This window comes from Triticum aestivum, chromosome 2D (assembly GCF_018294505.1).
Source record: "Triticum aestivum cultivar Chinese Spring chromosome 2D, IWGSC CS RefSeq v2.1, whole genome shotgun sequence".
NCBI lineage: Eukaryota > Viridiplantae > Streptophyta > Magnoliopsida > Poales > Poaceae > Triticum > Triticum aestivum.
In genome coordinates this window covers 354,553,834-354,698,012 of record NC_057799.1, presented here as the reverse complement: position 1 = coordinate 354,698,012, position 144,179 = coordinate 354,553,834, and positions in this window count along the sequence as shown.

The following is a 144,179-nucleotide window of genomic DNA, read 5'->3' as shown; positions in this document are numbered from 1 at the left end:
TTCCTTATTTTCCTTTGTTCTGCTCCGTTTGCGAGCTGTAAGACTTTTATGGCGATACTTTCTGGATTGTTAATAAGATGGCCGAATGCATCATCATGATGCAGAGGCCGGGGGCATGCCTCCATTTCAAAAAAAACATCTTCTCGGCTTAAGTGGGTGCAAAAACTGATAAACCCAACTACAATGGGATGAAGGGACAATGATCGGCTAAACAAGGCTTGAGCCCCCCTCTCGCGAGCACTCGGGGGAAATCCCTAGCGCCTCCTCCAGCCATCCCTCCTCGAGCCTCCCTCCCCTCGTTGCCACCTCGACGTACTGGCGGGCGAAGCCCGGCCAGTGCTGGCGACGATGGGGCCCTCTCCTTCCCCCTTTCGGTCCGGCAGGCGCGGGACCCCGAGTCGGGCGGCGGCAGCAGCTGGCGGCGCCTTGCCGGCTGGACGACGGAGGCAGGGTAGATGGGCTCCCTGGTGAGTATTCTTGGCGTTCGGCGACGGTACTTGGGGTCCCCCTTGCTGGTGGTCGGGTCTGCATCGGTGGCCTTGCGCGGTTCTGCGTCGGCCGATGAGGTGGGGCGGCACAGGGGTGTGTTCGGTGGGGAGGCTGGCTGGAGGGATGGGTGGCGCCAACGTGCTCGAGTCCCCGTCACTGGCACAGGGGTGTGCCTGTCCGGATGCGTCCGCTCCCCCACCTTTCCCTTTCCCCGCCCGCGTGCTGGCTGTCACAGCTCTGGCGATGTTCAAGGCAGGAAGTATGCTGCGGTTCGTCGGTCGGTGGTGTTCATTTGGTGCAAAGTTGATCTCTTTGGATGGTCTTGGGGTGTCTGGATGTAAGGCGGCGGGCCTAGCGGCGGGAGGCGTGGCGTTCGTGGGCGAAACCTGGGTCTCAGGTGCGGGCGGGAAGCCATGGTTTCGCGGGGGACGTGGCTGCGGGTGGTTGGCGGAGCAGGGGTGTGTCGGCGAGGTGTGAGCACCGGGGTTCATCACTTGGACAATCCTTTTCTAGCCGTCAGTGGCGGCGTCCGTGGATGTCCTATTCTTCTTGAAGGATCCGTCGCGGTGCGCCCACCCCCATGGGTCGCTCTGGGTGAAAACTTGATCTGCGGATCGGACGGTGGCGGCTATCCATGGTCGTACCCTTCTGGAGGCACTATCTTGGAGTCTTTGCTTCATCATTGTTCGTCTCACCCCCTCGGTGGCTCCAAGTGGTTCTTCATAGCTCATATTTTATTTGCTTGGTTGTGTCCGAGTGTTGTGATGGTGCTCGTCACCTTTGTATCTAGCCTTGGGTGTGTTCGTTGTGTGTCGTGGTGGCGTGTGTTTGTCCGGCTCGCTCAGATGTATGTGGTGATTGTTGCTTTATAATATAAAGGGGAACCCTTTTTTGGTAAACAAGGCTTGAGTGGAGGACTCATCAGGAGAGAAAGTTTGCATATGGAGTGATAACTGTATATGAAGAGACTCAACTCACATTATCTCGGGTAAGTCGGGATGTTCTGGACATTTTTTTGAAAAACCGAAAACTTTATTCATTTGAGATAAATAGAACATCGTTTGTGAGGATCATTATAATTTCATTTAAGGATTCCTCAAACCAAACAGAAGTCAAAGAAAATTTAGCTAATCTAGCAAGCTCATGAGTTACTTTATTTGCTTCTCTATTACAGTGTTCAAAACTAGTAGTAACGAAATCACAGGCATAATGAAAACAATCATCGAAGATTGCTGCCGCCGCTCCCGCCGACTGCCCTCCATCATGCATAGTATCAATCACCTCCAGATTATTCGAGTTAATAATAAGGAGATTACACCCCGCCCTTTGTGCGTGTGTTAGACCAAATATGAGAGCTACAACTTACGATATCAACACATCCGCACAATAGTCTATCTTACCATTCCCTCCAGCAATAAACCTACCTCTACCATCTCTCAGGACCGCCCCCATTGTACCACTAAGAAGGTCGTGGTCAAAAGAAGCATTGATACGTCTCCAACGTATCTATAATTTTTGATTGCTTCATGCTATTATATATTCTGTTTTGGATGTTTAATGGGCTTTATTTTACACTTTTATATTATTTTTGGGACTAACCTATTAACCCAAGGCCTAGTGAAAATTGATGTTTTTTTGCCTATTTCAGTGTTTCGCAGAAAAGGAATATCAAACGGAGTCCAAACGGAATGAAACTTCGGGAGAGTTATTTTTGGAACAAACGTGATCCAGAGGACTTGGAGTGGACGTCAAGAAATCAACGAGGAGGCCACGAGGCAGGGAGGCGCGCTTGCCCCCTGGGCGCGCCCCCACCCTCGTGCGCCCCTCGTGGCTCCACCGACCTACTTCTTCCTCCTATATATACCTACGTACCCCGAAACCATCCAGGAGCACCACAAAACCCTATTTCCACTGCCGCAACCTTCTGTACCCGTGAGATCCCATATTGGGGCCTTTTCCGGCGCTCCACCGGAGGGGGCATCGATCACGGAGGGCTTCTACATCAACACCATAGCCTCTCCGATGATGTGTGAGTAGTTTACCTCAGACCTTCGGGTCCATAGTTATTAGCTAGATGGCTTCTTCTCTCTCTTTGGATCTCAATACAAAGTTCTCCTCGATCTTCTTGGAGATCTATTCGATGTAACTCTTTTTGCGGTGTGTTTGTCGAGATCCGATGAATTGTGGGTTTATGATCAAGATTATCTATGAACAATATTTGAACTGAATTCTTTTATGTATGATTGGTTATCTTTGCAAGTCTCTTCGAATGGCCTACTAGATTGATCTTTCTTGCAATGGGAGAAGTGCTTAGCTTTGGGTTCAATCATGCGGTGCTCGATCCCAGTGACAGTAGGGGGAATGACACGTATTGTATTATTGCCATCAAGGATAAAAAGATGGGGTTTATATCATATTGCTTGAGTTTATCCCTCTACATCATGTCATCTTGCCTAATGCGTTACTCTGTTCTTATGAACTTAATACTCTAGATGCATGCTGGAAGCGGTCGATGTGTGGAGTAATAGTAGTAGATGCAGGCAGGAGTCTGTCTACTTGTTGCGGACGTGATACCTATATACATGATCATGCCTAGATATTCTCATAACTATGCTCAAATCTATCACTTGCTCGACATTAATTTGTTCATCCACCGTAATACTTATGCTATCTTGAGAGAAGCCACTAGTGAAACCTATGGCCCCCGGGTCTATTTTCCATCATATTAATCTCCCTACAACTAGCTATTTCTTTTGCCGTTTATTTTGCAATCTTTACTTTTCAATCTATACAACAAAAATACCAAAAATATTATCTTATCATCTCTATCAGATCTCACTTTTGCAAGTGGCCGTGAAGGGATTGACAACCCCTTTATCGCGTTGGTTGCAAGGTTCTTATTTGTTTGTGTAGGTATGAGGGACTTGCGTGTGGCCTCCTACTGGATTGATACCTTGGTTCTCAAAAACTGAGAGAAATACTTACGCTACTTTGCTGCATCACCCTTTCCTCTTCAAGGGAAAACCAACGCATGCTCAAGAGGTAGCAAGAAGGATTTCTGGCGCCGTTGCCGGGGAGTCAACACACAAGTCAAGACATACCAAGTACCCATCACAAACTCTTATCCCTCGCATTACGTTATTTGCCATTTGCCTCTCGTTTTCCTCTCCCCCACTTCACCCTTGCCGTTTTATTCGCCCTCTTTTCCCGTTCATTTTTCTTTCGCTTGCTTCTTGTTTGCTTGTGTGTTGGATTGCTTGCTCGTCATGATGGCTCAAGATAATACTAAATTGTGTGACTTTGTCAATACCAACAACAATGATTTTCTTAGCACTCCGATTGCTCCTCTTACCGATGCTGAATCTTGTGAAATTAATGCTGCTTTGCTGAATCTTGTCATGAAAGATCAATTTGCCGGCCTTCCTAGTGAAGGTGCCGCTACCCATCTAAATAGCTTTGTTGATTTGTGCGATATGCAAAAGAAGAAAGATGTGGACAATGATATTGTTAAATTGAAGCTATTCCCTTTTTCTCTTAGAGATTGTGCTAAAACTTGGTTTTCGTCTTTACCTAAAAATAGTATTGATTCATGAAATAAGTGCAAAGATGCTTTTATCTCTAAATATTTTCCTCCCGCTAAGATTATCTCTCTTAGAAACGATATTATGAATTTTAAGGAACTTGATCATGAACATGTTGCACAAGCTTGGGAGAGAATGAAATTAATGATACGTAATTGCACTACACATGGTTTGAATTTATGGATGATTATACAAATTTTTTATGCCGGATTGAATTTTGCTTCTAGAAATCTTTTAGATTCGGCCGCGGGGGGCACTTTTATGGAAATCACTTTAGGAGAAGCTACTAAACTCCTAGATAATATTATGGTTAATTATTCTCAATGGCACACCGAAAGATCTACTAGTAAAAAGGTTCATGCGATTGAAGAGATTAATGTTTTGAGTGGAAAGATGGATGAACTTATGAAATTGTTTGCTAATAAGAGTGTTTCTTCTGATCCGAATGATATGCCTTTGTCCACTTTGAGTGAAAATAATAATGAATCTATGGATGTGAATTTTGTTGGTAGGAACAATTTTGGTAACAACGCTTATAGAGGAAATTTTAATCCTAGGCCGTATCCTAGTAATTCCTCTAATAATTATGGTAATTCCTACAACAACTCTTATGGAAATTTTAATAATATGGCCTCTTATTTTGAGACTAGTGTTAAAGAATTTATGGTTTCTCAAAAGAATTTCAATGCTTTGCTTGAAGAAAAATTGCCTAAGATTGATGAGTTGGCTAGAAACGTGGATATAATTTCTCTTGATGTTGATTCTTTGAAACTTAGATCTATTCCACCTAAGCATGATATTAATGAGTCTCTCAAGGCTATGAGAATTTCCATTGATGAGTGCAAAGAAAGAACCGCTAGGATGCGTGCTAAAAAAGATTGCTTTGTGAAAACGTGTTCTTCTAGTTTTCATGATAATAAGGATGAAGATCTAAAAGTGATTGATGTGTCCCCTATTAAATATTTTTTTGCAATATGAATCTTGATAATGATGGGACTAGAGATGAGTCAACTTTAGTTAAAAGGCGTCCCAATGATTCAGAGTTTTTAGATCTTGATGCAAAAGTTGGTAAAAGTGGGATTGAAGAGGTCAAAACTTTACATAGCAATGAACCCACTATCTTGGATTTCAAGGAATTTAATTATGATAATTGTTCTTTAATAGATTGTATTTCCTTGTTGCAATCCGTGCTAAATCCTCCACATGCTTATAGTCAAAATAAGGCTTTTACCAAACATATCATTGATGCTTTAATGCAATCTTATGAAGAAAAACTTGAATTGGAAGTTTCTATCCCTAGAAAAGTTTATGATGAGTGGGAACCTACTATTAAAATTAAAATTAAAGATCATGAATGCTATGCTTTGTGTGATTTGGGTGCTAGTGTTTCCACAATTCCAAAAACTTTGTGTGATATGTTAGGTTTCCGTGAATTTGATGATTGTTCTTTAAACTTGCACCTTGCGGATTCCACCATTAAGGAACCTATGGGAAGAATTAATGATGTTCTTATTGTTGCAAATAGGAATTATGTGCCCGTAGATTTCATTGTCCTTGATATAGATTGCAATCCTTCATGTCCTATTATTCTCGGTAGACCCTTCCTTAGAACGATTGGTGCAATTATTGATATGAATCAAGGGAATATTAGATCCCAATTTCCATTAAGGAAAGGCATGGAACACTTTCCTAGAAAGAAAATTAAATTACCTTATGAATCTATTATGAGAGCTACTTATGGGTTGCATGCCAAAGATGGTAATACCTAGATCTATTCTTACCTTTATGCCTAGCTAGGGGCGTTAAACGATAGCGCTTGTTGGGAGGCAACCCAATTTTATTTTATTTTCTTGATTTTTATTTCTATTTAATAATAAATCTTTGATCTAGCCTCTGGTTAGATGTGGTTTTATGTTTTAATTAGTGTTTTTGCCAAGTTAAACCTATAGGATCTTCTTGGATGATAGTTATTTGATCTTGCTGAAAATTCCAGAAACTTTCTGTCCATGAAAACAATTGTTAAAAATCACCAGAACGTGATAAAATACTGATTCCAATTGCAGTAGATCAATAAACAAATTAGCTAGGTCGTCCTATTTTTGTAGATTTTTCTGAGTTACAGAAGTTTGCGTTAGGTACAGATTACTACAGACTGTTCTGTTTTTGACAGATTCTGTTTTTCGTGTGTTGTTTGCTTATTTTGATGAATCTATGGCTAGTAATGGAGTTCATGAACCATAGAGAAGTTGGAATAAATTAGGTTTAAAACCAATATAAATAAATAATGAGTTCATTACAGTACCTTGAAGTGGTGTTTTCTTTTCTTTCGCTAACGGAGCTCATGAGATTTTCTGTTGAGTTTTGTGTTGTGAAGTTTTCAAGTTTTGGGTAAAGATTTGATGGATTATAGAACAAGGAGTGGCAAGAGCCTAAGCTTGGGGATTCCCAAGGCACCCCAAGGTAAAATCCAAGGACAACCAAAAGCCTAAGCTTGGGGATGCCCCGGAAGGCATCCCCTCTTTCGTCTTCGTCCATCGGTAACTTTACTTGGAGCTATATTTTTATTCACCACATGATATGTGTTTTGCTTGGAGCGTATTGTATGATTTGAGTATTTGATTTCTAGTTTGACATAATCATCCTTTCTGTACACACCTTTTGGGGGAGACACACATTAATCAAAATTTATTAGAATACTCTTTATGCTTCACTTATATCTTTTAGAGCACGGCGGTGGTTTTATTTTATAGAAATTATTGATCTCTCATGCTTCACTTATATTATTTTGAGAGTCCTTTAGAACAACATGGTAATTTTCTTTGGTTATAAATTTAGTCCTAATATGATAGGCATCCAAGATAAAAACTTTATAGTGCATTGAATACTAAGAGAAGTTTGATTCTTTATGATTGTTTTGAGATATGAAGATGGTGATATTAGAGTCATGCTAGTTGAGTAGTTGTGAATTTGAGAAATACTTGTGTTAAAGTTTGTGATTCCCGTAGCATGCACGTATGGTGAACCGTTATGTGATGAAGTCGGAGCATGATTTATTTATTGATTGTCTTCCTTATGAGTGGCGGTCGGGGACGAGCGATGGTCTTTTCCTACCAATCTATCCCCCTAGGAGCATGCGCGTAGTACTTCGTTTCGATAACTAGTAGATTTTTGCAATAAGTATGTGAGTTCTTTATGACTAATGTTGAGTCCATGGATTATACGCACTCTCACCCTTCCACCATTGCTAGCCCCTCTAGTATCGCGCAACTTTCGCTGGTACCATACACCCACCATTACCTTCCTCAAAACAGCCACCATACCTACCTATTATGGCATTTCCATAGCCATTCCGAGATATATTGCCATGCAACTTACCACCGTTCCGTTTACTATGACATGTTCCATCATTGTCATATTGCTTTGCATGATCATGTAGTTGACATCGTATTTGTGGCAAAGCCACCGTTCATAATTTTCATACACGTCACTCTTGATTCATTGCATATCCCGGTACTCCGCCGGAGGCATTCACATAGAGTCATATTTTATTCCAAGTATCGAGTTGTAATTCTTGAGTTGTAAGTAAATAAAAGTGTGATGATCATCATTATTAGAGCATTGTCCCATGTGAGGAAAGGATGGTGGAGGCTATGATTCCCCCACAAGTCGGGATGAGACTCCGGACGAAAAATAAAAAAAAGGAGAAAAAAAAGAGGCCATAAAAAAGGAAAAAAAGGCCCAAACAAAAAAAAGTGAGAAAAAGAGAGAAGGGACAATATTACTATCCTTTTACCACACTTGTGCTTCAAAGTAACACTGTGATCCTCATGATAGAGAGTCTCCTATGTTGTCACTTTCATATACTAGTGGGAATTTTACATTATAGAACTTGGCTTGTATATTCCAATGATGGGCTTCCTCAAAATGCCCTAGGTCTTCGTGAGCAAGTGAGTTGGATGCACACCTACTTAGTTTCTTTTGTTGAGCTTTCATACATTTATAGCTCTAGTGCACCGTTGCATGGCAATCCCTACTCACGCACATTGATATCTATTAATGGGCATCTCCATAGCCCGTTGATACGCCTAATTGATGTGAGACTATCTTCTCCTTTTTGTCTTCTCCACAACCACCATTCTATTCCACATATAGTGCTATGTCCATGGCTCACGCTCATGTATTGCGTGAAGATTGAAAAAGTTTGAGAACATTAAAAGTATGAAACAATTGCTTGGCTTGTCATCGGGGTTGTGCATGATTAAATACTTTGTGTGATGAAGATAGAGCATAGCCAGACTATATGATTTTGTAGGGATAACTTTCTTTTGCCATGTTATTTTGAGAAGACATGATTGCTTTGTTAGTATGCTTGAAGTATTATTATTTTCATGTCAATATTAAACTTTTATTTTAAATCTTTCGGATCTGAACATTCATGCCACAATAAAGAAAATTACATTGAAGAATATGCTAAGTAGCATTCCACATCAAAAATTCTGTTTTTATCATTTACCTATTTGAGGACGAGCATGAATTAAGCTTGGGGATGCTTGATACGTCTCCAACGTATCTATAATTTTTGATTGCTCCATGCTATTATATATTCTGTTTTGGATGTTTAATGGGCTTTATTTTACACTTTTATCTTATTTTTGGGACTGACCTATTAACCCAATGCCGAGTGTAAATTGCTGTTTTTTTTGCCTATTTCAGTGTTTCGCAGAAAAGGAATATCAAACGGAGTCCAAACGGAATGAAACCTTCGGGAGAGTTATTTTTGGAACAAACGTGAACCAGATGACTTGGAGTGGACGTCAACAAATCAACGAGGAGGCCACGAGGCAGGGAGGCGCGCCTGCCCCCCTGGGCGCGCCCCCACCCTCGTGGGCCCCTCGTGGCTCCACCGACCTACTTCTTCCTCCTATATATACCTACGTACCCCGAAACCATCCAGGAGCACCAGGAAACCCTATTTCCACCGCCGCAACCTTTTGTACCCGTGAGACCATCTTGGGGCCTTTTCTGGTGCTCCGCCGGAGGGGGCATCGATCACGGAGGGCTTCTACATCAACACCATAGCCTCTCCGATGATGTGCGAGTAGTTTACCTCAGACCTTCGGGTCCATAGTTATTAGCTAGATGGCTTCTTCTCTCTCTTTGGATCTCAGTACAAAGTTCTCCTCGATCTTCTTGGAGATCTATTCTATGTAACTCTTTTTGCGGTGTGTTTGTCGAGATCCAATGAATTGTGGGTTTATGATCAAGATTATCTATGAACAATATTTGAATCTCCTCTGAATTCTTTTATGTATGATTGGTTATCTTTGCAAGTCTCGTCGAATTATCAGTTTGGTTTGGCCTACTAGATTGATCTTTCTTGCAATGGGAGGATTGCTTAGCTTTGGGTTCAATCATGCGGTGCTCGATCCCAGTGACAGTAGGGGAAACGACACGTATTGTACTGTTGCCATCAAGGATAAAAGATGGGGTTTATATCATATTGCTTGAGTTTATCCCTCTACATCGTGTCATCTTGCCTAATGAACTTAATACTCTAGATGCATGTTGGATAGTGGTTGATGTGTGGAGTAATAGTAGTAGATGCAGGCAGGAGTCGGTCTACTTGTTGCGGACGTGATGTCTATATACATGATCATGCCTAGATATTCTCATAATTATGCTCAAATCTATCAATTGCTCGACAGTAATTTGTTCACCCACCGTAATACTTATGCTATCTTGAGAGAAGCCACTAGTGAAACCTATGGCCCCCGGGTCTATTTTCCATCATATTAATCTCCCTACAACTAGCTATTTCTTTTGCCGTTTATTTTGCAATCTTTACTTTTCAATCTATACAACAAAAATACCAAAAATATTATCTTATCATCTCTATCAGATCTCACTTTTGCAAGTGGCCGTGAAGGGATTGACAACCCCTTTATCGTGTTGGTTGCAAGGTTCTTATTTGTTTGTGTAGGTACGAGGGACTTGCGTGTGGCCTCCTACTGGATTGATACCTTGGTTCTCAAAAACTGAGGGAAATACTTACGTTACTTTGCTGCATCACCCTTTCCTCTTCAAGGGAAAACCAACGCATGCTCAAGAGGTAGCAAGCATCAACGTTAAGTTTCACGAAACCTCTAGGAGGACAAGACCAACCCCCTTTTTCATAGAAGCCTTGGGGGACAATGCATTAACAAAGTTTGTGGTAAGGGCAAGAACCCCCATTGAAATCTGAAGTTCATTTTGAGTTTTCTCCTAGTGCACCAACTTTTGTCTTTCCCACCATCGATACCATGCTGAGATAGCAATCATCTCACGCACGTTATGGTAACCCATTATTCACAAATCTTGATCTGGCAGAAGTAGTAGGTACTCCTGCACCGCCTCTCCAGCACGGTCAACCTCGCAAGCTTTATCAATAATATCTTCCGTCCCCAGCCCTTTCCAGACCTCCTTTGCTTTACTACAACGGAAAAGCATATGATTTGTATCTTCTAAACCCTTAGAGCAAGTGGGGCTGATGGGTGAGACCTTCATATGTCTATTAGCTAGCGACCTAGCGTAACCCGGCACGCGAGTGTTCCATGTAGCGTACGCCATATAATTTTTTTACTTTTGCCGGACAGGCTAACTTCCATATCTTACTCCAAATAGGTTAACCGTGGTTCGCCACATCCCATTAGAGTGTTTTAATTTTCTTCCATACTGGTGGTCCCACTCCACAGAATAAGCTGACCGAACCGAGAATATACCATTTTTCGTATAATTCCAAGCAATGAAATCTGGCATATCATGTTGTGGGAGAGGAATTGAAAGAATCCTTTGTACATCGACTGGCCACATAGTTTGTCTAATCAGGTCTTCATCCAACTATTGGAAGCATGATCAACGAGACCACCTACCTTAGTTAACAGATGTCCCCCTTTAGGCGTTACAATTTTCTAGTGGCATAGTTTGGTATCCAGGCATCTTCCCAAATATTGATATAATGCCCATTCCCCACTCGCCAAATATAACCACGTTTCAGAGTATTTGTGCCTGCCATGATACTTTTCCATGTAAAGGAGGAGCCTTTCCTTAGCTTAGCATTCAACAAATCACCATCAGGGTAATACTTTGCCCTTAGGATAGAAGCACACAAGGAATCAAGATTGTCTAGAAGATGCCATGCCTGTTTAGTGAGAAACGCCAAGTTGAAATTGTGAATATCACGGAATCCCATCCCTCCTTGATTTTTAGGTACGCACATTTTCCACCAGGACATCCAGTGCATCCTCTTCTAGTTCTCCTCGTCTCCCCACCAGAAATGCGCTATCGCGTCAATGATTCCTTTACAAATATTTTTAGGAATTTTAAAGATCGACATTGCATAGGTGGGTATGTCTTGGATCACAACCTTGAGTAGGATCTCCTTTCCCCTGGTAGACAGTAACTTCTCCTACGAGCCACTAATTTTCTTAACAATTCGCTCAATCAGAAATTGGAAACAGTCTGTTTTATCTAATCTCACATTTGCTGGCAAACCCAGATATTTATCACTGAGGGCCTCCGTCATTATATTCAGTGTTGTACACAATTGTTCTCTAATCTCCACCTTCGTGTTAGGACTAAAGAAAATACTGGATTTTTCAATGCTAACCAATTGTCCCGATGCCTCGCAGTATAGATCTAGCTCTGCTTTCAGAGCTTCTGCACTTTGTTGGTTGGCTTTCATAAGGATCAATGAATCGTCCGCGAAGAGAAGATTTATTATAGGTGGGGCGTCTGTACACACTCTTACACCTGAGATCTTTCCATTTTCCTCCGCATGTGTAAGTAGAGCATTCAAACCCTTAGTACACAACAATAAAAGGTATGTTGACAACGGGTCTCCCTGTCTCAAACCCCTTGTAGGCTTGAAACTCTCACTTTCCTCCGCATTAATACTAACTCTGTATTCAACCGTCGAGACGCATTGCATAATAAAATTCACCCATTCTTGAGGAAACCCAATCTCAACATAATCTCTTTCAAGAAAGGCCACTCAACTTTCTCATATGCTTTGTGCATATCAAGTTTTATAGCGCACAAATCTTCTGTACCTTCTCTTTTATTATTGATTGTGTGAAAACATTCATAAGCTACTAAAATAGGATGTTTTTGACTTAAGTGGGTGCAAAAACTGATAAAACCAACTATAATGGAATGATCAAGGGATAATCCGGAGCACCTTCTTCCTGCATGAGACAAATGAAATTATGAAGCTACAACTATCAACTAGATTGGATAATGGTTTTATAGCCTCACATAGGGCTCCTTTGATTCAAAGGATTTTTATGCCGCGTGTGTCAAGGTCGAATCTGGCAGATCTCGGGTTGGAGGTCCCGAACTAGTAGTCTTAACACGAAGTTAACGAGGACACATGCTTTTACCCATGTTCGGGCTCTCCTAAGAGATAAAAACCATACATCCTTTTTATGTTGTATTAATTTGGGATGGAGTACAAAGTACATGTGATTGCTACTTCTTGAGCTTGCATAGATTTTTCCCTTGAAGAGGAAAGGGTGATGCAGCAAAGTAGAGAGAAGTATTTCCCTCAGTTAAGAACTAAGGTATCAATCGAGTAGGAGGAACACAAAAGTCCCTAATATATGCACCTGCACAAGCTAACAAATACTTGCACACAACGCGAAAAAGGGGTTGTCAATTCCTTCACGGTCACTAGCAAGGGTGAGATCTGATAGAGATTGATATAGAAGATAATTAAAAGTGGAAAATAAAGTAAAGATAAATAAATTGCAGCAAGGTATTTTTGGGTTTTTGGTTTTATAGATCTGAAAATAATATGATAAAAATTGACCCGGGGCCATAATTTTCACTAGAGGCTTCTCTCTTGAAGAGAGCATACGGCGGGTAAACAAATTACTGTTGAGAAATTGATAGAAAATCGAATAGTTATGATGATATCCAAGGCAATGATCATGAATATAGGCATCACGTCTGTGATAGGTAGACCGACTCCTGCCTGCATCTACTACTATTACTCCACACATTGACTGCTATCCATCATGCACCTAGTGTATTAAGTTAACAAGAACGGAGTAATGCCTTAAGCAAGATGATATGATGTAGAGGGATAGATCCAAACAATATGGTAAAACCCCCATCTTTTTATCCTTAATGGCAACATTACAAATACGTGCCTCGCTACCCCTACTGTCACTGGGTGAGGACACCGCAAGATTGAACGCATCACAAGGCACCCCTCCCATTGCAAGATAGATCAATCTAGTTGGCCAAACCAAATCAATAGATCAAAGAGAAATACAAAGCTATCTTAATCATGCATAAAAGAGTTAAGAGAACACTCAAATAATATTCATAGATAATCTGATCATAAACCCACAATTCATCGGATCTCAACAAACACACCGCAAAAGAAGTTTACATCGAATAGAACTCCAAGAACATCGAGGAGAACATTGTATTGAAGATAAAAGAGAGAGAAGAAGTCATCTAGCTACTAGCTATGGACCCATAGGTCTATGGTAAACTCCTCACACATCATCGGAAGGGCAGCAAGCTTGGTGTAGAGGCCCTCCGTGATCGAATCCCCCTCCGGCAGAGTGCTAGAAAAGGCCCCAAGATGGGATCTCACGAGAACAGAAGCTTGCGGCGACGGAAAGGTATTTTTGGTGTGCCCTCTAGTATACGAGAAATATTTGGGTATTTATAGAGCTGGAATTAGGGTTAGGGGAGTCCCGAGGGGCCCACAAGCCTGGGGGGCATCCCCCCTAGGGCGCACCACTAGAGCTTGTGGCCCTCTCGCGGTTACCCTGGCCTCGTCGCGAAGCTTCGTGGTTGTCTTCTGGTCCAAGAAAAATCCTCAAAAAGTTTCGTTCCGTTTGGACTCCGTTTGCTGTTGATTTTCTGTAAAAGACAAAAGCAAGGAAAAGACAGCAAGTGACTCTGGGCACTATGTTAATATGTTAGTCCCAAATAATGATATAAAATAGCATATTAATGCATGTAAAACATCCTAGATGGATAATATAATAGCATGGAACAATAAAAAATTATAGATACGTTGGAGATGTATCAACATCCCCAAGCTTAATTTTTTCTCGTCATCGAGTAGGTAAATGATAAAAACAGAATCTTTGATGTGGAATGCTACCTAACATGTTTATCAAGTAATCTTTCGTATCGTGTCATGAATAATCAGACCCATAAGATTCAAAGCAAAATTTTAACATTGACATAAAAACAATAATACTTCAAGCATAATAATAAAGCAATCATGGCTTTTCAAAATATCATGGCTAAAGAAAGTTATACCTACAAAATCATATAGTCTTATCATGCTCTATCTTCATCAAAGAAAGTATTTATCATGCACAACCCCGATGACAAGCCAAGAAATTGTTTCATACTTTTAGTGTTCTCAAAATTTTTCAACTTTCACGCAATACATGAGCGTGAGCCATGGATATGGCACTATGGGTGGAATAGAAGGTGGTAGTAGACAAAACGGAGAAATAAATTCTCACACCAACTAGGCAAATTAATATGCTATGGAGATGCCCATTAATTGATATCGGTGCAAGTGAGTAGGGGTTGCCATGCAGCAGATGCACTAGAGCTATAAGTGTATGAAAGCTCAAAAGAAAACTAAGTGGGTGTGCATCCAACTCGCTTGCTCACGAAGACCTAGGGCAATTTGAGGAAGCCCATCATTGGAATATACAAGCCAAGTTCTATGATGAAAAATTCCCACTAGTAATATATGAAAGTGACAACATAAGAGGCTCTCTATCATGAAGAACATGGTGCTATTTTGAAGCACAAGTGTGGAAAAAGTATAGTAACATTGTCCCTTCTCTCTTTTTCTCTCATTTTCATTTTCTTCTTCTTTTTCTTCTTTTTTCTTTTGGGCTCTTTGGGCTCTTTTTTTTACATTTTGGGCTCTTTGGCCTCTTTTTATTTTAAGTCTGGAGTCTCATCCCGACTTGTGGGGGAATCATAGTCTCCATCATCCTTTCCTCACATGGGACAATGCTCTAATAATGATGATCATCACACTTTTATTTACTTACAACTCAAGAATTACAACTCGATACTAGAACAATGACATGATTCTATATGAATGTCTCCGGCGGTGTACCGAGATGTGCAATGATCTAGCGTGGCATGTATAAAAAATATGAACGGTGGTGCCACAAATACTATGTCAACTATATGATCATGCAAAGCAATATGACAATCATGGTATGTGTCATAATAAGCAGAACGGTGGAAGTTGCATGGCAATATATCTTGGAATGACTATGGAAATGCCATAATAGGTAGGTATGGTGGTTGTTTTGAGGAAAGGTATAAGGTGGTTTAATGCACCGGCGAAAGTTGCACAGTACTAGAGTGGCTAGCAAAGGTGGAAGGGTGAGAGTGCGTATGATCCATGGACTCAACATTAGTCATAAAGAACTCACATACTTAGTGCAAACATTTATTAGCCCTCGAAACAAAGTACTAACACGCATGTTCCTAGGGGGGTAGATTGGTAGGAAAAGACCATCGCTCGTCCCCGACCGCCACTCATAAGGGCAATCAATAATAAATCATGCTCCAACTTCATCACATAACGTAAGACCATACGTGCATGCTTCGGGAATCACAAACCTTAACACAAGTATTTCTGTTAACCCACAATTACCACCTAGCATGACTCTGATATCACCATCTTTATTTATCAAAACAATTGCAAGGAATCAACCTTCTCATATATTCAATGATCTACATGAAAGCTTTTATTATATCCTTCTTGAATACCCATCATATTAGGACCAAATTCATAACCTAAGAAAATTGCCATACTATTTTTAAGACACTCAAAATAATATAAGTGAAGCATGAGATTTCATCAATTTCCTCAAAATAAAATCACCGCCGTGCTCTAAAAAGATATAAGTGAAGCACTAGAGCAACTACCTAGCTCAAAAGATATAAGTGAAGCACATAGAGTATTCTATTAAATTCATGATTAATGTGTGTCCCTCTCAAAAAGTGTGCACAGAAAGGATGATTGTGGCAAACTAAAAAGAAAAGAATCATATAATACAAGACGCTCCAAGCAAAACACATATCATGTGGTGAATAAAAATATAGCCTCAAGTAATTTTACCGATGGATCAAAGACAAAAGAGGGGATGCCATCCGGGGCATCCCCAAGCTTAGATGCTTGGTTATCCTTTAATATTACCTTGGGGTGCCTTGGGAATCCCCAAGCTTAGGCTATTGCCACTCCTTATTCCATAGTCCATCGAAACTTCACCCAAAACTTGATAACTTCACAACACAAAACTCAACAGAAAACTCGTGAGATTCGTTAGTGAAACAAAGAAAATAACCACTTTCAGGTACTGTTGTAAACTCATTCCAATTTTATATTGGTGTTATATCTACTGTATTCTAACTTCTTCATGGTTCATACCCCCCGATACTACCCATAGATTCATCCAAATAAGCAAACAACACATAAAAACAGAATCTATCAAAACTAGAACATTCTGTACTAATATGGACTTTAGCCAAACTTCTGTAACTCTAAAAATTCTTAAAAATTAGGAAAACGTAGGATATTTGTATATCAATCTCGTGTAAAAAATTCAGAATTTTATCACGCTTTTGTGAATTTCTAAAATTCCATCACTCAGCGCAAAAGTTTCTGTTTTTCAGTAAAATCAAATCAAGTATCACCCAAGATCATCCCAAAGGTATTACTTGGCTCAAATAGTAATTAAAACACTAAAACACAAATACAGAAGTAATATTGCATAGGAAAAACAAAAAACACAAAATAAAATTGGGTTGCCTCCCAACAAGCGCTATTGTTTTACGCCCCTAGCTAGACATAATGCATAGATCTAGGTGTTGTCATCTTTGGTATTCAATCCATAAGTAGCCCTTATAATAGAATCTTATGGTAACCTAATTTTATTTCTTGGAAAGTGTTCCATGCCCTTCCTTAACGGAAATTGAAACTAATGTTTCCTTCTTTCATACCAATAACTGCACCAATTGTTCTAAGGAAGGTCTACCAAGAATAATAGGGCATGAATGATTGCAATCTATATCAAGCACAATAAAATCTATGGGCACATAATTCCTATTTGCAACAATAAGAACATCATTAATCCTTCCCATAGGTTTCTTAATAGCGGAATCTGCTAAGTGCAAATTTAAAGAACAATCATCAAGTTTATGGAAACCTGGCACATCACATAGAGTTTTTGGAATAGTTGGAACGCTAGCACCCAAATCACATAAATCATTGCACTCATAATCTTTAATCTTAATTTTAATAGTAGGTTCCCATTCATCATAAAGCTTTCTAGGGATTGAAACTTCCAACTCAATTTTTTCTTCAAAAGATTTCATCATAGCATCAACAATATGTTTAGTAAAAGCCTTGTTTTGATTATAAGCATGAGGTGAATTAAGCATGGATTGCAATAAGGAAATAAAATCAATCAAAGAACAATTATCACAATTAAAGTCCTTGAAATCCAAAAGAGTGGGTTCATCACTACTTAAAGTTTTGACCTCGCCAATCCCACTTTTATCAATTTTTCCATTAAGATCTTCACCCTCCAAATTATTGGGACATCTTCTAGCTAAACTTGACCCATCACTAGTCCCTTCTTTATCAAGTTTTATATTAGCAAACAAAGATTCAATTGGAGTCACACCAATCACTTTCAGATCATCATCAAGATTCAAATTAAGATTCAGGTTTAGGAGCCATCTTATTCACTAACGTGGTTTACTTATCGGAAATTTGGCCTACTAAATTTTTGATATGAGCAAGTTGAGATTTAAGACCAAAGACTTAGTAACATCATGAAACTCCTTATTGATATATTCAATCATAGTTTTTTGTTATTTAAGTTCGTTCCTAAATAAACTATTATGCTCAAATTGTAAAGACATGAAACTCTTTGTATTATTTTCATTTTCTTCCAACTTTCTGTAGTAAAGATCAAGACCTTTAGGTTGATACATGATGGCAAAGCAAGAAATCTAGCACACAAGCAAGCAAAAAGCAAATGAAAAGACGGACGGAAAATAAGGCATATGAAAAGGCAAATATTTTTGTGTTTTTCTAAAAACGTTTTAGAAGTGCGGGAGAGGAAAAACGAGAGGTAAATGGCAAATAATGTAAGTGCAAGAGATGAGAGTTTATGATTGGTACTTGGTAGGCTTGATGTGGATCCTCCTAGGCAATGGCGTCAGAAATTTTTCCTGCTACTTCTTAGCTTGCGTTGATTTTTCCCTTGAAGAGGAAAGGGTGATGCAACAAAGTAGAGATAAGTATTAACCTCAGTTAAGAACCAAGGTATCAATCCAGTAGGAGGAACACACAAATCCCCAATATATGCACCTGCACAAACTAACAAACACTTGCACACAACGCGAAAAGGGGTTGTCAATCCCTTCACGGTCACTGGTAAGGGTGAGATCTGATAGAGATTGATATAAAAGATAAGTAAAAATGTGAAATAAAGTAAAGATAAATAAATTACAGTAAGGTATTTTTGGGTTTTTGTTTTATAGATCTGAAAATAATATGATAAAAATAGACCCGGGGGCTATAGTTTTCACTAGAGGCTTCTCTCTTGTAGAAAGCATACAATGGGTAAACAAATTACTGTTGAGAAATTGATAGAAAAGCGCATAGTTATGACGATATCTAAGGCAATAATCATGCATATAGGAATCACGTCCGTGACAAGTAGACCGACTCCTGCCTGCATCTACGACCATTACTCAAAACATCGACTGCTATCTAGCATGCATGTAGTGTATTAAGTTAACAAGAACGGAGTCACGCCTTAAGCAGGATGACATGATATAGAGGGATAGATCCAAACAATATGGTGAAACCCCCATCTTTTTATCCTTAATGGCAACAATACAAATACGTGCCTCGCTACCCCTACTATCACTGGTTGAGGACATCGCAAGATTGAACCCATCACAAAGCACCTCTCCCATTTCAAGATAGACCAATCTAGTGGGCCAAAACAAATCAATAGACCAGAGAGAAATACAAAGCTATCTTAATCATGCATAAAAGAGTTCAGAGAAGACTCAAATAATATTCATTGACAACCTGATCACAAACCCACAATTCATCGGATCTCAACAAACACACCGCAAAAGAAGATTACATCGAATAGAACTCCAAGAACATCGAGGAGAACAGTGTATTGAAGATCAAAGAGAGAAGAAGCCATCTAGCTACTCGCAATGGACCCGTAGGTCTGTGGTAAACTACTCACACATCATCGGAAGGGCAACAAGGTTTGTGTAGAGGCCCTCCGTGACTGAAACCCTCTCCGGCAGAGTGCCAGAAAAGGCCCCAAGATGGGATCTCACGAGAACAGAACCTTGCGATGGCGAAAAAGTAATTTTGGTGTGCCCTCTGGTATACGGGGAATATTTGGGTATTTATAGAGCTGGAATTAGGGTTAGGGGAGTCCCGAGGGGCCCACAAGCCTGGGGGGCGCCCCCCTAGTGCGTGCCTCTAGGGCTTGTGGCCCTCTCATGATTCCTTTGGCCTCCTCCCGAAGCTTCGTGGCTGTCTTGTGGTCCAAGAAAAATCCTGAAAAAGTTTTGTTCCATTTGGACTCTGTTTGGTATTGATTTTCTGTAAAAGACAAAAACAAGGAAAAAACAGCAACTGGCACTAGGAACTAAGTTAATAGGTTAGTCCCCAAAAATGATATAAAATATCTTATTGATGCATATAAAACATCCAAGATGAATAATAGCATGGAACAATAAATAATTATAGATACGTAGGAGACGTATCAGTGATCTACTTCAAGATCGTTGTGTGTAAAATTGTGTTATATCCAGTAGCCCAACCTTGGCTTATATAAGTTACCAAAGACCTTGGATTACAAGAGTCTTAGTTGGCTACATCGGTGGAGACGACCCTTCATGAAAAATGAGTCATTGTCCTTTACGCCAAGGCTTCTTGATTTTCCTTGTAGATTGTCATGGTCGTCCAAAGTGGCCTAGGATAGAACCGACAAGGAGGTCCTCAGGCCGGCCCTCCTGTGCGGGAGTTGACATGGTGAGAGCCCCCCTTAGCCGCACACCATCATTAGCCCCTGAACCGGTCTTCAAGTTTGGCTACACCTCGGCTTATCTGAGCTGCTCGTTGTCTTTGGTCACTGGTCTTGAAAAACTAGTTCAACGAGAACTTTCCTCGATCAGTGTCTTCTAGCAGCCGAGCTCCAATGCCAGACTGCATCCGGGGTGACGTAGACCACCTCGGTGTTGAAAAGGTTGAAGGAGTTTAGCCGAGCTGCACGTCGGAAAGGTTTCTTGCGCAGCCGGCCTCCATGTTGGGTTGCTTTCGAAGTGGTGTGCAACACCTCAGTCTTGAGTTGTCGATGTAGATGGCTGGCCTCCATGGAACAAAAATTTCCCATCAAGCCGGCTTCACTGTGCCGATTTTTCACGAAATATTTCCGATTGGTGCAATTTATTCTCCGCCGAGATATATAACTAGTAGCCCTCAAGGTGTGTGCTGGCTTAAAATCCGGTATGCACTCAAAGGATAATATAAAACCACTGATCTCAGTAGCCCCCGAGACTCAGGTGAATTCACCAAATCGGTTTGAGGATCAAATTCTTGCTTGGTAGTATACATTTAGGAAATAGCGCGGTGTGCAGTGGCCCTCGAGACTCAGGTCGGGCACGAGCAGTCAACCTGGGGATCGTAATCTCCTCGGAAACTGTATTGCACTTTGAATAGCCTGCATTGAATCGTTAATGCAGTAGCCCCTGAGCCTCATGTTCGACAACACAGCCAATCTGAGGATCGCATCTCCTCGGGAACTAGCTCTGCCTACGGTTGTGTTTCACCATCACCGAGGTGCAGCTCGGCAGGAAGATGCGAACCCGCGGGTCATTTTTTCCAAGCAGAATTGCAGCGCAGTACACTTTAACCAAGAAGATGTCTTCCCTCGTGGAAAAAAATCACACAATAGGTTAGAAGTGTCATAAGTGCCAACCGAAACTAGTCTTAAATTTAATTTGTGCTTTCTTCGTGTTTTAACATAATTTGCTTTCGATCTCAAGGTTTTGAGTAGACCAGCCTTCGGCAGCAACCTCATCGTTCCAAAGGCAAACCTAGAGTGCTTCTCAGACCAACTTAGACAAACTCAATTCAAGTGGCAAAAAGAAGTAAGGTTATTGGCCGACTATTCAAGACGAAAAAGGAGCAGGAGGAAAATACCTCAAAATGACTAAAGGAAGAAAACACTCATGCAACAACCACGTACCATGCGCACCACCGCCGTTGTTTCCCCACTTCGGTTTTCGCAATGGTGATTAAGGGTTTCCCCATGAACGCAACATAAAGCTTTAGGGTTCTCTGTTGTTCCCCTATTGTAATGGCCAGGGAAGAAGGGAGATAGGTACTGTCACTACAAACTTCTGGGAGCCCATCATCACACGAATAGTAAAACCCTCAAGTCCAAAAGTGGCCAATGCTGAGTGGTCGACCTTCACAATATCATGAGGAAATTAACTCAACACATAGAAAGTGGATGACCTGATCTCTTATAAGAATCTAGTTCTAATCATGCAAGGGTTCATCCATACCCTAGGAACTAATAATAATACTCAAACATGCAAATGTAAAACATAGAAGAGTGGGACCTCATACAAGCCGACACCGAGTCGGTGAAGGAGAAAGGCATGTCGGTGTTGGTGGAGATGGTGCCGTTGGAGATGGCACCGACCTGAAGGCCGGAGCGGCGTTGTGGCGGAGCCTCCTCTTCCTTCTTGTATTGATCCTTCTTCTATCGATATGGTCTTGAAGTAGCAACGTAGGTGATGGAGATTGATCTTGGATGACAACGTGTGTTGGCCAACAGCTATGGCTGAAGTTGTATGTATAAGAGCTCTCCTAAAGCCTCCTTTGTAGATGTATCCTCTCTCCTTTGATCCAAGGGCTCTAGATGAGTCAAATACAATCCCAATACCTCCCTTGGTGATCAAGGAAGTTTTTGAAACAAATGAGGATGAAATCCGTGAAGAACCGCGAATGATGTCGGCGATTTAGCAACTTTCTGGGCCTAGTACAACTGTCGGTACGACAGAGCCTGGTTATACCTAACACCGTCATTTTTTCAGGACCCCTTTAGTATATCACCCGTCATTTCTTCATACAAACTCCGATTTGGGTATTCTTGAAATCGCATGAACGAGCTGGATACACCTATGACATTGGATCTTCAATTTGGGCACTTTACAAAAATATCGTATTTCAACACTCCCAAGGCCTGATTCTGGTGCCTGGAAGTCCTCTGTATCCCTAACTTGGCCTTTTTATTGTGCTCCAAGGTTGCTTCAAAACACCTATAAACACAAAAAAACAAAGGATCCTAATAAAAACTAACTTAAACCACAAACTATGCAGTGCTCACAATGAAAAATGTATAAACTGGAAATCAAGCATAATGTACAAATAATTTGGCTGGGACATGATATATGGAGATAATATTTAACAAATGATCTTAAAATGCATATAAAATAGAGTCATCAATGACCAAATTTCAAAGTCCACAAAAGTCTTTCATTTCTCCACTATCTCCACTAATGTTTCGATCCTTCGGGGCCTCTGAGCTATTCCGCTTTAGATTCCAAATCCCTGCTTGTTCGAAGCTGCCAAGCCATTCCATTCAGAACCACCAAGCTACTGTGCAATATTTCTCTATCCTCTTCTGAATTTCCAAACCCTCCTGCTCGAAATTTCTGAAGACATTCCAGAGAGTAGATTTGTGAGGTTGGTCACTCAAAGCCTCCTCCTACTCCTCCTTGGTCGAATCAAGTCAGCAAGGAAGGAGGGTGGGTCGGAGCGACGAGTGACAACCGCGAGCCGCTCTGCCTCCTTCTCATCGGTCTGATCAGGGATGAAGTGCTCAAGGATGTGCTCCTCCTCACGATGGCGTGCCTCCATTTCGAGCTCACAAAGTCGCAAGACTACCCCGAGTGGGTCATTGGAATCAGGCTCGGGCTCGGGCTGGCGACATCGTTCACTGAAACAAGGGGGGATAGGCTGATGGGGATGGTGTCCTCTTCACGCTGCCCGTCGGGGCCACGTGAAGCACTAGATCCCCCGTGGCCACTCGATCCTCCATGGCTGCGGGAGGAGAATCCCACGGCTACCACGACTAGCGCACCGAGAGGAGAGTTCGCGTGTGGCATCTCAGATGAGAGGTTCTGCCCCGCTGCCATGTTGAGCCAATAGGATGAATTCTTGCGTGGCGGCATTGTCGCAAACAGTGGAGGAGATGGGAGGGGAGGCGACATTAGGGCCTTGGTGATGGGGACGCCTTGCTATTAGGCTTTTTATAGCCGGGGATGATGCCGTGTGGCAGCCATACGACCGACCTCCTCGTGAATCAAAAAGAGCGGTCACCATTAATGGGTGGGAAGTTAGCAGTCGCCAACCAACTCGCCGGCGGTTACACATGTGGAGGTAGAAGGCGAAACTTCTCTCTCATGCTAGCGGTTGGATTTAGAGCAAGCTACAAACATGACCTTCACAGGCTTCAAATATGGAGGATACGAGGTTATTTTTTGAGCGAGCTTCATAAACTTTTTTCGCGAATACGCTAGAGTGAGTATCTTTTCATTGGTAGGAAGAGAGCATACACCATAATAGAGGGAGGGGGGATGTAAACTCAATGTCTGGTGCATAGAAGGCAAGACAAAGAGCTATAGAGCATTGGTGACGGGCTGATTAGGCCGAGTACAGGATTATGACCCTATGCTAGCAACTAGTTTAGTCCATGCACGCCTGCCTTGGCCCAGGAGCAGGCCTCGTCCTGGACAGACACGAAGAGCCACGAGATGGAGGGGGGGGGGGTCTCACCATTGAAACACAGCGGTTGCGCAGTTTCCAGATGGACCAGGCCGTCAGGATCGCCAGCGTGGCCAAGCCCTTGCGGTGGCCAGTGGGGGATCTCGTGATCGTCGACGTGCACCACGGGAGGAACTCCTCGGTGCCGAAAGGAGGGGGGGTAGTGCGCACCCATGCTAGCACATCATGCCAGATCTGCCTAGAGAAGGGGCAGCCGATGATGATATGTTGCATGGCCTCCTCTGCCTGGTTGCAGAGGGTGCAACGATAGTTGTGCGACAGTCCGTGCCAGGCCAGTCTAGAAGCGGTCAAGATCAGCTAGCCAGGTGAACATCTTGACACGAAGAGCAGCCCAACATCTCCATTTCAGGCGCCAGAAGGGGGCTGTCAGAGATCCAGCGAACAAGGCCCGGTAGCATGATCTGGCGGAATACTTGGCATCCGCAGTCCAATGCCATATGAGGCGGTCGGGGGAGCTAGATAGAGTGAGATGTTGGAGTCGCCTGCAGAGCTGCACGTACTCGAGCATCGCACCCAGCGTCAGGGCGCCATGGAGGTCGGCAACCCAGCTACGGTCATGGAGCCCTTTCGCCATCGTGCGCTTGCGCAGTTGGCGGGGAAGGAGGGGAAGGAGAGATGGGGTGATATCTGAGATGGCCTGGCCATCGATCCAGGGATCCGTCCAGAATCGGCAAGTCCGGTCGTCGCCGACGGCCCAAGTCGTGGATGCTCGAAAGATGGAGGATGTGTCTAGGTCACTGGGGAGGTGTAGGTGTGACCAAGGCCTGGTGGGGTCAGTACGCTTCAGCCATAGCCAACGTACTCGAAGCGAGATCCCCTGGCGGTGAAGGTCCGGAATGCCGAGTCCACCCAGCTGAAGGGGCCGGCAGACGCGCTGCTGAAAGTGCAAGTATCACTTAGATTATATTTTGGTGTGATGACAATGTGGTTAGTGGAACTAATGTTGGTTGCTAAAGTTTATCTCAGGACTTTGGTTCCAAGGTGTCCATTGATGGAGGTGTGCGACCCCCCAGTCCAAAAAGATCAAAGGCGTGGTTACCGGCGACTCGAAGGTTTTTCGTTTTGGTTCGATTTGAGTCGTAGGTAAAACCGCACTATCAAGAGGGGTCTTCATGGATTTAGTGTCGTGTGGGAATGCCTCCAAGACAGATACACCAGCCCTCCTACACCTCCTCAGATATTCCACTTATTGTGTGCTTTGCCGTGGTGTCCTGTGATGTTTCATTAGAAATCTTCTGGACACCCCGTGTGCAGGGGGTCTCTGACCCCCGTGCGCACGGGGTAGTCAGAATATTTCGGGACACCCCGTGCGCACGGGGGTACCTCGAAACTCACTGGACACCCCGTGCGCACGGGGCTGACTTGGCCCGTGCGCACGGGGTCCAACGGGCAGAAATCCCCTCCCGGCCAAGAACACTATATAAGCCCCATTCTTCCTCCTCCATCCCTCAACCCTAATGTCTTGTTGAGATCCTCCATTGCTACACCCCATTTTGCTCACTACTCTCAATCCCTCCACCCAATCTTGTTGAAACTTTGGGGATTGGGAGAGCAAGACCCGATCTACACTTTGACCAAACCAAATCGCGTTCCCCGCAACATTCATCCACCATGACTTGTTACTCTTGGAGCTTGGGCTCCTAGGCGGTTAGAGGTTCCTCCGGAAGCTTCCTTGCTTGTGGTGTGCTCCGGAGAAGTTTGTAAAGGTGTGGTGGTCGCCTTCAAGACCAACCCCGAGTGATTCGAGGCTCATCTGTTGGGGGTGACTCGAAGGAGATTACGGTGAGCCTTCGGTGGCGTTCCGCAAGCTTTGGCTCCAGCACCGCTCCAAACGGAGAGTAGCTCTTCCCCAAGGAAGAGTGAACTTCGGGATAAAATCCGCGTCCTCGTCTCACTTGTGGTTAATCCTTTCCCGCACTTTACTTAGCCTTGTATGCTTGTTGGCTTGCTAATTAGTTTGTTGCCTAGCATATTTAGCTTAGAGCTTGCTTGTCATATAGGTTGTGTTCACCTAGTTGCATATCTAGTGAACCCTTTTTATCCGCTAAGCCTTAAAATTGACAAGAAAGAGTAAAATTTGTAGTCTCCTATTCACCCCCCTCTAGTCGACCGTATCGATCCTTTCAATTGGTATCAGAGCCTCGTGCTCTAATATAAGGTTTTACAACCTTAGAGGATATGGTCGATCTAGGGAATGAGGGAGGTGACGCACCACTTGCGGAGGATGGTCAAAACCTACCCCCCGCCGCGGCCGACGCACTTGTTGCTCCGGCCGTTGCTCCCGTCGCCCCCATTAACCCGGGGCCCCGTTGACCGCGGCCGATATTCTTTCAATGTTTGCGGACCTCAAAACTGCTATGTTGAAAGAAGTTCGCTCCTCGGTCAAGGAGGAAATTGATGCTCGCTTAAAGCCCTCGACATCCGCCTCAAACTCATTTGATCCAAATGCGGTTCATGATGCGGATGATTCGAGAGAACCTCTTGCATCCCCGGCTCGCACTCAAGTTCCCAAGTACAATGCCGTGGAACCCTTTTACTCACCACAACCCTTGCAGCACCCTCGCATTAATCCTGTGGGGCCTCCGCCCCCTTTGAAAGCTAACGCGTTTGCTAAGTGGAAGCTAGATATGGAGTCTCATATTCGCAGTGCATCTACACAACTATGGTGGATTGTGGTCAACGGTTTCAACCCCAAGGATCCCATGAATCTCACTCCAAGAGAAGCGGTTGATGATCAACTCAATGCTACCGCCCACAACATGTTGCGCACCGCGGTGACCGATGACTATAGTGACTCCATTGCTCTACTCAAGACCGCCAAGGAAATTTGGGATTGCCTTGAGGAGGCCCTCGAAGGTGATGAAGCAATTCGAAGATCTCGGTTGGCTTTGCTCAAGCAAGAAGTCAACCTATTTGTGAGAAATGAGGGTGAGTCCGCGGAAGAGGTATATCGAAGGTTGAAGTCTCTTGTGCTCAATTTGAGAACCTTTGGGTGCACTTGGGCAAATGATGATTTCATTAAGGACAAGTTCATTGATGCTATGGTTCTCACGGAACATACCATGGTGATGATGATACATCAACGCCCGGACTATCAAAAGTTGACCGCGGCACAAGTTGTATCCACTTTCTCAACTCATGTTCTTTTGGAGACCAAGTCCAAGAAGACCTTTGCCATAGCTCAAGCCACCAAGAACTCAAATCTTGCATTGAAGGCCAAGAAAGTAGTTGCCCAACCCTCAAGGGATGAAGAAGTTGTTGAAGAGACTTGTGAGGAAGATGTTGACACCTCATGCCCGGCAAATGACTTTGCGGAAGACTTGGCTCTCTTGGTCAAGAAATATTCCGGGACCATGGCAAACAAAGGGAAGAATCTGCAAGGAAGATCGTTTGGACGAAGAAAATGCTACAATTGTGATAGCCCAAGACATTTTGTGCACGATTGTCCTTATGAGAGACGTGAAGACAAGTCCGAGAAGCTTGTGCTCAAGAAGAAGAAGTTCACCAAGTTTTCCAAGAGGAAAGATGACAAGGCTCTTGTTCATGAGGAGTACATGTCCGGAGATGAAGATGACGGTGATGATGATCATGTGGGCACGGCCGCCATTGCCATGCATGCCACTACCTCCTCCTCCACCACCGGCCTCTTCGACTCTCCCAACGAGGACAAGCCGTTCACTCATCATTGCCTCATGGCCAAAGAGGTAAAAACAAAGTCCAAATCTCTAAAACCCTTCATCCACACTCCCAATGTTTCATGTGAGATAGTGGAGGATGAGTGTGATGATGGTGTGGATAATGATGAGGAATCCTTGATGGCTTTCATGAAAACTCTTCATGGTGAAGCTCGCGCTCGTTTTAGCGATCTCCTTAAATCACTCGCCGAACGCGATGATTTTATTGAGAACGTTGAAAACCTCCTCATAGAGGAAAAAGAGAGAGTCGAACTCCTTGAGCACGAGCTACATGAAGAGAGTGTCATGAGAGCATCACTTGAGGAAGCCTTGTCTTCTCATAAAATTGACTTTGTTAAAACCGATGATGCGTTGCAACTTGCTCTTGAGAACAAAGATGCCCTTAAAGTAAGGGTTGAAAAGCTTCTAGTTGATCACACGAGACTTGTTGAGGAACATGAGCTCCTTATGACTAGTTCCAAGGTTGTCAAAGGTGACCTCATTGCCCTCACCGAGTCTTATGCTCAACTTAAAGCTACAACCATTAAGGCTCTTACTTCCGTCCCTCATATTGATTTAAATGATGAATCTTGTACGGCTAACTTTGCTCATGATTGCACCTCCCTCCAAGAGGAGAATAAGAAGTTAAAAGCCCAAATTGAGAAAGGGCTTGTGTCGTGCATTCAAGGGGAGAAAAACCTCAATGACCTCTTGAGCAACCAGAAGGAGTGTGTTGCCAAGGAGGGAATTGGGTTTGACCCCTCTTCTAAGAAGAAGAAGACCAAGAAGAAGAGCCACAAGAAGAAGATCGGTCCTACTCCTCCTCCCCCAAAAAAGATAGCATTTGTTCATGAAGGACACAAGGAGAAGGAGAAGGAAAAAGGGAATGTTGGGGATGGCAAGGTCACTAGGGACAAGGCCATTCCCAAAGAGTTTGCCGACAAGAACAACCCATCTTATGTCCTCATGAGAGGAGATGATGGTTATACCTTTGCTAAATTTGTTGGCACTAACTATGATGATTATGCTTGGACTATTTGGGTTCCTAAGACCCTTGTTGCTAACTCTCTAGGACCCATTGCAAAATGGGGACCTAAAATCAAAGCTTGATTCTTGTAGGACTATACCTCCGGTGGAACACAATGGGTGATCGATAGTGGTTGCACCAATCATATGACCGGAGAGAGGGAGATGCTTGTGGAGTTCATTGATTCGCTCAAGGCCACTTCAAACATCTCTTTTGGTGACAATAGCAAGGGCAAGGTATTGGGTTTGGGCAAGGTGGTAATCTCTAGTGATGCATCACTTAAGAATGTCATGCTTGTTCAATCCCTTCACTACAATTTACTTTCTACGATTCAATTGGCACGTGCCGGTTATGATTCTCATTTCGGTGAATTTCATGTGACCGTCTTTAAGAGAAGCAATCTCAAAGTGGTCTTTGTTGGGCATGTTGAAGACAACCTTTACGTGGTTGATTTCTCAAATGAGAAAACTTATCTTGCAACATGTCTAATGGCCAAGGCCGACGTGGGGTGGCTTTGGCACCGTCGGCTAGCACACGTTGGCATGAGAAATTTACAAGCTCTCTTAAAGGGGGAGCACATCCTTGGACTAACCAATGTGTCTTTTGCCAAAGATCGTCCTTGTAGTGCTTGCATTGCCGGAAAACTTCATGAAAAAGCTCATAAGGTGACGACTATCATTACCACTTTGAGGCCTCTCGAGCTCATTCACTTGGATCTCTTTGGGCCTCCATCTTATGATAGTTTGGGAGGGAGGAGGTATTGCCTTGTCATTGTCGATGACTATACAAGATATACATGGGTGTTCTTTCTCAAGACTAAAGATGAAACTCAAGACACCTTCATCAACTTTGCCAAAGAAGCTCAACGTCAACATAATTGTGAGATCAAGGCAATTCGAAGTGACAACGGCACCGAGTTCAAAAATTACACTATGAACGAGTTCTTGAGCGATGAGGGGATCAAGCATCAATATGCCGCGCCATACACTCCCGAACAAAATGGTGTTGCGGAAAGGAAGAACCGGACTCTCATTGAGATGGCAAGGACCATGCTTGACGAGTACAAGTCTCCATACAAGCTTTGGGCCGAAGCCATCAACACCGCGTGCCATGCTACAAACCGGCTTTATCTTCGTAAGCTCAAGAACAAGACTCCCTACGAACTCCTAATCGGGAGAAAGCCTAACGTCAAATACTTTCGAGTATTCGGTTGTAAGTGTTTCATTCTAAATAAGAAATCCCGTTTAGCTAAGTTTGCGCCTAAAACTTATGAGGGCATATTTGTTGGATATGCATCAAACTCTCATGCTTACCGTGTTCTCAACAAATCCACCGGATGTATTGAGGAAACGGTAAATGTGGAGTTTGATGAAGATAACGGTTCCCGTGCGGAGCAAATTGTTCCTAGTGTTGTAGGTGATGAGGCTCCTTCACAAGCTATAAGGACTATGGGGATAGGCCACATTCGTCCACAAGAAACACCCCAAGTCCAAGTAGAAGAAGAAGGAGTAAGAGCCCCTCTTGTGGATTCTCCACAAGGGAAGTCATCACCGCCACCACAAGGTCAAGATGCTATGGGAAATCATGAACCTATCCAAGAACAAGATCAAGTCCCTCATGTTCCCGAGCAAGATCAAGGGCAAGCTCAACCAAATGGCGAAGAACCAATCCGTGAGGCCCAAGGTCAAGCTCTTGATCAAGATCAAGATCAATCCCAACCTCAAGTGTCTTCCACATCATCACATCCAAGTGATCAAGAACTAGAGGTTGTGAAGAGAAGGGTGTCTCCAAGGCTAAAGCATTCCCAAGGCCAAGCTTCTTCCACAAGTTCAAAACCAAGTGAAGAAGAGCTTACCCTCAAAGTGCAAAAAGCGGCCGCCAAGTTAAAGCATCTTCAACATCTCACCGACAACATTTATGGAAGCATCAACAAAGGGGTAACTACTCGTAGACGTTTGGCAAACTTTTGTGAACATCACTCGTTTGTCTCTTGTGTTGAGCCCCTTAAGGTTGAAGATGCACTTGACGACCCGGATTGGGTAAATGCCATGCATGAAGAACTCAACAACTTCACCCGCAACAAAGTATGGACTCTTGTGAAGAGACCCAAAGAACATCATAATGTCATTGGAACAAAGTGGATCTTTAAGAACAAACAAGATGAGCATGGACAAGTCACTAGAAACAAGGCAAGGTTAGTGGCACAAGGGTTCACCCAAGTTGAAGGTTTGGACTTCGGTGAAACCTTTGCCCCCGTTGCCCGTCTTGAGTCCATTCGTATCTTGCTTGCATATGCTTCACATCATGATTTTAAATTGTATCAAATGGATGTGAAGAGTGCATTTCTTAATGGTCCTCTTAAGGAGTTGGTGTATGTCAAACAACCTCCCGGTTTCGAAGATCCCGATCACCCCTCTCACGTTTATGAACTCCATAAGGCGCTCTATGGACTTAAACAAGCACCTCGTGCTTGGTATGATCACCTTACGGCGTTCTTAAGCGAGAAGGGGTTCCAGATCGGGTTAATAGATCCCACTCTCTTCACGAAGAGGGTAAAAGGAGAATTGTTTGTGTGCCAAATATATGTTGATGATATTATTTTTGGTTCCACTAACCATGCTATTAACGTTGAGTTTGAGAATCTTATGACCAAGGAATTTGCTATGAGCATGATGGGAGAGTTGAAGTTTTTCCTCGGATTTCAAGTGAAGCAATTGAGAGGAGGAACCTTCATCAACCAAGCACTTTATATTCAAGACATGCTCAAGAGGTTCAAAATGCAAGATGTCAAGCCCATGAAGACGCCCATGCCCACAAATGGCCAACTTAATCTTGATCCCAATGGTAAAGATGTGGATCAAAAGGTATATCGCTCTATGATCGGTTCTTTGCTTTACCTTTGTGCATCTAGGCCGGATATTATGTTGAGTGTGTGTATGTGTGCAAGATTTCAATCCGCTCCCAAGGAGAGCCATTTTTCGGCAGTGAAAAGAATCCTTCGATATTTGGTTCATACCCCAAACTTGGGCCTTTGGTATCCCAAAGGAGCAACTTTCAAGTTATTGGGATATTCGGATTCGGATTGGGCCGGAGACAAGGTAGACCGCAAGTCCACTTCCGGGTCATGTCAATTCCTAGGGAGGTCATTGGTAAGTTGGTCTTCAAAGAAGCAGAATTGTGTGTCCCTTTCAACCGCCGAGGCCGAGTACATTGCCGCAGGAAGTTGTTGTGCACAATTATTATGGATGAGGCAAACTTTGATGGATTATGGTGTCAAATGTGACAAAGTGCCTCTATTTTGTGACAATGAAAGTGCAATCAAGATCGCCGACAATCCAGTGCAACATAGCCGAACCAAACATATTGAGATTCGTCATCACTTCATTCGAGATCATGTGGCCAAGGGAGACATTGATTTATTCCATGTCAACACCGAGAAGCAACTTGCCGACATTTTCACCAAGCCACTTGATGAAGCAAGATTCCGCGAGTTAAGGCATGAGCTGAATATCGTGGATATAAGTAACTTGGATTGAGGTTCTTGCATACACACACATACTCTACTAGTATCTTGTTTTAGATGTAGGCACCTAAGTAGGGGGAGCTAGCTCAACTAATGAGCTATCTTATCCTACTAGTGCATAAATTGAACAAAATCTTTCACATTAGCCATCTGAAGATGGCATTTGTGCTTCAAAGATGAGTATTGGTCTTGGGCCCAAGGTTCATATCTTCGCGGTGCCATACCAAACAAACTCAAACATGGTGGCTTCGGCCATCGCCCTCCGTTGGAGGTTGGATCTTTTTTCCTTTTTTGTGTGGTTCTTCTTGTCCTTGTGTTCGTGTTTCGGTGTGTGTGTGTTTCTCGATTCTCTTCCAGTGCAAGTGCTACACATACTCCTTTCTAGTAGTGTTGGATTTCTTCTGCGACGTGTTCAGAAGTGAGGCGGAAATGCTCTTTGGGGTCTTGGTAAGAATTTGCATTCAGCCATAACCCAACAAGCTTCTTCCTGTCAAAATCCTCTGGATACCCCGTGCCCACGGCCCTTGTACCGTGCGCACGGGCCTCCGTGCGCACGGGGCCTTTAGCCCGTGCGCACGGGGTCTGCGGTTTCTGGCCCTGAAGAGGTGGGACGTGGGGGGGTTTGGGTTCTTTCCCACCCAGTCGCCCCCTCCACGCCCCAGATCGCCTCCAGGCCGCCGCCGTCGCCTCCTTGTCGCCGGTGCTCCTCCGTGCGCCGTGGGACTTCGCTGCTCCATGGAGATCTCCCGGGATGGGGTCCTCCTCTGGTATCCCCCTCCCCTTGTCCTTCTTTTTCCTCCTTGGATCCTTATTAGTCTAGGGTTTCCTCCTGTACTAGTCTAGGCCAGTCGTTCCCTTGTGATAGACTAGAATCGGATGGGCATTACTGTGGCGGTTCTCCCTGCCGCACTCACTCCCGGATCTCGATCTGGAAGTGGTTGCCGCTGGGCGAACCCCGTGTCCACGGGCCTTGTACCGTGTGCACGGGACCCCCGTGTCCACGGTGGTCAGACCCCCGTGTGCACGGGGTACACAGTGGTGCCAGTCCTGTTTCTTATCTGTCTTCCATTCCTCGCCAGCTTCTCGAGCACTTGTACTTATTTGTGTCTCTCATGTTTGTTGTGTTTTGTTGCTGTTGTGTTTCAGACTCTGCTGACAAGAGGTCTGAGCTCCGTCGCAAGCGCACCAAGGCAGGTTCCAGGGAATTCACTTTGGCTCTTCGTCAGCCGTCCGAAAGAATTGGTCTGGGCTCTGAGCTGGGCCGTGTTCGTCGTGCCGCCTCCAAGCAGCCAGTGATTGAAGCCTCCGAGGATTCAGAAGAGGAGTATGATTCGCAGGAAGATGCTCACTATGAGAACCCCGCAGATGCAGAGATAGAAGATGAGGATGATTCTGCTGATGATGTTGATGAGGAGGAAGGAGAGGAACATGTGCTCCCAGGAGGTCGGAATGTCAAGAATCTACCTCTCTCTAAGTGGACCAAGCCAGAGCTTTGGGCTCGCAGGCAGGATTTCCCCTATGTGCCAAACACTGATGCAGGGGTTGACCCAAGATTCAAGAGTGATTTTCAACACCGTGTGTTCTCTGAGCTGATCATGACCAAGAAAAACAAGTTTGCCCCCCCACAAGCAAATCAATGTGGAGGCTCTTCGGGACAATGATCATATCTATCCCGGTGTGTATAATGCTCTTGGGAGGCTTGGCTTGATCTCGTTCGTCGCCTTCCACCATCTGTTCAGTAAAGATCTTGTGATGCAGTTCTTTGCCACCGTATACTTCCACAGTGATGAGGCTCGCACTATGACTTGGATGTCTGGCACATATGAGTGTGAGGCCTCCATGGCCAAGTTCTCTGACATCATTCCGTATCGGTTCTTTGCTGAGGAGCATCCTGAGTATGGCCGTGCTCGGGAGACAGGTAGAGACAAGGATGAGATTGCTTTTGCTTACAAGCCAGACAAGGCCTTCACCACCGGTTCTATCAAACATTTGAAGCCAACCTATGATACTATGCGTCACATTCTTAGGTACACGCTTAATCCTAAGACCGGGGACTCTCACAATCTGAGGAGCTCCATGTTGGACATCTTTGTCTACCTTCATGACAAGAAGAAAGTGGATGTTCTCCAAGCTTTGATTGAGTCTGTCTGTCCTGCCAGGTACATTGCCAAGTACCGCACCTCCTTTCCGAAGCGTGATGCCAACTGGCTTCTGGCTGCTCCTCCACCATATGTGCCTCCCAAGAAGGGGCGCAACCCCAGGCCTGAGGATCGTGCTACCTACACTGAGGGATGTTCATCCTATGTGCGGATTCCGCGTAGCAAAGGGAAGCAGGTTGCTACTGATGCCAGTTTCACCAGAGAGGAGAAGAAGTCTCTTCTGAAGACCGTGAGCAACATGTTCAAAATGTGTCAGTCCATTCAGCGCCGTCAGGTCAAGGAGATCAACAAAGGCAAGCTGGTGAGGCGTCAGAAGAAGGCTGAGCGTGCTGCAGCTGGTGAGGAGGTTGGTCCAGGGTCCGAGGACAACGACAGTGTGGCCACAGCTCGTTCTTTTCCCTTGGAGGGATGTCACTTTGATGATGATGATGATGCTTCGAGCGCACCTCCTCTTGTCTAGAGTCTCGTTAGCATCGCCTTTTCCCTTTTTGTTGTCTTGATGACAAAGGGGGAGAAGTGTTCTATTAGGGGCGTTTGCAGTTGGTTTCGGTTGGGTGAGATCTCAAGGCCTCGTTTGTTTTGGTTGTGTTTATTTGGCTTGAGATACTCTTATTTACTTGCTTTCGCGGTGTGGTCGTGAGCTACCTAGTCTATGTGAGAGACTATCTACTTTATGGAATTTATCTATGCTTATGTTGATATATCTTGTGGAGTATGATCAAGCTTCTATAGGTTAGTCTCACGTTTTCTGCTCACCACACTTGCATGTGATCTAGGCACCGTGTTGGGTATTATTATGTTGATCGCATGCCTTGACAATGTGGATCTAGGGGGAGCCTCATATGTGTGTGCTTGATGCATAATCAAGCATTTTTTTCCCTTGCACATATATAGGGGGAGCTCCTTTGATCAACTATTGTCGCATGGCTGTTTACTTAAGTTGTATCCTGTATGCCATGTCCTAACCATATTGTCATCAATGCACCAAAAAGGGGGAGATTGAAAGTGCAAGTATCACTTAGATTATATTTTGGTGTGATGACAATGTGGTTAGTGGAACTAATGTTGGTTGCTAAAATTTATCTCAGGACTTTGGTTCCAAGGTGTCCATTGATGGAGGTGTGCGACCCCCCAGTCCAAAAAGATCAAAGGCGTGGTTACCGGCGACTCGAAGGTTTTTCTTTTTGGTTCGATTTGAGTCGTAGGTAAAACCGCACTATCAAGAGGGGTCTTCATGGATTTAGTGTCATGTGGGAATGCCTCCAAGACAGATACACCAACCCTCCTACACCTCCTCAGATATTCCACTTATTGTGTGCTTTGCCGTGGTGTCCTGTGATGTTTCATCAGAAATCTTCTGGACACCCCGTGTGCACGGGGTCTCTGACCCCGTGCGCACGGGGTAGTCAGAATATTTCGAGACACCCCGTGCGCACGGGGTACCTCGAAACTCACTGGACACCCCGTGCGCACGGGGCTGACTTGGCCCGTGCGCACGGGGTCCAACGGGCAGAAATCCCCTCCCGGCCAAGAACACTATATAAGCCCCCTTCTTCCTCCTCCATCCCTCAACCCTAATGTCTTGTTGAGCTCCTCCATTGCTACACCCCATTTTGCTCACTACTCTCAATCCCTCCACCCAATCTTGTTGAAACTTTGGGGATTGGGAGAGCAAGACCCGATCTACACTTTGACCAAACCAAATCGCGTTCCCCGCAACATTCATCCACCATGACTTGTTACTCTTGGAGCTTGGGCTCCTAGGTGGTTAGAGGTTCCTCCGGAAGCTTCCTTGCTTGTGGTGTGCTCCGGAGAAGTTTGTAAAGGTGTGGTGGTCGCCTTCAAGACCAACCCCGAGTGATTCGAGGCTCATCCGTTGGGGGTGACTCGAAGGAGATTACGGTGAGCCTTCGGTGGCGTTCCGCAAGCTTTGGCTCCGACACCGCTCCAAACGGAGAGTAGCTCTTCCCAAGGAAGAGTGAACTTCGGGATAAAATCCGCGTCCTCGTCTCACTTGTGGTTAATCCTTTCCCGCACTTTACTTAGCCTTGTATGCTTGTTGGCTTGCTAATTAGTTTGTTGCCTAGCATATTTAGCTTAGAGCTTGCTTGTCATATAGGTTGTGTTCACCTAGTTGCATATCTAGTGAACCCTTTTTATCCGCTAAGCCTTAAAATTGACAAAAAAGAGTAAAATTTGTAGTCTCCTATTCACCCCCCCTCTAGTCGACCGTATCGATCCTTTCAGCTGCCAATGCACAGGGCCATGGCCGCCGCGGGTCTCCTTCCTGCTGTGCCAGAGGAACTCTCTAATGGTCCGGTTCACCTGCTTGAGAACCGTCAGACAGAGAGCGATGACCACATGATGTGAGAAGGGATTGCGCAAAGCACATGGCGAACCAGAGCGAGGCGCTCGCGGCGGGAGAGAAGCGCTGCGCGCCAGGTGGAAAGCTTGGCAAGCTTCTCGATGATCGGCTGAAGCGACGTAGCGTTGGGCTTTCTCACCGAAAGAGGGATGCCGAGATAGGTGATGGGGAAGCAGACGACGACACAAGCAAGCTTGTTGTTGATAGTGGTCAGCTCGGAGTCGTTGCATCGGATGTGCAAAGCCCAGATGCCTCACCAAAGACCTCAATAGCTCGCGGATGACCCAAAGATCGCAGGCCAAGGGGTGGCAGAAGATAATAACATCATCGGCGTAGAGGGATATACTCGATGAGGCATGGCGAGTTGTGAGGTGCTGAAGCGGGCCGCGCCAATGGGCGTGCAGAAGAAGTGAGTTCCTGGCGTCGATGGTCATAATAGTGAAGAGCAGGGGGAGATGGGGTCTCCCTGACGCAACCCGCAGGTGTGGGCGATCGGAGGCCCAGGAGAGCCATTGATGAGAACTTGCGTACTCGAGGTGGAAAGGAGAATGACGATCCACTCGATCCAACGACTTCCAAAGCCCAGATGGCGTAGGATGTCGATGAGGAAAGGGGAGGAGACCGTGTCGAAGGCACGCGCGATGTCGAACTTGAGGAGGACCCGAGGCACCCGGAGATTGTGCAACTGGCGAGCAGTCTGCTGGATCAACATGAAGTTGTCGTGCACGCAACGGCCCGCAATGAACGCACTCTAGTTAGTGGAAACGAGCTGGCCAAGGGGCTGAGCCAGTCGGAGCGATAGAACTTTGGCGATGAGCTTGGCCACAAGGTGAATCTCTCTGAGACTACCGACCCATGAGCTTCATAAACTTTGACGATCCACAAGCATGTGATGACTATTAGAGTGCCATTTTAAGTCAAAATCGTCATATTAGCTGTTAAGAAGGCAATTGCCGCAATGTAACTACTTCGCGCTAGAGTTGCAGTCAGTAGTGTCGAGTGAGAAACGGCGGTGCGTCGCCGTCACTCGCATCGCTTGAGCCTGTCAAATATCTGGAATGTCGGCTTCACGCGGCGAGGTAGACGAACTACAGGCTCCCAGCTCGCTGACCACTTGATGCCAACACTGGAGACGACTTTAGCCGTTGTCGTTTCGGCCGATCCCGGTCGGGCATGCATGAAAGCTGCCCAGAACACCTCGCTGTCTTTCCGTTTCGCCCAGATGTAACCTTGGCCTCGCCAGGTAGCGAGTAAACTAGCGGAGGATGACGAAGGGGGAGGCCCAAGTGGCAGCTCACGCGGCCGCGTATTCGCGTTCCGGAGGTCAGAGCGCCCGGCCGCGCGCGGCCTGCCTGCCCGCCTCGGCGCCCCGGCGCGCCGGCGCGTGCCGCGCCCGTGCCCCGGGCGCACGGCCACGGGCGGGAACGTGAGGGCTTAAACAATCGGGGGAAAACCTATCCCGAGCCGTGCTGCTGGCGTCGTGCGTTCGGTACACCGCCCTTCGCGGCTTACCTGTTCCTGCGCTCCCGTTTGTTAATCCGGAGAGGCTGTAGCTGTTGGGGCTGCGCAAAAAATATTGGCCCAATCATATCGGTGACTCTCTTCTCTTTCTTTCTTTCTCTTTTGTCCTGTCTTTTTAATGCCGCTATCTTGTTTTCTTTAGAGCAGCAGGAGTGGCAGCACTGCTTGTACGTAGTAGGAGAACAGATTTGTTTTGTCTGTTGAGGTTTTTTTTTCTTTTCTTTTCTTTTCTTTATTCTCACTGATGATGGCTCCTGGTCCTGGTGGAAGTTCTTCTGCTTGTCTCTTTCCCTAAATGAAATGGTTTATCACATGACATCATGCATCTTTTCTTAAAGTGGCCATTTCAACTACTGGTGCTACAAGGGGTATTATTTTGGGACTTCCTTTTTCCCCCCCAGGAAAATGACTTCTTTAGAGTGAGTGTACATTCCAGTACTTTTACAATGCAAAGCCGCTGACATGTCACACCAAGATTACAATCCAAATATTTGCGATTTTGCATATTAGTTTAACTATGTTTAATTTAAGGGGTTAGGTTTAGCTTTAGAGAACTTGAAGTAGGTGCCAAGTGAACAAAAGTAAGGAGGGGCATACTGTTTACCCGGGTTCAGGGCCCTAACGGGGTAAAAGTCGTACTTTTGTGTAAGGTCTCAGTCTATTCCATCATGATTTGGAGCTTGAGCTACAATAGAAATAGGATCTGGAGGGGGAGATCAATTTCCTACCCATGCCTACTGACTAGCCGTTATGTCCACGCCGCTCCGCACAAAAGAGGGTTATCGGTATTTAAACATTTACAAGGCCCAGGGCCCATTCAGGGTCTGCAAGCCGAGAAGGAAGTCGAGGCTTGCGAGTGGGGCACCTGTTTGAATAACCAGCTTCTTCGCGCGTTGGTTCATCCTTGCAGCTGACAATCCCCTTCATTTAAGATGCGGCTTCCCCCCAAGCCATCACTCGCAGGAACTGTTGCTTGATTGCATTCACAGGTTGCAAGATCATCAATGCTGTCAAACCATTTGATGAGAGCTTGGAGAATTTTCTTGTCGCCTCGACGAACAACACGACGCTGAAGAACTTGCTGGTGAGCATCAGGTGGTGGCAATAGAGGTAGCACTTGGCGATCCGGCGGAATCATCTTGCACAAAAGTGAAACATGGAAGACAGGGTGGACCTTGCGGTAGCTAGAAGATCGAGATGATAGGCCACTTTACTGACCCATTCCAGAATAGTGTAGGGACAAAAGAATTTGTAAGCTAACTTAGGATTAGCACGAGGAGCAACTGATGCCTGGATATAAGGTTCAAGCTTGAGGAAGATTTGATCACCAACATGAAAGGAATGCTAAGTGCGGTGCTTATCAGCTTGCCTTTTCATACGCCGCTGAGCTCTCAACAACTGTTGCTTGATTGAACTGAAGATAACATGTCGGTGTTCTAGCCACAGTGAAAGATCTTTAGATGTAATAGTGCAATCAAAAGCAATTCCAAAGTGCCGGGGCAGATGCACATAAACGATTTCAAATGGGGTTTTATCAGTGGTTGAATGCCAGTTCGTGTTGTGTAGGTACTCACACAATGCTAACGATTTGGACCACTTGTTCGGATGCACACTGACAAAGCAACTCAAGTAACACTCAATTTGTTGGTTCACCTATTCTGTTTGCCCATCTGACTAATGGTGTCTTGCTGAACTTATGCGCATTTGTGTACCTTGCGTATGCTGAAACAATTCCTTACAGAAAAGGCTTGTCAAAATTCTATCACGATCGGAGACTATGGACAATGGCATACCATGCAGTTTGTATGTTGTATTCAGAAAAGCCTCTACCGCTATCACTGCTATAAAGGGGTGATGCAAGGGTATGAAGTGACCATATTTTGGAAGTTTGTTAATGACTACCAATATAGAATTATATCTTCCAGAAACAGGGAGTCCCTCAATAAAGTGCATGGTAACCACCTCCCAGAGAATGTTGGGAATTGGCAGGGGTTGCAATAATCTTGGGTAAGGTATTCTCTCTCGTTTGGCTTGCTAGCAGACAATGCACTCATGCACCACAGTTTTGACAAAGGATTTCATAGCAGACAAACAAAACAATTGCCTGACTCTTCTGTAAGTCATAGGGAACCCTGAGTGGCCGCCCAGTGGTGTGTCATGGAAGGCCAGAACAAGTCGGGTTTATAGTTCTTTGCCAGCAGAAGAGTCTACTACTAGTTTTTGGAGGAGTTGCGGAGAAAATGGGTCTTGATTTTAGCTAGGTGCAATATCAGACAACCAAGCTGGCTGAACCGATGAAATTGATTGCAATTCCATAGTAGTATGGGAACAATTTGAGACGGCATCAACAACATTGTTGGCAGCACCCTTCCTACCGAATCGTGTACTGAAGCCCCATAAGCTTCGTCAGTGCTTTTTGTTACTGTTGGGGATATTACTACTGAGTATAAACCGGCCAGGAGGGGCCGGGTTATACCCATAATGAGTTATTTATGTTTGAAGCCCATGAAGACAAGGAGTATGGCGCTTTACGGAGGAGATCTAGCACAGAGACCCAGGGCCCAAAGGCGGATTAGGGCCTGTAGACATAAACCACCATATGATATGTAACTTGTATTGTAAGATAAGAAAGGGTAGAAACCGAGCCGGACACGTTGATGAGTCAGCCTCGGGATTCTGTAAACCACCGGGCGTCAACCTGTGTATATAAAGGGACGACCCGACGGCGGTTTAGGGACAACAAACAACAACTCGAGAGCCAGGCATAGCGGATTCGCTCCCTGGTCATCGAAACCCTAGCAATTCCACAACAACTAGATTAGGCTTTACCTTCATCGCAAGGGGCCGAACCAGTATAAACTCCCTGCGTCCTTTGTCCGTTTTAACCCCTTTAAGCTAACCCGTCACGATGGCTCCACGACTAAGTCCTTTTACTAGGACATCTGCCGTGACAAAACCACGACAGTTGGCACCCACCATGGGGCTATCGCATGATGGTTTCGAGTACTTAGAGGGCAGCTTTGAAGGGCTCAAGGGATACGCTGTAGGCCGGATGACCAAGAGTCATCGCGGCAAGCTCTACATCGACAACACAGGCTGGGGCCCTGAGGCCGGCTCAATCGAGTACGAGTACCGGGCCCCCTTCGGTGGTATTCACGTCTTCATTGGCAAGATTGGCGAGCCGGGCACTGAGCCGGATATCTGCACCGACATCGTCGAAACGGCTCAGTGTGCGAGACCCGCCCGGGCTCAGCCCGCCATGAAGCGTGCCTTCGTGGGAGTCATCCATGGAGCGGAATCTGAGGTTAGATCGGCATCTGGTGGTGAAACTGTCGTCTACTCTAATGATGAGTCATCTACCAGAGAGACCAAGTCGTTGTACCAACTGCAAGATGGTTGGTTTGGGGGCTGTTCTGATGGCGACAGTATTTCGGACCCCTTCGATCCGCCAAGCCGAGTTGCGATCTTCATGGCCGGTACGCAGCCTCCGCAGCACTCTTCGAGTGCATCGGCGATGATTTTCGGATCAGTAGCGGCGACAGCAGCCGGGGCAGGAGGCCCTGTACGACCGCCGGCTCAGGTTTTGTCTGACTTATTTGACGCTTTAGTAACGCTGCTGGCGGAAGTTAACCCGGCGAATTATGATGAGCATAACGCGGAAATCGCGAAGGTGAAGGATCAGATAACTCAAGCCAAGGCAGACCTGGCAGCTGAGGATACTAGGATGGCTCCAGAGCGGGCCGAGTTGGATGCATAGGCTTACCGGCTTATGTTAGATCAGAGCGCGTCAAATGATGTCATGAGGAGAAGGTACCAATCCCACCTACCTCCGGTTTATGAGGCAAGGAATCTCTTTAACACACCAGGAGCAGGAACCAGTAATCAACCAGTGGTAAACCGGGTGGAGGCACCTGGAACGAGGGCGCCGGTTCAGCCGCGCCCGATGGATCTGCCTCGTCAGAACAATGTCCTGCCATAGCACGTCCCAACACCACCGGGTCATTACTCTAACCCGTTGGATAACATTGTTGCCTCCGCTTCACGATTGCTAGGTCTCCGGTTCGAAGGCGAGTCTCCAGTAGCAGTTGAGACACGACGGGCTAGGGAGCTCCTTCAGACGGCCTTGACTCAGCAGCAGGCTTATTCATACAGTCGCGAGAGGATTCATTCCACCCCCCGTCCAAGCCGGAGTTACAGCAGGCGCATTGATGAACCGGCTGTGTCAAGCAGTGCGCGGAACCGTAACCCGCCTCGAGGGCATCATCCGGCGGGCGGTGGTGCTAATGCTCAGGATGTGGTGGATCATGGCAGGGCACGCCGAGAAGCCGAGTTAGCGGCGCAGTACGCGGCCCGTCAGCTTACTCCAGTTCGTCCAACAACTTCGGTGGAACCAGGAGTTACCTCCAGTTCTTTGGGGGTGCCGTGTCTCGTCCCGGCTCTACGCAATGTACGGCTGCCCAAGGATTTCAAGGGTCCGCGTAAATTACCCAATTACACTACCGATTTATCCCCCGAGTCATGGGTTGAAAGCTATGAGATGGCGATGGAGATGCTGGATGTGGATGATGCGGCCTGCGCTAAATATTTCACCATGATGTTGGAGGGAACAGCTCGCACTTGGTTGAAGAACTTGCCCGCTAACTCCATTGGGTCATGGGCCGAGTTAAGGGCCCGGTTTATCCAGAATTTCAAGGACACATGCAAGCAGCCCATGTCAATTGTGGACTTAGCTGCCCGTGTCTAGGAGGAAGGAGAATCAACAACCCATTGGTTGCGCCGGGTTTCAGAAATTTTGCATTCATCGGACCGCATCAACGCTGATATAGCAGTTTTAACATTGGAAGGCAATTATTGATTCGCACCTCTGAAGTTGAAGTTGGGACGGCTCAAACGTCACTGCAATGACATGGGGACGCTTATGGCAGCTCTGGTTAAGTACGCCGACTCTGATAATACCAAGGACCCTGAGTCTGACGATGAAAAGACGGGAAAGGGAAAGAAGAGCGGCAGTACCAAAGGGCAGCAGCATAATCCGGCGGGTCATGGAAACAGCGGTAAGCGTAAAGCAGATAACAATTTAGATTTTGTGGCTAACACCAACACGCAGGATAATGGTCAGCGTCGTAAGGGTAAACCGCCCCCGCGGAGTGGAGGATCAGGTCTCAACCTTGAGCACCTGTTAAACCAGCCTTACCCAAAGCACGGGTCGCGAGAAAGGCCAGCCACGCACCTGTGGAAGGATTGCTTTATTATGCGGGAGTTCAAAAACTCAGATCTTTTCCGATATGATCATGGACCGTCCGGCGGTTCAGGACCCAGTTCTCGTGGGCCGGGTTATGGTGGAGGCAATTCTGGCTCAGGATTTCAAGGTAATCAAAGCGGACATGGCAATCAAGGCAGTCAGGGCAACCAGGGTAGTTATGAACATCAGGGGAGTCAGCAGCAGCAGCAGTCAAGTTACCAGAGCAACCCGAAGCAGTTGAATAGTGGGCAGTATCATGTCTTCACCACTAGCCTGTGCAAGCGCGATCAGAAGCTTCATAAAAGGGCAGTGAACTTCGTTGAACTGGCGGTGCCCCGTTACTTGCGCTGGTCTGAACAGCCCATTGTGTGGAGTCGAGAGGATCATCCGCCCCGGGTTGATTATCCGGGTCATCTGGCATTGGTCGTAGTGCCTCAGGTTGGAGGGTATAAGTTCACCAAGGTGCTCATGGATGGAGGGAGTAGTATCAATATCCTTTACTATGAAACCTTTCGTCGCATGGGCTTGACAGATAAAAATCTTAAACCGTCAAACACCGTTTTCCATGGTGTGGTTCCTGGTAAATCGGCGTATCCAGTTGGTAAGATAGCTCTGGAGGTTGCTTTTGGGGATGATCATGATTCGAGATCAGAGACATTGACCTTTGAAGAAGTAAAAATCAAGAGCCCGTATCATGCCTTGTTTGGACGACCGGCTTATGCTAAGTTCATGGCAAGGCCCTGTTATATTTATCTGCAGCTCAAGATGCCGGGTCATAAGGGGACCATCACGGTACATGGGAGCCGTAAGATCGCTTTGGAATGTGAAGAAGGTGATGCGGCTTATGCTGAGTCGGTTTGTGCAACAAAGGAGTTGAAGTTCTACAAGGACAATGTTGATCCGACAGATATGACTTCTTTGAAAAAGCCGACTACAAAGCATGATCTGGCCTTGAAGTTTAAATCGGCTGATGAGACTAAGCTGGTTGATTTTGTACCTAGCGATTCATCCAAACAGTTTAGCATCAGCGCTAACCTGGATCCGAAATAGGAAAGCGCGCTCATCGAGTTCATCCGTGAGAACCGGGACATCTTTGCATGGAAACCTTCTGACATGCCAGGTGTACCGAGGGAACTCGCTGAGCACACTCTTAACATCGATCCCAAGTTTAAACTGGTCAAGCAGTTTCTCCGCCGCTTCAATGAAGAAAGACGCAAGGCCATTGATGAGGAGGTAGCCAGGCTGTTGGCGGCTGGGTTTATCATTGAGGTATTTCATCCTGAGTGGTTGGCTAATCCGGTGCTAGTACTTAAGAAGAACGACACTTGGCGTATGTGTGTGGACTACACAGATTTGAACAAGGCTTGTCCGGTGGATCCTTTTGCTCTCCCTCGTATTGATCAAATCATTGATGCTATGGCGGGTTGTGAGCGTTTGAGCTTTCTGGACGCTTACTCTGGTTATCATCAGATTAAAATGGCAGTTAAGGACCAGGAGAAGACAACTTTTATAACCCCCTTTGGAGCTTTCTGCTATGTATCTATGCCTTTTGGGCTCAAGAGTGCCCAGGCGACTTATCAGCGCTGTGTGCAGAACTATCTTCATAATCAGATCGGGCGCAATGTTCATGCTTATGTGGATGATATTGTGGTGAAGTCCAGAAAGGAAGATACATTGATAGATGATTTGAAGGAGACTTTTGATAACCTCCGCGTTTACAAGATGATGCTTAATCCGGCCAAGTGTGTCTTTGGTGTACCGGCGGGCAAGCTCTTGGGTTTTTTAGTGTCTAACAGGGGCATTGAAGCTAATCCAGAGAAGATCAAGGCTATTACTTTGCTGGCTAAATCGAAGTGTGTCAATGATGTTCAACGCCTGGCAGGCCGGATTACAGCCTTAAGCCAGTTTATCAGTCGCCTTGGGGAGAAGGCCATCCCTTTATATCAGATGCTGAAGAAGACGGATGACTTCGTCTGGAGTGATGCCGCCAATAAAGCATTTGAGGATCTAAAGAAGCAGCTAGCTGAGCTGCCTGTCCTTGCTGCTCCCATTGATAAAGAGCCCTTGTTGTTATATGTGGCTGCTAATGCCCGGGCTGTTAGTGTGGCGATTGTGGTGGAGCGCAAGGAGGCTGGAAAGGAATATCCGGTTCAACGACCGGTTTATTATATCAGTGAGGTGCTTATTGAGTCCAAGTAGAGGTACCCACATTGGCAGAAGCTGGTGTATGGAGTTTTCATGGCGAGCCGGAAGCTTAAGCAGTATTTTTAGGGTCATCCCATCACCGTGGTCAGTTCTGCTCCGTTTGGGGATATAATCCAAAACAGGGAAGCAACTGGCCGGGTTGCCAAGTGTGCCATTGAGCTTGGACCTCATGGGTTAAAATATATGCCTCGAACGACAATTAAGTCCCAAGCGTTGGTGGATTTCATCAATGACTGGACAGAGTTACAGGCGCCAGAAGAGAAGCCGGATCATACTTATTGGACTATTCATTTTGATGTGTCCAGACAATTGGAGGGCTCGGGGGCTGGAGTCGTCTTAACTTCCCCACGAGGTGATAAGTTTTGTTATGTTCTCCGTTTAATGTTCGCTTGCACTAACAATGCAGCTGAATATGAGGCTTTACTCCATGGTCTTCGAATGGCTAAGGAGATGAACTTAAGCCGGGTTAAGTGCTTCGGTGCCTCGGACCTGGTGGCTCAACAAGTGTCTGGTACTTGGAATTCCAAGGACCCGCTCATGGCAGCATATCGTCGCGAGGTGGATATTGTTGCAGGTCATTTCAAAGGTTATCAGGTTGACCATGTGGACAGGAGAAAGAACGAAGCGGCGGATGCTTTAAGCCGTTTGGGTTCCCAACGTAAACTGGTACCACCTAATGTTTTCCTGGATGTTTTGCATAATCCGTCGGTCAAGTTACCTACAGAGGAGTATTTGGCTGTTCCTGAGCCGGAGGCTTAGTCGGCGGCGGCTCTTCATGTCATCCCAGATTGGACGGTCCCATATTTGGCGTATATGAACCGGGGCGAGTTATCGGAGGATGAAACTTTGGCCAGGCAGATAGTCCGGCGGTCCAAGTCAATGACTATTGTCAATGGAGAATTACATCATTGTAGTGTGACGGGGGCGTTTCAGCGTTGCGTGTCTACTGAAGAAGGCCGTGAGATTTTGCGTGAAATCCACGAAGGAGATTGTGGTCACCACGCCGGTTCAAAGTCTCTGGTAGCCAAGGCCTTTCGTCACGGTTTCTATTGGCTGACGGCTCATGCCGATGCTGAGGACTTGGTCAAAAAGTGTGATGGCTCTCAAAAATTCTCACGGCGCGCTCATGTGCCGGCTCAAGAGTTGAGGATGATTCCAATCACTTGGCCATTTGCGACTTGGGGCTGGATATGGTCGGACCCTTTAAGAGATCTAAGGATAAGAAGAGCCACCTTCTGGTGGCGGTTGATAAGTTCACTAAGTGGGTGGAGGCAGAGCCAGTCAGTAAGTGTGACACAGCTACGACGGTTCAATTCATCAAGAAGGTATTTTCCGGTTTGGTTTTCCATACAGCATCATAACTGATAACGGTACTAATCTGTCTAAGGGTGCTATGAAAGAATTTTGCCAATGTGAGCACATCCGGCTTGACGTGTCATCCGTGGCTCATCCCCAATCTAATGGTCAAGCGGAGAGAGCCAATCAAGAGATTTTGAGAGGCATCAAGCCCCGGCTTATGGTTCCCCTGTAGAGGACGCCGGGTTGTTGGATGGAAGAGTTACCTTCCATGTTATGGAGCATCAATACCACCCCCAACAGATCTACAGGTTACACGCCTTTTTTCATGATTTATGGAGCAGAGGCGGTTCTCCCTAGTGACATCCGTCATGACTCGCCTCGTGTGGCGGCTTATGTCGAAGCTGACAATGAGAAGGCACGATAGGAAGCACTTGACCTGTTAGATGAGGAGCGTGACATTGCAGCAGTTCGTTCGGCGATTTACCAGCAAGATCTGCGTTGCTATCACAACCGCCGAGTTAGAACCACAACTTTTCAAGAAGGCGATCTGGTGCTCCGACTCATCCAGGATCAGATAGATATGCACAAGTTATCCCCGCCTTGGGAAGGACCCTTTGTGGTCAGCAAGAATCTGCATAACGGGTCATACTACCTTATCGATGTTTGAGAGCACAAAGACTCACGTAAATCGGAGGAGGAGACCCACCGGCCATGGAATATCACTCATCTTCGGCCTTACTATACTTGAGCCACAGGCTCTTCTTATGTACATAGTTATGACAATGTATATATTATGATCAATATAATAAACTGGAGACTCAGCTAAAGCGGGGTCTCTGTTGTTTTTTCTTACATCAGGTGTGGTTACATGGGGGCTTCTGTTTATAAAGCGGAGTCCTGTTACCCATTGATCCGGCTTATAAAGCCATATATAAAAAAATCACTTGGGGGCTTGGTCGTATTCGAACCATAGCTACACCTCTTGATCGGCGTAAGGCCACCAGGGAAATCACTTGGGGGCTTGGTCGTATTCGAACCATAGCTACACCTCTTGATCGGCTTAAGGCCAACAGGAAATCACTTAGGGGCCAAAGAGAGTGTTGCAAAAGCACAATTCAAACATAGGCACCCACTGAGCACAACTCAAAATATTGCTTGGGGGCTCTTTGCTTCTCAAAGAACAAAGAGTCTACACCCTTGTAATAGGCTATCAAGCCAGGCTTGGAAGCCAGGTGTATTCACCTAAAACCCCGGGTTATCTTGCCTTTTTAAGTAAGCCACTCCGTCCAGGTAATCCTACTATGACCCGCCGAACGTTTGACAAGTTAATCTCATAGACTTTGAACTTGTCAAAGTTAAAACGATGATTGGTTAATGTGAGGTCCATCTTAAAAGGCTTCGTAAAATGGTTTAACTCAGTGGCCTGGCAGCCCATGAAAAGCCTCGATTTTGGGCCTGGCAGCCCATGAAAAGCCTCGCATGTTCTTTTTATGCTTTTATTTGCCAAGTTTTTTCTCCTTTGGTGAGATTCATAATATCTTATGATAAACTGGCATCTATTGACCCGGTTTGGCTTTCACTATAAGTTGTCAGTACATAATCAGCTATAATCCAGCGCTTATTGACCCGGTCTGGTTTCGACTATAAGTCGCCAGTATTATATATGGATAAACCGGTGTTTATTTAACCTGGCACGATTTTATCATAAACCGGCAAAATATGGAAGGAGTTATCAATACTCAAGATTGGGGTTATCACCCTTACTATACAAAATGTTGGTCAACCAACGGTGTGATTCAATATCACAGGTATCATCTATTTCATATTTGATTATTTTCAAATACAGCCTTGGTTATAAACCCCAGCTGTATATTTGGGCATCATGACCCGTCCGGCGGTAAACCGCCAGGACACTTTCAACTTCTTGTATGCAGGAACAACTTGAATAAAACCGCTACGGATTATGAGCATAATATATCCTCAGCATGGCGGATTAACAGTGTCATGCAAAATAAATATGCGCGATGGCATAGCAGACCAAGTATTTGAACTAGCCTATTACAAGGCGCTTTAATGCCCAAAAAGAATAATTGTTTTCAGTAAGTGTTGCAGTACGTAGAAGGCTAAACCGGCCTTCGGATCATGACTTGTCACCAGGCTGACTTGACGGCTGTGGATCATCTTGCGCCGGTTCATCCTCCTCCTCTCTACCCAGTGGCTGGAAGTCAATGGTTGCCCAATCGGTCCCAGTTAGGGCTTGGAATACAGCTTCATCGCTTATAAGTGTGGACGGTTCAACGTCAGGGGCATAGGTATGCTTATGGATTGGCGGGATAAGATTTTGAGCGTCAGGAGTTGGTGCAGCAACCCGTTTGTTGTTGGCGTCATAAATCACATGATAGTGTGAAAGATCAGTTTCTTCATCCAATTGGCAAGCAAGTGGACGCATTTCCCTGGTTATGGCTCGGAGGTCATCATTGTCAAAATCTGATCCGTCTTCCCTTAAGCTTGGATAGCCTTTACCCACATCCACCGGATCAAGATCAGGCACCCATGCTTTAGCACGGGTTAGCGCGGTCAGAGCACCTGCCCTTGCAGCCGATCTTTTTAACTCTTCAAACCGGGTAGGCGGCATTGACAACCTTTCTAAGGTTTCCTTGATTAAGGTTGGGGGCGGCTTGTTATGAGAAGCAGTGCATATGATCCGTTGCGTGCCGGTATATAATTGCTCTATAAGAGTATGGGCGGCCTTCAATTTCTTCTGCATGTCAGAGCTCAGATGAGTAATGCGAGTTCCTGCATCATTGCGAGCATCAGTAAACCGGTAAGTGATGGGATAATATATGTTGAAAACTTAAAGTGAGGATACTTACCAAACACAGCAGTGGTCATGGCATTTATCTGCCGCTTTAAACTGATCAGCTCTTCTGCCACCGGTTTAAGGGTTGCTTCTGCATCCTCAGCTCTCTTTTGCAATGTGGTTTTCTCTATGTCCCAATCCGCTCGCTCCTTCTTGAAATTTTCCTTCAGCTTCTCCATGGCTGCTAAGGCACTGGTTAGCTCATCTTTGGCTTTGGAGGTTTCTGCTTGCTGAGATTTGATGTTTTCTTGAAGATCAGCGGTTTGGGCTTCCTTTTTGCTCAGCTCAGCCTGTAAGAGACAGACATATCATAAGTTGGCAGTGCATATTTGAAGTACCAAGCACATAACAAGTTATACACTTGGTACTTGGGGGCTAATGCCTATTTGCTTGATTATCAGAAATTTTTACAAGTACCAAGCGCAATACAGCTTAAAGTAACATTGGTCAAAGTCCCGGTTCAGCTTGGAAAGATAAACCGGCCCTTGGGGACTACACAGGCGAAAGTTACAAGATTACAATTCTAAAGTACCGGTTCATCTTAAAAAGATAAACCGGCCCTCAGAGGCTAAGCATACAAAGTTGAGGTATTACAAAGTCTGGGTTTAGATTGACATCATAAACCGGCCCTTGGGGGCTACTAGAGTTGGTATTTGAAATTGGACACAAGAGAGAAATAGTTATGCAATCACCTCATATCGCTCTTTCATCACATTCACTAAACCGGCTTCATAGTGGCGGCTTGTGTACAGATGGTTCAAAAAACCAAAATGAATGTCTTGGGCATTGAGGTGGGCATAGCATGACAAATCTGCGTTCCACTTGCCTTTGCCCATAGCAGAAAGCTCGTCCTTGGCACTATGCTTTGGTAAAGTGACAGGATTGCCAGGGGTGGTGTGGCCGAAGCCAGTAATCATAATGTCATCCTCCTTGTCATTAGCAGCCTTCACTGGAGTTGACGGTTTATCAGCAGCCTTAGCTGGACTTGACGATTTATCATCAGTTCGAACCGAGCTTGTCGGTTTATCAACATGGCCCGTTGTATCAACTTCTACGTGTTCAACAAAAAAGTCATGATGTTGTGGTGCCAGATCATTAAGCATGGCGTCAGCATTTGTTCCTTCCGGTTCTAGAGTTCTCTCCGGTTCAATAACCACATTGTCATCAGACAGTTTATTTAACCGAGCCTTCTTGCTGGGTCTAGGCTTGGCACTAAGAAGAGCAAACATAAAGGTCAATATATCAGGCGAACATAAGGTAATAAAGGTAAATTTAAAGCATAACTCACCTAGGAACCATTTTGAGAGTTGGAAGTTGTGTGGCCGTTGACTCGCCAGATGCTGAGTGAGGTGTTCCCTGATAATTTGAATCAGATGGATTAAGAGGTTGTCGGAAATAACCCGCCTTGGGATTAGAAGTGTCAGAAATATATGAGACCTCGGATCGACGTTTACGGACTGTAGTGTTCGGTAAACCGCCTGAGGTAACTACTTGGCCACTGTGCCGGGTTGTGCGGCGAGCTTCGTGTTGCTGCTTCTTCAAAAGAAAGTTTGGGTCCAAGTGAGCTAGGGGGTGAGAAAATCTTACTTTCCGGTTTGCTTGACGGATTTTCTGTGTTGGCAGAGGATCTGAACCGGAGGAAAGGATAATTACCTCTGCATCATCAGCTTGGTTGCCTTCGCCGTCATCCTGATAATAGTCATTGTCAATGAGGTGTATGAAAAAAGAACCAAGAGAGTCAAGTTCTACCTCTGATTCCGGATTATCCAGATCATCATCAGCATTTGGTTTAGAGGACTCAGTGGTTTTCTTCTTGGCCGGTTTTTTTAGTAACCTTAGTCTTAGGGCGAGGTGTCTTGGCCGGTTTATCTTGTGGTTTTTTCTTCCAGAACGGATCATCACCCTGTCAAAGATGGACAAAATTTTGAGAGGATATTTAAAAGGATCAAGCTAAAACAAAAGTTATGTGATTCTTACAGTTGGCGGTTTATTGGAAGTGCAGAAAGGACTTAGCCCTGTCTTGCTGCAAACAGCCTCCGGTTCATTCAATATTTTCTTGACAGACTCAGTAACTTCAGCCTCTGTTAGCTGAATGTTAATATGGCGTTGAGGATCTTTCAAGTCCCCTGTATACTCACACATTAAACCGGGGCGCCGGCTTAAAGGCAGAATGCTCCAGGATATCCAGCAGCGAACAAAATCCACGCCTGTTAAACCGTTCGCTATAAAGGCTCTGAGCTTTGAGAGTTGTGGTGCGTAGTTGGACTGTTCCTTTGTAGCCAGCCTCTGAGGAAATGGATGTGTGTTGCTAAGTCGATGAGGACGGTAACCCGACAAAGGATTTTCATCAGTTGGAGACGTATCTCGGCAATAAAAGCAAGTCGGATTCCAGTCCTTGGGGTGACTATGAAGCTTGGCGTGAGGGAAGCTGACATCTTTTCTCTTCTGAATAGCCATTCCACCAAGTTCAGTATTGGGCCCGTCTGTAAACTCTGTACGACGGTTCAAATAGAAGAAATCCCTAAACAGTTCAACTGTGGGCTCCTCTTGAAGATAAGCCTCGCAAAATTCTTGGAAATTGCAAACATTTGACAGAGAGTTTGGTCCAATGTCCCGAGGATGGAGTTGGAAGCTAGCAAGCACATCTTGGAAATTTTTTGATCCGGGAGGGCTAAACCCTCGACCCAGGTGGTCAACGAACACGACTACTTCTCCATTGGGCTCAGGAGGATTTTCTGGACCAGGGGCCCTCCAGTGGATGACTTCTTTCTTTGCTAAAGCACCGGCTGCGATGCATCCGTCTAGTTGCTCTCCAGTAACCCGGGAAGGGACCCAGTTACAAGCATAAAATTGTTTGGCCATTTCAAATGAAGAGCTGGAAAAAGATCAATGCCGGTTTAAGATTTATGACGGACAAGCATAAAGCAATGCAAGATCAGAAGGAGAAGACAGATGCGGATGCATATTGTTAAACCGGAGTCTGACATTGGAGGGGTTACAAATATAAAGGAAACGGCAGTTTAAGAGGGGACTAATGGTACCTGCCGGATTATCATTTTCTAAACAAGTTAAACCGCCTACCTTGGCATGGAAGGTACAGATCTAAAATGTCTAAGTAAGGGAAAAACAAGTTTCACAGATTGATATGGTAATTTCAGATCTGCAGCGTATCAGTAAATCAAAATATATCCAGACTCAAAATATAGGTGTTTAAGTAGTTCATCAGGACCAGATGAGTTTTTTCTATACGAAGAAGATGTTCTAAGGATGAAAAAGGGGATTATAACTGCGACTGCGTAAGAAAATGTCAGATCTGAGGTCGTCATTTACACTACGGAGATGAACAGAGAAGAACTGCTTCCAACTTCGATGAATGCCGAAACCCTAATGGTGGATCTAGAGCAAGGAAGGGGAAAATTACTATTGCTGACAGAACAGCGAAGGCGCGCCGCATTTCTCTGGTACGTTCAGGTTGATGTAGCGGCCGGAGATGAGGTCAAGGGCGGAGCTTGATGACGGCGGCCGCGCGTGAGGGTCAGGTGTCAGCGCAAGGAAGAAGAGGAAGCGAGGAGGCACGGGGGGGGGATGAACAGGACCCCCCGGTCTTATATATAAGGCAAAGGAATAAGTGACAGGCGCGAAAATCGAGGAGCCCAAAAGTGGGATATGTGACAGAGCTGTCGCCTCGATTGTCGGAGGCTCATTAATGAAGGTGAGATATACAATTTTTAATAACAGGTGACGTCATGGCGGTTTATTACAATCTTGGAGGATGACGTCATGGCGGATTACAAGGATATGCGAAGGCGCTAAAAGGGGAATTTTCCTAAGTGTTGAAGATTGACATGAACAAGTTCAAATCAATCTGGGGCCTAATGTTGGGGATATTACTACTGAGTATAAACCGGCCAGGAGGGGCCGGGTTATATCCATAATGAGTTATTTATGTTTGAAGCCCATGAAGACAAGGAGTATGGCACTTTACGGAGGAGATCTAGCACGGAGGCCCAGGGCCCAAAGGCGGATTAGGGCCTGTAGACATAAACTGCCATATGATATGTAACTTGTATTGTAAGATAAGAAAGGGTAGAAACCGAGCCGGACACGTTGACAAGTCAGCCTCGGGATTCTGTAAACCGCCGGGCGTCAACCTGTGTATATAAAGGGACGACCCGGTGGTGGTTTAGGGACAACAAACAACAACTCGAGAGCCAGGCATAGCGGATTCGCTCCCTGGTCATCGAAACCCTAGCAATTCTACAACAACTGGATTAGGCTTTTACCTTCACCGCAAGGGGCCGAACCAGTATAAACTCCCTGCGTCCTTTGTCTGTTTTAACCCCTTTAAGCTAACCCGTCGCGATGGCTCCACAACTAAGTCCTTTCACTAGGACATCTGCCATGACAAAACCACGATAGTTACCAATTGGTATGAAAACACTGGTTGGATAAGCTGGTGGCACTACAAAATTTGCTCTATTTTGCGACGTTTCACTTGTGTCACGTATACCCTTTTTTGTCACAGAAAATACCCCGGTGACATTCTCCGACCGTCACCCCCACCGCCACTGAAGCGTCGTCATAAATAATAAAATCTTGACAGTACCACTTCCTCCGTCACGCAAGATTGTGTCTTAGGTGACGAATGCAAAATTTTCACTCATGGCCATTTTCTATGACGGCCCAGAATGTCACCTATGATAGCCCTATTTGTCGCCTAAGATCGTTTTTGTTGACGATAATCCGTCACTAGTGATCGGTGCGTGGGTTTGACCGGTCAATAGTTCTGACAAGAGGGGCCTGCAGTTGCTGATGTGGCTGCTTCTATGTGGGTCCGCCGTGGGTTTTATTGCCGATGGTGACGTCAGTAATAAGCCAGGCCTTAGTTTTGACTGGTTAATACTGCTGACATACGGGCCCGGAAGATGCTGACATGGCTGCTTACATGTGGGTCCATGCATTGTTTTTCTGTGATGATGTGTCATTTGACCGGTCCACGATTCTTACATGTGGGCCCATTATACTGTTGGCGTGGATTCTCGCAAGCAGGTCCATACGTGGGTGACGTGGCTTCTTACATGTGGGACTATACGCTGTTGACATCGTCCATAACCGTCACAACATTTAGGGGCGGTCAATTTGTACTATATTGCAGTTGGCAGGCAAAATATGATAAAAATTGATTTTTTTTACAATTTTAATATGAATTTGTGCAAAATTTGCATTTTAATGAAAATTCAACCCTCACGGCAGTGACTACATCGCAAACATAATAACGGTCTTCCAAACTATCTAAGATTTTAAATTGGCAACGATAGCACATAGTTGCAAAATAAAATTAGACACTTGGACGCAGTTTCATCACCTTCAAACAATGCACCAGTATGATGGCAGTGTTTTTCAGCCGTGGGCAATGAATTATTGTGACAACAACCTGATGATGTATTAAATAGCTTCCTCAATATCATGAAGAGTCTTTTGGAGAGTCAAAGGTTTCTCTTCATTGGCTTTGTCAATGATTTCATGTTCTTTAGTGCATAGTTTAAGGGCAATCTTGGTAGACTGAAACTGTTGATGAAGCGTTGCCACGACAATTTTGATAGCCCCAGTTTCACCCAACTTCTTTCACAGGGTCTTCTTGAGAGCTTTAGGTACATCCTGCAGGTAAACAAGTGCAGTCTTCACAATTTTAGGTCACACGACATACGTTCGTAAAAAACAATGTCACACGTCCAGTAAGTTAAATTGTATAACAGATGTAGATTTTGTGTCCTCTACAAGCGATGCAATCTCAGTAGCGACAACTCCAATATCTAAACTGTTGACACTATCCGTATCTTCAGCTTCCTCGTCTGAAAAGATATCCCCCTTTTCCTGCGACACTTCATTCGACCCCAATGCTAATACCCATGCCTTAGAATGAATGACATCTAAACCAGCAGAGACTACACCTTTTTCCTGCATCATTTGCGATAGTCGACCTGCATTCTCCTTGATATGTTGATGTCTAAGCTTCTCGTAGTCCGTCAGTTTGCCTAAAGTACGATAAGAAAGATGAAAGGACCAATAAATATACAACCTCATCACGTAAACACATTGAGCCTCAATGAAAACAAATAAGTACACTGACTATATGAATGTAAATAGACCTTCTTGTTAACCAAGAATCAAAATATAACCATAATTTCAAATGACTATGAAAATTAAAGTAAATTAGTGCATCTCTGGCTGATGCCTTGAAATGTAGGACCCTTACACTAGTGCAGAATTGGGCTTTAGCACCGGTTCGTCAGGCCCTTTAGTGTCGATTTTGTAACCGGCACTAAAGGGTGGGGACTAAAGGTCCCCCCTTTAGTCCCGGTTCAACACGAACCGCCACTAAAGGGCCACCACGTGGCACGAGCCCGCGCCGGGGGCGGGGAGACCTTTAGTACCGGTTGGTAACACCAACCGGTACTAAAAGGTTTAGGGGTTTGGTTTTATTATTTATTTTTCCTTTAATTTTGTGTTTTCCATTTAATCTTTTTCATTTGCTGGTATTTTACGATACTACATATTTTACACGTTATGCATATATATAAATAGAATTTCTCGTAGAACCGATTATATATATATATATCATCGAATGTCTCACGCGCATCACCATATTCACACATACACATGTATATATACAATTTGGTATATGCAATTTCTCCTACAATTTGCAGATCATTACACGGAGGCATTACCGCGGTAGCGGGTAATGGAATTCTCCTTTGGGATCTATGACCTGGTCGAGCAGAAAATCCAGCTATTTCCTCTTGAAGTGCTCGTACATGAGCCTCCAGTAGGAGCTGATCCCGCATCTCCTTCATCTTTAAAGAAGAGATCAAAATATACATGTATTATTAGTTGTGTGTATATATATTAGATAATGATGTAAAAAATGTGAATAGTGTTTTGGCAAACATACCCATTGGTCTCTATCAGTTCTGGTCCTTTCGGTAGTCATCGTGTGAATGTTCTTGCAAACGTAGAATGCACATAAATCAGTCCCCGACGCCTGCTTCAGGGCCTTTACGAGAATAGAATTCAATCAGATAATAATTAGTCAAGCATGATAATTAATTGTATTGAAACTAGAATTAAAGAGATGGTAGCTAGCTGGTACTAGCTACTTAATTAATTACCTTGGGTCGGATCCATTTCAGCTCTTTTTTCCATGCGCCATCAACCTGTTTGATGAACTTTTGCCAAGCCTTGCCCGCCGACAAAGAAAATGAATAAAGGAGTTATTAATTAGTTGATATCAGGAAATGACAAACTAAAGAGGCCGACATATAGTTTGATAATGATTGAAATTACCTGTTGACCATCCCCTTCACGATTTCGTAGTCAGTATCTTTTTTAAGTAGTGAGTCCAGTACTTGAACTTTTCCCTCGTCAACTTCAATGATTAACAAGATCCAGTGGTAACTGCATGCGCACACGTTTGCATGTATAATTAAGCGGGCATGTGCATAACTCATCAACTACCCTAAACCCTGTACACTATATTAACATCTAGCTAGTAAGCAAAAATGGAATTTGTAGTACAAGATAGTGTGACTCACACGAAGTTGTAAGGAAGTAGTATTTCTGGACAGGCATTTAGGCGCTTCAAGAACTCTAGCAAGCTTTTCTCTAGGTATGGTCGATCATATTCTTGTGACCATGTCTTTTCATTAATGCTATTTGGGTCAATGAACCCAATGTCATAGCATCCAGTTTTTTTTCATTTCAAACATCTTCATTCTGCATAATACCACATAAGAGAATATAGTGATGATAATTACAGGTTCATTGACCCAAATTAAATTAATTACAGAAAGAAACCACTTACAAACAATAGAACGAGCACTACAGCTAGCTAGAGAATTAAATTAATTACAGAAAGAAACCACTTACAAACAATAGCAACTGACGATAGATTTGTCGAGTGTGTCTTGATTGAATAACTGAAACATTTCTTGAAACTCAATCCACAAACCTTTTTCATGGTGGTAATAGCCTTTAGGTACTTTCACCATGAGGGACTCTCGATCGGTAGTCTTGGCTTCTTTCATGTACCATTCATGCAATTGATACATTCTCGTTGATAGAAGCTTGACCTCCTCAGGCTTCACCATAGGCTAGTCGCGGGCATATTTCCATTTTATGCCCTCCTCTCTAATCGTATCCATGGGCTTGATCTCTAGGAGTTGATAAACAGTGACACCGGCCTCTTCAGCCATCCTTCTATGAGCGTCAGTTATTACCAGCTGATCAACGCCGGTACTCGCATGTGTTGGTATAATGAGCAGGGGGATCAATTGCACTGCCTGTTCTCCCAGCTGGGGAACCGTTTTCCCGCTTTTTTTGGCAGCTGCTTGGCTGGAGCTCGAGCTCGACTCATTATTTCGTGCTTGATATCCCTTCCTGATTTGGCGCTCATAGTCTGAGTCCCTAGGCTTGGGAGCTGGTGCTTGAGCCATATGAATGAAGTGATCAACGACATGCTCAAGCACTTTCTCCTTTGGCGGCGGTGGCGGTTTCGGTCCAAAATGGGCCCTCACTTGGGCTTGGCATTCCACTTCGTTTTCCTCCACAATCATGTCGTAAGCCCTCTTTGGAAGAGGCGTGAGGCTTGGACCAAATTGAAATCGCTTGCCTCTTGTACCTTTACTTGTACTGCTAGCCACCATAGCTGCGGCGGCTCTCTTCCACTGTTGCTTAGGCGGCGGAGGCGGCTGACGTGCCTGACTTGGAGGAGGAGGAGTGGGCTGACGTGTTGCCGGACTTGGAGGAGGAGGAGTGGGCTGACACGGTGCCGGACTTGGAGGAGGAGGAGTGGCCTGACGCGGTGCCAGACTTGGAGGAGGAGGAGTGGCCTGACGTGTTGGCGGACTTGAAGGAGCAGGACTCTGCTGAGGCGGTGGCTGAGGACTTGGATGAGCGGGAGCCTGCTGACACGGTGGCGGACTTCGAGGAGGAGTCAGCTGACGCGGTGTTGGTGGCCTTGGAAAGATGATGCAATCCTTTCTCCATAGAATGATACGATGTATGGCCTCTCCTAGTGTGTGCTCGTCGTCACCTCCAGGAATGTCAATGTCGGCTTTGAACGACACCTATGGGATCACAAGAATCCCTACTACGGTTGCCGGGGCGTGGGGTTGCAAGAAGAGCAGGGCTAGTAGATAGCACAAGGATCGTTTACCCAGGTTCGAGCCGCGAGGATGCGTAAAACCCTAGTCCTGCTTTGGTGGGTGTATTTCAGAGAGTTCTTGAGCTCTTGAACTAGCTATGGTGAGTGCCTGGTTCGAAAGAGCCGAATCCTTCTCCAGTATGCCATGGGCCTCCTTTTATAGTCGGAAGGGGCTGCCACAGTGGCACACAGGAGGTGGAAAGGCGTACAGTGCCCTGAGCTTATCGCTCGTATTACAGGACAAGACACATTTAATGCGTAGCTTAGGTGTCCCCTTGCTTTATTGGGGACGGGGGCGAGGCCCGTCCCGTCCGTCGCCGTTCCTCCTCGCTTTGACACACGCCCTGGCCAGTGAGGCGCGTTGTGCCATGTAGGCAGGCAGGCAGCTGAGGTGGCGCAGTGGCGGAGCCTTCACGAAGATCTGCATGCCCCCACGCAGGCGCTCGATGAGTTGGCCTGGGAGCTGCATGTTGCCACGCAGGTGCCCACCGAGCTGGTTGGGCTGGCAGCTGCATGTGAACGGCGGTGGAAGCTTGGTTGGCGTGGGCCTGGCGGTGGCCCTGCTGGCATCCTTTGTGAGGGCCTTGCCGGGTGGCCCGGCAAGGTTCGTGCTGTGGCGCGCTGTCGTCCTCGGCAAGGGCCTTGCCGGGGGTCTGGTGGCCTTCCTCGGCAAGGATCTTGCCGAGGATCGTCGTCTTCTAATCCTCATCTGATCTTGAATATGTCTTCACAAAGATCTGCATGCCACCACGGAGGTGCCTCCCGAGCCCTGGCCCAACGTGATGTTGGGGACCGTGGGCTCAAGGGTGGCCCGCTCTGTAGGTGCGGGGCGAGCTGTCCCGACAAGGATCTTGCCGGGGAAACCTGCTTCGTCCCTCTGCTCTTTGTGGTCTTAGCCTTGGCGTTGCTCTTATTATCTTGTGCTTTGGTCTTACCTTGGCTCACCTCCCCTGTTCTGCTTGGCGTGACCGTAGGCGCGGCTCCGACTGCCCGTGCACAGGTATAAGGGTACAAAAACGCACCCCTCTTTTTGTACACCGACAGGAGCCCCCGGGCCTGGGCCATACATAAGCGCGACACGTTGTTGGGCCAGGCCCAAAACGGTGCGCGGGCAGGCGGGGCGGTTTTTACCGCGGTAAATCTTTTCGCGCGTTGTGCTTCCCACGACCCACGCACGCGGCGCGGCGTGGAGGGGTGTGCGTGACGTGGGCGGCATGCGTGGGGCGGTTTCCACATGCATGCGTCACATCGCAGTAAATGGGTAGCGCCCCCGCGGCTTCCCCATAAAAAAGGATAACCGCAGGCGCACTGTTCCTTTTACCCTTCGCGCAACCCCAATCTCGGAAACCTCCGACTGCCTTCCTCTTCTTCTCCAAGCTTCGTTCCTGCTCGCCGCCGTTGCGCTTCCGCCGCCCTCTGTCCTGCCCTCCTCCCCCAGTCGCCATGGCGCCAAATCCACCAAGGGCAAGGGAGTGGCCAAGGATGCCGGAGCCGCCGGAGAGTGCGCTGGCGGTGCAGCGGACGCAGTCCGCCTTCTTCCCCTCGACAGTTGATGTGTTCGAGCTTCGGGACTCTTTCAGGCCCCTGTGGGGAGTGAAGACGGGGGGGGGGCAATTCGGGGCATCCAGCCACGCGTGTCATCCCCGCTGACTGCGCCGAGGCTGCCCCAAATCGGTACCCCTTCTTTGTCAATTATTTTTCCTGCGGGCTCTGTCCTCCCTTCTCTGATTTCTTCAGCGATGTCATGCATACCTTTGGTTTCCGCCTCCTGGATTTTACTCCGAATGCGGTGGCGTGCATGGTGCTTTTCGCGCATCTCTGCGAGGGCTTCGCCGGGGTGCACCCCAACATGGCGCTCTTCCGCCATTACTTCTCCCCTCGGATCCAACCAGGGGGCGCTATCGCTGGTTGCATTGCCTGGGTCTCAAGATCCAAGGGGGCATATCCGGAGGGCGCCATGAAGGAGAGGTGGGAATAATGGCGGGGCCGGTGGTGCTAGATCAAGCAGAAGGACCCGCCTGCATTCTGCGAAGTTCGCCGGGCGCCGCCGGTCCGCAGAAGCGATTGGAGCGACGTTGATGCTGACGACGAGAAGCTCACGGTCACCACCACCAGGATCCTCCGGCTCACCGAGGCCGGCATCACCCTTGAGATGATCGGGGCGGACTTCATCCGCCGCGGGATCGCTCCACTTCATAACAAGGGGAGGCCAGCCTGTCTCTTCACGAACCCCGCCGACATCATGCGGCTTCGTCCCGGCCTCGACCACAGTTTCACAGTGATGGGGCACGCCCATTTCTGCCAGCGGCTCTTCCAGCTTAACATGAGCTGCGACGGCGAGGTCGAGTGGACCGGCAAGGTCGCGAGGATCGCCGCGAAGGCCGGCAAGGTCCTCAAGAGGCCTCTGTTCAAGCTGCCGATGGGGGTGGTCCCATTGTGCAATAACTCGCGCCGGTCCGATATCATTGCCAAGATGCCGGACTGCAACGCGCATGGCCCTGACCCGAGCTGGAAGAAGCCGGAGGACGCCGAGGTGCAGCAGTTCTTTGACACTCTGCACGAGGGGTAGGCCAGCGCCGACGCCGAGCGGCTGCTTGTCCAGGACACCAGCCAGGCGGAGCTGGACTACATCGCCACTAGGGCGAGGGAGGCACAGCTTGCCAAGGAGGCCGGCAGCACCGGCGGTGTGGAGGACAAGGCCGCGACGGCCACGGAGGAGGAGGAGCTCGCCCGGTGGGCGGCGACCGCCGAGGGAGCCAGCAGCGCCGGCACCGAGGGTCCTCTGGTTGAAGATGTGACCGACGAGTCATCGTCGGAGGAGGCCGAGACCGCAGGCCCGACGCCGGCTATGGGGAGAGGGCGAGTCCTGCGGCGGGCCAGTTCCGGCGAGCCGGTCCGGCCCGGCAGGGCTGCGCGGCCACAGCTGACCTTGGAGGGGTCCGGGCGCCACACGAGGGTCGCGGCGGCAAAGAAGCCGGCGAAGGCCGCGGTGAAGAAGACAGCCACCCCTTCTTTGTCCACGCGTGTCCAGACACCACCTCCTTCTCCTCCTCCGGCGGGTGTTGATACGGAGGTTACTTTCGATTATGGATCCCTCAGCTCGAGGAGGAAGAGGAAAACAGTAGAGGAGGAGGCGGACGACGAGTAAGTATCTGGTTCCTTTTCGTTATCTCTGCCTCCTCAATTTGTGTTGCTCGTCTTGACTTGTCTACATCTTTGCAGGGACGTGGAGACGCTGGCCCAGAGAGTGAAGAGGGCCAAGGTCTCAGCGGGTGGCCAGCCCCCAGTTGGTACTTTGGGGGCGCCACTGGTGGTATTGAGCAGCCCGGACAGCAGCCCCCGGCATAGCCCCCAACGTAAGTTCATCACTCTTCCCCCGTCGACATGTGTCAGGGGCACGACACTTTGGTGCTGACCTTGCCAGGTATGCAGGAGGAGAGCAGCAGCAGGAGGAGCCACAGAGGGCTACTCCCAACACGCCGCCCCCATCGACCACGCCGCCCCGAGGGGCGTCCCCGCCAAGGGCCCCAGGCACCGGGCCCACGCACATGGAGGAGGAGGAGAACTTGGGCGCCGGCGGCTTTGCCTCGACGCCAAATGTTGGCGGGGAGGGGACTTCTGTTTCCCAGCCGGGTACTGGCACAGGTAAGTCGTTCGCCGTTCATCCCTGCTTCTTTTTCTTTCCGGCTCTTGGTCCTGGCCTTGCCTCACCCCCTTCTTCGGCGTCCAGATTCCTCCTCGGTGAACCCAGAGGACATGGACGCCATCATCGAGGACGTCGCCAAGGCCACCGAGGCGGACACCGAGAAGATCGCCGCTGAGGAGGCCGCCAAGGGTGCTGCCGAGGACGCCGCCAAGGGTGCTGCCGAGGATGCCGCCGAGGGGCCTACCGGGGAGGCCGGCAAGGGGCCTACCAGAGAGGCCGGCAGGGCCGCTGCCGAGGAGGAGGAGAAGGTGGCTGATGACCAGCCTTCCTCTTCTGCTGCTTCCGGCTCCGGCAAGTACCTGAGGGTGAGCGACGACTTGTTGGTCCACCTTCCAGGCGCGTCGAGCACCAGGACACCCGTTGAGGGAGAGGTGTTCGACGACGAAGTGCTTGCCGCTGTCGGGCTTGAAGTCGTCGACGAGCCGATCGTTGGCGGCGACGGTTCGCAGGAAGAGCGGCTCCTCCACGCCATGGGCGCCAGCTTCCGGAAGCTCCAGGCGCTCCACCGCGCCCGCCTGGACAAGGCTAAGTCCAGGACGGCGGTGGTGGAGAAGGCGGAGGCGGACCTCCAGAATTGCGTTGCCGAGACGCAGGACTGGTTCCGCGAGGCCCACAAGGAGCTCAAGGCTGCCCAGGGCGAGCTGTCCAAGCGCGACGTGGAGCTCACCATGAAGCTCGCCGACGTCGAGAAAGCTCAAGAGATGGCGAGGAACTTGGCCGCGGCCGCCCGGACCCAGCACGAGGCCGCGCTGAACTCCCAGGAGGAGGACCTCGCTGCACGCGAGGAGAAGCTTGCCGCCATGCTTCACGGCAAGGATGCAGAGGTGGAGAAGCTTGTCTTGCAGCGGACTAGTGAGCTAGAGCAGAGGCACAAAGAGGCACTCAATGCCCAGGCCTAGGTTCACGCCAGCAAGGTGGAGGAGTTGGAGGCGGAGCGCGACGGGCTAAAGGAGCAGGCCCTGAAGCTGTCCCAGGAGAAGGACACGCTTAACAGTGCCCTGATAGAGGCGCATGGCGCGGTCGTCAGCAAGGCTGCGGGTCTCGAGAAGGTGCTGTCAGAGGACAAAACCCGTGAGGGGACCCTGGCCAAGGAGCTGGAGGCCGAGAAGCAGTTGCGGAAGAACGAGGGCCTCAACTTCGCGGATCACGTGGCGGGCGAGAACCATTGGCTCGATCGCCTCACCACCGTCGCCAACTAGGACGCCGCGCAGCTAGCCATCATGGGTATGCCGGACGTGAGGTATGTCCCGGAGCGGAGCGTGAGCGCCAATTGCAGCCTGACCATGTTCTTTGAGAAGGTCGTCGGCGCTCTGGAGCGGCTCCATGCCAACCGGGCGGCCTCACTGGCCGACGAGTCCCGGAGGCTTTGCCAGGGTGCCATGACCAAGGTTCTCACCAAGGTGGCGCACTGGTACCCCGACCTCGACTTCGACGCCGCGCTGGAGAGCTTGCCGGAGGGTACTGACCTCGCGCCGCTCAGGGAGCGCATCAAGCCCATCATCAGCCGAGTCGGCGAAATTCAGAGGGTGGATGGCCAGCGCCGGGATTAGGCATCCCGTTCTTTATCGCCACTGCAGGTTCACAACCAAGACAATCGATATCTCTAGTTAGAACCGCAGCAACAATTCGATGTAATATAACTCTGCAGCACTTTCAGTATTATGCATGTTATTTTCCTCTTCGATTTTCCTTTGTATGTCCTCCCTACGTTACTGCGTAGGCTCGCCGGCACGTAAACCCAAGGCGGCATCTTGGGGATGGATCCCCATTGCCCTGCGGGGTGTGCTTGCTGCCGGGCGAACCACCTTGCCGCCCTTAGCGCGGCCGCCCGAACTGTTGAGCTTGACTCGAGTCAGAGTCGGGAGCATTGCCAAGTGCAGAAGGCTACCCCGCCACTCTCGACGCGGCCGCTTTGAGCTGTTGAGCGGACTCAAAACAGAACAAGGGCGTTGCCAATTGCGGGAGGGCCCCATTGCGTGCAGGCTTCTCATACATAGGCGAGATCTCCGAGGACGATAACCTTATGTATAGGAGGAAATAACTCAAAGCTCTGAATGACTTAGCTTTTCTGTTGCCGAGCCGGCGTCGTTCCTCCGGCCGCCTTCTTCTCATGAGCCAAGGGCGATGAAGAACTGCTAGGCTAACTACTAGGCTAGATTCTCACAATTGCGCCCCCTACCTGGCGCGCCAAAGATGTCGGTGTGGAACGACACCTATGGGATCACAAGAATCCCTACTACAGTTGCCGGGGTGCGGGGTTGCGAGAAGAGCAGGGCTAGTAGATAGCACAAGGATCGTTTACCCAGGTTCGGGCCGCGAGGATGTGTAAAACCCTAGTCATGCTTTGGTGGGTGTATTTCAGAGAGTTCTTGAGCTCTTGAACTAGCTGTGGTGAGTGCGTGGTTCGAAAGAGCCGAATCCTTCTCCAGTATGCCATGGGCCTCCTTTTATAGTCGGAAGGGGCTGCCACAGTGGCACACAGGAGGTGGAAAGGCGTACAGTGCCCTGAGCTTATTGCTCGTATTACAGGACAAGACGCATTTAATGCGTAGCTTAGGTGTCCCCTTGCTTTATTGGGGACGGGGGAGAGGCCCGTCCCGTCAGTCGCCTCTCCTCCTCGCTTTGACACGCGCCTTGGCCACTGAGGCGCGTGGTGCCATGTAGGCAGGCAGGCAGCTGAGGTGGCGCAATGGCGGAGCCTTCACGAAGATCTGCATGCCGCCACGCAGGCGCTCGATGAGTTGGCCTGGGAGCTGCATGTTGCCATGCAGGTGCCCGCCCAGCTGGTTGGGCTGGCAGCTGCATGTGAACGGTGGTGGAAGCTTGGTCGGCGTGGGCCTGGCGGTGGCCCTGCTGGCGTCCTTGGTGAGGGCCTTGCCGGGTGGCCCGGCAAGGGTCTTGCCGTGTGGCCCGGCAAGGGTCTTGCCGTGGCGCGCTGTCGTCCTCGGCAAGGGCCTTGCCGGGGGTCTGGTGGCCTTCCTCGGCAAGGATCTTGCCGAGGATCATCGTCTTCTAATCCTCATCTGATCTTGAATATGTCTTCACAAAGATCTGCATGCCACCACGGAGGTGCCTCCCGAGCCCTGGCCCAACGTGATGTTGGGGACCGTGGGCTCAAGGGTGGCCCGCTCTGTTGGTGCGGGGCGAGCTGTCCCGACAAGGGTCTTGCCGGGGAAACCTGCTTTGTCCCTCTGCTCTTTGTGGTCTTGGCCTTGGCGTTGCTCTTATTATCTTGGGCTTTGGTCTTATGTTGGCTCACCTCCCCTGTTCTGTTTGGCATGACCGTAGGCGCGGCTCCGACTGCCCCTGCACAGGTATAGGGGTACAAAAACGCACCCCTCTTTTTGTACACCGACAGTCAAGCTCTAGCCCCGAATATTGTGCCACCACTTCATCAACCACGACACGAGCATAGCCAGCTGGAATCGGGTTCCAATGGAAGGTTGCTTCAGGGGGATTTATATAAGCAATGGCGTCCGCCACCTTCATGGATATGTTCTTCTTTTTGAAGTGTAGCTCACAATTAGTGTTATCCATGATGTCATCCATAGGGTATCTATCCAGCAGTGCCTCGCCCGGGGCGGAACCCATGCTGCTTCTCGGCATGGATGGGACGGTGCTATCCAATGCTGGATCGGCTAGCTGCTGCCACTGCTGAGACCCCCTTTCCTGGCTAAGTGAGTCGATCTGCAGCTCCTGCCGCTGGAATTGGAGTGCCAACTCTGCATGCGCTGATTTTAGGCCTTGAAGGCGTTCTGCTTCCTGCTTCCTGCTTCCTCTGCTCCTCCTCCAGCTTCCTCTTCTTCTCCTCCTCCATCTTCTTTCTCGCACAACTTCTGTAGTCGGCGTTCCAGTAAGCAAATCCCTCATACCACAGAATTGTGCCTTTGCCTCATGTTCTTCCCTGGTGTTCAGGATTTCCCAAGGCGTGCGTAAGCTCGTCGTTCTCTCTGTTAGGCGTGAACACCCCCATTCGAGCCTCTTCTATTGCAACAAGTAATTTGAGGTCGGCTCCTTTTAGACTTGCCTTCTCCAGAACCTGGCCTGTCTTTGGGTCCAACGTCCCCCATGCACATAGAACCAAGTCCTGGACCCGGGGGGCCAGCTCAATGTAACTGGAATGACCCCTGCATCCACCATCTGTTCCTCAGACTTATCCCACTTAGGCCGGGCCACTGCGTAGCCACCCGGCCCCAGCTTATGGAAATGCTCCTTTTTTGCGGCATTGATCTTGTTTATTCTCGACCATCCTTAGCTAATTCTGATTCCTTGAATTTCACGAAAGCGGGCCAGTGATCTCTTTGCTTCTCCAGTGTTACCGTGAATTCTGGAGTCTTCTTTCCTCCTTGGACGTACTTGGCCCATATACCTTTCTTGTGGTTGTTGAATGCAACTGCCATCTTCCTAAGAGCAGCTTCCTTGACTTTCTGCACATCTGCATCTGTGAAATGATCTGGTAGGGTGAAATGTGACATGAGAGATTCCCAAAGCAGATCTTTTGCTCTTTGGTCAACAAAATTAAGATCTGGACGTTCCTTTGTTGCCTTTTTCCATTCTTGAATGGAGATCGGGATTTGGTCCTTCACAAGAACTCCGCACTGACGAATGAACTTGCCCGCATTCTTCTTAGGCTTGCTTGGTTTGCCATTAGGTTTGATGGCATCGATGTTGTACTTTACGCCATCCTTCAACTTTTTGGCCAGGCCTCGCACTGTCCTGCTGCCTGTAGAAGATTTGCTCGATCCGGAGGGCTGAAAGAAGAAAGATTGATTCGTTGATATATATACAAATCATTTAAAACATGTGATGATCACCAGATGCCTGCTTATATAAATATACCTCGCCGGTGTTTGTTATTTCAAGATCAACATTTTCTTCGTCATCATAACCATAGTTCTGGACTTCATCTATTCGTTCGTCTTCATCAAATATCATACCCTCACCGGCAGGGTTTAGATATTGCGAGTCTTCATCTTCTTCAAACTCATCTGGGCGAGGGGATGAGCGTATGATGTTGAACAGGGCCTCCTCTCCTTCTGTGTCGGCATTGCCCATAGCTTTTATTTAACTAATCCAGAAGAAATACAAAACAATTTAGTATTCAAATTATAATGCATGCATGCAATCAATAAGGAAAAACTGAATCATATAGTACATAATATGCATCATCGAATATAATCTCGAATACATCATCTCGAATATTATTGAATAATATATATAATCTTGAATACATCGTCTCGAATATTATCGAATAATATATATAATCTCGAATACATCGTCTTGAATATTATCGAATAATATATATAATCTCGAATACATCGTCTCGAATATTATCGAATACATCACTAGCTAGCTAATATAGATCGAATACTATCTAATAATCTAGTTCACTCGCGGTTCCTGAGGCGTGGGCGGTGGACACCCAAAGAGAAGGAACCATCACCGGATCATAGCTCGCGTGAGATCCCCGAAGAACCTGCCAGGTATTGGAGAACCTGACGTCCATAGCAGCCATGTAGCGACGGACGTGCTCGTCCTCCTCCCTGAGGGGCCGGCTCCCTCAACACCAAAAGTGGCCCACGCGAACGCCACCAAAGGAGCTCCGGGTCGACGACGGGACCCGCGGTCGGGTTCCTCACCAAGCGGCGCGCCCCTGAGGGTAGCACCTCCCAGTGCCAGCCCGGCGGAGCCCAGTCCCGGACATGGCTCCTCTGAAGTAGGACGTCGTCACGAACGCGTCGACGGCGAGGATGCGGGCGGGGCATTGTTGATGTCGATAACAAATTCTATATGCAAATGTAAGATTTTTTAAATGATTGGATTGTGATTTCTTATATACAAATTCTATATGCAAATGTAACATAGCTGATTCTCTTAACCTTTAAGGGATTTAACAAAATGGCGCCATTCTGGATGTGCAGAAAATGGTCCATCTTTTTCCTGATCTCATCTACCCTTTTATATGTCACGTTGTCTAGTGTCAAAGGATTCAAGAAAACCATGTCTTTATCATTAGCCGGAAGTAACAGCCGCATAATGGTATGAAGCTCTCCAAAATTGTTTTGGAACGGAGTCCCGGATAGGATAATTCGCTTTTTTGTACAAAGTTCAGCAAAGCCTTCCGAATATCGCTATTTGGAAGGCCTTTGCTGAAATTCGTACAAAAAAGCGAACTATTCTATCCGAAACTCCGTTCCAAAACAACTTTGAAGAGCTTCGTAGCATCATACGCCTGTTACTTCCGGCTAATGATGAAGCCATGGATTTCTTCAATACTTTGACAGACAACGTGACATATAGAAGAATATATATATATATATATATATATATATATATATATATATATATATATATGAGATCAGGAAAAAAATTGGGTCAACTTGTGCATATCCATAATGGGGGTTGATAAATCTATGTCAAAGTTCTATTTGACTCAAACTTTGACATATGATCAAATATTGTTGCATACGTAAAAATTCATACTTTGACATATGATCAAATGTTGCATATGTCAAAATTCAAACTTTGACATATGATCAATTAATATATATGATCAAATGTTGCATATATCAAAATTCAAACTTTGGCATATGATATCTAGCTAGCTAATTCATGTAACATTAATATATCTAGCTAATTCATCTAACATTTGACAAAAGTGTAAAAAACCAATTCATCTCACATTAATATATCTAATTCATCTATAACTAAAAGTATAAAAAACTAATTCATCTAACATTTCTATCTAGCTAATTCATCTAACATTTGACATTAATCTAACATTTCTATCTAATTCATCTAACATTCGACATTAATATATCTAATTCGATCATCTAATTAACAATTTGACATTAATATAATTCATCTAGCTAGCTAAAACTTTGACATTAATCTAACTTATATATATATCTAATTCATATAACATTTATATAACTAAAAGTATAAAAAACTAAAAAACAAAAAACAAAAAATAAGTAAGAAAAATGTGTGAGTGTGTGTGTGTGTGCGTGTACGTGTGCATGTGTGTGTGTGTGTGTGTACGGGCGGGCTCGATCGGATGATGGCGCAGGGGGTTCACAGCGGGGCGACCGGGGCGGCGGCGAGACGGCGACGACGGGGACGGCGATGGGGATGGGCAGGGGCGGCGACGGGGACGGGGGCGACGACGGGGATGGCGACGGCGACGACGCGCGACGGGGACGGCGACGGCGCGGGACAGGGGCGGCACATGGGGCGGCGGCGATGTCGAAGCAGAGGAGAGGAAGTGGAAGATGAAACTGCAAAATTTTGAAGTGTTGTTTATATAGGGTTGACCTTTAGTACCGGTTGGAGCCACCAACCGGTACTAAAGGCCTATTTTGGCCAGTCCAAGCGGCGGGAAGCGCACCCCCTTTAGTACCAAGTCGTGGCAGCAACAGGTACTAAAGACCCCCCCTTTAGTACCGGTTGGAGCCACGACCCGGTACTAGAGGGGGTGCACTGCCACCCGCGGTGCACAAAGTTTAGTCCCACCTCGCCGAGCGAAGGGCAGCCGCACTGGTTTATAAACCCAGCCGTCGCTGCTCCTTCGAGCTCCTCTCCAAAGTAGGCTTCTGGCCATAAACTGCTGCGATGCCCTGTGGGCCTACTAGGCCTTGCGGGCCTGCATCCTGGCCCAACTACAGGTTGGGTTTCTAGTCGTATGCAGGCCGCTGTGGCCCAGTAGGCGGTCTTTTTTATTTTCTTTTCTGCTTTATTTATTCGTGAGTTGTTTTTTCTGTATTTAGAGTTTCTTTATGAATATTTTTGCTTTAGGTACAAAAAATTACAAACTTTCTGTTAGTGCCAATAGTTTTCAAATTTGAATAGTTTAAATTTGAATTCTTTAAAATTTGTGTGAATCACAGGTTGTGAATAATTTTACTTTAAAAATAGATTTTTGAATGATTCCTTTTTCTTATGTTTAATATTAGTGTGTTTTATCATTATATTCAATTTGGTAATACTTAGGTTATTTAAAAAAATGAAATGCCATTGTAACAGATGAGTTTTCGTCCGAAACCCTGATACTTCGAAAGAGATTGTCCATTTGTACACGAAGTGCATCCCGTATTTGCGGTAACCCTCTCTACTTTTTTGCACATGCTATGTGTGTGAAATGATGATACCATGCCATCTTTCAACCTTTTTCAGAGTTCATTTGTAGTGCTTTTCAATTTCAGGGTCATTTAGCTCAAAAAAATCAGTAAATGTATGAAAAATAGCAAATGATGTCAGAAAGGTTTGAAAGTTGATGACGTGGCTTTGAATGGTGCATACTGAACGCACAAAAAGTCTGGAGTTGAAATAAGTTAAAAAAATGAAATGCCTTTGTAACAGTTGAGCTTTCGTCCGAAACCCTGGTACTTAAAAAGAGATTGTCCATTTTGTACATGAAGTGCATCAAGTTTTTGTCGTAACCCTCTCAACTTTTTTGCACATGCTATGTGGGTGAAATGATGATACCATACCAACTTTCAACCTTTTCAGAGTTCATTTGTAGTGCTTTTCAATTTCAGGTCATTTAGCTCAAAAAACAGTAAATGCATGAAAAATAGCAAATGATGTCAGAAAGGGTTGAAAGTTGATGACGTGGCTTTGAATGGTGCACACTGAACGCACAAAAAGTCTAGAGTTGAAATAAGTTAAACAAATGAATTGCCTTTGTAACAGATGAGTTTTTGTCCGAGACCCTGATACTTTGAAAGAGATTGTCATTTTGTACACGAAGTGCATCCAATTTTTGCCGTAACCCTCTCTAATTTTTTGCACATGCTATGTGGGTGAAGTGATGATACCATGCCAACTTTCAACCTTTTCAGAGTTCATTTGTAGTGCTTTTCAATTTCAGGGTCAATTAGCTCAACAAAATCAGTAAATGCATGAAAAATAGCAAATGATGTCAAAAAGGGTTGAAAGTTGATGACGTGGCTTTGAATGGTGCATACTGAACGCACAAAAATTCTAGAGTTGAAATAATTTAAAAATGAATTGCCTTTGTAACAGATGAGTTTTTGTCTGAAACCCAGATACTTCGAAAGAGATTGTCATTTTGTACACGAAGTGCATCCAGTTTTTGCCGTAACCCTCTCTACTTTTTTGCACATGCTATGTGGGCGAAATGATGAGACCATGCCAACTTTCAACCTTTTCAGAGTTCATTTGTAGTGCTTTTCAATTTCAGGGTTATTCAGCTGAAAAAAATCAGTAAGTGCATGAAAAATAGCAAATGATGTCAGAAAGGGTTGAAAGTTGATGACGTGGCTTTGAATGGTGCATACTGAACGCACAAAAAGTCTGGAGTTGAAATAAGTTAAAAAAATGAATTGCCTTTGTAACAGATGAGTTTTCGTCCGAAACCCTAATACTTCAAAAGAGATTGTCCATTTTGTACATGAAGTGCATCAAGTTTTTGTCGTAACCCTCTCAAATTTTTTGCACATGCTATGTGGGTGAAATGATGATACCATGCCAAATTTCAACCTTTTCAGAGTTCATTTGTAGTGCTTTTCAATTTCAGGGTCATTTAGCTAAAAAACAGCAAATGCATGAAAAATAGCAAATGATGTCAGAAAGGGTTGAAAGTTGATGACGTGGCTTTGAATGGTGCATACTGAACGCACAAAAAGTCTGGAGTTGTAACAATTAAAAAAAATGAAATGCCTTTGTAACAGATGAGTTTTCGTCCGAAACCCTGATACTTCGAAAGAGATTGTCCATTTTGTACACGAAGTGCATCCAGTTTTTGCCGTAACCCTCTCAACTTTTTTGCACATGCTTTGTGGGTGAAATGGTGATACCATGCCAACTTTCAACCTTTTTCAGATTTCATTTTGTAGTGCTTTTCAATTTCACGGTCATTTAGCTCAAAAAATCAGTAAATGAGCTAAAAATAGCAAATGAAGTCAGAAAGGTACACGTTTGTCCGAAGCACAAAAGTACATGTTTCAAATGCCAAAACACATAAGCACCCTAACTATTACAAAGATTCCCTATGGTTTGTCTAAAGTGGGACTTTTCAGATATATAAGTCCGGAAACTCACTAGAGAAGAAAGTGATGACAGTGAAGCCGGTCACATCCCAGAGTGGGATCTTTGGGTGTGAAACTTTTTCTTTGCGTGTGTCCCTTTGCGCCGTAACCATGGACAATCTTCATCATTTAACTGGATGCTCGGGTCAATATTCACTGTGAAGGGAGCAATTTCATGAAACTTTTCATAATCTTCTGACATGCCTGTCTTGTCATCCACTCCCATGATGTTTCTTTTCCCTGAACGAACTATTTGGCGCTTTGGCTCATCGTATGATGTATTCGCTTCCTTATCTTTTCTTTTTCTTGGCTTGGTAGACATGTCCTTCACATAGAAAACCTGCACCACATCATTGGCTTGGACGAATGGTTCGTCTGCGCACGCAAGATTGTTGAGATCCACTATTGTCATTCCGTACTGCGGGTCTTCCGTTACCCCGCCTCGTGTCATATTGACCCATTTGCACCGAAAAAGGGACCTTCAAACCACATCCATAGTCAAGTTCCCATATCTCCTCTATGTAACCATAATATGTGTCCTTTCCCCTCTTGGTTGCTGCATCAAAGCGGACACCACTGTTTTGGTTAGTGCTCTTCTTATCTTGGGTGATCGTGTAAAATGTATTCCCATTTATCTCGTACCCTTTGAAAGTCATTACATTCAAAGATAGTAACTGGGACAGCAAGTACATGTCATCTTCAACGGCGGCGTCATGCATGGCACGTGTCTACAACCAACCGACAAAAGTCCCCGTTTGTTCACGTGTAATCCAGTCGCCAGACTGCTCCGGGTGTTTGGAGCGTAGTATATTCTTGTGTTCCTCCATATACTGAGCCACCATGGCGGAATTTTGTAGAACTGTGTAGTGTGCTTGAGTGAGAGAATGCCCGTCCATACATATTATTTGTTCCGGTCCTAGTGTGCCATTTCCACCCAGTCTGCTCTTATGCCGCGATTCAGGAACACCAATCGGCTTAAGGTCAGGAATAAAGTCAATACAAAACTGAATGACCTCCTCGTTTTCATGGCCCTTGGAGATGCTTCCTTCTGGCCTAGCACGGTTATGAACATATTTCTTTAAGACTCCCATGAACCTCTCAAAGGGGAACATATTGTGTAGAAATACAGGACCCAGAATGTTAATCTCTTCGCATAGGTGAACTAGGATGTGCGTCATGATGTTGAAGAAGGATGGTGGGAACACCAACTCAAAACTGACAAGACATTGCACCAAATCATTCTCTAACCTTGGTATGATTTCTGGATCGATTACCTTCTGAGAGATTGCATTGAGGAATGCACATAGCTTCACAATGGCTAATCAAACGTTTTCCGGTAGAAGCCCCCTCAATGCAACCGGAAGCAGTTGCGTCATAATCACGTGGCAGTCATGAGACTTTAGGTTCTGGAACTTTTCCTCTGCCATATTTATTACTCCCTTTATATTTGACGAGAAGCCAGATGGGACCTTCATACTGAGCAGGCATTCAAAGAAGATTTCCTTCTCTTCTTTGGTAAGAGCGTAGCTGGCATGACCCTGATGTATGTCGTCTTTTCCATGCATACGTTGCTGGTCCTCCCGTGCCTCCGGTGTATCTTTCGTCTTCCCATACACGCCCAAGAAGCCAAGCAGGGTCACGCAAAGATTCTTCGTCACGTGCATCACGTCAATTGCAGAGCAGACCTCTAGGTCGTTCCAATAGGGCAGGTCCCAAAATATAGATTTCTTCTTCCACATGGGTGCGCATCCGTCAACATCATTCGGAACAGATTGTCCGCCAGGACCCTTTCCAAAGATTACCTTCAAATACTTAACCATATCATATACATCATCACTAGTACGGTGGCGAGGCTTCGTCGCCGGTGATCTGCCTCATCTTTGAAATGCTTTCCTTTCTTTCTTACGGGATGCCTGCTCGGAAGAAATCAACGATGTCCCAGGTACACATTCTTCTTATATATACTGTCGGTATCATCCAAAGAGTACGTGCATGCACGATATCCCTTGTTTGTCTGTCCTGAAAGGTTACTGAGAGCAGGCCAATCATTGATGGTCACAAACATCAATGCATGTAGGTCAAATTCTTCCTGTTTGTGCTCATCCCACGCGCGTACACCTTTTCCATTCCACAGCTGTAAGAGTTCTTCAAGTAATGGCCTTAGGTACACATCAATGCCGTTGCCGGGTTGCTTAGGGCCTTGGATGATCACTGGCATCATAATGAACTTACGGTTCATGCACAACCAAGGTGGAAGGTTATACATACATACACATGCCAGGTGCTATGGTTGCTGCTCTGCTCCCCAAAAGGATTAATGCCATCTGTGCTTAGACCAAACCATACGTTCCTTGCGTCACCTGCAAAGTCCTCCTAGTACTTTCTCTCGATTTTTCTCCACTGCGACCCGTCAGCGGGTACTCTCAACTTCCCGTCTTTCTTATGGTCTTCTTTGTGCCATCGCATCAACTTGGCATGCTCTTTGTTTTGGAACAAATGCTCCAACCGTGGTATTATAGGAGCATACCACATGACCTTGACAGGAATCTTGTTCCTGGGACGCTCGCCCTCGACATCACCAGGGTCATCACGGTTGATCTTATAGCACAATGCACCGCATACCGGGCACGCATTCAAATCCTCGTAGTCACCGCGGTAGAGGATGCAGTCATTAGGGCATGCATGTATCTTCTGCACCTCTAATCCTAGAGGGCAGACAACCTTCTTTGCTTCATACGTACTCTCGGGCAATTCGTTGTCCTTTGGAAGCATCTTCTTTAACATTATCAGCAACTTTCCAAATCCCTTGTCAGATAGACCATTCTCTGCCTTCCATTGCAGCAATTCCAGTGTGGTGCCCAGCTTTTTCTTGACAGCTTCGCAATTTGGGTACAACAATTTCTTGTGATCCTCTAACATGCGCTGCAACTTCTTCTTCTCCTTTTCACTTCGCAGTTTCTCTTTGCATCGGCAATGGCCCGACCTAGATCATCAGCAGGCTCATCTGATGCCTCTTCTTCAGCTTCTTCCCGCATTGCCAGCTCAGCTTCTTCCCCCATTGTTGTACCATCGTATTCAGGGAACCCATGGCCAGGATAGTTGTCGTCGTCCTCTTCTTCTTCATTGTCTTCCATCATAACCACTCTTTCTCCGTGCTTGGTCAGAATATTATAGTGGGGCATGAAATAGGACTCAAACAGGTGCCACTTAATGGTTTTTGACTTACAAGAATTCTGATCATTCTTATAGCCAGCACATGGACAAGACATAAAACCATCTGCCGGCTTGTTTGCCTCAGTCGCAAGCAGAAAAGTATGCATGCCATTAATGAACTGGGGAGAGCATCGGTCATCGTACATCCATTGCCGGCTCATCTTCATTACACAACACCGAATAGACCAAATTAATACAACTTCATACATAAATTTCATACAACACTTGTTCTCATAAAACAACATACAAATAACTCTCTAGCTAAAGCATTTAAATGCAACAACAAATGCGATCAAGATCACAACTAAGGTAACAATTGATCCAATAGCATAATGGTACCAAGCCTCACTATCAATGGCATATTGTCTAATCTTTCTAATCTTCAAGCGCATTTTCTCCATCTTAATCTTGTGATCATCGACGACATCGGCAACATGCAACTCCAATTCCATCTTCTCCTCCTCAATTCTTTTGAATTTTTCTTTCAAATACTCATTTACATTTTCAACTAAATTTAACCTCTCGACAATAGGGTCGGTTGGAATTTCCGGTTCACATACCTCCTAGATAAAAATATCTATGTCGACTTGATGGACATAATATGTAATAAACACGAAATGCAACAAATAGTTATAAAAGAGAATATACCACATCCGAATCATAACCCGAATGAGGGCCGACGGGGACTGATATCAAAACCATGGCACTATGTATAACAAACAACGTACGGGTAAGATAATTATACAAGTAACTATATATCTAAATAACACAAACATGATTTTTATATATAAAAAGATAAGAACAAGAGGCTCACCACATGGTGGTGCCAGCGATGGGACGATGCGGGCGATCAACGGTGGTTAGGACGGAGACGGGAAGGCACTAAGTAAACCACACCTACATATGCAAACTAAGAGTTATTTTGACCTCAATTGCATATAAATCAAATACTACCACATATAATTCCTCCCGAAATAAAACCCACAAATAACTATACTTATAGAGCATTGCAAGAGCTAATCTAGCAATGAGAGATAAAAGGACAAAGTTGCTAACCTTTGTGATCACTTGGATGGATGGGGTGCCTTCAAATCTTCACAAGGCAAAAATGAGTGTGAGCTCGAGAGGAAGAGGAAGAAAATAGAGGAGACGAAAGGGGAAGAACAGAGCGCTCGGGCTCGACGAAGGGGTATATATAGGACCTTTAGTACCGGTTGGTTAGACGAACCGGGACTAAAGGTGCATCTCTAGTCCCGGTTCGTGGCATGAACCGGTACTAAAGGTGCTAGTGGGGCCCCAGCCTGACAACAGCCTGCCACCACCTCTTTAGTACTGGTTCGTGGCACGAACCGGTACTAAAGGTTTGCCATGAACCGGTACTAATGAGCGCCGCCCGCTCAGCCGTTGGAACCGGCACTAATGGTCACATTAGTGTCGGTTCGATTACAAACTGGGACTAATGAGCTTCACATTAGGCCCTTTTTCTACTAGTGTTATATGGACCCTTATCACTTATATAGATAAATATTTCAACATCCATAGCCGAGTTTAATTCAAACTACATTGCAAACATGGACATAACCATACATAGCATAATTTAGTTCAAATTGCACTAAAGATTATGACTTTAAACTAGTCTGACGAAAGGTCGATCACTTCAGCCTTAGACCCCCTACTCCTAGATGGCCTGGCCTTGTCGGTATCGTGAACCCCCTTCTGGCTCAACTCGAGTAGCCGGCGTTCCTGGGCGACGATCTTCGGATGCATCTGCCGGATGTCGGCCATGCACTCTCCGTCTGCGCACGCCGCCTTGAGCTGCTAACACCTCCCGGTTCTCCCATACCTAGCGTCGGGATACCAGTCGGTGGTCGATTCGACGGGCGTCGGGACGTTGCGTGTCCCGAATGGGAAGTTGAGTTTTGCTTTGCAACCGTACAATGCCAGCACCTTGATGTCGTACGCCCTCGCCGTGAGCTCCACCGATTGGTGGGAGCCCAGTCAGTACTGGACACCTGTGTCAGTGACTTTGATTTCAGTCACCAACACCCCCCATGTCTCTACTGCCACACACCATGGTACTTATTTTCCGGCGGTGGCATCGGCAGGTCGGCGTCGAAGGAGCATGATGGGAGCGGGGGAGGGGGCGCCGCCACATCGGCGGCGGGTTGACTGTGTGCCTTGCCGTGGATCTGTACGAATTGGCAGCGGCTTCCTAGGAGCGTTGGATTCCGCCATTTCGAGGCGGCTCCGGTCATTTGGAAGCTTCTTTGAAGGTGGGAGGGCGTAGAAGGGGTGGATTTGGGCGTCGACAGATATGATGTGGTGCGGGGGTGCGGGAGGGGCGGCAAGGAGAGGGGTGCGAGAGTGCTTTCCTCGTGAGGAGTTAAAAAACTCCTTTGTAGCCTCTGATGGATAGGAAAGCTTGGGTTTAGAGCATCTCCAATAGAAGATGTAGATGCAAAATTATCTACCTTTTGCATGTCCGAGGCCCAAAAACGCTGCTCCAACAGATGATGTAGATGCAAAAAAATTACAAGTCGACCCCCCGGAGATGTAAACAATACACTTCGCGGTGCAAATTTGCATATCCAATCCACAAGGTGTAAAAACGTGTCCGCCCGCCAACCACCCAGCTGCCACTTCCTTCCCCTTCCGCGCGACCGGCCGCCGCCGCCCGACTCCGCTGTTGCCCAAATCCACATAAAATCGACGCCGCCGCCCACCGCCCAACAGCCGCCGGGCCCGTTGTGACTTCACCCCCCCGTCCCCCTCCGCCTGCCTCGCCAGTGCGCCGCCTGGAGTCACCGGTTTACTTTCGGCTGCCGCCAAATCGAAGCTTCTCCGGTGGCTACAGCTGGCCTAAATGCCTCCCCGGCGAAGTCTACGATGGGGTAGGCTTCATCCAAGCCTAGACCCACGCCGAAGTTAGTGGAGGCGCGCCACTCCACTCGACCGACGACAGCGAGCCTCAGTCATTCTTCCGGCCGTGCGAAGCCGCCCACCTGCCGCACAGAGCTCCCGCCGACGTGCAACCATCTCTTCTGCTGTGCAGTCGCCCGTAACTGCCGCCGCCAACGGGTGCCCAACCCGCAGCCGACCGATTTCGTCCACCCCACAAGCAAGGTGTTTGACGAAATTCCTAAAGGTAAAAAAATGATGAAACTTGAGGTTTTTTTGTTGGGGATGGAAAGTAGTTTGATGGTGATATTCCGCATTGTAGATGAGCTCGTGTGACTCCTCTTTCGTGGATGATTCCTCGTCGGATGAGGAATTTGATTTAAACGAAGAAGAGGACATTGCAATTCTAGTGGCAATACATAAGGGGAAGAAGCGGACGCACGGTGGTTCCGTATATGGCCGTGTGTTAATTCGGAGAGAACGGGTGGATGCGCACAAGAGGTTGATGTGTAACTAGTTTGGTTCACCACCCGTTTTTCTGGAGAAGTACTTTCGACGCCGGTTCAGGATGTCCAAAGACTTGTCCATCCACATTTGCAATTCCGTGAAGTAGCATGATCGATCCTTCGAGCAAAGGAGGAATTGTGTAGGGTTGCTTGGACATAGCACCGCCGCATTGTGCATGATGGCCTACGGTGTTCCTGTAGACTACATTGATGACAACTTGGCAATGGCAGAGAGCACTTCTATCTTCTATGTCAAACAATTTGCAAAGGCTATTGTAGAAGTGTTTGGTGCAGAGTACTTGAGACCTCCCAATGCTCAGGACACGCAGAGGTTGTTGGAGATGAACAAAGCTTGTGGGTTTCCAGGTATGCTAGGGTCCATTGATTGCATGCATTGGTAGTGGAAAAACTGCCCAAGAAACATGGATTTGGCATTCATATTTTGGCATGCCTGGATCTTGCAATGACATGAACGTGCTCGACCAGTCACCTCTTTTTGCCAAGTTAGCAAATGGAGAAGCACCACCGGTGACCTTTGAAGCAAATGGCCGCACATATTAACTACGAGTACTATCTTGCAGATGGCATCTACCCTAGGTGGTGTACTTTTTTCCAGCCAATTTCAAAACCCCAAGGTAAGAAAGAACTCATCTTTCACAATGCACAAGCGACAACTAGGAAAGATGTTGAGAGGGCTTTTGGGATTTTGCAATCCCAATTTGCTATTGTGCGAGGACCATCTACATTCTCGGATAAAAAAAATCCTTTGGTACTGCTTGCATGATCATGCATAACATGATCATTGAGAATGAGCGTGGACAGGGTTTCATGAAGGTGTACAATGAAATTAGAGACTCCGATTCGCATGATCAACTTCAGAAGGATTTGCTGGAGGAGTATTGGAAATACCATGGCGAGAGAGCCGCCTAGTTTCATTTATTTGTTTGTGTATTGTGCAAAACTATGTTGTGTGTGTGATGCATTTATTGTTGTGGATTTGATGAACTATGTAATAATTTGATATTGTGGACATGTCCAATTTTTTATTTGATTTTCGGATGTTTTATTTGAATTTGTGCGGCTGATGAACAGCGGCTGTACAACAGCTACAGCAGGCGCGCGGCAGCCGGCCGGTTTTGCATCTCCAGTTTACATCACCTATTGGAGTTGCCCATTTACATCACCGTTTTACATCATCTGTTGGAGTTGGGTCTTTTTTGGAGATGTAAAAATCACTTTTTGGTGATGTAATAAATTATACAACCTACTTTTACATCTCCAAATTTACATCTACTATTGGAGATGCTCTTAGTTCTTTAACGCAATTACAATATCAACATGCGAACAGATCCTTACATCTCCAAGTTTGTTTTTGTGTTCAACTAAACATGTAATTCATGACTATACGAGGATAAAACAAACAACATGAGTGAACCTTAGCAATCTAGATGGCCTTGGGTATGGAAGGAGGAGGAAATATTTACCTTCATGAGAACACATAGGTTTCTTGGTAGCGTTTCCTTGCGGGCGATGGAAAAGCAGTGATCACCTTTCGTCATGTCGTACGTTGATGCCAGGGAGGGAAACCTACACCACCGGGAGCGATCGACATCTTGAGGAGAAGATAGAGACGAGGGCGAAGTGTGAAGTTATGAGCGGGGCTTGTTGTGAACAAGTAACAACGCATTTAGAGGGCGGGGTGGGGAAAATTTAGTGGGAAAACTAGAAAATAATGTGGGAAGCGGAGAACTTGTGGGCGCTAGGGCTGGAATTCGAGCCGAGTCAAGCCATCTCGGCTCGACTCGCTAGAGCTCGTTTCGGTGACGAGCTAGCTCGACTCGACTCGTTAGTATAACAAGCTCAAACCCAAGATTGGCTCGACTCGTATAACTCGCGAGCTGGCTCATTTAGCTTGTTAAGCTCATTTAAGATATAAACATAAAGCCCTCAAATATGATAAAAATGATTATTTGTATATTAAACATATATATCACTAAACAATTGTAATTTCCTTGTAACGCATGAGTCTCCTAGGCGGCTGGGCCTTCAACAGCCGAGCCTTCTGTTGTGCGCCTAGGCCGTAGGGTGCTGAGTGGCTGATCTTTCTTTGTATTGGGAGTGGCTGATCTATGGTATCGAGCCTAACGAGTTACACGAGTACTCGTGAGATTGGCTCGTTTAACTTGGTCTATAAATGATCTTAAACTAAAGCTTGGCTCGACTCGTTATTCTTCGAGTTCTAGTCGATTCGAGCCGAGTCACAAGCTACTTATTTAGCTCGCGAGCTTCGAGCTTTTTTTCCAGCCCTAGTGGGCGCGGAGGGGAGAGCGGGGGAAACAAAATAATGGATGGAACCCAAAATTTTGAGTATGTCCGTTCACCTTCCGAGTTTCCATTGTGTTTTTCCTTGGATATTTTCTAGAAAAACTAAAACAATGCTTTTGTTATTAAGTCGATTAGTTCAGCTACCTTCTTGAGCTTATGGGTATTTGGCAATAAATTTTTTTTCTGGGAAGTTGTTGGCTAAATTTGGAAAATGTGCTGGTATTGATGGAGTCTTTTGTGTGTCAGTGGAATGTAGTCCTCGAATGAGGCCAGGCTTCTTTGCTTCTACAGTGTATGTGTCTTCTCAACTATGATCGTGGATAACTGCTTTGAGGACTTAGGTAGTTCTTTGTTAGGCTGCTCTACAGGTGGCTAAGTTATTATGTAGCTGAGGCGCTTTTCTCTCTAAGCACTTGTGAGACTATGTTGTTTAAGTTTCGGCTTTAAAAATCCGATGCAAATGATATGTGGTTCTGACTGCGAGCTGTAAACTATTTAAGGTGCATGTTTGCCACTTCCTTAATATAAATATGGGGCAGATGCGTAACTAGTCTGGTTTACTAAACAAGTTGTATAACCCGCATCTTCTCGTCAATTACAAAATTTCTAGAGATATGGATGGTTCGACGGTTTAATTCAAAAACAAATATGTTCTAATCTCAGATATATTCTTATGTGTAACTCAATTCCAGTGAGATTTATTTGCAGGAGGTTTGTTTTAAATGCATATTAAACTAGTATACGGAATAAAATATTGATAGGTTCTTATATCTCAATACCAAACCAAGCTACCGGGCAGACTCCCTTCTCCCTGGTCTACGGGGAAGAAGCAGTTATTCCCATGGAACTCATTTACGGGTCGCCTCGAGTGCTTTCCTATGATGAAGTAGAGTAAGATCAGCACTGGCGTGACAACGCTATGCTACTCGAGGAGAACCGTCTCTGGGCTTCTATGCGTGCTGCACGCTACCAGCAAGCCCTGCGTCGCTCGCATAGCCGCAGGTTTAACGCCCGGTGTTTTGAGGAAGGTGACCTTGTCCTTAGGCGCATTCAGTCCGCCAAGGGTACAAACAAGTTGTCACCAAAGTGAGAAGGCCCTTATCGGGTAGTACGAGTCACCAGACCTAGCGCAGCCGTCTGGAGACCGGAGATGGAACTCAGTTGCAAAACTCATGTAATATTGAGCATCTCCGCAAGTTCTACCCGTAAGGCGCGGCTGTCGGGCCCTACCCGGCAGCCACCCATTTGTACAGGCCTTGCCTCAGCTGCATGTAACCCCTTGTACAAAGCCAGGGCGATGACCCTGTGCAAGAGAAAATAAAGAAGTGCTGTGGGGGGCCCTGACCAAGATTGCATGCATGCATGAGCATACCAAGATCACTGCATAAGCATTTCATGAGCATTTGCATATGCATATAGATAGGATCGCATCCTGCATTCATTCTCATCTACAAGAAGCTGCAGGTTCCTGCCGCGGACTTGGCTTCGACAAGGAGTTGAGAAGATTGCCAGGCACAGCGATCCTCGGCAAGCCAAACAGATAAGTTTTACCTCCTGTCCATTAGTGTTTTGTAAGGCTCTAACTTGAGCATGAGAAAGCTTCGCCACTCTTTTGAGACTTAGGTGCTCCCATCCATGACTGGAATGTTGCTTCGGTCAGGGTGGTCACAGTGGCCTTTGGTAAAAAGAAGTTCGCGGGGGGCTAGTCCCTTTGTCTGTAACCCGGTAGACGCAGCTCTCCGGCAGACAAAAAGGGTGCCGGCAGGATAGCCTGCCGGGGAAAAACTTGTTTATTTATATTAAAGAGGCATCTCACCTCTGCATGGACATACACATGCGCGAGTTCCCGACAAGGTTCATCTTTTTCATTAATATGCTGATACAAGTACAAGCCTTACAGAACACAAACATGGACTCGAGAGATTACATTATTTGAATTAAAATTTGGCAAATGCCGATAAATTTAAGATTGAAAAAAGATAAGTGCCCCGTAGTCCCCTCTTTTTGTTTTCCCTCCTTCAGGCACTGCGGCAGAAGGAGGAAAAGACGAGAAAAGGAGCACCCAAGAAGGAGCCCACCCCAGTCCCGTCAGGACCTGCTTGGCGCGGCCTGACAAGACCGGGAGTGGCGAGGCTGCGAAGGAGGAGTGCGGAGGACGGGGCGGCGCCCTCTGGTCGCCACCTCCAGAGCCAGCAAGAAGCCCCGGCTTGAGCGCCGGTGGAGTCATCCACCAAAGCTCAGCCGAAAGACAGCTGGAGGAGAGGCGAAGGCGCCAAGAGAACATCCCTCCCCGGCTATTGCCCTAGGAGGTTGGTGATGATGATGCCGGGAAGGGAGGGGAAGAGCGGGAAGACGAGGCGGCAGCTCGCCGGTCGAAGGCGAAGGCATCCACGCCATCGTACTCCGACCTGACCCCCTGCCACCCACCTTCTCCGTCTTCCCTCGCTTTCTCCTCACCACCACTGCTCCTGAGAAGCGCCAACACTCCAGTCTGGCGCCTTCCCCGGGAAGACGGCGAGTGGCCAAAACGGCCAGGGGGCTCGAGGCGCGCCGCTCCCCTCCTTGGCGGGCAGGAAGGCGCGCCTCTCGTCGACATCATCCCAAGACCTCCGGGAGGGGCAGTGTGTAGCGCCCAAGATGCGATTCTATCCAAATCACGTGATGAATTCATGATTGGGGAACAACTGCATTTTGAGCGCATGACAAGTTGGTATCAGAGCCTCGACCTACCATAGGAGCCCCTTTGATTGATCGAACCGCTGCCGTTGTTGAGTCTAGAAAAAAACTATTTTGAGTCTTGTTATATATCGGAGAGTAGGAATTCTTTGTACTCCTTATCCCCTTCATCGCTCTGGTGAGGACTCCTCACGTAGATGTTTTGACTTCACTCTCCTCTTTTTCACTCAATTTTTTTATGATCACGCGGGTATTGTTGGATCGTTGCGATATCATTGTGACAGGAATCCTGTCTTGGTGCCTCCTGACATTTAGGGGTTGTGGCAGTGTCCCAGGGAGTTGAGCTCCAAGGTGTTTTTGTCACAGTGCTTATCGTTTCAGTTCCGGAATACTAGAGGTTGCCGACATCGAAAACGCTTCTATACTCTTTGTGGTGAGAGTAGTTTGACGACACCCAGTACTGGGGAGAGCGATCAGATGTATTGCCACATCTAGTATATCAGATGTTTTCGAAGGTCTGAGGTACACGATTTCTGAGGTTTTCTTGGTTATGTGTTGGCGGATGGATACAATTGGAGTGTAGGATTTGTTAGTTGTGTGAGATATTTGTGCCTTTGTATGTATCCCCAACTATTATGTAATGGTACGATGTAATGATACCCACCTTGCAAAAGCGTTTCAATATGCGGCTCTATGGGACCTTCGAGTTCCTCTTGGATAGGATAACATATTGGGCGTGACACAGTGCTGGGATTACCAATGGTCTCCAGCCCCGCCCCCCGGCCGAGCCTCAAAGGAACCAAGAAATTCGCCACACCAAGGACCAGGCTCACTCCCCAAGCATCAGCGCCAGCGTGTGACGACATTGACCCCAACCAAGAGCCCGGGGGCTGGCCCCAGGCTCTTCTCTTCAACATGACCAGCAGAAGACAGAGCATGAAGAATGCGAGGTTGGATGACTCCGCCCTCCCGCACCCCTCCTTTTATAGCAAGCCAGGGACGGGGGCTGCTCCATCAATGGGCGGTCATCGTCCTCCTTCGCCAATTCAAGACGACTGGGCCCTCACCTTGATGCTCTCCCGCGCCATGCGCCTCCGCTACCTACCCCGCGCAATGCATGCAGCATACGTGGCCAAGGATAAGGGCGTGTTGGGAAGAGTGAATTGGCTGTTTCTACCCCGTGCGTTAAAGTCATTCATGGGCCATTACTGGAGTGGCCCCACCACTATTTGCTTTACATGACGCACGGGGAAACCGGAAACTGGCCCGAAATTAAGGCTAATGAAGAAGCAAACAAGACTTCGAGAGACCACCTCTTCAGCAACCCTCACCTGTGCACTTATTAGGCCCTACCCCAACGACGCTCGGCAGTGTGTTCGGGGCTGGCCCGGGGGCTTCTATCTCTGAACACACCCTGGGTCTGTTGCCCAGACTGTGCACAGGCATGAGAACAAGATTGAAGCACCAGCCCAAGCCAGAGTACTTGCAATCAAGGGATTCAGAGGACCAACATGCAGATCAGAGGGACCAAGATCAAACCAGAGAAGCAGGATATCGTCAAGAGAAAAGCCTCCCTCGCCGGGCAGGCGAGCCCGGCAAGGGGCAAGGCCACCCCTAGAAGAAGACAACCAAAGCATCCTGACAGAGCCTGCCGGGACTCACGAAGGAAAAAAGCACCTCACCAACCACTCTACCATGACCTACGTTGTCGATTAGTGCGGTGTCAAGCCGCAGAGTGACTGAGTGGCAGCCATTTTCCACATGGCTGCCTCTCCTTACAGGAGAAACCCACAGACGACACCCGTCCTGCGACGTGTCAAGCAAACAGGCGCGGAGCTGGCAAGATAGACCCGCAAGCCTTGCCGGGCAATCAACGATGTGACACTAAGCGGTGCATTTAATGCGCCCCGTCAGCCCGCAGAGTTAGGTATGATAGCACTGTTTGCTATCTTATCAGTGCATAATGACTACTTTGCCACTGTGGTAACCCCTTGATCTATAAAAGGAGGCCCATGTCAACCGTAGAAAGGGTTAGAAGATTGCATAACTCACACCCCATACGCGCGTAGTCGCTGCTGCCTCAAGGCAACCCCTGCCGGGGAAGTGTACTACGCTCTGCCACCACCTTTTCCACCATCAATCCACCAAAGCAGGAGTAGGGTTTTACGCCTCGCGGCGGCCCGAACCAGGGTAAAATTGCCTGTGTGATCCCTGCCGTGCTGCCTTATGCTCGTCTGCTCTTTGTGCAACGCGTCACCCTTGACGAACGAGCAAGGGGCCTCCTGGTCCCATAGGTGGTCGTGGTTTCCCGCGACAAATTGATAATATAGTGAAAGCAAAAAGTCCTAACGCATAAACTTTAAACCGTAAACATTTATGGTGTGGTAGTTAAACCTTAAATGTGAAGTCGAGTAACTAAATACCAAATAATATATGTGATCATATGACCTAAAAATGGTTGAACCTACGATTACGAAACTGAGAGACTAGCATCTCAAAAAGGCATAAAATGTACATAGATCGCAAGTAGTAATACGAAAAGAGTACAAAATAAGATATTAGCATCAACAGCACATGTCTACAAACACTTCCATACAACATGAGTAGTACAGTTGACAGTTCATAAGATAATCTTAAATTCATACTAAAATGTGAGCAACGAACAGAAAAAAATGCCTTGACTATTCTCGTAATGAATGAACATTAGCTTCGCTCAAACTTTAACTTTGGTCTTCTTCAATACTTGTCTCTGGTCATTAATGATGATGCAATCATCAACAGAAGGTTTGTATGTAGATGTGAAATCATTGTTGGGATCTAGAATAATCTTGATAGAAACTGCTTCATCTATCAGGTTACGCATGACACGTTTCGGCAGTTGTTGTTACAACAAAAATAGTGTAAGAAACGCATGACTTTGTCAATGTTGTAAGATAGTGTTTTTGAAAAATGATATTGAATAGAAATATAAAAATATATTTTCCCTTGATGTTAGACTTTGTCAAAGAGCACTGGTGCAGCGACATGCTATACAAACGATCTTTTACCCCTTTCCGCGATAGAGTTTTAAACCGCCGCCTTGCCCGTGTGCACGATTGGGGGGGGGGTCCATCCCACACGACCCGCAAACTGTCGGTGATAGGTCCTCCGGTCACACGCGGGGCAAAAAGATCTTGTGTGTAATTGGGTGAGCCATCAGAGACAATTATGGAGGCCCAATCGTTTTCATTCATATGTACATCCCAGAAAGTGAATCCCAGACAATGTTTTCTTTCATATGTACATCACACACAATTTTCCGTTCATGTGCGATCGGGGGAGATAACACATACGCTTTCGTAGGACAAGCCGTGGGAGCATCTTGCCATCCCACACAGTTTTCTGTATAGCTTCATTTGTGATAGGTGTAGTGATCGCAAACGCTCTGCCTCTGTTAACCGTTTGCGTTATTCAAGTATCTAACACATGATTAGATGAAGAAAAATGTATGACATTGGGCTATCCATCACACACATTTTTACTACTAGAAACATTTGTAAAGTTTCATGACCCATTTAGCAGGTTTATTAGTTTACTATTAATACTTTCATTATTAAGCAAATTCACATTTCTTATCGAACATTTGTTTACCACTTTTATATGAGGCACAAAAATATATTTTAACATCACAGTACGATAGCTACGTGAAAACAACACAATACAACATATAGCTAGTTCACCTTCATAAGCACAAAGTATGTTGAGCACAATACTAGAACAATATGTTCATTTCCCTAATCGACTGATGCATGATCAGCCAAATTCATCTTTTCCACCTCTGCTTTCAGTTCAGTAAGAACCCATTTTGCTCTGACCAACTGGGAAAGTGCCTCCTCCTTCGCAAACACCATCTTAGCAAAGTCTAATTTAAAAACTGTAAGGTCATTCTCCATCTTCCTCTTTTTTTCCATATGTTGAAATATTCTTCAATGTTGAGAACATTTTCTCTAAGCCTATCTCTGTTCTCTTCCTCATACATGCTCCATAGCTTTGCTAGGAACATCTTCAAAGACTATGGCCACTCTTGATCAACCCTTTCCAGGTAAGAACACTGCCTTTCATCCTATAATATTTAAAACTAAATCAATTACAATTGCAGGGAAAATGGGTTTCTAGCAACATAGAAAATCACCACATACATATTTTGAAAAACTGAAGAAACACGTTAAGTATGACATATCTTATCAAAAAGATCAATGTGCAAATGAATCCATTGCTAGTGGGACAACAACCAAATTCAGGAACATCACAAGCTATAATTAACTACAACAATGGTACAAGTTCTTAGTTATGTACTATAAATAACAAATTGACCATTTTATGAGGAAGCAAAATATAACTGCAACAGTACAACGACAGTGTTTAGATGACATCAAATTAATAATAGTAAAAGGTATGTACATGCACAAAATTAATAACATAGAACTAAGGCCATCCACTATGTAGGGCAAAATCGGTGTCAAATCAACTGTTGCTACATTTGGCACCGGTGCGATGCATTGCCGAGCTAATGCCAGAGGAAAAATTTAGGGAACCGGACTTCAGAGCACCTAGTTGCTTCGATGCCAGTTCCTTCATACCATAAAGTATTAATATTTTACTGTTTGGATGCTCGGATGTGTGGAGCAAAGTTGGCTTCACAAACTGCTGAAGCGGTGCCAAATAATTTTCTCAGGGCACCGGCGATGAGATTGCAATATTTTTAGATACTAGGTAGAAACTGTGACAGTGTCTTAATCACATCCAAAAGAACATAGCACAGTGATAGTGCCTGAATCACATCTAACAAATGATTTGTAAAAACAAATTTGGGGCTAACCTTTTCTGCACATGCCAGAAACTTCCTCCCACTGTCCACAGATTCCAAAGCAACTAACTTCACCCATGGAGATTGCTGGTGACAACGAGCAGGTAGATCTTCAGCTACCCGGCTCCATTCCTTACAAGTGATGGTCCTAGGGAGCTACAAGAGGAAGAAATGGCTCAAATCGGCTGCCGGGTGAAAATACTTTATTCCAAATCATAGCCCTAAGCCTATGGGAGGCGAGAGAGAGGAGAGAGCCATACCTGGCTAGTGACATAGTCATCGTCGTCGGAAAAACCGCTTGAGAGGTCATTGAAGAAGACCATGGTGTCCGCGGTGGTCGGGTGCGAGACGGCAACAGCGAGGAAGCGACTATAGCTTAGGAAGGAAGGAAGGAATGAGGAAATAGGGGAAATTTGGCTTGCGGTCAGGGAGAAAAGGGGGTGCGGAGGGGCGAGAGTTAGATATTTCGGCGGTAGGCAATTTTTTTGAAAGGTGGAGCGAAAATTGGCGTGCATTGCCATCGGACACCAATCACTTTGAACAAATGTGTGCATCGCAAATGATTCTTCTACTTTACGCGCATGCGACGAGTTTGAGCATTCAAATTTTGGTCAAAATTTCCCTGGGTACAGTGCTCATCCACGTCATTGCATAATTTAGCATCACTTGCTAATTTGGGCACAGAAAAGAGCCTGGTAGTTGTTCACTTGAACTACGTCGGTGTTTCCCCCAAGAGGAGAGGATGATGTAGTACAACAACGGTAAGAATTTCCCTCAGTTATGAAACCAAGGTATCGAACCAGTAGGAGAACCAAGCAATCACAACATAAGCGGCACCTGCACACAAATAACAACACCTCGCAACCCGACGTGTTAAAGGGGTTGTCAATCCCTTCCGGGGTACGGCGCCTCAAGATAGGCAAACGGACGTGAGGTAAATTGTAATAGATTGAAATAATAGATCGCAAATAAATAAAAGTGCAGCAAGATATTTTTGTATTTTTTGTTTAATAGATCTGAATAAAAACGCAAAGGAAAAGTAGATCGCAAGGCAAATATATGAGAAATATGACCCCGGGGCCGTAGGTTTCACTAGTGGCTTCTCTCGAGAAAAATAGCAAACGGTGGGTAATCAAATTACTATTGGGAAATTGATAGAACTTCAAGGAATCATGAAAATATCCAGGCAATGATCATTACATAGGCATCACGTCCAAGATTAGTAGACCGACTCCTGCCTGCATCTACTACTATTACTCCACACATCGACCGCTATCCAGCATGCATCTAGTGTATTAAGTTCATGGAAAAACGGAGTAATGCAATAAGAACGATGACATGATGTAGACAAGATCTGTTTATCTATATGGCGGTAGATATAGATCTTGTCTTTTTATCCTTAGTGGCAACGATACATACGTGTCGGTTCCCCTTCTGTCACTTGCATCAAGCACCGTAAGATCGAACCCACTACCGGGCACCTCTTCCCATTGCAAGATAAATAAATCAAGTTGGCCAAACAAAACTCAAATATCGGACAAGAAATACGAGGCTATAAGAGATCATGCATATAAGATATCAAAGAAACTCAAATAACTTTCATGGATATAAAAAGATATAACTGGTCATAAACTCAAAGTTCATCAGATCCCAACAAACACACCGCAAAAGAGTTACATCATATGGATCTCCAAGAGACCATTGTATTGAGAATCAGCGAGAGAGAGAGAGAGAGAGAGAGAGAGAGAAAGCCATCTAGCTACTAACTACGGAACCGAAGGTCTACAAAGAACTACTCACGCATCATCGGATAGGCACCAATGGAGGTGGTGAACCCCTCCGTGATGGTGTCTAGATTTGATCTGGGTGTTCTGGACTCTGCGGCGGCTGGATGAATATTTCGTCGACTCCCCTAGGGTTTCTGGAATATTTGGGTATTTATAGAGAAAAGAGGCGGTCCGGGGGTGCCCGAGGTGGGCACAACCCACCAGGGCACGCCCTGGTGTATTGTGCCCCCCTCGGGGCACTTCCCAGGTGCAACCAGGGCCCATTGCCTTCCTTCTGGCCCATAAAAAATCACAAAAATAGTTTCGGGGCATTTCGACTCCGTTTGATATCGATTTCCTGTGATGTAAAAAACATGCAGAAAACAGCAACTGGCACTTGGCACTATGTCAATAGGTTAGTACCAAAAAATGATATAAAATGACTATAAAATGATTATAAAACATCCAATATTGATAATAAAACAGCATGAATAAAAAATTATAGATACGTTGGAGACGTATCAGAGCCTAAAACACACACACCACACTTACTGAATCAAGGAATTTTAGTAATTAAACAAAGCCAGATGACCTAAACATTGCTCTAACAAAAGACCAGCACTATAAACAATGGCTAAGTACACATGATTTTAACAAAGCCCTGATGCACTGCCCTATGCCTCGCCGGTGTAAGATGAGATGTCGATGACTTGTCATGGCGACATGCCACCATTGGTGGACTCCGCGTCCACTAGGCTGAAGTCGACCGTGTCGTCGTTCTTGTCCTCATACTCGGTGCCACCCTCATGGTTGTAGCACTCGTAGTAGTGGCGGTGCCAGAGCTCGTGTTGGTACTCCAGAACCGATTCCTCGATGAACAGCCACTTCTCTACCTCCTCCTTAGCCACACGCAACTCCTCCTCCTAGCGCTTCTTGATCTCCACCGCCTCCGCTATCTCCAGCTCCCACTCGGCGATCTCATGAGGAAGCAGGTGCTCCATAGCCTCTGCCGCCTTTTCGGACATGGGGTGCATGCTAGAGTCCGAGGAGGCCTGATATTTCTTGGCGTGGGCATCCTAGATCTTGGCGTGGATGGCCTCAACCTGGGTCAAGGCAACCTCTGCGGCACGGAAGGCTGCTTGAGTGCTCTCGGCGTTTGCAACCGCTGTCGCAGCAGCTGCTGTTGTCGTCCCAGCTGTTGCAGCTGCCCTGTCGGCTGCTGCAGAGGCCCTCTCGGCAGATGCAGCCGCACTCGGCGGAGGCGGGGTAGAGGCGCTTGGGGCAGACGCGGCGACCGTACGGTCCCTCACGATGCATATTCATGGTGTCATTCTTTGCAAGAAGGGGTCTGGGAATGGGGATTGGGGACTCGTGGATTCAGGGGTGACCAACACTTGATCAGAAGAAACCGGTGAAGCTTATGGAGGAAGACATAAATAGACCCACGAATTTTCATAGCAAACGGTTCCTATAACCAACTGTGTGATGTAGTGAATTTTTGTATTAGCCGTGAAAGACAAATTTGGAGTACAATGGCAACAGATGGTGTTTTAAATGTACAATTTTTTATACCATTACCATGCAGTAATACAACTATCATGTTAAAATTTGAAAAAATTCAGGGTTCATTTGACCTTTATAAGACAGTTAAGTTAGTTTCTAGCTATGTAATGGCTATAATTCAAATTTGAACTGTATGTACATGCAACAGCAAACCATCATGGGTTGGAAAATCATATTTGAGTCCTTGTGTGCAAGTTAATGCCCTATGCAGTAAATTGGAAGGAATTTTCAAACATATTGGTGTCATGATTTGGACACAAACATCGAGTACCATGGCTTTTAAATTTCAAATAATTCAAAAATGATCAGAAATACATGAAACTTTGCTTGATGTAATGGCATGGCGCCAAGATGTTGTGGTAAAAAAATTGGTCTATTTGACAAAAGTTTGGACACACACCCCTCACAAACCGAAGCATCTCACGAGAAAACTCGTGGTTCCGAGAGGGAACAATGCATGTTTGATGATGAACAGGCGGTAGCTTCCTCGTATGGCCTTGAAATTTTTTCTGCCGTTAACATGAACTAATACAACTGTCATGTTAAAATTTGGAAATTTTTAGGGGTCATTTGACATTTTAAGACATATAAGTGAGTTTCTAGCCATTTAATGACCGTAATTCAAATTTGAACTAAATGTATATGCAATAACAAACCATCATGGGTTGGAAAAATCATTTATGTATTACATTGTACAATAATATCAGGGTAACACAAAATAAGCATTCGTGCCTTACATTTGGAAAGAAAATGTAAATATCTGGCAAGACAACCAGACCCCACACGATTGACACTCTATTTCGCGCCTCGAGGTTTGGAAGGTGAGTGGCGCAGGTTATTAATTAGACGCGGTTCTGTATTGGAAACCATCAGCGATTTATTTCACGCACAACTTTTGCTGTGGGGTTCGTGTGTAATTTAAGCTATAGTACTCGTACATTCCGGCAACTGGCGCATGTACTGCAAGTAGCGATCTAGATTCCGGTCTCCAATAAATACTACCCTACCCATGTCACCTTGCCTGCATTCTCATCTATGTTCTCTCCTTGCTCGCCCCCTTTCACAAAACTTTGCCATGGTACCGTCGATCTGCCCACGCGCCGAGGAGGATGCGCTGCCTCGTGAGGACATCAAGGCGCAGAACAGCAACGAGGACAACCCCTACGCACGACCAGACAAGGTTGTGCCGGATGCCCCAACTTTGGAGAGATTTTGGGGCTAGTATGATCTTTGTCTATGGAAGGCACTGCCGCTGGCTAAGAAAGCCAGGCAAGTGGCGTTCAAGGAGTTGGCGGAGGAGCGCCTGGTACCAGGCGGCCCGTGAAACCCGTGGGCGCCTAGGAAAAGGAGGCGCTGGAGCTTTGGTGGCGGGCGCGCCAACATGCAGAGGAGGTGTACGAAGACGGCCGGTACTTCACCAGGAAGGCCAAAGATAGTTTTTTTACCGTGAACAGTAGGAAAGGCTCCTACTGTGTTAATATATTAATAAAATAGTAACACTGTACAAATGGGGTATTTTCATGGTGGGGTGTCCTGGACACTTTGTGGTAGGTGAAGGGGGTCTAATTTAAGCAATGGAGACTAATGTAGAGAGTGTAGAAAATTGAGAACAAAGGGCCTATGCGCCTCTTTAACCCTGTGCTGTAGCAGCTCAAAATCCTTCTTGAACCTGTCAAGCCAAGAATGAAATGAGGGGTCTATAGTCCTAAAGTGTTTATTATTCCTCTCCTTCCAGATGCTCCAGGCCGCCACTATGAACTTTTCTAAGAACATTAGTGTTGGGTGGCCATTTTTTGGTCTTCAATAGCTTGCAAGCGGCCGGGGAAGGGCTCCCAGTTAATATCAAGTTTATCCCAGCATTTTTTGCTAAAGGAGCAAGTGAATATCATATGCTCGACCGTTTCCTCGATGTTCAGTCCGTAGAGGAGGCAGTTGTGATCGTCTCCAATATTGTAGTGCCTTCTTTTGAGCATATTCCGCGTGTTGCGTCTATCATGAAACAACAACCAAGCAAAAACCTTTAATTTCATCATGCATTTGATTTCCAGATCCAACCGAAGGCTTGATGAGATTGAATTTCCCTGGAGAAGAAACGATAGTAGTCCATTGATTTGAAAACCGTTTTGCCCCAAACGTAATGCCACACGTCCGAAGCAGCCTGCTACCTCTTGAGCATGCGTTGGTTTTTCCCTTGAAGAGGAAAGGGTGATGCACCAAAGTAGCGTAAGTATTTCCCTCAGTTTTTGAGAACCAAGGTATCAATCCAGTAGGAGGCCACACGCAAGTCCCTCGTACCTACACAAACAAATAAGAATCTTGCAACCAACGCGATAAAGGGGTTGTCAATCCCTTCATGGACACTTGCAAAAGTGAGATCTGATAGGGATGATAAGATAATATTTTTGGTATTTTTATGATAAAGAGTGAAAGTAAAGATTGCAAAATAAACGGCGACAAAAATAGCTAGTTGCAGGAAATTAATATGATGGAAAATAAACCCAGGGGCCATAGGTTTCACTAGTGGCTTCTCTCAAGATAGCATAAGTATTATGGTGGGTGAACAAATTACTGTCGAGCAATTGATAGAATTGAGCATAGTTATGAGAATATCTAGGCATGATCATGTATATAGGCATCACATCCGCGACAAGTAGACCGACTCCTGTCTGCATCTACTACTATTACTCCACACATCGACCGCTATCCAGCATGCATCTAGAGTATTATGTTCATAAGAACAGAGTAATGCATTAGGCAAGATGACATGATGTAGAGGGATAAACTCAAGCAATATGATATAAACTCCATCTTTTTATCCTCGATGGCAATAATACAATACGTGTCGTTTCCCCTGCTGTCACTGGGATCGAGCACCGCATGATTGAACCCAAAGCTAAGCACTTATCCCATTGCAAGAAAGATCAATCTAGTAGGCCAAACCAAACTGATAATTCAAAGAGACTTGCAAAGATAACCAATCATACATAAAAGAATTCAGAGAAGATTCAAATATTGTTCATAGATAATCTTGATCATAAACCCACAATTCATTGGATCTCGACAAACACACCGCAAAAAAGAGTTACATCAAATAGATCTCCAAGAAGATCGAGGAGAACTTTATATTGAGATCCAAAGAGAGAGAAGAAGCCATCTAGCTAATAACTATGGACCCAAAGGTCTGTGGTAAACTACTCACACATCATCGGAGAGGCTATGGTGTTGATGTAGAAGCCCTCCTTGATCGATGCCCCGGAAAAGGCCCCAAGATGGGATCTCACGGGTACAGAAGGTTGCGGCGGTGGAAATAGGGTTTCGTAGTGCTCCTCGATGGTTTGGGGGTACGTAGGTATATATAGGAGAAAGAAGTAGGTCGGTGGAGCCACGAGGGGCCCATGAGGGTGGGGGGCGCGCCCAGGGGGGAAGGCGCGCCTCCCTGCCTCGTGGCCTCCTTGTTGATTGCTTGACGTCCACTCCAAGTCCTGTGGATCATGTTTGTTCCAAAAATCACGCTCCCGAAGGTTTCATTCCGTTTGGACTCCGTTTGGACTCCGTTTGATATTCCTTTTCTGCGGAACACTAAAATAGGCAAAAAAACAGCAATTTGCACTTGGCCTTGGGTTAATAGGTTAGTCCCAAAAATAATATAAAAGTGTATAATAAAGCCCATTAAACATCCAAAACAGAATATATAATAGCATGGAGCAATCAAAAATTATAGATACGTTGGAGACGTATCAGGCATCCCCAAGCTTAATTCCTGCTCGTCCTCGAGTAGGTAAATGATAAAAACAAAATTTTTCATGTGGAATGCTACCTAGCATATTCTTCAATGTAATTTTCTTTATTGTGGCATGAATGTTTAGATCCGAAAGATTCAAGATAAAAGTTTAATATTGGCATAAAAATAATAATACTTCAAGCATACTAACCAAGCAATTATGTTTTCTCAAAATAACATAGCCAAAGAAAGCTCATCCCTACAAAATCATATAGTTTGGCCATGCTTCATTTTCATCACACAAGAATGCTCTCATCTTGCACAACCCTGATGACAAGCCAAGAAATTGTTTCATACTTTAGTAATCTCAAACTTTTTTCAACTTTCACGCAATGCATGAGCGTGAGCCATGGACATAGCACTATGGGTGGAATAGAATATAATGAAGGGGGTTGTGTGGAGAAGACAAAAAAGGAGAAAGTCTCACATTGATGCGGCTAATCAACGAGCTAGGGAGATGCCCATCAATTGATGTCAATGCAAGGAGTAGGGATTGCCATGCAACGGATGCACTAGAGCTATAAATGTATGAAAGCTCAACAAAAAGAAACTAAGTGGGTGTGCATCCAACTTGCTTGCTCACGAAAACCTAGGGCATTTGAGGAAGCCCATTGTTGGAATATACAAGCTAAGTTCTATAATGAAAAATTCCCACTAGTATATGAAAGTGACAAAACAAGAGACTCTCTATCATAAAGATCATGGTGCTACTTTGAAGCACAAGTGTGGAAAAAAAGGATAGTAGCATTGCCCCTTTTTATTTCTTTTTTTCTTCTTTTTTGGGCCTTCCTTTTTTATTTGGCCTTTCTCTTTTTTTATTTGGTACAATGCTCTACTAATGATGATCATCACACTTCTATTTATTTACAACTCAATGATTACAACTTGATACTAGAACAAAATATGACTCTATATGAATGCCTCCGGCGGTGTACTGGGATGGGTACTCATGAGTGACATGTATGAAAGAATTATGAACGGTGGCTTTGCCACAAATACGATGTCAACTACATGATCATGCAAGGCAATATGACAATGATGATGCGTGTCATAATAAAGGGAACGGTGGAAAGTTGTATGGCAATATATCTCAGAATGGCTATGGAAATGCCATAATAGGTAGGTATGGTGGCTGTTTTGAGGAAGATATAAGGAGGTTTATGTGTGATAGAGCGTATCGTATCACGGGGTTTGGATGCACCGGCGAAATTTGCACCAACTCTCAAGGTGAGAAAGGGCAATGCACGGTACCGAAGAGGCTAGCAATGATGGAAGGTTGAGAGTGCGTATAATCCATGGACTCAACATTAGCCATAAAAAACTCACATACTTATTGCAAAAATCTACAAGTCATCAAAAACCAAGCATCACTACGCGCATGCTCCTAGGGGGATATATTGGTAGGAAAAGACCATCGCTCGTCCCCGACCGCCGCTCATAAGGATGACAATCAAAGAACACCTCATGTTTCAAATTTATTACACAACGTTTACCATACGTGCATGCTACGGGACTTGCAAACTTCAACACAAGTATTTCTCAAATTCACAACTACTCAACTAGCACAACTTTAATATCACTACCTCCATATCTCAAAACAATCATCAAGTATCAAACTTCTCTTAAAATTCAATGCACTTATATGAAAGTTTTTATTATACTAATCCTGGATGCCTATCATATTAGGACTAAATTTATAACCAAAGCAAATTACCATGCTGTTCTGAAGGACTCTCAAAATAGTTTAAGTGAAACATGAGAGATCAATAATTTCTATAAAATAGAACCACCGCCGTGCTCTAAAAGATATAAGTGAAGCACTAGAGCAAAAACTATATAGCTCAAAAGATATAAGTGAAGCACATAGAGTATTCTAATAAATTCCAATTAATGTGTGTCTCTCCCAAAAGGTGTGTACAGCAAGGATGATTGTGGTAAACTAAAAAGCAAAGACTCAAATCATACAAGGCGCTCCAAGCGAAACACATATCATGTGGTGATTAAAAATATAGCTCCAAGTAAAGTTACCAATGGACGAAGACAAAAGAGGGGATGCCTTCCGGGGCATCCCCAAGCTTAGGCTTTTTGGTGTCCTTGGATTTTACCTTGGGGTGCTGTTGGGGATATTACTACCGGGTGTAAACCGGCCAGGAGAGGCCGGGTTAACCCCATAATGGTTCACTGTATCTGAAGCCCGTGAAGACAAGGACGGTGACGCTTTGAGAAGGCCCAGGGCCCAAAGCCGGTTTAAGGCCTATAGACATAAACCGGTATTGATATGTAAACTTGTGTTGTAAAATAGAAAGAGCAGAGACCGAACCGGACACGTTTATGAGCCGGCCTCAGGATTCTGTAAACCGATGGGCGTCAACCCATGTATATAAGGGGACGACCCGGCGGCGGTTTAGGACAACATACAACAACTCGAGACTCAGGAAAAGCGTATTCGCTCCCTGGTCATCGAAACCCTAGCAATTCCACAACAACTGGATTAGGCTTTTACCTTCACCGCAAGGGGCCAAACCAGTATAAACTCTCTACGTCCCTTGTCCGCTTTAACCCCTTTAAGCTAACCCGTAGCGATGGCTCCACGACTAAGTCCTTTCCTTAGGACATCTGCCGTGACAAAACCAAGACAGTTGGCGCCCACCATGGGGCTATCGCACGATGGTTTCGAGTTCTTAGAGGGCAGCTTCGAAGGACTCAAGGGATACGCCGTGGGCCGGATGACCAAGAGTCGTCGCGGCAAGATCTACATCGACGATGCAGGCTGGGGCCCCGAGGCTGGCTCAATCGAGTACGGGTACCGGGTCCCCTTCGGCGGCATACACGTTTTCATTGGCAAGACCGGTGAACCGGGCCCTGAGCCGGACATCTGCACCGACATCATCGAGACAGCTCAGCGTGCGAGAGCTGCCCAGGTTAAGCCTGCCATGAAGCGTGCCTTCGTGGGAGTCATCCACGGAGTGGAATCTGAGGATAGATCGGAATCTGGTGGTGAGACCGTCGTTTATTTCGGTGACGAGTCATCGACCGGAGAGATCAAGTCGTTATATCAGTTGCAAGATGGCCGGATTGGGGGGATGTTCCGATGGCGACAGTATTCCGGACCCCTTTGATCCGCCAAACCGGGTTGCGATCTTCATGGCCGGTACACAGCCAGCGCTCCACTCTTCGACCGCAGCGGCGGTGATTTCTGGATCAGCAGCAGCGACAACGGCCGGGGCAGGAGGCCCTGTGCGACCGTCGGCTCAGGTTCTATCTGATTTATTTGATGCTTTGGCGACACTGATGGCGGAGGTTAACCCGGCGGATCAAGATGCGCATAATGCGGAAATCGCGCAGGTGAAAGATCAGATCGCCCAGGCCAAGCCGACTTGGCAGCAGAGGATACCAGGATGGCTGCGGAGCCGGCCACATTGGATGCACAGACTTACCGGCTTATGCTGGATCAGAGTGCGTCAAACAATGTCCTGAAGAGAAGGTACCGATCTCGCCTGCCGCCGGTTTATGAGGCCAGGAACCTCTTTAATACCCCAGGATCAAGGACCGGCAATCCGCCGGTAGTAAACTGTGCGGAGGCACCTGGAGCAGGGGCGCCGGTTCAGCCACGATTGGTGGATCCGCCTCGTCAGAACAACGTTTCGCCACAGCATGTCCCAACACCACCGGGTCATTACTCTAACCCGATGGACAATATTGTCACTGCCGCTTCACGGCTAGCGGCCCTCCCAATCGAAGGCGAGTCTCCGGTGGTAGTCGAGACACGACGGGCTAGGGAGCTTCTTCAGACAGCTTTGGTTCAGCAGAAGGCTTATTCATATAGCCGCGAGAGGATCCATTCTACTCCCCGCCCAAGCCGGAGCTACAGCAGGCCTATTGATGAGCAGGTCGTGTCAAGCAATGCGCGAAACCATGATCCGCCCCGTGCTCATAACCCGGCTGGTGGTGGCAGTGATGCTCAGGATGTGGTGGATCGCGCTAGAGCTCGTCGAGAGGCCGAGTTAGCAGCGCAGCATGAGGCCCGCGAGCTTACTCCGGTTCATCCAACCACGTCGGTGGAACCAGGAGTTACTTCTAGCTCTTTGGGAGTACCGTGTCTCGTCCCAGCGCTGCGCAACATGCGTCTGCCCAAGGATTTCAAAGGCCCGCGTAAAGTGCCAAATTACACCACCAATTTATCCCCCGAGTCGTGGGTCGAAAGCTATGAGATGGCAATGGAGATGCTGGATGTGGATGATGCGGCCTGCGCTAAGTACTTCACCATGATGTTAGAAGGAACAGCTCGCACTTGGTTGAAGAACTTGCCAGCTAACTCCATCGGGTCATGGGCCGAGCTGAGGGCCCGGTTTATCCAGAATTTCAAGGATACATGCAAGCAGCCCATGTCAATTGTGGACTTAGCTGCCTGTGTCCAGGAGGAAGGAGAATCAACAACCCATTGGGTGCGCCGAGTCTCAGAGATTTTGCATTCTTCGGACCGCATCAACGCTGGTACAGCAGTTTTGACATTGGAAGACAATTGCCGGTTTGCACCTCTGAAGTTGAAGTTGGGACGGCTAAAACGCCACTGCAATGATATGGGGACTCTTATGGCTGCTCTGGTGAAATATGCCGACTCTGATAGTACCAAGGACCCCGAGTCTAACGATTTCAAGACAGGGAAGGGAAAGAAGAGCGGCAATACCAAGGGGCAGCAGCACAATCCGGCGGGCCATGGAAACAACGGTAAGCGTAAAGCGGATAACAGTTTGGATTTTGTGGCTAATACCAGCGCGCAGGACAAAGGCCAACGACGTAAAGGTAAACCGCCCCAGCGTGGTGGAGGACCAAGTCCTAACCCGGACCGCCTGTCTTATCTTTTGAACCAGCCTTGCCCAAAGCACGGGACGAAGGAGAACCCGTCCACGCACCTCTGGAAAGATTGTTATATCATGCAGGACTTCAAATATTCTGATTCTTTTTGGTATGATCATGGACCGGGTGGCGGTTCGGGCCCCGGGTCTCATGGGTCGGGTTACGGTGGAGGCAGTTCCGGTTCAGGTTTTCACGGTAACCAGAGTGGACATGGCAATCAAAGCAGTCAGGGCAACCAAGGTGGTTATAATAATCAGGGGAATCAGCAACAGCAGCAGCAGTCGGGTTACCAGAGCAACCCGAAGCAGTTGAATAGCGGGCAGTATCATGTCTTCACCACTAACCTGGACAAGCGCGATCAGAAGCTTCATAAGAGGGCAGTGAATTCCGTTGAACCGGCGGTTCCCCGATATTTACGCTGGTCTGAACAGCCTTTGTGTGGAGTCGAGAGGATCATCCACCCCGGGTTGACAATCTGGGTCATCTGGCGCTAGTGGTGGCACCTCAGATGGGATGTTATAAGTTCACCAAGGTACTCATGGATGGGGGGAGTAGTATCAATATCCTTTATTATGAAACCTTCCGTCGCATGGGGTTAACAGATAAAAATCTTAAACCGTCCAACACGGTCTTCCATGGTGTGGTACCTGGTAAATCGGCATATCCCATTGTTAAGATAGCTCTGGAGGTTGCTTTTGGTGATGAGCATGATTTAAGATCACAGACGTTGACCTTTGAGGTGGTGAAAACCAAGAGCCCATATCATGCCCTGTTTGGACGGCCAGCTTATGCTAAGTTTATGGCAAGGCCCTGTTATGTCTATCTGCAACTCAAGATGCCGGGTCATAAGGGGACTATCACAGTGCACGGGAGCCACAAGATCGCTTTGGAATGTGAAGAAGGTGATGCGGCATACGCTGAGTCGGTTTGTGCAACCGAGGAATTGAAGTTCTATAAGGACAATGTTGATCCGACGGATATGACTTCTTTGAAAAAGCCAACTACAGAGCATGAACCGGCCTTGAAGTTTAAAACGGCTGATGAGACTAAGCTTGTTGATTTCGTTCCTGGCGATTCATCCAAGCAGTTTAGCATCAGTGCTAACTTGGATCCGAAATAGGAAAGCGCGCTCATCGAGTTCATCCGTGAGAATCGGGACATCTTTGCATGGAAGCCTTCTGACATGCCAGGTGTACCGAGAGAACTCGATGAGCACACTCTTAATGTCGATCCCAAGTATAAACCGGTTAAACAGTTTCTTCGCCGGTTCAATGAAGAAAGACGCAAAGCTATTGGTGAGGAGGTAGCCAGGCTCCTGGCGACTGGGTTTATCATCGAAGTATTCCATCCTGAGTGGTTGGCTAATCCGGTGTTGGTCCTTAAGAAGAACGGCACTTGGCGTATGTGTGTGGACTACACATATATCAACAAAGCTTGTCCAGCAGATCCTTTTGCCCTCCCCCATATTGATCAAATTATTGATGCTACAGCGGGTTGCGAGCGTTTGAGCTTTCTGGATGCATATTCTGGTTACCATCAGATCAAAATGGCAGTTAAGGACCAGGAGAAGACAGCCTTCATCACTCCCTTTGGAGCCTTCTGCTATGTGTCTATGCCCTTTGGGCTCAAGAGTGCCCAGGTGACTTATCAATGGTGTGTGCAGAATTGTCTTCATAATCAGATCGGCTGCAATGTTCATGCCTATGTGGATGATATTGTGGTGAAATCCAGAAAGGAGGATACATTGATTGATGAGTTGAAGGAGACTTTTGATAACCTTCGGGTTTATAAAATGATGCTTAATCCGGCCAAGTGTGTCTTTGGTGTACCGGCAGGCAAGCTCTTTGGTTTTCTGGTGTCTAACAGAGGCATCGAAGCTAATCCGGAGAAAATCAAGGCTATAACTTCTTTGGCTAAACCGAAGTGCATTAATGATGTTCAACGCCTGGCAGGCCGGATTGCCGCGTTGAGCCAGTTTATCAGTCGCATTGGTGAGAAGGCCATTCCTTTGTATCAGATGCTGAAGAAAACGGATAACTTTTTTTTGAGAAACCACTGCAGAACTTGGTTCCACAGCATTAATTTATTAATAGAGAGAAAACATATATACAAATGTACAAAGTCCCAGAGGGACTAAAAATAAAAAGATCTACCTTACCTACTTTACAAAAAACACAAGTGGTAAAAAATGGAAAAAAACATCTCAGGGGGGTAAGAAAGCAATCCATCTAAACGGCTCATCTCTAAATTTTGGCTTGATCATGTGAGTCATCAAAGTGATATCATGAATGAAATTAGATCTCCATCTGTTGAAAGATGGTCTTTCATTTCTGAAAACCTTGCCATTTCTGATTGTCCAAATATTCCAGCAGGCTATGAATACCACCTCTCTAAAGAAAGGCTTAGCAAAATCTCTCCTAGCCTGAATCACAGTCTGAACCTGATCCTCACCTGGGGGCCAATGTATTTGCAAAAAATTCCATATTCCGTGGCTGAAGATGCAATTAAAAAAGAGATGATCTCTATCCTCTCGATTATTTCCAGGACAGAGGACACAAGCAGGGGACTCAGAGACATTCCAATGCCTACGCAGTAACATATCCTGAGTGTTGAGCCTGTCCATGATCATCATCCAGGAGAAAACCTTGATTTTCATTGTTTAGTAAGAAGCCCAGATCCATTTCAACAGGGGGTTAGGGATGATAGATCTGTGGACATATTGATAGTAGCTCTTGGCTACATATGGTTTGCCATTTTGTTTGAGAACCCAGCAGTCTAGCTCATCTTCATGACACTGCATGGACTGCACCAACTGGTGTACCTGGAGAAGTTCCTGGTGTGCCTGCTGAGACAATGGAAGATGAAAAAGAGTCTCCCACTGTTGGCAATCTTTAAATTCCTTGACTATAGCCCAAGTGTCAATAGCAAAAGAAAATAATCTTGCAAATCTTTGCTTCAGAGGGACCACTGAGTTATCTAATTGCCAATTATCATCCTAGAACAGCACAGTATCACCCTGGTTCACCTGAACACATGAAAACTCCCTGAACTTATCCATCAGTTTGCAAACATCCCTCCACCAGAAGGAACCACATTCTGTGGTAGCTTGTGGAACTCTTTCATGGTAATAAGTATTCCATATGAGATTCACCCAGGGCACATCATGCTTATTGAAATTTTTATTTAAATGCTTCATAAGCAATGCATCATTCTGAATCCCTAAATTCATAATGCCCAACCCCCCTTGTTTTTAGGCTTACATACCAGATCCCAGGCTGCAAGAGCTGGAGCCTTGTCATTTCCATTTCTTCTCCATAAACACTGCCTTTGAATTCTCTGTAACTGCTTGAAAATGCCAGGGGGAATTTCCAAACTGCAGAGGAAGAAGATAGGTAAAGCAGATAAAGCAGAATTCAAATATTGCAATCTTCCACCTTGACCAAGAAAGATGGAACTAGCAGACATTTTGTTCTCCATACTATCAACCACATGCATTAGATCCATGATTCTGAGTCTCATCACCCCCATAGGCAGACCAAGATATGTGAAGGGTAGAGACCCAACCTTACAGCCAAAAGAGGCAGCCAGCCTGGCCAATTCCACATCATCCACATTTATGGGAAGCATGGAGGACTTGTGATAGTTAATGTGAAGTCCAATCGACTGGGAAAACTTGAGCAGCATCCCTTTAAGAGCCAACAACTGGTCTTCCTCAACAAGTAAAATGATCAAGGTGTCATCAGCATATTGCACAATAGGATAGTCAGGGTCATGATTGGGTATTGGCAGCTTTAAACTCCCTTTGTGCAGCAAATCATTAACAGCAGATTGCAAAATGTCTACAGCCAGAACAAACAATAGAGGGGACATAGGATCACCCTGTCTGACCCCCTTTTTGCAAGCAAAGTGTTTCCCAGGTACTCCATTCAGGAGAACTGAAGAAGTACCAGTGGATAGGAATTGTTTAATCCAAAGTAAACATTTCTCATGGAAGCCCTTTAGTCTAAGGATTTGGAAAATAGCCTCATGCTCAATTGAATCAAATGCCTTTTCAAAATCTAATTTGAGGATAACAATTTTCCTTTTGGACTGGTGACATTGATGCAGATATTCCAAAGTCCAAGCAACACAGTCTTGGATGGACGTAGATTTGATAAAGCCATACTGATTTTTGTGAATGCATCTCATAATCTCCAATTCAAATCTATCAGCAGCCATCTTAGAAATGAATTTCAAACCCATGCTAGTCAGAGATATAGGCCTGAAATCAATAACAGTCTCAGGGACAGCCACCTTTGGTATAAGAGTTATGTGGGATTCATTAATGTTTTCCAAATTAGCTGTCCCCTCATGAAAGGCCTTGGCTAACTCATAGAAATCCTGACAGATGATTGGCCAGCACTTCTTGAAGAAAAGACCATTAAAACCATCTGGACCAGGTGCCCTATCAATAGGCATCCTCTTCACAGTTAAGTCCATTTCCTCCTTCTCAAAAGGCATGACCAAAGTATCAAGTCCCTCAACTGGTTTTATCAAAGCTGCAAGATCCAATGACATATTAATTCCTCTGGCAGTTCCCATTCTATTTTTAAAAGCAGACCAAAAAGCCCCTGCAATCCAAAGATGATCATTGGTGATAGTACCATCCTCTAATCTCAGAGAAGCCACTGAATTCCTCCTATATCTCTCTGTAGCCATAGCATGGAAGAATTTGGTGTTTTCCTCCCAGACTTTTATTGACCTGATAGTGCATCTTTTCCTCCAATACAGATATTGAAGATGTAACAATTTCTCCATATGCAACTTAACAATCTTTCTGAAGTTAAACTCAGGTCTGAATAAGGGCCTTAACTCCTCAAGCTCATCCAGTAATAAAATGACCCTAGTGCACTTCTGAATTAAGATTTTCATTTTGGAGAGGCCCATCTGCCATTTTTTAAGATCTTGCCTTAGGGTTTTGAGCTTATCTGCAATAACAGCTGTGATGTGTGTCTTGCGAGAACGTTTGTTCCAAGACTTCTGGACACATTCCATAAAACCATCCAGTTTCACCCAGTAATTCTCAAAGCGAAATAAATTACATTTGGGTATATTGGTGCTTATGACTACTACACATGGCACATGATCAGATGCAGTTTTGGCTAAAGGAAGAACTTGTGTAGCAGGGTATAAGCAGGTCCAAGTTGCAGTGGTAAAGAACCAATCAAGTTGTTCTAAAAGGGGAGTGTCTTGCATATTTGACCAGGTGAATTTCCTCCCCTTAATTGGAAGCTCAATCAGCCCCAAGTGTCTAATAATGTCATTGAAAATGAACATATCATTGGGATCCCCCCTAGGCATATTTCTGTTGGTGGTATATCTGAAAAAGTTGAAGTCACCTAATAGAAGCCAGTTTTCATCCCCTGGGATTATGAGATTATACATCCAGTCCACAAAGTCATCTATGTCTCTACCAGAACATGGACCATACACAGATACAAGAGTCCAAGATTCCCCATTATGTGCAGATGTAAACTTAATAACAATAGCAAACTTTTTGGTTTCCACTAACATGCCATAAAACATTGCAGAATTCCATAGAACCACAATACCACCAGATGCACCCACTGAGGGGCAGAAAGCAAACGTATCAAATAATTTCGGAGAGAAAGATCTGATAGCACGATTATCAATGTGTTGCATTTTAGTTTCTTGGAGGCACACCACAGAGCATTGGCTTTCATCAATTTTCTGTCTCACAGCACGCTGACGATCCTCTGAGTTAAGACCACGCACGTTCCAGCAAAGAACACGCCAATTTCTACTGCTAATACGATTGCTATCCATAAATAAACATATAATCAGAAGAAAGGTCTATGTAGCCACATAGTGTGCTAACTTCGTCTGGAGTAACACGGCCAATGAAGCGTTTGAGGACTTAAAGCGGTAGCTTGCTAATCCGCCGGTGCTTGCTGCTCCTGTTGATAAAGAGCCCTTGTTGCTATATGTGGCAGCTAACGCCTGGGCTGTTAGTGTGGCTATTGTGGTGGAGCGCAAGGAGGCCGGAAAGGAGTATCTGGTTCAACGGCCGGTTTATTATATCAGTGAGCAAAGGTACCCGCATTGGCAGAAGCTGGTGTATGGAGTTTTCATGGCAAGTCGAAAGCTTAAGCAATATTTTCAAGGTCATCCTATCACGGTAGTCAGCTCTGCACCTTTGGGAGATATAATCCAGAACAAGGAAGCAACTGGCCGGATTGCTAAGTGGGCTATTGAGCTTGGGCCTCACGGATTAAAATATATGCCCCAGACGGCGATCAAATCTCAGGCACTTGTGGATTTCATCAATGATTGGGCAGAACTACAAGCGCCAGAGGAGAAGCCGGATCATACTTATTGGACTATTCATTTTGATGGGTCCAGGCAATTGGAAGGCTCGGGGGCTGGAGTCGTTTTAACTTCCCCACGAGGTGATAAGTTTTGTTATGTTCTCCATTTAATGTTCCCTTGCACTAACAATGTAGCTGAATATGAGGCTTTACTCCATGGTCTTCGGATGGCTAAAGAGATGAATCTCAGCCGAGTTAAGTGCTTTGGTGATTCGGACCTCGTGGCTCAACAAGTGTCCGGCACTTGGGATTCCAAGGACCCACTCGTGGCGGCATATCGTGGTGAAGTGGATATTGTTGTAGGTCACTTCAAAGGTTATCAGGTGGATCATGTGGACCGGCGGAAGAATGAAGGGGCGGACGCTTTAAACCGCTTGGGTTCCCAGCGTAAACCGGTTCCACCTAATGTCTTCCTGGATGTGCTGCATAATCCGTCCGTCAAGCTCCCTGGTGAAGAGGATTTGGCTGTTCCTGATCCGAAGGCTCAGTTGGTGGCGGCTCTTCATGTTATCCCGGATTGGACGGTTCCATATCTGGCGTATATGAACCGGGGCGAGTTACCAGAAGATGAAACTTCGGCAAGGCAGATAATCCGGCGGTCCAAGTCCATGACTATTATCAATGGAGAGTTACATCATTGCAGTGTGATAGGGGCGTTTCAACGCTGCGTATCTCCTGAAGAAGGAAGTGAAATTTTGCGTGAGATCCACGAAGGAGATTGTGGTCACCACGCTGGTTCAAAATCTGTGGTAGCCAAGGCGTTTCGCCACGGTTTCTATTGGTTGACAGCTCATGCTGATGCCGAGGACTTGGTCAAAAGATGTGATGGCTGTCAAAAATTCTCAAGGCGCGCTCATGTACAGGCTCAAGAATTGAGGATGATTCCAATCACTTGGCCATTTGCAACTTGGGGGCTGGATATGGTTTGGCCCTTTAAGAGATCCAAGGACAAGAAGACCCACCTTTTGGTGGCGGTTGATAAATTCACGAAGTGGGTGGAGGCAGAGCTAGTCAGTAAGTGTGATGCAGCTACGGCGGTTCAATTCATCAAGAAGGTGATCTTCCGGTTTGGCTTTCCACACAGCATCATAACTTATAATGGTACCAATTTATCCAAAGGTGCTATGAAGGAGTTCTGTTAATGTGAGCACATCCGGCTTGATGTGTCGTCGGTGGCTCACCCCCAGTCCAATGGTCAAGCGGAGAGGGCCAACCAAGAGATCTTGAGAGGCATCAAACACCTGCTTATGGTTCCTTTGCAACGAACGCCGGGTTGTTGGGTTGAGGAGTTACCTTCTGTGTTATGGAGCATCAATACTACACCCAATAGATCGACGGGGTACACACCGTTCTTCATGGTTTATGGAGCGGAGGCGGTGCTCCCAAGTGATATCCATCATGATTCGCCCCGTGTGGTGGCTTATGTTGAAGCTGACAATGAGAAGGCATGGCAGGATGCGCTTGACCTGTTAGATGAGGAACATGACATGGCAGCAGCCCGTTCGGCGATTTATCAACAAGATCTACGTCGCTATCACAGCCGCCGGGTTAGAACCAGAACCTTTCAAGAAGGCGATTTGGTGCTTCGACTCATCCAGGATCAGACAGATATGCACAAGTTATCCCCACCTTGGGAAGGACCTTTTGTGGTCAGCAAGAATCTGCACAACGGGTCATATTACCTTATAGATGTTCGAGAGCGCAAAGACTCACGTAAATCGGAGGAGGAGACCCACCGGCCGTGGAATATTGCTCATCTTCGGCCCTACTATACTTGAGCCATAGTCTCTGCTTATGTACATATTATGACAATGTATATATTATGATAAATATAATAAGGGATAATTGATTTTATGCCCCTACATGGGTCACACTTGGCAGGTTTACCCCTAGTTTTCGAAAACACTTGTTCCTGCCCAAACCACTTTGCTCCTCTTATACTTTTGCCCTTTTACCGTTTGACAATCACTTTGAAAACTTCATAAAAAATTCATACTAACTCAGAAAAAGTCAAATAAGATATCAAAATGTTTAGAAAAGCATCACCTATATGTGCATGTCATTTGCATTCATGAAAAAAGTGTTGGCTAGTCCCCATTTCAGTTTTAGCTCATATCATCTTAGCATGAACAGTAAAATCTAAAAAAATTCTAAAAAAATTGGTGGCAAACTTTGATCAATGTTTTGAATGCTTGCCAAGTTTCATAAGGGAATGAAATTCGTGGAAGTCGTGGCAAAAAAACAGAAATCAATGCTCCAAAATTTCATTTTTTTTACCATGACTTCCATGAATGCCGTTCCCTTATGAAATTTGGCAATCACTCAAAACATTGGTCAAAGTTTGCCACCAAATGTTTTTAGAATTTTTAGATTTTTTTAGATTACTGTTCATGGTAAGATGATATGAGCTAAAACTGAGATGGGGACTGTCAAACACTTTTTTTCATGAATGCAAATGACATGCACATATTGGTGATGCTTTTCTGAACATTTTGATATCTTATGTGAATTTTTCCGAGTTAGTATGAATGTGTTATGAAGTTTTCAAAGTGATGGTCAAACGGTCAAAGGGCAAAAGAATAAGAGGAGCAAAGTGGTTTGGGTAGGAACAAGTGTTTTTCGGAAACTAGGGGTAAACCTGCCGAGTGGGACACAACTAAGGGCACCAAATTAATTATCCCATATAATAAACCGGAACCTCAGCTAAAGCGGGGTATCTGTTGTTTTTATTATATCATGTGTGGTTACATGGGGGCTTCTGTTCATAAAGCGGCGTCCGGTTTACCCCTTGATTCAGCTTGTTAAAGCTTTATATAAAGATCACTTGGGGGCTTGGTCGTATTCGAACCATAGTCACACCTCTTGATCGGTGTAATGCCACAAAATCACTTGGGGGCTTGGTCGTATTCGAACCATAGTCACACCTTTTGATCGGCTCAAACACTAAAATTACTTCGGGGCCAAAGAGTGTTGCAAAAGAGCAACTCAAACATAGGCACCCACTGAGCACAGCTCAAAATGTTACTTGGGGATTCTTTGCTGTCGCAATGAACAAAGAATCTACACTTGTAATAGGCTATCAAGCCATGGCTTGGAAGCGTGGTGTATACACCTAAAACCCCGGGTTAGCCTACCTATTTAAGTAAGTCACTCCGCCCAGGTAAACCTGGTATGGCCCTTCGAACTTTGACAAGTTACTCTAAATAAAGACCCTGAACTTGTCAAGTTAAAACGATGATTGGTTAAGGATTGAAGACCATTTTTAAAAGGCTTTGTGAAATGGTTTAACTCAGTGGCCTGGCAGCCCATGAAAAGCCTCGAATTTGGGGCCTGGCAGCCCGTGAAAAGCCTCGACTACAGGTTTTCATTTGCTTTTTGCCAAGTTTTTCTCTCTTTTGACAAAACTTATGACGTTTTCTGATAAACCGGTGTTCATTAGCCCGGTTAGACCGTCAACTGAAAGTTGTCAGTACGTACTCAATTATAACCCGGAGTTTTGTAAGCCGGTCTGGTTTAGACTCAAAAGTCGCCAGTATTGAATAAACCGGTGTTTATCACAACCCGGAACCGTTTTGTCATGAACCGACAAAATATGAGAAGAGCTATTATACTCAACATTAGGGTTATCACCCTTACTACAACGTTGGTTAGCCAACAGTATGACTCCAGGTCAGAGGTATCAATTATTTTTATATTTGATCATCTTTTTACAGCCTCGGTTATAAACCCTGGCTATATATATCTAGGCATCATGACCCGTCCGGCGGTACACCACCAGGGCACTATCTACTTCTTATGTGCAGGAATAGCTTGAGTAAATCACAATGGATTATGAGCATAATATGTCTTAAAGCATGGTGGATTAGCACGTGTCCAGCACAGATAAATATGCACGAAGGCATACCAAGACCAAGTGTTTTAACTAGCCTATTACAAGGCGTTTCAGTGCCCAAAAGGATAATTGTTTCACAATAAGCATTGCAGCATGTAGAAGACTAAACCGATCTCCGGATCATGATTCGTCCCCAGCTTGGCCTGACGGCTGCGGATCATCTTGCACCGGTTCAACTCCCCCTTCTCTATCCAGTGGCTGGAAGTCAACAGTTGCCCAGTCGATCCCAGTTAGGGCTTGGAATACAGCTTCATCACTTATAAGGGTGGACGGTTCAATGTCAGGGGCATAGGTGTGCTTACGGATTGGTGGGATAAGATTTTGCGCTTCCAGAATTGGTGCAGCAACCCGTCTGTTCTTGTCATCATAACTCGCCTGATAATACAAGAGATCTGCCTCTTCAGCCAGTTGACAAGCCATTGGACGTACTTCCCGATTTATGGCTCGGAGATCATCATTGCCGAATTCTGATCCGTCTTCTTTCAAGCTGGGATAGCCTTTGGCCGCTTCCACTGGATCCAAGTCAGGTACCCATGCTTTTGCCCAGGTTAGGGCGGTCATAGCGCCTGCTCTTGCAGCGGACTTTTTAAGTTCTTCTACCCGGGCAGGAAGCATAGATAACCTTTCTAAGGTTTCCTTGATTAAAGTGGGGGAGGCTTATTGTGTGAAGCGGTGTAGATGATCCGCTGCGCACCGGTATACAACTGCTCTATCAGAGTATAGGCAGCCTTCAGCTTCTTCTGTACATCAGAGCCTAGATGGCTAATGCGAGTTCCTGCATCATTGTAAACACCAGTAAACCGGCAACACATGGGAATATATGTTGAAAGCATAAGGAAAAGATGTTTACCGAACACAGCAGCAGTCATGGCGTGAATCTGCCGCTTTACACCAGTCAGCGCATCTACCACCAGTTTAAGAGCTGCTTCTGCGTCTTTGGCCCTTTTTCGCAAAGCGGATTTTTCTGTCTCCCAATCCGCCCGCTCCTTGTTGAAGCTCTCTTTCAGTTTCTCCATAGCATCTAGAGCGCTGGTCAGCTCTTCCTTGGCCTTGGAGGTTTCGGCTTGCTGGGACTTGATGTTCTCTTGTAGATCAACGGTTTGGCTTTCCTTTTTGCTCAGCTCAGCCTATAAAGAGACAGATGTATAATAAGTTGATAGTACATATTTGAAGTACCAAGCACATAACAAGTTATGCCCTTGATACTTGGGGGCTAATGCATATTTGCTCCTTATCAGAAATTTCTACAAGTCCCAAGCACAATACAAGTATTAATCTTGGCACTTGGGGGCTAATGTGTGTTTGCTCATAACTGCTGATATGGGAATTCTTCTACAGTCCCGGTTCATCTTTATAAAGTTAAACCGGCCCTTGGGGACTATACCAGTGAAAGATCAGTATTGCAATTTTAAAGGACCGGTTCATCTTAAAGACGGTAATCTGGTCCCTGGAGGCTAAGCATGCAAAGTTAAGTTATTGCTAAGTCCCGGTTTGGATTGAAATCATAAACCGTCACTTGGGGCTACTGAAGTTGATATTTGAAATTGGACATAAGAGAAATAGTGGTATGGTTACCTCATATCGCTCCTTCATCAGATTTACTAAACTGGCTTCATAGTCACGACTGGTGTACAGACGGTTCAAGAAGCCAGAGTGAATGTCTTGGGCGCTGAGATGGGTGTAGCTGGATAAATCGGTGCTCCATTTGCCTTTGCCCATAGCAGAAAGCTCGTCCTTGGCGCTATGTTTGGACAAAGCAACTGGGTTGCCAGGAGCGGTGTGGCCGACGCCGGTGACTATAACATCATCCTCTTTATCTTCGGCAGCCTTCACGGGAGTTGGCGGATTGTCAGTGTCCTTAGCTGGGCTGGCCGGTTTATCATCAGGTTGGGCCGGGCTGGACGGATTTCAGCATGGCTTGTGGTGTCAATTTCTACTTGTTCAGTAAACAAGTCCTGGTCTTGAGGCAGCGGATCATTGAGCATGGCATCAGCATCGGTTTCTTTCGGATCTGGTGTGTTTTCCGGTTCAACAACTGTATTATCGTCAGCCGGTTTATTCAACCGAGCCTTCTTGCTGGTCCTGGGCTTGGCACTGAGGAAAATAAACATGAAGATCAGTACAGTATGCAAAAATAATACATCAAGGATAAAAGCAAGTGCATAACTTACCCAAGAACTGTCTTGAGGGGTGGAAGCTTTGTGGCCGTTGACTCGCCAGAAGATGAGTGGGAAGTGCCCTAATAATTTGAATCAGACGGATTAAGAGGCTGTCGGAAACAACCCGCCTTGGGGCAAGAAGTGTCAAGAGTATAAGAGACCTCTGATCGGCATTTCCGAACCAGAGTGTTCGGTAAACCGGCGGAGGTAACTACCTGGCCGCTGTGCCGGGTCGTGCGGCGAGCTTCATGTTGCTGCGTCTTCAAAAGAAAGTTTGGGTCCAAGTAAGCAAGGGGGTGAGAAAATTTTACTTTCCGGTTTGCTCGATGGATTTTCGATGTTGGCAGAGGATCTGAATCGGAGGAAAGAATGATTACCTCTACGTCATCATCTTGACTGCCTTCAGTGTCGTCCTGATAATAGTCATTGTCAATGAGGTGTATAAAAAATGAACCAAGAGAGTCAAGTTCTACCTCTGATTCCGGGTTACCCACATCATCATCAGCATTTGGCTCGGAGGATGCAGTGGTCCTTTTCTTGGTAGGTTTCTTAACAACTTTGGTCTTCGGGCGAAGCGGCTTGGCCGGTTTGTCCTGTGGTTTTGCCGGTTTATCCTGTGGCGGTTTTTTATTCCAGAATGGATCATCACCCTGTCAAAAATAGACAAACTTTCAGAGAATATTTGGAAAGAAGCAACTTACGACAAAAAGGGTATATGGTTCTTACAGCTGGCGGTTTGTTGGAGGTGCAGAAAGGACTTAGTCCGGTCTGGCTGCAGACGGCCTCCGGTTCATTCAACATTTTCTTGACAGCTTCGGTAACTTCAGCCTCTGTTAGATGAATATTAATATGTCGTTGAGGATCGGTCAAACTTCCTGTGTATTCACACATCAAACTAGGGCGCTGGCTTAAGGGCAGAATGCTCCAGCTTATCCAACAACGAGCAAAGTCAACACCTGTTAAACCCTTCGCCATGAAGGCTCTAAGCTTTGACAGTTGTGGGGCATAGTTGGCCCTTTCTTTTGCCGTCAACCTCTGAGGAAAGGGATGTGTGTTGCTAAGGCGGTGAGGGCGGTAACCCGGCAAGGGGTTTTCATCAGTTGGAGATGTATCTTTGCTGTAAAACCAAGTCTGGTTCCACTCTTTGGGGTGACTGTGAAGCTTGGGATGAGGGAAAGTGACTTCCTTCCTTTTCTGAACCGCCATTCCGCCCAATTCAGTATTGGGTCCATCTGTGAACTATGTGCGACGGTTTAAGTGAAAGAAATCTCTAAATAGTTCAACTGTAGGTTCCTCTTGCAAATAAGCCTCACAGAAGACTTGGAAGTGGCAGATGTTGGTCACAGAATTTGGGCCGATGTCCTGAGGGTGAAGCTGAAAACTAGCCAACACGTCTCGGAAGAATTTTGAACCGGGAGGGCTAAAGCCTCGGCCCAGATGGTCAACAAAAATGACTACCTCTCCGTCCTTGGGTGTAGGAGGATTTTCCGGGCCAGGGGCCCTCCAGTGGATGACATCTTTCTTGGCTAAAGCGCCCGTTGCGACGCATCTGTTTAACTGATCTTCCGTGACCTGGGAAGGAGCCCAGTTGCATTCATAGACTTGTTTGGCCATTTCAACGGAGGCTGAAACATGATTATTACCGGTTTAAGATTTACAATGGACAGAATAAAAGTGAAGCAAGTTACAACAGAGATGTACACGTGTTGTTAAACCGGAATCAGACATGGGAGATGTACAAAGATAAAGCGGTTTGGCGGTTCAACAGGGGACTAATGGTACCTACCGGATTATCATTTTTCTATGAGATTAAACCACCAATTCTGGAATACAAGGTATGGATCTAAAGTACTTAAGTGAGGGAAAACAAGTTTCGCAGATTGATGTGATAAATTTTAGATCTACGGAATGACAGAAAACTAGAAAAAACCAGACCTAATTTCAACTGCATAAACAATTTGGCAAGTTCAGATGAGTTCTGTGTAAAGGAGAAGATCTAATAAGGGAAAAGAGGACTATGGCTATGGCCGCATCAAAGTATCAGATCCAGCTAGTCGTTTGTGCTAATGGGAGGAACAAGGAAGAACAGCTCCAAGAGCTTCGAAGAACTACGAAGAACACCGAACCCTAATGCTGGATCTGTAGTGAGGAGAAGAGGAACTCACTCGTGCTGAGGAAGCAGCGGAAGATCGTCGCGTTTTTCTGGTGCGGTCAGGTAGATGCAGCGGCCATTGTTGAGGCAGAGGCGAAGACCGACGGCGGCGGCGGAGCTCGAAGGGTTGGTCGGCGCGAGGAAGAAGACGAGGCGAAGAGGCACGAGGGGGAAAAGCGAAAAGAACCCCTCGGCCTTATTTATAAGGTGAATGGATAAAAGGCAGGCGCGAGAATCGAGGAGCCCGAAAAAATGGGATATATGACGGCTCTGTTGCCTCGATTGTCGGAGGCCCATTAATGAAGGTGCATCATGCACAGTTCTTAATAACAGATGACGTCATGGCGATTTATCATGGTCTTGGAAAGTGACGTCATGGCGGTTTACAAGATTTCTGTGAAAATGACGATGCGTTGAGGATTGACATGAACCAGTTCAAATCAATCTGGGGCCTAATGTTGGGGATATTACTACTGGGCGTAAACCGGCCAGGAGAGGCCGGGTTAATCCCATAATGGTTCACTGTATCTGAAGCCCGTGAAGACAAGGACGGTGACGCTTTGAGAAGGCCCAGGGCCCAAAGCCGGTTTAAGGCCTATAGACATAAACCGGTATTGATATGTAAACTTGTGTTGTAAAATAGAAAGAGCAGAGACCGAACCGGACACGTTTATGAGCCGGCCTCGGGATTCTGTAAACCGATGGGCGTCAACCCATGTATATAAGGGGACGACCCGGCGGCGGTTTAGGACAACATACAACAACTCGAGACTCAGGCAAAGCGTATTCGCTCCCTGGTCATCGAAACCCTAGCAATTCCACAACAACTGGATTAGGCTTTTACCTTCACCGCAGGGGCCGAACCAGTATAAACTCTCTGCGTCCCTTGTCCGCTTTAACCCCTTTAAGCTAACCCGTAGCGATGGCTCCACGACTAAGTCCTTTCCTTAGGACATCTGCCGTGACAAAACCACGACAGTTGGCGCCCACCGTGGGGCTATCGCATGATGGTTTTGAGTTCTTAGAGGGCAGCTTCGAAGGACTCAAGGGATACGCCGTGGGCCGGATGACCAAGAGTCGTTGCGGCAAGATCTACATCGACGATGCAGGCTGGGGCCCCGAGGCCGGCTCCATCGAGTACGGGTACCGGGTCCCCTTCGGCGGCATACACGTTTTCATTGGCAAGATCGGCGAACCAGGCCCTGAGCCGGACATCTGCACCGACATCATCGAGACGGCTCAACGTGCGAGATCTGCCCGGGTTAAGCCTGCCATGAAGCGTGCCTTCGTGGGAGTCATCCACGGAGTGGAATCTGAGGATAGATCGGAATCTGGTGGTGAGACTCAGGCAAAGCGTATTCGCTCCCTGGTCATCGAAACCCTAGCAATTCCACAACAACTGGATTAGGCTTTTACCTTCACCGCAAGGGGCCAAACCAGTATAAACTCTCTACGTCCCTTGTCCGCTTTAACCCCTTTAAGCTAACCAGTAGCGATGGCTCCACGACTAAGTCCTTTCCTTAGGACATCTGCCGTGACAAAACCATGACAGGTGCCTTGGGCATCCCAAGCTTAGGCTCTTGCCACTCCTTGTTCCATAATCCATCAAATCTTTACCCAAAACTTGAAAACTTCACAACACAAAACTTAACAGAAAATCTCATGAGCTCCGTTAGCGAAAGAAAACAAAACACCACTTTATGGTACTGTAATGAACTCATTCTTTATTTGTCTTGATGTTAAACCTACTGTATTCCAAATTCTCTATGGTTTATAAACTCCATTACTAGCCATAGATTCATCAAAATAAGCAAACAACACACGAAAAACAGAATCTGTCAAAAACAGAACAGTCTGTAGTAATCTGTATCTAACGCAAACTTCTGTAACTCAGAAAAATCTACCAAAATAGGAGGACCTAGATAATTTGTTTATTGATCTACTGCAATTGGAATCAATATTTTATCGCGTTCTGGTGATTTTTAACAATTGTTTTCGTGAACAGAAAGTTTCTGGAATTTTCAGCAAGATCAAATAACTATTATCCAAGAAGATCCTATAGGTTTAACTTGGCAAAAACACTAATTAAAACACAAAAACAAATCTAACCAGAGGCTAGATCAAAGATTTATTACTAAACAAAGACGAAAAGCAAAAAACAAAAATAAAATTGGGTTGCCTCCCAGCAAGCGCTTTTCTTTAAAGCCTTTTTAGCTAGGCATTGAGATTTCAATGATGCTCACATGAAAGACAATAATTGAAGCACAAAGAGAGTATCATAAAACATGTGACAAACACACATAAGTCTAACATATTTCCTATGCATAGGCATTTTATAAGAAAACAAATTATCATAGCAAGCAAAAATTAGCATATGCAAGGAAGAAGAAAGAGACGATAGCAATCTCAACATGAAGAGAGGTAATTTACTAACATGAATATTTCTACAACCATATTTTCCTCTCTCATAGTAATTACATGTAGGATCATAAGCAAATTCAACAATATAGCTATCACATAACATATTCAACACGATCCACATGCATGCAAAGTTGACACTCTTCCAAAATAGTGGGATTAACATTAACTAAAGTCATGACCTCTCCAAACCCACTTTTATCAAAAACTTCATAAGATTGAACATTATCCAAATATGTGGGATCTAAAGTTGACACTCTTCCAAACCCACTTTCAGTATTATTGCAAACATTATCAATCTCATATTCATCATGGGGCTTAAATAAATTTTCAAGATTGTAAGAAGAATCACCCCAATCATGATCATTGCAACAAGTAGTAGACATAGCAAAACTAGCACCCCAAGCTTAGGGTTTTGCATATTATTAGCACAATTGACATCAAGAGAATTTATAGTAAAATCATTGCAATCATGCTTTTTATTCAAGGAGATATCGCGAATCTCTTCATAAATTTCTTCATCACAATTTTCAGATTCACGAATTTCAAGCAAAACCTCATAAAGATAATCTAGTGCACTCAAATCACTAGAAATTGGTTCATCATAATTGGATCTCTTATAAATATTGGCAAGGGGATGAGGATCCATAAACTTTTAGCAAGCGAAGATGCAAGCAAAAAGAGGGTACATGGTAACACAAGATCGAATGGAAGGAGGTCGAAGAAAAGGCAAGGGCGAAGTGGGGGAGAGGAAAACGAGAGGCAAATGGAAAATAATGTCATGAGAGGGATAAGAGTTTGTGATGGGTACTTGGTATGTCTTGACTTGTGCGTAGACTCCCTGGCAATGGCGCCAGAAATGGCTCGTTGTCGGGAGATCAAATCTTGACTTGACTTTGCGAAAGCCTCCCCGGCAACGGCGCCAGAAATCCTTCTTGCTACCTCTTGAGCATGCGTTGGCTTTTCCCTTGAAGAGGAAAGGGTGATGCAGCAAAGTAGCGTAAGTATTTCCCTCAGTTTTTGAGAACCAAGGTATCAATCCAGTAGGAGGCCACACGCAAGTCCCTCGTACCTACAGAAAAAAAATAAGAACCTTGCAACCAACGCGATAAAGGGGTTGTCAATCCCTTCACGGCCACTTGCAAAAGTGAGATCTGATAGAGATGATAAGATATATTTTTGGTACTTTTATGATAAAGAATGAAAGTAAAGATTGCAAAATAAACGGCGACAAAAATAGCTAGTTGCGGGAAATTAATATGATGGAAAATAGACCCGGGGCCATAGGTTTCACTAGTGGCTTATGTCAAGATAGCATAAGTATTACGGTGGGTGAACAAATTACTGTCGAGCAATTGATAGAATTGAGCATAGTTATGAGAATATCTAGGCATGATCATGTATATAGGCATCACGTCCGCGACAAGTAGACCGACTCCTGCCTGCATCTACTACTATTACTCCACACATCGACCGCTATCCAGCATGCATATAGAGTATTAAGTTCATAAGAACAGAGTAACGCATTAGGCAAGATGACATGATGTAGAGGGATAAACTCAAGCAATATGTTATAAACCCCATCTTTTTATCCTCGATGTCAACAATACAATACGTGTCGTTTCCCCTACTGTCACTGGGATCGAGCACCGCATGATTGAACCCAAATCTAAGCTCTTCTCCCATTGCAAGAAAGATCAATCTAGTAGGCCAAACCAAACTAGTTCTTCGAAGAGAGTTGCAAAGATAACCAATCATACATAAAAGAATTCAGAGAAGATTCAAATATTGTTCATAGATAATCTTGATCATAAACCCACAATTCATCGAATCTCGACAAACACACCGCAAAAAAGATTTACATCAAATAGGACTCCAAGAAGATCGAGGAGAACTTTGTATTGAGATACAAAGAGAGAGAAGAAGCCATCTAGCTAATAACTATGGACCCGAAGGGCTGTGGTAAACTACTCACACATCATAGGAGAGGCTATGGTGTTGATGTAGAAGCCCTCCGTGATTGATGCCCCCTCCGATGGAGCGTCGGAAAAGGCCCCAAGATGGGATCTCATGGGTACAGAAGGTTGCGGCGGTGGAAATAGGGTTTCGTGGTGCTCCTCGATGGTTTTGGGGTATGTAGGTATATATAGGAGGAAGAAGTAGGTCGGTGGAGCCATGAGGGGCCCACGAGGGTGGGGGCACACCCAGGGGCAGGTGCGCCTCCCTGCCTTGTGGCCTCCTTGTTGATTGCTTAACGTCCACTCCAAGTCCTCTGGATCACGTTTGTTCCAAAAATCATGCTCCCGAAGGTTTCATTCCGTTTGGACTCCGTTTGATATTCCTTTTCTACGAAACACTGAAATAGGCAAAAAAAACAGCAGTTTGCACTGGGCCTTGGGTTAATAGGTTAGTCCCAAAAATAATATAAAAGTGTATAATAAAGCCCATTAAACATCCAAAACAGAATATATAATAGCATGGAGCAATCAAAAATTATAGATATGTGGGAGACGTATCACAGCCGTCGTTGGTTGTAGCGCTGCAACAATCGTCTGCATGTGTCTGACTTCTGCATGAGCTTGAGGGGTTAGTGGAAGATGGAACGTTTCTCCAAGATATGTGATCCCCAAGAAATCCTTGACAGAGACATCTTCGTTCAAAGAGTGGGAGAATGCATGTGGATGTGAGTCTTGGAGGAGCTGATCAGACCTTAGATCTTTCCAGAACAGAGCCGTGGTGCCACACACATGTTGACACGGGAAATCCCCCTAAAACTTGGGAGAGAGCTTGAGCACATCACGCCACCAGAAGGATCCAACCAGATTAGAAGCATGTGGTATTTTCTGAGCATAGTATGAGTCCCAAGTAAGTTGCACCCAGGGAATATCCATCTTATTGTAGAATTTGTGCAGAAATTTCAAAAGCAAGGCTTCATTTTGAATTCGGAGAATGAGGACGTCGAGTCCTCCTTTATTTTTGGGTTTGCACACCATATCCCATGCAGCTAATGAGTTACATTTGTCACCTTGCTTAGTTTTCTTGATCCATAAGCACCTGCATCTGATCCTATCCAGCATCTCTGTGGGCTTTGGTGGAAAGTGAAGCGTACAAATCGCATATATGAGGAGGGAGGTGGCTGTAGAATTGAGAAGGGTCAGTTTCCCTCCATGGGACATGAGGGATAGTGTGGAGGATAAACTCCTCTCGGTAGCGCTGACAAGCGGCATGAAGTCTTGTGTGGTGGGAGGTGATGTTCCCAGGGGAAGACCTAGGTAGGTAAATGGCATGGGACCAATTGAGCACTCAAAAATAGCTCAATATTTGTAGCAAGTTCAGCCTCCAAGTTGATGGGAATGAGTGTTGATTTATGGAAGTTGATCTTGAGGCCGATGGATTGGGCATATTTTGCGAGGATATTTTTAATAATCAGAGCTTGGCGAGGGTAGGCAGGCATGAGCAAGAGCGTGTCATCGGCATATTGGATGATAGGGTAGTCCATTTGGCCGTTGCAAGGAAAGGGGAGGTGAATCAGACCCTTCCTGTAGGCATCATTGATATCTGATTGGAGGAGATCGGCCGCAAGAACAAAGATGAGGGGTGAGAGAGGATCACCCTGTCGAACTCCATGTCTGCAATGGAACTGTCTGCCAGGCACACCATTAAGCAGAATGGATGATCTCCTTGAATAGAAAATTGATTTAATCTGAGATAACAACTTGTCATTAAAACCCATGTGTTTCATGATGTTGATCATGGGGTCATGCTCAATAGTGTCGAAAGCTTTGGCAAAGTCCAGTTTAAGCAACACAATCGGTCGTTTTGAAGCTTAACACTGATAGATGTATTGGAATGTCCACGCAAGGCAGTCAAGGATAGATCTCCCACATATGAAACCATATTGGTTAAGGTGTATAATTTTCAGAATGACTTTCTGGAGTCGGTTGGCAAGGAGCTTTGTGATCAGTTTGAGGCAGCAGTTGAGCAGTGTGATTGGTCGGTAATCATTGACTGTGGATGGAGACACGTTTTTCTGGATAAGAATGATCAGTCCATCATTAATGCTTTGGATATTAAGTGTTCATGCATGGAATTGAGTGCATAACGTGTAAAAGTCCTCTTTGATGATTGGCCAACAAGCTTTGAGGAAGAGGCCGCTGAATCTGTCCGGACCAGGTGCCCAATCGCCCGGCATCTCATTAACCATCGAGTCAATTTCGGCCTGGCTGAAAGGTAGAGTGAGATGATCCAGATTTTCAGTTGGGCGGATCAAAGTTAGAAGATCAAACTGCATTTCCGTAGGATTAGAGGTGCCTAGTCTGCCAGTGTAGGCTTGAAAAAGAAGTGCCTCTTTGCTAGTATGATCTTCCACCGTGAGTCCATCAGGTGTTTGGAGGTTTGCAATGTTGTTTTTTCTATATCTTTCCGTTGCAACCGCTTGGAAGAACTTCATATTTTCATCGCCAAATTTGACCCAGCGTATTGTGCAACGTTTCTTCCAATATTGCTTCTGATAATCTAGTAATCGGAGGAGACGGTTTTTGATGATCTTGCGGAAGTTACCCTCAGGGAGTGTGAGTGGTCGTAGGTTCTCAAGAGCATCCAAGTCACCTAGGGTGTTGTTGGTGATTTCAATAGCCACTGAGAGACGAGAGATATTCTTACTCCAAGCTTTTAACTCCTGCCTCAGAGTCTTGAACTTGCGACAGAGCATTGTGGCCGCGTTAGTCGAACTGACAGGTCTGTCCCAAACTTTCTTAACCACATCCATAAAACCAGGGTGCAGTAACCAATAAGACTCAAATCTGAAAAGCTTGGCATGTGGAATTTTGTCTCTATGTTTACAACACATGGCGTATGATCCGAGGTAGGTTTGCAGTGGGACTTTACCAAAGTATTGGGATACACGTGTGTCTAGTGGATAGAGGTAAAGAACCAATCAAGTTGCTCGAGTAGGGGGTCTTGTTGCATGTTGCTCCATGTATATAACCTACCCTTAATTGGTAACTCAATGAGATTGTGTTTGTGGATAATGTCATTGAATGTTGACATGTCATTTACATCACCCCCTGCCTTATTTTGGTTCTCTGGACCACGAATGTAATTAATATCACAAAGGAATAAGCAATCCTCGTCTGCATGAATATCCCTGTCATAAAACCATTGGGTGGAAGTATCACGTGAAGGGCCAGCACATGGGCCATATATATTGTAGAGTGTCCAGGCTTGTGCAGAGAGAGTGCTGGTGAACTGAATGCCCAAAGAAAATTCCTCCTAAACAATAACAGTACCAGAAAAATGGAGCTATTCCAGACACTAAGCAGGCCACCCGAGGCACCACGCGATGGAACATAAGCGGATTTATCAAAGCGCTTAGGGCAACAGGTTCTAATAAAAGCTAGATCGATAACAGGTTTCTTGGTTTCCCACAGACACACGATAGCACACCCACTAACAGAGATTGCATTAGATAGTGCGAGAAGTTTTTTATCGGAATTTAACCCATGAACGTTCCAACAGAGGATGTTCCAGTTACGCAAAAGTGGCATCAGAGGTAGCTTAATTAGTCTGAAGAAGAGGAGCCCTCCTCCAGGCTTGTGTGGTTGACAGCAGGGATGTCTGATGCCAGCAGAGTAGCTTCTGTGAGCTCCTGGGGAGGAACCACGCAACGGTTCATGCCAATATCCTGCATGGAGCGAAGAGGGGTAGGTCGCGGTGGTCGATCCAGCACTGGTGCAGAAGAACTTGAAGCAGCAGAAGGAATCACCCTTGGTTTGACTTTGGAAGAGGTGGCGCGCACGTCAGTGATCTATGGCACCGTAAAACCATCAAATATGGTGGACCTGGTCCTGCGACGCACCTCAGTGGTCACCAAAGGGGCTTTGTACTTGGAGCAGCAAGGACGAGCAGGAGATGGGCCAGGAGCCTTAGAGAGCACCTGGGCCAAGCCCAAATCAGAACCATCTTCCACGGGCTTAGGCAGAGTAGTTTGCGGCCCAGAGTTCAAACTTGCAGTTGGCGCCAGGAGGGAGAGCTCTTCACTAAAAGCAGAGCTGTCAACCAAGGTACCAGGTGGATTTAAACCAACAAAGCTGTCACTGATGTCAGGTGCTTGGGTCAGGTCAGGTGTTCCATTGTGCTCCAGAGGTAACAGATCGGTAGCATAGTCCTCATGCAGAATTTCAGTTATCTGAACTAAAGATGGGCTAGGTTCTGGGTTCAGAATACGTGCAGAGAAACACACCAGGTGTAGTGCATCATTGTCAGTCTGCTGGAGAGTAGACCTGGGCAATGCCATCTGCAACTCCAAAGGTGGTAACCCATAACATGAACACCACGGGCCATAAGCTGCCACCACATTCATAATGGTCCTGGAGAGATATGCAGTGAAGATATTGCGTGGAATTAGATCAGAAGCAAGCACAGTGGTGAGTTCATTTCCTTCAACTGATATACTCACATGTAGAGTCACAGCTGAGATGGCCACATCCTCATTGATGATATTCTGAGTCACTGGAGGGGCCACAAAAAGAGTGCTGACCTGCAGATTATGCACAGGAGAGGAGCCTTGCGTGCTTGCTGTGGAACTGGATTCATTCCAAACAAAATTCAAACTATCAGTCACATTGTCTTCAGGCAGAATCCCATCTTGCACACGGAGACCTTGGGCTGCTAGCCAAGCCTGAAAGTTTACCAAAGCAGCAGGCCTTTGAGGCGCTGGAGGCTGTGGCCAAGCATCCCACTGAGCATTCTGAGGACCATCATGTTGAGGAGCATTATGTGGTGCCTGGTCATTTCCCACACCATTCTGGAGGAGCCAATTCTGAAGTTGTTGTTGGTAGAGTTGTTCAGCTGCGAGACCATCTCCAAACATAGGGTGGGGGACACCATTGGCCGGCGGCAGTTCCTCATCAGCCGTAGGGACCTCTGGATCATGAGAATTCCAATCACCACCCCTAAGGATGTACACTGAACTAGTCCAGCAAGCCCTGTCCCCTCCTGACTGACGAACAACAATGCTTTTGGGGATCAGATGCATATGAATGACTCGAACTTTAATGAGCACCACACTACGATCCACCTTTGGACTATTCCAGGTAACCAATCTACCATAGTCATCAACTGAACACTAAAGATAAAAATCAGTCTGATAATCATCTGGAAACCGAATATACATTAACCATCCTTCAAGTCCGTAGGTGGTGTTTCACATATTCAGAACAACATTATGGCGGACAAAAGAAACTACCATATCCTCATCATCTAACTGAAAGGTGGTGTTGACTACTGTGTCACGGATGAATGAGTTGGCGAAAGCAAACATACCAATACCAACGGGTGGTCAGATGACTCGGTTGTGTGGAGACCTGATTCATGCAACAGACCTTCAAAGGTGTTGCGGAGCCCCTCCTTGAGATGCAGTGGAACAAATCTGCTTGCTTCGGCAATGGCGAGGAAGCTGTTGTTGAGGGGCGGATGGGATTGACCGCCACGACCGCACGGACCTTGCGATCAGCCGGTCTGGGCTTGATTGACCATCCCGCAGGGAGGAAGGGGATTGGGTTCACCGGATAGTTGGCCATGGAGGTGGTGAGGGCGGTGGTGGAGACGGCGGCGGCGGTGGTTTTTGATGGTGGGGGTGCTAGAGTAGAGCGCTCTGTAGCATTGGGAAGCGAGGCGGTCGAGGAGGGTGAATGCGAGGCGTCAACGGTGGTGGAGGGGTTTTGGTCGCCACTGCCAATGTTGGGCCCACTGTCACCGCCAACAGGAGAGCTCCAGGTGTCCGTAGTGGCCACGGGTATCCCATCGAACGGTGGAGGGGCGTGGCTCCTTGGTGTCATGGAAGGGCAAGTCTGAGCCATCAAGGATGTACTGATTTGATGCCCAGTATGAATTGATTTGACTGGATAATTAGTATCAGCTGCTATTAAAGAATTACCATCAATAAGAAGACCTATGTCGTGTGGGGCAATCAATACCTTTGTGTCCCGAGGCAGAGCAGTTTAGGCATATAATCCTTGCATGAAAATTATTTTTGCGATGGCCCCATTGTAGGCATTTGGCACAAAGAGCACCCCAACAATTGACAAGATTAGAGATCTCCTTGTTGTCATATCCTGCTCGCGATAAATCAGCAATATGAGCCTCAGATAATAAAGGTGGCCAGGACGTGTGATGTGGTGCATATCTTATGGCTGAGGTAAGGAAACATTGTGGCAATTGTGGGTAAGTGATATTATAAGGAAACTGAAAATTGCCAATCACGAGTAAATGCTCCGGCGAATCAATTGGGCATTGAATGGCCGCAGGTAATGGAGCCATAGTCACCGAAGGACCTGCCGGATCGACCCCGACCAAAGGTGGCACGGACGAACATGAAGCTTCGTGGCTATTCTTGTCATTGAAATCCATGGAGGCAAGAGTAATGAGCCTAAACTTGCATAATTCTTTGGAGGAAGCTGGATCATAAGCATTAGAATATGTAAATGAAGATTTATCAATCCGCATGGCCATTGAACTCCGGCTAGCAATAGTTTCAAGTCTTTCATCAGCATGCCATTGAGATTCAAAATGCTTGTAACCATTGAAATGACCATTGAACAAATGAAAATGACAAACGAAATCTGGCCAAATACGATCCTTAAGACCATGAATATAATGCCCAACCTTGTTGCCAGCCATAGAAAAGCGAAAGGACCTCTCATTGATCCTAGACCTTAAACCCTTTGCGATGACCACCAATGCAACACTGAAGAGCCACACCCACAGATTCTTCAGAGAGAGAAAAGGATGCCGAGGAGAAAGAGACCACCAAGAAAATTTCCTTGGTATTGCGAGATGGAGAAAAATGGACCGTTTCTCCAAACCGTCGACGTACATGATCTGCAACCGCAAGGCCAGGGTTGAAATCCCAGTGTAGGAGACCTTCCATGGCGAGAATCAATGGCTAGATCCATAGTGTGTGGTGTGGAGCAGGTGGGAGGGAGGAGGAGGAGAGGAGAGGACGACATTCGATCATCAAAAATTTGTGTGGCCGATAAGCTCCAGCGTGCTACCGGCGAGGAGCTCCACAGGGCGCCCAATGAAATGGCAAGATCGTTCGCGCGCGTCCGCCAGCAGTAGGTTGATCAACACGTCAAGCGTTGCAAGGCAAATGAGGCGGAGTAATGCCTCCACGCTGGGAAGCGGCTGCACACCAGGGAGCTGCTGGCGAGGGGCCGCCGAATTACTGGCACCCTAAGGAGGGATTATTAGTTTTAGTATTGTTCGTTTTCAATTTTTATGGATTATACCTAGTAGTTAAGTATCATCACATATATGGGATGATAATATATATTTATGGTGAACTACCGAACAATTAATATATATATTATGAATTTCATATTTATATCTATTTTGTAATAATTCCTATCTAGCTGTTACCATCCACATTACAGAATAGAAAGCATAGACCCATTGAAAGAGAACAATATACAAGAATGGAAAACAGAGTACACACATTGAAACAGAGCAATATTATGATTATTGTGAATACATAGCGATTAACATCAAAAGGACTCAACAAAATAAAACACATCCATGACCACCACCCTTGCCTAAGAAAGCTCTTGGCTCTGCCAGAACTCGTGGAGGTGTTCGTACAAGCGGTTCACACACTCGCGGTACATCTGGAGCACAATCTCGAGCTCCAAGTTGGCTATTTCATTGGACATCACCAGCTCGATGATGTGAAGGCCATGTTCCTCTACTACGCCTAGGTGTACACCTGGGCCAAGGAGGCGCTCGACTCTAGTGACCAGCGCGTTGGCATCGAGCGGGCGGTAGACAAGGCAAGCGGCGTGACCCATGCAAACGGCGCGGCTGGCATCCAGTGCAAGTATAATGCGGCCTGCCTCCGATGCAATTAAGGCGCAGACGTCCTCTGCGCACTCCTGGCAAGGAATGGGGCTACTGACGGGCCATGTACCCATCTACAACGCCCTGTCGATAGCAGACAAGCACCAATGGATCCACTTTTGTTGTGCAGCGCGCCGCGCCTCTCGCTTTGCGGTGCTCCATCGGTCTCAATGTTTGGCGTGCCGCAGCCTATCAATGCGAACACGCCTATCTTGCACTGCGGCGCACCACCGATCATATTGTGCGGCGAGCCGCTGCCTCTCGGCGCTGACGCACTTATATTGATCGGCGCTGTCGTGCCCCGTGTCAAGGGTATGCTCAACGCTGGCGATGAGGCGCAGCATGACGTCGTCCATTGCGTTGTCGGGGACGCCCTCGGTCATGACGGGCCATGGCGCCTGCACTGGCCAACTCATTTTCCTCGTTGAGGAGGTTGATGGCAGAGCACTTCGGTTGGTTGGCATGCTTGGAAAGGTAGAGGGGCTATAGGATGCGCTTGTGCCTTTGTGTGTTGCATGCCGCCTAGACTTATGTGCAATTGCTGGTGGCGGTAATCCAATAGGGGAGTGGCGGGAAAGGGTGGCGTGTTCACCAAACGCCATCAATTGATGGAAAACTTAGCAAAGAAGGAAGCGCGAGCTAGCACGATGGGTGTGCCCAACTGGGAAAATCACATCGTACATGAACTGAACTATGGAACCCGTAGGTGATGATTTCATCAATTCTGACAACTATATACCAACAAGCATTTGCCCACCACACATGACTTATTAGCAGGAATCGTCTGTGTTATTATCGGTTTCCCACAAAATTCTGATTACTGACATGTTTGCCACATATCACACACATCTTATTAAGTTGAATCATTTGTGTTTATTTTGGCTCATCGCAAATAGTTTATCTGAGTGAACTATTTGCCATCTATCGCACACACCTTGATCTGGCTGTTCGTTTCTGTTGTTTTGGCTCATCGCTAACAGTTAATCTGATTGAACCGTATACCGTCTATCAAACACACTTTGATTCGGTTGACCGTTTCTGTTGTTTTGGCTAATCAGAAACACTTCCTATGTTTGAACTGATGGAAATATGCCCTAGAGGCAATAATAAAATGGTTATTATTATATTTCCTTATTCATGATAAAGGTTTATTATTCATGCTAGAATTGTATTGAACGGAATCTTAAATACACGTGTGGATACATAAACAAATACCATGTCCCTAGTAAGCCTGTACTAGACTAGCTCGTTGATCAAAAGAAGGTTAAGGTTTCCTAACCATAGACATGAGTTGTCATTTGATAACAGGATCACATCATTAGGAGAATGATGTGATGACAAGACCCATTCGTTAGCTTAGCATATGATCGTTCAGTTTATTGCTACTGGTTTCTTAAATGTCAAATACATGTTCCTTCGACCATGAGATCATGCAACTCCCAGATACCGGGGGAATGCCTTGTGTGCTATCAAATGTCACAACATAACTGGGTGATTATAAAGATGCTCTACAAGTGCTCCGAGGGTGTGTGTTGAGTTGGCATGGGTCGAGATTGGGATTTGTCACTCCGTGTATCAGAGAGGTATCTCTGGGCCCTCTCGGTAATACACTAAGAAGCATGCAATCAAAGTGACTAAGGAGTTAGTTACGAGATGATGTATTACGGAACGAGTAAAGAGACTTGATGGTAATGAGATTGAACTAGGTATGGAGATACCAACGATCGAATCTCGGGCAAGTAACATACCGACAGACAAAGGGAATTATGTATGTTGTCATAATGGTTCGACCGATAAAGATCTTCGTAGAATATGTAGGAACCAATATGGGCATCCAGGTTCCGCTATTGGTTATTGACTGGAGAGGTGTCACGTTCATTGGTTAAAACAGCAAACTTGATAATCACCGTTGTGGTTTTTGCGTAGATAAGAACGGTTCTTGCTAGAAGGCCGTAGCAGCCACGTAAAACTTGCAACAACAAAGTAGAGGACGTCTAACTTGTTTTTGCAGGGCATGTTGTGATGTGATATGGTCAAGACGTGATGTGATATACGTTTATGTATGAGATGATCATGTTTTGTAATATCAACAACCGACAAGAGTCTTAGGGTTGTTTCTTAATTATTGTATGAAATGCAAGCGCCATGTAATTGCTTTACTTTATCGCTATGCGTTAGCAATAGTTGTAGAAGCAATAGTTGGCGATACGATCCCGACGCAACGATGGAGATCAAGGTGTCGAGCTGTTGACAATGGAGATCATGACGATGCTTTGGAGATGGAGATAAAAGGCACAAGATGATGATGGCCATATCACGTCACATATTTTGATTGCATGTGATGTTTATCCTTTATGCATCTTGTTTTTCTTAGTATGATGGTAGCATTATAAGATGATCCCTTCACTAAATTTCAAGGTAAAAGAGTTCTCCCCGATTATGCACCGTTGCCAAAGTTCGTCGTTTCGATGCACGTCGTGATGATCGGGTGTGATAGACTCTACATTCACATACAACGGGTGTAAGACAGTTTTGCACATCACTACTGCAGGATGCTGCTAACGCGACACTACGATCAGAGACCCTTCGACGAAACTGTGTGCGATGCCATAATTGCAAACGGTGGTGTAAAATAACCGTCAAAAATGGTGCAAAACGTTTGTGATGGAGGATGCATCAAAAACGGTTCAGATTTTAGTTGTGTGTGCGATGCAGGGCATATGGTTCAGCTCAATTAACTGTTTGCGATGAGGAGGAACAAAAGAAACGGGCAGCCAGATGAAGGTGTGTGCGATGTACAACATACGGTTCACTCGGATGAACTGTTTGTGATTAGGCAACACAAAAGAAATGGTCAGCCCGATCAAGGTGTGTGCGATGTACAGCATACGGTTCACTCGGATGAACTATTTGTGATTAGGCAAGAGAACAGAAACGGTTCAATATAACAAGATGTGTGTGATACGCGACAAACAGGTCTGTAATCAGAAATGTGTGCGAAGACCGATAATAACGCAGACGATTTGCTTCTAATAAGACGTATGTGATATGCTCTGTCTACACAACATCTATTGGCCATTGTGGGACGGGCGGTCATCCGGATACGCCATAAGGATGTGAAGAGGCATTCCTATCAGCAAGGACTAGTTGTTCCACCAGTAGCTCATGTAAGAAAACTATCAAGTTAAGTGTGCTTAGGCTGGAGCAGCCATCGGATGGGTGACTGGATGGGAAGTTGTGTCGATGTTAAATTAGCTGATGGGATGGGTCATTTTGGTCAAATGACCAAAATGCCCCATTCCCTCAGCTAATTTAACCTCGAGGTCCTTGTTTTTTATTTTTTAACACATGTTAAAGAAGGTCTACCGCATTAATTTTTTACAATGTGCGATACGTGACATACAGTTGATCCATCCGACCTATTTGTGATGGAATAGGCCGTGTGTGTTGTGGGCAAACGCTTGCTAGTATTCAACCGTTTGGGATTGATGAATTCATCACCGACGGGTTCCCTAGTGTGGTCCGTGTTCATCCGATCATCATCTACTTCTTGTGCTAGCTCGATGCTAAGTTTCCATTAATTGATGGTGTTTTATAAACACGCCACCGTTTCCCGCCATTTCCTCACCTGTTTCCCGCCACCCTGCTATATTTCACATAGGGGGCACGTGACGCACGGAGGCGACAAGCGCAGCCTATAGCACATCCACCTTTTCCAAGCATGCCAACCCACCAAAGCGCCGCTTCTGCCATCAACCTCGTCGATGAGAAAATGAGCAGGCGCCATGGCCCGTCGAGGCCGAGGCGCTCCCCGGCAACGCGATGGACGACACCGTGATGCGCGTCATCGCCAGGGTTGAGCAGACCTTTGGCGCATGGCGCTTGAGCGCCGCGGATCAAGATAGGCATGTCAGCACCGACAGGCTGTAGCTCGCCGCACAACATGATCGATGGCGCGCCGCAGAGCAAGCTAGGGCGTCCGCACAGATAGGCTGTGGCTCGCCGCACGGCGAGACCGTTGGAGCGCCGCAGAGCGAGAGGCGTGGCGCGCCGCATAGCAAGAGCGGATCCATCGGCACTTGCCTGCTGCCACGGCGTCGCAGCTGGGTACACGTCCCGTCAGTACCCCCATTCCTCGCCAGGAGTGGGCAGAGGCCCTCAGCGTCGTACTTGCACCAGAGGCCGGCCGCGTCGTACTTGCACCGGACGCCCGCTGCACCATTCGCATGGGTGCCACCGTTCTCCTTGTCCGCGGCCCGCTGGATGCCAACGCGCTGGTCCGTAGACTCGACCGCCTCCTTGGCCCAGGTGTCCACCTGGGCGTAGTAGAGGAACATGGCCGTCGCATCCTCGAGCTGGTGATCTCCGATGAAGTAGCCAACTTGGAGCTCGAGATCGCGCTCCAGATGTACCGCGAGCGTGTCAACCGCTTGGACGAACACCTGCACGAGTTCAGGCAGAGCCAAGAGCTACCCTAGGCAAGGGCTGCTGGTCATGCTCTCATGGACGCATTTTATTTTGAAAAGTCGTTTCGACGTGGATAGTTATGTATTCACAGCAATCATAGTATTGCTCTGTTTATTGCTCTGTTTCAATGTGTGTACTCTGTTTTCCATTCTTATATGTTTTGTTTCAATGTGTGTATATGCACTTTCCATTCTGTATATGTGGATGATAACAACTAGATTCAAATTAGTATACAAAAACAGATAGAAAATGGAATTCATAATATATATATATATTAATTGTTCATTAGATCATCACCTAATATATATATATATATATATATAATATCATCACATATACGTGATGATACTTAACTACTAGGTACAATGCATAAAATTGAAAATGAACAATACTAAAACTAATAATCCCTCCTGGGGCCAGTATTCCGGCAGCCCCTCGCCAGTAGCTCCCTGGTGCACGGCGTCTTCCCAGTGCGGAGGCAGTACTCCGACTCCTCCGCCTCGCAGCGCTTGACGTACCGATCTGCCTCTTGCTGGCGGACGCGCGCGGCCGATCTTGCCATTTCATTGGGCGCCCACCGGAGCTCCTCGTCGGTGGCACGCTGGAGCTTATCGGCCCACCTCCACGTAGCGACGAGGCGCCCAGCGCCTATGACCTTCTTCGCGAAGTACCCGTCTTCGTACACCTCCTCGGCACGACGACGCGCCTGCCCCCAAAGCTCCGCTACCTCCTTTTTCGAGGCGGCATCACAGGCTTCACAGGCCGCCTGGTACCTGGCTTCCTCCTCCGCCATTTCCTTCTTGAACGCCACTTGCCTGGCTTTCTCAGCCGGCGGCAGCGACTTCCACAGACAAAGATTGTACTGGCCCCAAAACCAATCTAAAGTTGGGGGGGGGGGGGGGTCCGGCGCAACCTCGTCAGGCGGCGCGGAGGGGTCCTTGTCGCTGCTAATCGAGTGAGCGTTCTCGGGGGGCAGCGACTCCTCGTCTGCGCGTGGGCAGACCGGCGGCGCCATGGCAGAGATTTGAGAGAGAGAGAGAGAGGGCGAGCGAGGGGAGGATGTAGATGAGAATGCAGGCGGGACGACGTGAGCAAGGTAGTATTTATTGGTGGCCGGAATCTAGATCGACGGGGGCAGTACACACGCCGGTCGCCGGAATTTACGAGTACTGTAGTTTGAATTACACACAATTCCCGCAGCAAATCCGTGTGTGAACATAATAGCTGACAGTTTCCAATACAGAACCGTGTCTGATTAATGATCCCCGCCAATCACCTACCAAACCTCGAGCCACGAGTTAGAGTGCCAATCGTGTGGGGGCCGGTTGTCTTGCCAGATCTTTACATTTTCTTTTTTGAACACCAGATATTTACATCGTCTGATGATTTTTTAACTCGCACACAAGTACACAAAAATATGATTTTTCAAACCATTTTGGTTAGGCGTTGCATGTAGATGTAGTTCAAATTTGAATTACGGTCATTAAATGGTTAGAAAATCACTTAAATGTCTTTAAAAGGTCAAATGACCCCTAAAAATTTCCAAATTTTCACATGACAGTTGTATTAGTGCACGTTAAACGTAGGAAAAAAAATTGAAGGTCGTAAGAGGAAGCTATCTCCCATCCGTCAGCAAACATGCATTGTTCCCTCTCGGAACCATCAACCTTCTAGTGAGTTGCTCCGGTTTGTAAGGGGTGTGTGTCCAAACTTTCGTCAAACAGGCCAAATTTTTTACCACATCATCTTGGTGGCATGACATTAAAATCAAGCAAGGTTTCATGTTTTTCTGATTGTCGGGTGGTAGGTGCGACATATGCCAACGGGTGGCTTATCATGGTGGGTGCCAGTAAGACATCGCCGGTGCCTAACGGGATGAGGCGAAGACATTTACGCCGGCGAATCTTACCTAGGTTCGGGGCTCTCCGTGGAGATAACACCCCTAGTCCTGCTCTGCGGGGTCTCCGCATGATCACTAGATCAGAAAGAGTAGCTACAATTGCTCCTAGAGCTGTTGGGTTCAAGGGAGAAGAAGAGCAAGGCTAGCTCTCACTTCCCTCTATCTATGGTGTGTGTGTAACTCTAAGAAGCCAACCCTTTGCATGGGTGCCCCGGGGGGTTTATATAGGCCTACCCCCAGGGTACAATTGTAATCCGGCTGGGCGCAGGTCCCAGCCGTCAGTGTCTGCGCTCGCCGGCTTCTCCGCCGGCCGTTGGGGCCCGCCGACTGGTGGGTCCCGCCGGCCGCCGGCCTCTTGGTCGACAGGCCGGCCCCACCGCCTAGGGTCTTGTCGGCGGCTGCTTACTGTAGCCTCGTCCCTGATGATGAGGGCTCCGTCGAGGCAAGCGTGGCTACAGTGTGCCGCCTCGAGGGCTCTCACTGTAGCCTTACCTCGTCTTGTCTCCTTAATGTGGCACATGCTTCGAGGGAGGGGTAGCCGGCTTCTGGGGGCCGGCTACGCCCTTGGCCGACTGGGGGAGGCCGGGCCGCCTTCGCGCCTCTCTCTGGCTAAAGGGGCCCGCCGCCCGTGGGCCGTACTGGCGTCCGTCGTGGGTGACGTTGAGGCCTGCATGGCTACAGTGCCGAGCCGGACGGGAGATGGCCGTCCCGTACGGCGTCCTGTGGCCATGCCTGCCTCGGGCTTCGGGGGTAGTGGGCCGCACTATGGCCACACCCCGTCTTGTCACCATTATGTGGGTGTAGTTTTGGTGGGTGCGGTCTTGGCCGGCTTCACCAGCGCGTGCACCGGGCCGCGGGCCGGCCACTTGCCGCCTGCGAACCACGTGGCCTCTCTTGGCTAAAAAGCCTGCCAGCCCACGCGCGCGACGGGACGTCGCCGCAGGGCGGGGCCCGCCACGCCCATGCCCGGGCCCAGGCGCGGATTCTCTGCGGCCCGAAACCGCCCGCATGTCTTCCTGCGGCGGTTTCGGCACGCTTTTAGGGCGTAATAACCGCGAGGCGTGGGGGAGTGGGTGCAGTTAATCCCACGTCTCACCCCACGTCCGGCCTCCCCGGCTTCACCTTGCGAAGCTATAAGTAGGGGGAGGGGGAGAGAGGCAGGCTCTCGCACGCTCTTCCTCTTTCCACCATCTTCTTCCTCCTGCCCTTTCTTGCAACATCGCCTCGCCGCCGCGCTCTTCCACCACTCGCTCCTCCGCCGCTGCGCTCGCTCTCGCCAGCCCCACGCCACGATGCAGTACGGCGGGGATTGGGACGGCTCCAACGTCCACGAGGATCACGTCAAATTCCTCCGCAAGACGCGGCGGCTGCCCGGCGCGGACAAGGTGGAGGTCCGTCTCGCGCCGGCGAAGGAGATTACGCCGGAGCCGCGGGAAGGCGAGCGGGTAGTCTTCCGCTCGCATTTCTTGCGCGGCATCGGCCTGCCCGTGAGCGCTTTCTTCCGCTCTTGGCTCGAGTTCTACCAGCTCCAGCCGCACCACCTCCCCCCGAACACGGTGGTGCTGCTGTTTGCCTTCGTCACCTTGTGCGAAGGCTACCTCGGCGTCCTCCCTACCCTCGAGCTCTGGGGGGAGTTCTTCCAGTCCAAGCTGGGCACGCGCATGCAAGGCGTGCCGGCTCAGAGTGGCGCCTTCATCGCGATGCGGAGGGTGGCTGCCGATAACCCCTTCCCTGTCATCACGCTGATCCAGTCGGTGAAGCTATGGAAAAAGTCGTACTTCTACATGAGGAACATCGCCCCGCAGGGCGACTACGTCAATCTGCCGGCTTACGTAGCCGGCCCACCGGCGGGCAGGCGGCCCCAGTGGTCCTACCGGGCCGTGACGCTGACGCCGGCTGGAAACGCAGCCGTCGCCCGAGTGCGAGCGATGATCCAGTCGAAGGGCTTGTCGGGGCCCATCCTGCTGGCCGCCTTCGTCACGCGCCGGGTACTCCCGCTCCAGGGCCGTCCTCATCTGATCTGTCAGATGAGTGGCCAGCTCGATCCGAGCCGGATGTGTACCAAAGACATGCCGCACGACGAGGTGGCCTATATGGTGAACTACCTTGCGAACTGCAAACTCTCCGCAGAGTGGCAGTTCGGCAAGGAGACATATTGCCGAGCCAATCCACCGCCTACGGTATGTTCTCCTTGTCTCTTCTTTTTCTCTCAGTTTTGTTGCCGAGTTCCTTTTGGCCGACTCTGACTAGTCGGCTTGTTTTCGACAGAGCCCTCTTCTTCGGCCTGCAGGCGGGTCGAACGCGGAGCGCCGATTCGCCCCCGACCGGACGGAGCACGATCTGGAGGACCCCGACTTGGGGGCGGCTGCTATGGACGACAACACCGAGCCGGGTGGTAGCCAAGCCGGCGGCGAAGCAGGTGGCTCCGGGCATGGAGTCAGCTTCGACGACTGGCCGGACGATGACGAGGCCGAAGTCGTCCCGCGCCGTCAGCCGGCGTCTGGCCGTGGCGCGGGTTCCTCCGCTGCGCCGCCTGCTCGGGGCGGCGGGCAAAAGCGTCGTGCCGCGCAGGGTTTGTTCGGCAGTCGGTCAAAGAAGCCCCGAGGCGGGGCAGCGGTGACTAGGCGGGAGGAGGCGGCCGCGAAGGCGGCCCACTTCCGCAAGGCGGTGAAGCAACCGCAGACGGTGTCGGCGTAAGTTCAAACTCCTTCGTGTACTCTTTTTTCTTTTCTCTGGTGGCTCCTGAATCCTTGTCTTTTTCTCCAAACAACCAGAGCTCCATTGTCGCTCGAGCGGGCAGCTGCCGCCTCCGTCGTTGAGTCGTCGAGGGGATCTGGGAGCACCACTCACCGCGTGGACCCCCGTGCCGATCTTCTGGCGGCGACGAAGCGGAACGCGCGGGAGGTGCGGGAGGAGAGGGAGGCGAAGGCGGCCGCAGCCAAGGCGGCGCAGGAGGAGGAGGCGGCGAAGGCGCGCGCAGACGCCGCAGCCAAGGCCCAAGCAGAGGCTGTAGCTGCGGCGACGGCGGAGGGGGCCTTGTTGGTCACCCCACTGCGCGTCGCAGCGCCTGGGGCCCCGGAGCCCCCGCCAAAAGAAGCCGGCGGTGACCAGCCGGGGCTGGAGAGAGATGACGACGTCGTCATCCTGGAGAGGGCGCCGGTGCCGACCCCGCCGACTGGGACGGCTCAAGGCGGCCGGCCTGATCTGCCGCCTGCGCAGTCGGCGGGGGGCGAGCCGGCCGCGAGGACTGAGCTAGCGGTCCGGATGCCGCGAGACGGCGCGCGGGGAAGGCTGCGTCGGAGCCGCAGCCGGCCGCGGGCTCCAGCTCGTCGGCCCAGGATGTGGAGGTGGCCAGTGCTACCTCGGGGTAGACGCCGGGCGGAGGGACGGCCGTGATGAACGTGGCCGCGCAAGACGTCCGGACCCGGCTCCAGGCCCAAGCTACGGTGCTGAGGCAATACACCGACGAATTCCTTGCGACGCGGGCGGCCATCCGGGTTAGTCTTCTTATCTTGCTTCTTCTTGATCTTGGTTTCTTCCGTGGGGGCGCATCAGCGCACCCACTGGGTGTAGTCCCCGAGTTCCGAGTCGGCTGCTGAGCAGGCGGCTTGGAACTTCTTAGTGGATCTAGTTTGCTGTTCTTGCTCTTATTTTGCTCTTCTGTCTATCTTGCAGGACTACCACAATCTTCGTGCGGCTGCCTTCAACTCCCAGGCTCGGGAGCTGACCCAGAAGACCGCCGACCTAACTGATAGCCGGGGTAAGTGTTTTGTTCTTTATCTCACGTGGGGGCGCGTCAGCGCACCCGCTGGGTGTAGTCCCCGAGATTCGGGCCGACTGCTGAGCAGTCGGGTCGGATCTTCCTTGACGACTTCCTCTTATTGTTTCTTCTTTTTCTGCCGTCCCTGCAGCGGCCAACGCTAGTCTGAGGGCACAGCTGGGAGAGTCTCAGACTGCCCTTCGTGCCAAGGAGGCCGAGTTTGCCGCCTTGGTGCAGGAACGTGACCGCCTGGCCAAGAGGTTGGCCGACCAGGAGGAGGGCCACAAGGCGGCTCTGAAGGCGGTGCAGGACCGCGAAGCCGCCCTCCAGGCTGAGTACGAGACAGAGGCGGCTGGCTGGGCTGAAGCAAACCAGACTCTGATCAATGGCTATGGCCAGATCGAAGATCTGGTCGACGGTAAGCCGCCTACTTCTTCGTCCTTTCTTGCCGTCTGCCGCTTTTGGCTCGTTTTCTGACTTGGTGTTTTCTCTTCTTTCTCTTTCTTTCTTGCACAGAGTACTTCCATGGCTACTCTACCGCCGCCAGCCAGATCATCGAAGCCCGCCGCCAAGCACGAAGGCAGGCTGGCGCCGAGATTGCACCAAACGCGGGCCGTTCGCTGGAGGAGCAGCTCTTGGCGATTCAGGCCCGTCTCCAGCCGGCTCACCGACTGCTCCGCCGGCTTCAGCGTGCCGGGGCGCAAGTATTGGCCGCCCTCTGGCCTGGTGAAGTGGTTCCCCGCACCCCCAGTTGGACTGCAGACTGGCTGGAGGTGGCGGTCGGTCGCTTCGAAGCCTGGAAGGCCTCGGCGGCCATGTACGAGCGCCTCGTACTCGGCCACGTTGTTGGAGGCGGCGAAGTGGATCTGCAGCGTGTACTTGAGCTTGTCGCCTTTGGGAGAGGTGAGGACGATGCCGGCTCCCAAGCCGGTGCGCATCTTGGACCCGTCAAAGTGCATCCGCCAATGGGTAGAGTCGGGAGCCAGCGGTAGGTACTGGGTCTCGGCCCAGTCGACGAGGAAGTCGGCCAATGCTTGGGACTTGATGGCGGTGCGGGGTTGGTAGAAGATTGTGTATGGTGCCAATGCAATGGCCCATTTAGCCACCCGGCCGGATGCATCCCGGCTGCCTATGATCTCGGCGAGCGGGGCGGTGCACACGACCGTGATGGGATGCTCTTGGAAGTAGGGCTTCAGCTTCTTGGCGGCGAAGTACACCCTGTAGCACATCTTCTGGTAGTGCGGGTAGTTCTGCTTTGAGCTGGATAGCACTTCTCTTAGATAATACACCGGCCTCTGGACTAGCTGGGCTCGGCCTTCTTCCGGGCGCTGGACCACAACAACTGTACTGACTACTCGGCTAGTCGCGGCAATGTAGAGGAGCATGGGCTCCTTCTCAGTCGGCGCTGCCAGGACAGGCGGAGTGGTCAGCATCTTCTTCAACTCATGGAAGGCTTGGTCGGCTTGGTCATTCCACTCGAAGTGAGTGGACTTCTTCATGAGTCCGTACAGGGGGAGAGCCTTCTCTCCTAGTCGGCTGATAAAGCGATTTAGGGAGGCCAGGCACCCGGTGAACTTCTGCACATCTCGCAATTTGGTGGGAATCTCCATCCTCTCGATGGCCTTGATCTTCACAGGGTTGCACTCGATGCCGCGTTCGGAGACCAGGAAGCCTAGCAGCTGGCCGGCTGGTACTCTGAACACGCATTTCTCGGGGTTGAGCTTGATTTGGAATCGGCGCAAGTTGGCGAATGTTTCTTTGAGGTCCTGCAGCAGGGTGCCACCCTTCTCTGTCTTCACCACAATGTCGTCTACGTAGACGTGGGCATTTCTGCCGAGTTGCTTGAGGAGGCATTTCTGCATGTAACGCTAAAAAGTGGCACCGGCATTCCTCAGGCCGAATGTCATAGTCAGGTAACAGAAAGCTCCAAATGGTGTGATGAAGGCAGTCTTCAGGTGGTCTGCTGGGTCCAACTTGATCTGATGGTACCCTGAGTAGGCATCCAAAAAACTCAACAGCTCGCATCCGGCTGTGGAGTCTATCACTTGGTCAATCCGTGGCAAAGCAAACGGATCCTTTGGGCAGGCCTTGTTTAGGCTGGTGTAGTCTATACACATACGCCACTTGTTATTCTTCTTCAATACCAGAACTGGGTTGGCAAGCTACTCTGGAAAAAACACTTCCATAATAAAGCCAGCGGCGAGGAGCCGGGCTATCTCTTCTCCTACGATTCTTCGCTTCTCTTTTGACAGTCGGCGGAGGGGCTGCTTGACCGGCTTCGCGTCGGCTCGGACATGTAATTTGTGCTCGGCGAAATCCTTCGGGACACCCGGCATGTCCTTTGGGGACCATGCAAAAATGTCTCGATTCTCACAGAGGAAGTCGACGAGCTCGCCTTCCTATTTACTGTCCAAGTTTGCCCCAATGACGGCAAACCTCTCTGGGTTCTCTGGGTCCAGAGGTATCTTCTTTGTCTCCTTGGCTGGCTGGAAGGAGCCTTGTGCATCACAGTCTTTGGGATTGGGGGACAGGGCCGGCTGCTTGCCGGCCATGGCCACAACCCACTCTAGCATCTTCTTCTCTTCTGCCACCACGAGGGACTCGGCCAGCCGGCTACTGGCCATGGCGCACTCGATGGACTTCTTGTAATCGCCGGCTACCGTGATGATCCCCTTCGAGCTCGGCATCTTCATCTTCAGGTAGGCGTAGTGGGGCACAGCCATGAACTTGGCCAGAGCAGGTCGGCCAAGCAAAGCATGATAGGGGCTCTCCAGATCCACTACCTCAAACCAGATCGCTTCTCGGCGAAAATGATCCTTGTCTCCGAAGAGAACATCCATCTTGATCTTGCCGATCGGGGAGAAAGACAGGCCGGGCACGATGCCATGGAACACGGTCCGGCTTGGCATGAGCTGCTTCGCCTTGATGTTCAGCTTCTCCATGGTATCGCGGTACAGTATATTGATACTGCTTCCGCCATCTATTAGGACGCGGGAGAATCGGGCAGCTCGCCTCTCCGTCGCGAGGGTGACATCCAAGACCAGTGCATAGGAGCCAGGGGATGGCATCACCTCTGGGTGGTCGGCCTGGCTCCAGCTGATTGGCTTCTTCGACCAGTGCATGAACTCGGGAGCGCTAGAGGCGACTGCATTGACTTCTTGATGCTGACGGCGCCGGCTACGCTTGTCATCGGCTTGGCTGGTGAAGACGACATAGGCGGCGTGCTCTTCAGGGAATTCGTCTTGGATGGCTCCGACTGCCGGCCGGGCCGCCGGCTACTAGGGGGCTGGAGGCGGCGGGCCGGGAGGCGGAGGCGGCAACAACCCTTCGCCCTTGGAGATTCGCGAGCCAGTGGCATTTTCGGGTCGTGTGGTTGGACGGCTTCGCGCCGCTGTGGAACTTGCAGGGGCGTCGAGAGTCTGCTCGTAAGAGAAAGCCGGCTGCCAAGCCGGCCTGCCACCCTTCTTCTTGGGAGCGGGCCGCTCTTCGGGCTGCTCATCTTCAACTGTGGCCACCTGCCGACTGGTGGAAGTCGGCATGGGGGCCTTGCGCTTGTGATCGTTCTGGTAAGGGCGCCGATTGGAGTCGCCAGCCGGCGTCTTGGGAGCCGGAGCAATCACCTTCCCAGAGGCGTCTACTTGAAGCTCGGTCTTCATCGAGGAGTCGGCCGTGGCGTACTTGTCCGCGATGATCAGCAGTTCGTCGAGGGTAGCCGGCTCGTCGCAGAGGAGTCGGTGCTTGAGGAGGGTGCCCTCTCGGCACCCAGCGGTGAAGTACTCGATGGCCTGAACCTCGTGCACCCCCTCGCAGGAGTTGCGGAGCTCGGCCCACCGCGTGAGGTAGTCGCGGGTCGACTCGTTGGGCCCTTGGACGCACAGGGAGAGCTGGCGAGGCTTGGGAGGCCGCTTGTACGTGCTGGTGAAGTTGCGGACGAAGACTTCCGTGAAGTCCAGCCAGCTATTGATGCTGTAGGGCTTGAGGCTGTTGAGCCAGGTGCGCGTCGTGCCTTGCAGCATGAGGGGGACGTACTTTACGGCCACGCGCCGATTGCCGTTGGCTATGCTGACAGTAGTGGAGTAGTCGATGAGCCAATCTTCCGGCTTCATAGAGCCGTTGTACTTGGGCGTGTCTCTGGGGAGCGAGAACCCTTTGGGAAAGGGCTCGTCGCGGATGCGGGGGCCAAAGCATGGCGGGCCGACATCATCTTCTTCTTCTAACGCCAGGGATCGAGCGAGGCGGTCGATCAAGTGGCGGGCGTCATTCTCGCCGACTCCTTATCGGCGGCCTAGTCGGTCACCAAGAGTCGGGTGCGTGACGGGCGGCGGGGTGAGGCGTCTCTCCCTTCGAGGCGGGGGAGGAGGCAGATTTCCTTGGCGCTCCACCGCTCGAGGGCGGCCTTCCGCGTCGCGCTCGATGGTGATACGAGTCCGGCTGCGGCTAGGAGCCGCATCCTTGTCTTTCTTCTGGCGGGCACCGCTCGGAGTCGGCGAGCGGGACGTCGCGGCGTGCTCCCGGCGCGGGGGATGACTATCGGCGCAGGCGCCGGCTTCGTGCCGTTCTGCAGCCACGTCGATCAGCTGTTGGATCCGTCTTGTCATGTAGGGGAGCTCATCGGCTCCCAGCCAATTTAGCTCTTCAGCGGCCGCCTGAGCGGCTCGCAGATTCTCGAGCGGGGTGGCGTAGACGGGGCGATCTGCCCCCAGCATGCTAGCGATAGCCGCGCCGCGCTTCTGGACGAAGCCGGCTCGGCTCGGCCAGCTAGGCGGCGGCGTACCGAAGGCGGCGCGGTCGACTTCGCGCTGGTGGGCCTCGGTGAGGCGTCTCATGGAGGCTATCTTCTGGCCTTCCGCGACGAGGGCGAGGCGGCGTGCCTCCAGGGTCTCGGCGTCGGCGTCGGCCGGGATGGGGACGGACAGGTCGCGCATCGCCACTTGCAGGGCGTCGTGGGCGTTCTCGCCCGAGTTGGCGACGTGGCTGATGACCAACACTTCGGTGACAGCGCTGCTGCCACTGTCAGCTCGAGGGAGAGGATCGTCGAAGACCACCATGTCGGAGGGGTAGGCGTCGAGCGATGCCGTGTCGGAGTCGACGAGCATCGGGTCGGTGGAGCCGACCGACTCCACATCTATAGCAGGCTCGCTAGAGACGTGAAGCTGGTCAAGAAGGCTGACGAGGCGGCTCTCGGGGTAGTCCGTGCCCGCGTCGGACGCGGGCTTGTCGGAGATGCGAGTCTCGCCGAGCAGATCGGCGAGGCAGCTCGCCGCGCAGGCGTCGTCGACGCCTTGCAGCGCGTCGAGGCAAACGCCATCGGGCGCAGCAGGCTGGCTGCGCTCGTGGGGGAGGAAGAGGGTTCCCGTCCAGAACAGGTCTCCGGACGACGGTGCACCTGGCCCCACGGTGGGCGCCAAATGTCGGGTGGTAGGTGCGACATATGCCAACGGGTGGCTTATCATGGTGGGTGCCAGTAAGACGTCGCCGGTGCCTGGAAACGGGATGAGGCGAAGACATGCACGCCGGCGAATCTTACCCAGGTTCGGGGCTCTCCGTGGAGATAACACCCCTAGTCCTGCTCTGCGGGGTCTCCGCATGATCACTAGATCAGAAAGAGTAGCTACAATTGCTCCTAGAGCTGTTGGGTTCAAGGGAGAAGAAGAGCAAGGCTAGCTCTCACTTCCCTCTATTTATGGTGTGTGTGTAACTCTAAAAAGCCAACCCTTTGCATGGGTGCCCCGGGGGGTTTATATAGGCCTACCCCCCGGGGGTACAATTGTAATCCGGCTGGGCGCGGGTCCCAGCCGTCAGTGTCTGCGCTCGCCGGCTTCTCTGCCGGCCGTTGGGGCCCGCCGACTGGTGGGTCCCGCCGGCCGCTGGCCTCTTGGTCGACA